General features: G+C 40.4%; 6 protein-coding genes and 2 long non-coding RNA genes across 9 annotated transcripts in view; 5 read left to right on the forward strand and 3 right to left on the reverse strand.

Annotated features, from left to right (window-relative positions):
* The first annotated feature begins 915 nt into the window (after positions 1-915).
* Positions 916-30,578, forward strand: ano5b (anoctamin 5b). Of its 2 annotated transcripts, XM_058628497.1 has the most exons (21): positions 916-1,286; positions 10,153-10,194; positions 13,684-13,748; positions 16,078-16,185; positions 17,078-17,146; positions 17,347-17,631; positions 17,734-17,853; positions 18,899-19,014; positions 19,089-19,223; positions 21,236-21,341; positions 21,591-21,651; positions 22,021-22,172; positions 22,251-22,325; positions 23,030-23,255; positions 23,353-23,531; positions 24,163-24,260; positions 25,299-25,429; positions 25,537-25,742; positions 26,425-26,609; positions 27,830-27,935; positions 28,025-30,578. In XM_058628497.1, the coding sequence occupies exons 1-21, from the start codon at positions 1,211-1,213 to the stop codon at positions 28,250-28,252; spliced, it is 2,769 nt and encodes a 922-aa protein (XP_058484480.1). In that variant the 5' UTR covers positions 916-1,210; the 3' UTR covers positions 28,253-30,578. The 2 variants fall into 2 exon arrangements, with proteins under 2 accessions (XP_058484480.1, XP_058484481.1); XM_058628498.1 differs by lacking the exon at positions 10,153-10,194.
* Positions 30,579-32,784: 2,206 nt separating this feature from the next.
* Positions 32,785-48,467, forward strand: slc17a6b (solute carrier family 17 member 6b). The gene is made up of 12 exons (XM_058628499.1): positions 32,785-33,293; positions 34,694-34,949; positions 35,941-36,059; positions 38,192-38,306; positions 39,250-39,337; positions 39,429-39,515; positions 41,496-41,638; positions 41,742-41,891; positions 42,500-42,632; positions 42,950-43,060; positions 45,577-45,704; positions 47,966-48,467. Exons 1-12 carry the CDS (start codon positions 33,220-33,222, stop codon positions 48,326-48,328), a joined length of 1,767 nt encoding a protein of 588 aa, XP_058484482.1. The 5' UTR covers positions 32,785-33,219; the 3' UTR covers positions 48,329-48,467.
* LOC131459082 (uncharacterized) lies at positions 38,090-74,687 on the reverse strand. Its single transcript, XR_009240198.1, has 5 exons — positions 73,861-74,687; positions 72,298-72,429; positions 65,323-65,433; positions 57,072-57,134; positions 38,090-41,673 (listed from the first exon to the last, which is right to left on the reverse strand). It is a non-coding gene; the product is annotated as an uncharacterized LOC131459082 (long non-coding RNA).
* gas2b (growth arrest-specific 2b) lies at positions 66,453-86,237 on the forward strand. The gene is made up of 8 exons (XM_058628500.1): positions 66,453-66,563; positions 71,353-71,600; positions 72,285-72,394; positions 73,196-73,337; positions 74,381-74,444; positions 75,111-75,666; positions 75,750-75,857; positions 84,443-86,237. The coding sequence occupies exons 2-8, from the start codon at positions 71,378-71,380 to the stop codon at positions 84,650-84,652; spliced, it is 1,413 nt and encodes a 470-aa protein (XP_058484483.1). The 5' UTR covers positions 66,453-66,563; positions 71,353-71,377; the 3' UTR covers positions 84,653-86,237.
* A 2,974-nt stretch (positions 86,238-89,211) lies between these two features.
* On the reverse strand, positions 89,212-102,476 carry tmem276b (transmembrane protein 276b). Its single transcript, XM_058629583.1, has 4 exons — positions 101,707-102,476; positions 98,175-98,288; positions 95,522-95,659; positions 89,212-90,980 (listed from the first exon to the last, which is right to left on the reverse strand). Exons 1-4 carry the CDS (start codon positions 102,104-102,106, stop codon positions 90,733-90,735), a joined length of 900 nt encoding a protein of 299 aa, XP_058485566.1. The 5' UTR covers positions 102,107-102,476; the 3' UTR covers positions 89,212-90,732.
* Positions 102,477-104,479: 2,003 nt separating this feature from the next.
* Positions 104,480-118,724, reverse strand: slc39a13 (solute carrier family 39 member 13). The gene is made up of 10 exons (XM_058629582.1): positions 118,511-118,724; positions 116,415-116,783; positions 114,054-114,161; positions 112,740-112,882; positions 110,532-110,651; positions 109,501-109,590; positions 106,715-106,765; positions 106,497-106,629; positions 105,935-106,034; positions 104,480-105,253 (listed from the first exon to the last, which is right to left on the reverse strand). The coding sequence occupies exons 2-10, from the start codon at positions 116,743-116,745 to the stop codon at positions 105,172-105,174; spliced, it is 1,158 nt and encodes a 385-aa protein (XP_058485565.1). The 5' UTR covers positions 116,746-116,783; positions 118,511-118,724; the 3' UTR covers positions 104,480-105,171.
* Positions 118,725-125,365: 6,641 nt separating this feature from the next.
* LOC131459166 (uncharacterized) lies at positions 125,366-131,225 on the forward strand. The gene is made up of 2 exons (XR_009240212.1): positions 125,366-125,550; positions 129,641-131,225. It is a non-coding gene; the product is annotated as an uncharacterized LOC131459166 (long non-coding RNA).
* A 4,965-nt stretch (positions 131,226-136,190) lies between these two features.
* Positions 136,191-144,179, forward strand: part of spi1b (Spi-1 proto-oncogene b) — a 9,003-nt gene continuing 1,014 nt past the window's right edge. Inside the window, exons 1-5 of the mRNA XM_058630296.1 lie at positions 136,191-136,605; positions 137,044-137,134; positions 137,972-138,168; positions 141,659-141,800; positions 143,427-144,179. The exon at positions 143,427-144,179 is cut by the window's right edge and continues 1,014 nt beyond it. Coding sequence (XP_058486279.1) covers positions 136,564-136,605; positions 137,044-137,134; positions 137,972-138,168; positions 141,659-141,800; positions 143,427-143,740 — 786 coding nt within the window. The 5' untranslated portion in view covers positions 136,191-136,563 and the 3' untranslated portion in view covers positions 143,741-144,179. The remainder of the gene's footprint in view (positions 136,606-137,043; positions 137,135-137,971; positions 138,169-141,658; positions 141,801-143,426) is intronic.

The following is a 144,179-nucleotide window of genomic DNA, read 5'->3' on the forward strand; positions in this document are numbered from 1 at the left end:
ATTTGGAATCAGTGGTAAAATGAGCACTTGTGTGCAGTATTGGACATGACCACATGGTGTCCTAACCTTCAGTTTCTGCCCCTCTTAATGTTTATTTATTATTAATCTTAATCTGTTGTGTGATTATTATTATTATCATCATCATCTTTGCAGATGATTTCAACAATGCATACACATCAAAACATTTGGCTTGCTCCATACATTTTTTAATATCTTCCGAAATGTCTCCTGATTTTTTCATCCTTTAAAAAATAAATATATAAAATAAAAATATTATTGGATATGAATGGAGTGGACACAACAAAAGCGGAGAAGCGCAAATGCCATACAGCAGGGTCCAAACATTTTATATTTGAAAATGTGAACATTTCTGGTGGTCAATGGTTCTTTTTTTAATTTTTAACAGTAATATTTACATTCAAATGCAGTTTTCTAAAAAAAAAAATAATAATAATTTTCATTGTCACAATTATCACTTTTAAATAGAAATGCAACCAAATCTAAGCAGGAGTGGACACAAATGAAAAGAAAATTTGCCTTTTTTTCTGGCTTTTTTTTATCCGGCATCAAATTACATAATATGACATGAGCGCATATGTGGGTTTCAAACCAAAGCTGTGGCCATGATTGGCCCGTGGGCCGTAGTTTGGACCCCTGCCATACAGCACAAGTTCATACACAGACATTTAGTTATTATCATATCATTATATCTATGGTATCTCGATGTTTTCACTCATGTTTGACAATTCATCCTCTGTAAAACTGCATTTTATGCCTGTTTGTGCCTTTGTTTTTACCCATTGGAAATGAATGGAGGGCAGATGAAAGGCAGGCACATAGATCACGTGAGTACTCATTAAGGACTATGCAAAGAATTTCGCCGACATAAAAGAAAAAAAGAAAAAAAAAAGTGTCCCTCCCCTTTAACAGCCGCCTGCTCTCCTGTGGCAGCAGCGCGGAGTCCGGCACGCGCACAGTTACAGTCCCAATGAAAATATGATCCGTCTATTTTCTACAGATCCGCATCGGACTTAATGATTGTGGGCTGCTGTGTTCGAATGGTCGGAGTTGGTCGCAGCGGTGCGGGATCACAGTCACATAGTCTCTCCTCCTGGTCCTCCTGGTCCTCCTCCTCCTCTTCCTGCACCAACATTACTCCGTCTCTCCCTGAGAAGGTGAGGCGGCCTGTTATCATAACACCTCCGCCGCTATGAGGCGAATAACGGGAAAGGCGAAGGATGAAACTTTGATCGAGCTGCAGAACGCGGCGGATTTACACACTGAAGGTAACTCAATTATGGTATTTTATTTATTTATTTATCAGGTTAAACAAAAAACACATTTGTCCAACGTGTCTCGCTGTTGTTTGTCATCCAGCCTCTTCATAGTTTAATCCTAATCCCAGGATGAAAATTCAACTATTAAAAACACCATCATGTCAAAATCTATCACGAATAACCGGATAAACAAAGTAAAAGTCAATGACTATTTTATATAATTTGAGTGTTTGTTGCTTTGCTGTTATTTACTTTAAGTTTTGTCTGTCACTTTTCTCCACTGTGACGTCATACGTCAGCATACAGTGGAGGGAGTTTGGAAGGATTTGGGGTAAGTGTGTGTGTGTGTGGGGGGGGGGGGCAAAGGTCAGATTATTGTATTCTTCAGCAGCCAAATTAACCAATCCACTCTACTGCATGTGTGCTATTATACAGCAAGTTAACAGTGATCACATGACTCTTCCTTTTTTGTGAGGATGTTCAGGCTGACGCGTCATGAGGAACGTCCCTGAACAGACACACATCTGTGGGATCAGAGTTCATTTTAAGTCCCAACTATCCCACAACAAATGTATCCAAAGGTTCATGACACCACAACACTGCAGTAACAAGTCCATGGTACAATATTGATATTGTGATGGTAACATGGCTCCGAGTAGCTCCACCCATTCATGGTGAGGGAGATATACTCCGACGGTCTAAATGTTTATCTAGCTTTAGGTAGCTTTACGAGTGGAGTACACAACACAAGTACAGAGAAGTATGGATATTGAATAAGGGCCTTAGTTTCTTTGTAGAGAGCTGCTAACAGTGTGTCCATGACAGAACTAGATATTCACAAATACAGCTTCTGATCTGTTGGTTACTATTTTATGGTTTGGTCCGTAAAATGTCACAAAATGTGTTTCCCAAACCCTAGAAATGATGATGTTTCGTCCACATATATTCACATTCAAGTAGTAAAAAAAAACACCTGATATGGCTGATTCATTTAGTCCTTAATTGTGTTGTCATGGTGAAGTCCTTGCTTTTCTTTTGTGCCGACTGGATTGCTTTGCTTTGCCCTTATATCTCAAATCTTTTCTGAGGATTTCGACACGTGGCCATATTGGACCACCGTGTTTTTAATGCACTTTTCCATTCTACGCGGGCAGGGTCGTCATAGCACGGCTGCACGAAACTGAAGTGTTTTTTTCCGGTGTACTGAATTAAACATATTTGTTCAGTACTTCCTGCATGGCCGGAGCACAGACTCCGTCTGACGCAGTCACGGAACTGAAATACGGCCGACGGGGTTGTGATTCGGCTCACTGAGCGACAGTCGTGCATTATTCGCTTTGGTTCTTGTGTCGGACGTCGTGCTTACAACTCTTGACGTCATATTTTAGTATCGCTTGGAACGTCGCCAGAGCAGGTTTCAAAAACAGCACCAGGTACCAGGTACCATCCCTAATGGAAAAGCAAAAAAGTCGAGCCGAGTCGTGCTAGAACGGTATCATGGAAAAACACCATAACTTAACAACTTTTGAGTTTTTATGACGCCTGTAGGTCAAGTCTTGTATTGATGCTCCATCACCTTTTTATTATAATGAATATTGTACTGAATTTTGACAAAAAAACAACGCCAATTAAATCACAATTGTAATGTGTCAGGAAAATGGCTAAAATGGATATTTTAGCCATATTAGACATTGTTTACCGGGAACTTCCTTCATTAAATAACAACAGGTGGTGAGATGATGGTGCAGAAAGAGTGTCTGACAGTGTTTAAGCCAAATCCTAGAAAACTCTGCCCCTGTTTTCCTGTAACCACACGTTTTAACATCATCGCCTGACATCATCAATTTTGTTATTTGTCACTCCTGGTCTTCACATCCTAGGCTGATGTTCTCATGCTCTTTTTAATCTTTGAACACACATCCAGAAAACAGGAAACACCTGGGTTATTGCCCATCTGATCTAAGCATCCCTTTGTTAATTTGGATTCTAATTAATTGCATATATATATGTACGTGACTCCTGTCAGAATTCGTACTGCACGTCTTCCCAGCCTCATAACAGGATGTACAAAAACAAGAATTAGCTGTGTTAACGTGTTCATCGAACGTCCGATATGACATCACGACATTGACAATATGCAAAGTAAAGATATGTTCTCCATTCGCCGGAGGGACTTTCATCCTCTATATTAGTGTCCGTATCCATATCTTGTCTGAGAGAGTGAGGCTTCACTGACTCACTTACTTAACAGCCAACCACTTTCACTCTGTGGTTTCAAACAGCATTTTCACTCACAGATATGCTTTTAAACACGGTGGGAGTAAATAGGTTCAACGTCGTTTGTTGCTCTCCTCCACGTTCATCACCCGTGACAACAGAACATAAGTTAAAAGTAATAGTTCCTGTCATTCCAGTAATGGAGGGCTGTGGTCTTTTAAGACTTGCATTAGGTCTCCCGTCGGTGAAGATGACATATTGCTGTGTAGTGGCGTTCTTGCACAACAACTTACAGTAGCTGCTTAAGAGCACAGTTTGCACATAATGTCTTCTTGGCATTATTTGGACGGCTCAATCAACTCCTGATGCTCAGCAAAATACGGACATACTGTGTTCTCCTTCAGTTTAAAACTAAACGATGTCATTAATCCCACGGGGGGACATTTGGAACAGCTTGTCCAAAAAGACAAATACAAGATACTAGGAGGAACTAACTAATAAAAGAGAATATACCGCATGTAATTCTATCTAATGAAGGCAAGAGTCATTTATAGACGAATCCGGCGAAGTATTGGAAGTAAACATCAATCTCGTCTCCCTCCAGTATACGCGTGATTGAATGGGAGCTGTCATAAGAAGTGTATATTTCTACTTTTACTTGTACTTTTTATGCAGCATTCATTTTGACAACGATGTCTTGGAAGTCGGGAAGAAGAAAATTACTTTCATAATCGATTAATCTGTGGATTATTTTCTCGATTAATCGTTTGGTCCCGAAAATATCAGAAAAACTTAAAAAATGTTGATCGGTGTTCTTCAAACCTGGAAATGATGACGTTCTCAAATGTCTTGTTTTGTCCACAAACCAAAATGATTAATTTTTCATGATTTCTTTGTTATCCAGAGCAAAAAAATTAAGAAAATACTCACATTTTAGAAGCTTAAACAATCGGAAATCTTGTTTTGATCATGAAAAAAGCTTCAAACTGATTAATCGGTTATCAAAATGGTTTCATTTAGTAATTGATTCATAATTGATTCATTGTTTCAGCTCTAGCTCCAACTAGGGCAAACTCAGGACCACAATGTAAACATCAAGTAGCTGAGTTAATCAGTGGTGGGTCTGTAATTTTACATCACATTGTCATCTGCTTAGTTAATTTTAAAAATCAGAATTTGCCACAGAGGAAGCCTACAATTTGAATTAATATCCAGACCTCTCGGCTTTAAAACCCTAACCCACGCGGATTTGTCTATTGGATAACATAACATAATGAGTCCTAATCGAAAACCCAATGATGTGGTCAGAAGACAATATGCTGTACTCTTCTGTTACTGTACCTTCTGGAGGATTTATTAGATTCAAAAAGAATATAGATCCCTTTTTATTCACTTCACTGATCTTACAGCACATTTTTGACAATATTGCTCTGGCTGTTTCTTGTCTTTTGGGGCAGCGGAACTAGTAGATGAAAGAAACTCCCAATAAGTCACCCAATAAAAGACTAACACAATAGTGTGGAAGGTCTGTCAAGGTTTTTGAAGTTCTTTTTTAACAGATTAGTGTAAAATATGCAGTTAAAATACAATTTGGATGTCATTCATTGACACTTCACACTGTAATACACTGTAAAAAAAAAAAAAGCTTATGTCATTTATCAAATCACCAGTAGATAAAAGCACTGAAGTCTTGAGATATCTTGAAATGTGTCAAGGCATACAGTAACAGTCAGACTAGCCTCTCAGTTGTAACTGTCCTTATCTCTGGAACCCTCCGTGTCGGCATGCATGGGAACAGTGTGTTGTTGCTGTGATAAGAGCTGTGTAGCAGTCAGGGACGTGCACATGATTATCAAACTACAGGGGCTCAATTTTTCAGGCCTTAATAACACAATATGTAGATGAATTAATAAACTACTTAGTTGTGTATCCCGTGTAGCTGTGAGTGTCATGTAATTGCCATTTCTTTTTATTCACATTACAATACTGAGGTTTGGAAGACATGCAATCCAGCTGCAATTTTAACACTGGTTTATTATTAGCCTATTTAGTGTTGAATATAATTTCTTTAACATTGAACACTGAAAAAAGTACAAAAATAAATAATGGAAAAAACTTAAATGTGAATATTATTCTTGACTAAAATGAGTTAACTAGAAGTTAGCTTAACCTCTTCGTCCCTGACTCTCTTTTTGCTAAACAGAGTATATCTCTGCAATTATTATATATTATGTGAATTGTCTTGGTATCAAAATAAAGATGACACTTGTGAGACTCCGTCAGAAGTGTAAGCATCGCTGTCGATGCTACTGTGTCGGAGTAAATGCAGAAGAAACCCAGCATAAATGAAGGATTATTTTCCCTCGCCTAAAAAAAATATTTGTATTTTTAAGTAAATATCATCTTTAAAACCTCATGTAACCGGTGCCGCTTTTCAATGTTTACACTGTTGTGGTGTTTTCGGCTTTAAACTTTAAACTGTGTTTGGTGAACATAAGAATGGAACTATCCGATTTCCACCGGTTTCTATCGGTTTGAACTGACATTCATTAGTGTAAATCAGACATGGGTGAGCATGCTAATTTCTTCATTTTAAAATTAAATGAAATTGTATTTCTTCTGACATAACGCTGACATGCATTCGTCTTGCGGCCGTAGCCTTTAGTCATCTCTTCACTTCATATTGCTGTTGCCTCAAAATCGGTCACTTGCCATTGAGTTTGAACGAGGGAGTGAAGAAAACAAGCTAATTTTAATGTGAAAGAGGCTTAAGTGAGACCTAGGATGAATTTGTTTCACCAGAGGACATGAATGAAATGTCTTTATGTTTCATTTATTTACTTATTTATTGCCTTAATTGATGATTAAATAGTCCACATGTCTGGTTTAAAGAGCTTTACAGTCAAAGCTTATCTTCTTTCGCTAATTTATTGGCGGATACCACAGATGAAAATGTTGCATCTATAGCTATAGACCATTTACCATAGATAGACAGACAGATGGATTAAACGTATTGTGCTGAGTCTCTTAATTATTTGTGAAAAGATATGGGCTATAACATGCAATAAAGCAATCCATATCCAATAAAGAGGATGCCTCTCTGCAGAGGAAATGCATCTGCATTGTGTGCTAAGTGATGCACGCGCAAGCTAAGGGGCTGTCACACGTATAGCATCTAAAATCCTATGTGGAATAAGCCAGTATTCCTAACTAAGGCCCTTGGTGGTAGCACTCCTGTTATATGTTATACGTTGTCACTAAGCAACCAAAACCTGTGAGCTGCAGCGCGACTGTGAAGTTGCTGCAGCCTCATTAAATGATTTGATGCATTCAAACAATAAGTCTTCATTAAGTATTACTGCCTTCTGTGATGCCTTATATCAAAATCCGTAATTCAGTATATTAGGGGGAAGCTTTTATAATCCTAAACGCTGGCCCATCAGTGCTGCCTACAATGCAAAGGACTCAATGTCTCGATTTGTAGACCCATTATTGTGTTAATCAATTAGTTGTTATTAAGACACACGGCTGTGGGATAATGGACTGTGCTCGTTTTGCAAAGGCTTTGTTCAGGCTCTTATCAGGAGAGACCTTCAGCCACATGTGAAAGAGAAAACAGAGAGAGCGAGAGAGAAGAGGAAGGTGTCCGTCTTCACCTCTCTGTCTGTGTATGCAGGTGGCCAAACATGATTTATAAAAGAAGTCATGATGGATGATGGACTATTGGATGAACACCAGATGTACAGTTCCACTGGTTGTCTAAATCCAATACAACATCTTCATTCATCCTGTTAAAGCTACTGTCAGTACAATTCTTGCATTAAAATGACATCATTCTCTCAGTTAGGACAGTAAATCCAGAAGAAACCTTCCGAGTATGCCCTCATACTTTATCCCATCAGGAGCCAGAGCTCCACAAAGAGACAGTGGAGCCTGGCACCAGGATAAAGAGGTGTTTAAAAATGGTCATTTCCTAAACAGAAAATGAATCCAGCTTCAGAAAGGCAAGAAACTATAGTTTCAAAGCTGTAGCTTTATGTAGGAAAACATAAAGAAACAGCTGCTTGTGACTCCCATGTCGTGCTTAATAGATCAATCTAAGGGCACCTGTCGTTGGCGTTGTTTGCCAAAGTGACAATTCACTTCTGAAACTTTCAGTTACGGTTTCAGAAGTGTGGTTTTCAGTCACACTCCAATCTTAGTGGGTTAGAGTTACTGCCATGAATCACTTCCTGTGTGCAGAGCTGTAATGTTGCCAGGCAACACAAGATCCAAACCCTGCTACACCGATGAACACTGAGAGTTCAAGTGGAGTTGATGGGCTTAATCAACATTGTGTGAACTCATTAAACAATGGTTTGAAAGTAATAGATATGTGATATTTAAAAGCTATAATACACTAAATACACATTAACTTGGAGAACAAGAACATACATGTAGCAAAGCACTTAAAATTGCTGTGTATGTGAATTACTTTCAGTCAAAATTAGCCAGAGAAACAGCAGTTTCATGTAGAAAAACAAAGAAACAGCTGCTTGTGACTCCCATTCTTCCTCTCGAAAGATATCTTCATTCTTTTCTTTGTTACGTGCCCACCAGTTACACTTGGTCCAAGCCTTGGATGCTAATTCGACATTTTTTAGACTCAGTCGTGGGGGCGGGACCTCATTCCCAGAATGTAAACAGTGTCCGCCATCTTTGCTAACAGTTACACTAACAGGACCAAGTGTCACTGGTGGGCACGTAACAAAGAATGATGCAGATAATTCAACTACACACATTCAAATCCACTCAGAAACCAAGATTCAAACTAGTGACCTTCTTGCTGTGAGGCAACGATGCTAGCCACCTCTCCGCCATGTAACACACCTGGAAACACAGTCAAACAGCCTTTTTTCCCTCTCTAAAGCCGCCACAGTGGATCACCTGGTGTCCACTTATAGAGCATTAAGAGAAATCACTCATATTTTAAGGCCTTTGCTTCCATTTAAGATGATTTCTCTCTGCTCTCTCTGCGGCCTTATTGGTGAAGTCATGGTCCGTGTCAGACATAAAACAGAGCCAAAGAGTTGCTATGGAAACAGTTCTTATAATTTCATTACCCCCCCCCCCCCTTCCGATCGAAGCATGATACTGAATGAGATGTGGAAACCCAAGATTTCCTCTCAGCAAACAAGGAGATGCTGGCAGTACAACTGTTTGTGCTATTTGATTGTGTTTGTTCCAGATCATGTGTTTTCTTTTGAGATCTTTTGTTTACAACATGACCTCCGGGTGCCTTTTTTTTGTTTTATGTCTACTTAGTTGGACTAAAAGAAATGTCCTTGCAGGCCAATGTTTTATGTATGAGCTGCTGATCGAATGACTGTGCCCGAAGGAGCTATATTTGTCCCAGCACAGCATCTATTGGTCACTGTTGCCTCATATAATTAATTATATGGCAGCAGATAATTGCAATTGTGCATGACTGACAATGATTGCATACAGTGAATGTTAACCTCCTGAATCCGAATTTTAAATGTATTCTGTTGTTTTTTTTATGAAGATAATGCAGTATTGTTTGTGCTCTGCATGTGACCTCTTGTGTATGAGTCTGTGGTATTTTTATCCCACTCAAGGTTTCCGGGGATTGTCAGACAAGAACGCCCCGCAGGGAAAAACCATATCCTCCTGATAAGAGTTGAAATTAAACGACAAAACATCAACACATCGCACAAAAAAGCCCAATTTTATACGCACAAGTCTGAGAAAGACAGGCGTACAGATTAGATTGTCATCTGCTGTTAGTTCATTCTCATGAAGGTTACTGCTTAGAAAGGCGTATCTTCAAACGTAAGGTCAAAAACCAAGGTCACAGTTACCTCATATGCTTATGAAAGTAAAACCTTTCAATAAATTCACATCTTTTCAAGTTGTCTGCCCATATTTGTAGGTCAGCACCCAAGGTCAGCACCCAAGTGGGAATTCCTCCAAATTTGAGATACTAAGACGAACAGGTCAGGATTCTGTGTCAGAACTGATGCACGTTTTTGGAACGGTTCCCTTTGCTCAAGGCACGCCGAGCTGGCCCGGCAGGAAACATGCTAAAAAGATAGAGAGGGTGTCTTGTCATAGAGCGCCCCGGGTTCTAGCTCAGGATGTTGTGGTTTCATTTTAGTGTGACGCACAGCACATCTGCAAGATGTCTCACTGTATCGTGCATGTGTTTTATATGCAATGTTATATTTCAGTTTAATTTCTTTTATTAAAGTTATATTTCTTTAATAAATGTGAGTATCTGCCATGTTTGACTAAATCAATTTTTTGCCAAGAGGGAAGAGAGAGATGTCACTTCCCTCTTGGTTGTCAAAATCCCAGCTTGTGGTGTGCACTTGTTGATGGCCCAGAAAAGTTAAATAAGTTAAATAGTTAAATAAAAAAGGTCTGTCTTAACTGAGAGGCAGCCTTGGGCAACATCTACACAAGAGCTCAAAGAAACCCACATGTTTTTGTAGTACTGCTGCTTTTTTAGATATAAATGGAAGCTCTTGTTTCTTGTCTGTTAGTCTTTGGGCTCTGTTTTACAAATACGACACAGGTGGATTTTCAATACACTTAATAACCCTGCATGTTTACCTCCACCTCCTAACCTGTCATGTCTGTCTGTCCTTAAACGTAGGCCTTGCAGTGTTGACTGCGTTCAGGATAAACCTGCACTCAGGTACGGGCAGATCCGAGGCTCTTTGTGTGCTGCTGTCTGTCCGCGTTCACGTCATCCTATCGTACTCGTCTGCCGTCTGGGCTGAAGTCACGTTAGTAGTGTGGCCCGTATTTTTGCCTGTTCATTTGCTGATGTCTGTGTGTCTGTCTCCTCTCTCAGCCTCTGGCTACAGCAGAGCCTGCAGGCTCCTTGGTAGTTGTGTTGTGTCGTGTCCTGCACTGATGCATGCACTCATGCAGTGTAGCATGTGCACATGGGTAAAGTTTCATTTAGATGCAACTTATCCATAAGCAGTTGGCACTGCAGTTGACATTCATATTTTAATATTAGAGAAGTGTATCCACATCCTCATGCACATGCACAGCTGGTGTAAATTGGTGGGTGAAGTATTCCTATCTTTATCTGCAATTTTGACGAGTCACTTTATCAGTCAAAAGTTAAACATTTTGATCTGAAACCTGGGAAATAAAATGTAAAATACAAATCCCTCAACTTTGAATCTAACTCGGGTAAATGACGTCCCACCACCGCTGGTGTACATGTGCTTTTTAAGTGTGTGGCATGTTTACACTGTGTCCATTCTGAAGAACATGCATTATGTATTATGCTTGTGCGTGGGTAAATGGATGTGTGTGTAGCTGACAGACATGCCCGACCCCGGATGTCACTTCAGATCAAGAAATCCTTGTTTCTACTACTTGTTTGGGTGGCAGAGTACTGTCGGTGTATTCTAAGGACCAGTCATCCATCGTCGGGGTACGACATGGGCGGGCCGTCAGTCCATCGCAGAGCCATGTCCGGTTTTTCGGACATGTGAGAGGAAACCCAGAAAACCCGCACAACGGGACAGGAACCATTTTTAACAGTATTTTGGACGGTACACATCCCCTGGGTGTCCTCTGTCCGCTCCGGTCCCACCAGCTTGGCCTTTATGGCTCTGTCTTTGCCTCAACCAAAGTGGTACCATCCCACTTGTATCCTCCGTGGTACAGACGGTTATGGAGAAGGCCCCCTTAGACTGTGCCCCCTCAGACTAGAAGATCCACTGAGCCCCAGGTCATTTTGAGTGTGATGCTCCTGGGCTAAGATTTTATTACATTATTGCCCAACCCTATTGCAGAGGCCGTCACAGACACTCAGCAGTAAAGAGAATGGGAACCTCTTCAGGGTGCAGTGATTTAGGTTTTGGATCGATGCAGCTCAGCTCGAGTGGGTTTTTTGTATCAAGAGAAATTGCACAGCTTCTCCTGTGTCTTTTCTCCATGTGATCCACACACACACCTCTGGGAATCCATATATTGACGTTGAGGGGCTGCCTGTCCTGATATACAGTAGGGCCTGTGCTGTAATGTTCCTTCTCTGGGGGAAGGGCTTTTAATTATTCCTCACTGGCCTTCAGCGATCAGGCGTGTAGAAGTGAAGTGGATGTGTTCTCTTGTGACGTGAGGATTATGGGAATATCTTCTGTTATCTTCTGACAGGTTCCTTAGTCTTTTTCAACTGCATAGTGAATGGAATTTAGGCTATTTTTTGTAGATTTTGACCAATTGACAACCATCAGTCAAGCTTCAAGATTCATGATTTGACCATATTGACAATTTGCAACCAGACGTGCACAGACATCCGCTGCAACCTTTTGGACTATTGGACAATACCAGCTGTCAGTCACACTGGTGGGAGTGTTATTTACAAAACGGACATCGTGTGCTATTGAAGAGGCCCTGAATCTTGCGATTGAGACAATTACACTATGATGTTGCTCCAGTTTATATTAATCCACAACTAGCAGTAAAGTAAACCAAACCAATGTTGTTTTTTGACACTATGTGGGTTATTTTACCATGATATGTCAGGCTGGCTAGCTGTTTCCAGTCTTTATGCTAACCTAGGCCAAATGCTAGCCGTAGCTTCATGTGGACAGTAGTACTCTGCAGGACGAGGCCCATTTTTTTTTATTATAGTCTATGGTTTTTAAAGCACCTGAGTTGCTTTATGAGAACTTTAGGATGCAGTCTTTTTGGATGGAGCTTTGTCCATAGTGAAAATCCTCATACAGCCTCTGTCATTTCTGCTAATTCTTTTTTTCCTTGCAATTCCCCCAACTTTACAGAAAAACAAGAAAGAAATGTAAACAGTGAACTGACCTGAGGTGAACTGGGTGTTTTACTGTCTAGTGAGTCTGATCTTCATTCAGGACACTAGTAAGGATTTTTTTGAGTATATTAAAACATGTAACATGGCCCTGTATCTCACTGTAAGATCAGCAAAGAAAAAAGCCCTCATTGGACTTTGACATTACTTTGGATTTCTGTCAGACAGCAGTGCTAAGCAGCAGCTGACCATTTAGTCCATTAGTTGGTTTAAAACTGTCACTTTGAGCCCAGTAGAGGATAATGGCATGTGAAACTAGGCTGCTTTGACATGAAAAATGGTGTGTGAGCTTTACTTTCAAGTGAGTTGTGACTGAATTAATTTGTGTTTTCCCAGATTTAACTGTAATTAATGGACGTACAGTAGATATACAGTGAAGGATTTGTGCCAGTGGCTGCTTATTTTTGTACATCTGTGACCTCTGTCTTTGTTCATTTGTTTCACTGTGGAAGTATCACTCACTACTGGGCCCTTTGCTTCTGTTTGCTCAAGCCAGGCTCTGGTTCGTGGCTGTGCACAGTTGGAGAGAGGCCAAAACAAGAGAGACAGAGAAGGAAAGAGGGAAAAAAAAAAAAAAAAGCTGCCACTGCTCAGCTGCACAGTCACAGATGCTTCCCACGAGCCCGATGGAAAACTCACACTGCCGTTTGTCCCTCGTCCTTCAGGGATTCGTATGATCTCACAGACATGCTATATTAACATACCTCTCTAGTGAGCCCACTTAGAAACACCACAGACCTTCTCTCATTGGCTCACGCTGCTGTCTGTCAGATAACCGTCTAATCAGGGCAGTGCGCCTGGTCTGCAGCAGAAGAAGGCTGGAGATCTTTGTCTCCTTTGTTCGCTAAGGCTGTGCTCCATCCTGGGGGAGGTTGGACTTCTGATACAGCAGCTACTCCATCCACTGGTCCCAGTCCCTCCCCCCTCTCGCTTGTGTCTCCATGCACGTTCCAGCCTCCCCCCACACAGGAAGTGGGGCTTTCCCACTGTTCAGTAATAACAGGGGGGGAGCACGCGGCCAGCATAGCTGTGCTACATGAGCACATTCTCTCTGCCAGAGTCTGCCATGCAGGGAGAGAGAGAGACTGCAGGAATGTTGTGTGTCAGTGTGTTACGGAGGACAAGTGTGTGTACGATTGCCATTGCCCATGTGTTTCCTTCTCAGCTCTTATCTATTATGTCACTTATGTCTCTGCACCTGATATTCAAACAAACATCGTGCTATTGTTCGTTGACTCAGTTGCATGCTCAATACAACATTTTGAAATGTGGTCAAAATCGGCACTGCACACACTTGTGTACATTTGCACATGCATGACAGGTGTATTTCTTTTTCAGATGAAAACAATGGAAATGGTGTCAGTTCTTCGTCTGAGAGAGGGACACTGCCGGGAAATACAGAAGTAAGTAATGCCCCATTCCCACTGGTCCTGAAACCTGTCTGATCCAGGGTTTAATTGGGTTTTTCCCAACAGTTTCCCAACACTACTTTCTTTGTGTGCTTTGTTTTGCCATCAGCATAGTCGTTAGCATTAATGTTTGTAGCTTTTAATTTAGAGTGTCCACTTTACCTAATCCCCATTATTGCATGGTTTTGGACCGTGGGAGGAAGCCAGAGAACCCAGAGAAAGACCTTTGTTCCAACCGGGGCTCGAACCCGGGTCTTCTTGCTGCAAATGCAAGAGTGCTAACCACTACATCAACCGCGTTGCCCGCCTGTTGCTATCCTTACTTTTTAAATCGTGGGACAGCACTCAATAATTAATTTCATGAATCAGATCATTTGAATCAGTGGGTCCCAAAAACAGGGTAGCGACCCACTGATGGGTCATGGTAGATGTTTTTTGGGTCCCCAAACGAGTTTGCTGAATTGTCCAAAACCTTTTGGTTCAGACTGACTAACACATTTAGCATTTAGCCTAGGTTAGCATAAAGACTGGAAACAGCTAGTTTGACCTTATATCGTGGTAAAAAAAACACATAATGTCAAAAAAACAAACAAATTGGTTTAGTAACTTGACTGCTAGTTGTGGATGAATATAAACTGGAACAACATCATACTTACCTCAAATAAGATGATAAGCCTTGAATTAGACCTGGAACACGGCTGCTAGCTGTATTTTAGCCACTTTACAAAAGGCTCACCTCACAAAGGCAGTTTTTTCTGACTAAAACCTGATGTATGTGGGACACAGTGGCTGCTGATCTACTGCTGCCTTGTTTGGTATCTTTGTGTAACTTTGGTAAATCAAAATGTTGGATTTCAAACACTGAATTTACAAAATAACACATTTGCGCTTACTGATAGAGGCAGCAGTGGATCGTCTGTCTTTCTTCCATGATGTGAAATAGCTGGTTTTGAGGTTTAAAAGCAACACAAACTGTCAGGAGAAGCTGTCACACAACATGATAAAGTGGACAAAGCATTATTAAAATATTGTTGACTGAATCAGGCGTATATTTTATCACATGAGCTGTTAGGTTGCCAAAATCTCGGTGCCATGTTCTCATTACCATACTTCAAAAAACCTGAACTGTCACTTCAATGCCCATAGATGCTGAACTATTCCTTTACTGCATTGTCAAGTTGACCATTGACAATCTGTTACTTTCGAAAATGGACCGTCTGAGTTTCAGTAATAGTTTATGTGCCTTTTCAACTTTATCAGAGCTTGATATCTTTGCTTTTTAGCCAAAAGAGTGCCTCTAATTTGTGTGAATTTTGTGGACTTACTCACTCATCTGTCGTTGACTCACCGCTCTTGATGCTGAGTCACAAGACCTCTGAGTATCAAAGAGCTCCTCTCATTCCTCAAACAGCAACACTCACACAGGAGCCTGTTAGTCTGCTGATTTTCCAGCGATACAGCGAGACCATCAGGCAGATGCTTTATTCATCACAACTCATTACACTGAATAAATTAAGTTTCTATTGTTTGACTTATGTGTTTGGTGCAGGAATCGAACACTTTCTTTCCAGAACTAATCAGCCTGATGAAAACATAATGCGATTAAGTAACCTAATGAGCACTTTGGGGGTTTGGTAGATAAGCCGGGTATAAACAAAGACATCATCTCTCAATCTAGCAGAAAAAGTAGACTTTAAAAGTCACATTTAAGGGGAGTTTAGGATGGTTTATCGACAGAAATCCAATATACTACCCATACAAGTTCATAATGGCTTTAAAATTAAATACGGTTGTGTTTTTGAAGCCTTAGAATAAACTCTTAATATGTACTTTAGTCAAGGGCCTTGCTTCTTGGGCCTCCATCTTGTGGTACCATATTTCTACAGCACATATACCAGTTTTAAATCATGTGTATCTATGGGACCCTCACAAGCTGATGGGAGGAGGTGGAGCTGGAGGAGTGACCAGGATGGACAGAATCAGAAATGAGCATATACGGGGGGACAGCTCGGGTAGAATGGTTTGTAACGGGACTAGATAATTTCCTTCAACAAGGGCGACTGGTAACGGAATCATGCAGAAACACCACCGAAATCCGATTTTCTCCTTAGACCATAACCTATATCCCCATAAAGTCCTTTAGTTTTTGAGTTGTGCTCCTTACAGTCAGACCAAAAACATAACCAAATATCTTGGACACTGTCTAATACTGGACATCTTGCCTGTCAAAGTCTGAGTCCATTAAGTGAAGTTTCAAGTTTCATGTCTCTGTAAAAAAAAAACAACTAAAAATGTAATTGTATGCCTGCTGTTGGTCCTTTAGACAGACAAGCTGCAATCGCACAAAGACACCGTCTTCTTCAGGGACGGCAGTCGAAGGATAGACTTTGTGTTGTCGTACGTGGACGACAAAGATGGAGAAAAGAAACAAGTAAGTGTACCGGAATAGAGAATGGCACATTTCTTGACGACGCAGCAATTTTTTTACAGTGTGACCCGGGGCGACATTACGAGAACAGGAATGTGAGGGCAATACAAAGAGGAAGTGAGAGTTTTTCATGAAAGTCTGAGAAAATGAAGCAGAGATATTTTTTAAAATGGTTGGTATTAGGGAGATCAGGTGTTAACGGTTACTGTAGTTACATCAAAGCAGCATCAACATACTTTATAATAATAATAAACTGTTTTCATACAGGTTGTTGCTGAAGGTAACTGAAAATGTGGACTAAGCTCACGTTTCTGTCCTGTTTCAGTTGAAATCATCATTATATGCTTTTGTTATCGACTTTTCTGTTTCCATAATATTTTATGTGGTCAAAAATGGATTTGACACATAGACTGTGTATAAGAAATGGACGTAATCCTCTGTGTACAAAGCAAACTCCCATTTTGAAGCCTCAAGATTTGACTGGTGCCGTGTTGAGGTTGGTTTTACTGGCAGAAGTTCACAGATGCCACTTAATCATCTATTTTCCTTTAAATGGGAACAAAATTGACAACTTTACTATCGAAGAAGACCTGAAACTTAGCGATTGAGATCATTAACTCGTCAGGAAAAATATTAACTGATTGATTATAAATCAAGTGAGAGGTAGAGGCTCATTTTATTTTCCCATAGACTTCTGTTCTGTATAGTCGCCCCCTGGTGGGTAACTGCCACTTTCATCCTCCTTTTTAGTCCTCACTTTTCAAAGAGGACAGCAACCATCCTTTTCTCGTACATGGTCCAACAAAATCCGACAGAATAAAGTAACACAGGCCTCGTGTGATGGGTTTTAGCCGCTGTGTCGCTCATGTCTGTGACGTTTGTGCTCCCCCCGCAGGAAAGAAGGAGGGAGTTCGAGGCCAACTTGGAGAAAGCGGGTCTGGAGCTGGAGACGGAGGACAAATCAGTAAGAGATGCAGCCAAAGAGCGCCGCTGCCACCTAGTGGCTAATCAGCTGAGGCACATGTTTGTTCTGCAGAAAGGTCTTAAAGGGATGGTTCAGGATTAAACATGTTGAACCAAAGCTTCTTATTGTAAGAGAAAAAAATCCCTTAAGTCGTTCCATTTAAGCATACAAAGTGTTTTGTTCTCTTCTGTTTGCGTCAGAACTCCAAAGATCAGAAGACGTATTTCCTGAAGATCCACGCTCCGTGGGACGTACTGGTGACCTACGCCGACGTCTTAAAGATTAAAGTTCCCTTCAAGAAGAGCGACATCCCCCACAGTCAGGACGCCCCGCTGCAGTGGCTCTCGCGTCCTTTCCGTCTGCCAGATGACATAATGCGACCCCAAACAGACTATTTCACGTATCCCTTCGACAAGCGCAAGACTGACTTCTTCTTCATGAGGGACAAAGATTCCTTCTTTCCACCGTCCACAAGGAACAGGATCGTTAGTACTCTGTGATGTTAAAAACACTTGCATGTACAGACATGAAGCACACAAACCCAAATCCCTTAATCTCGCTTGTTGAATCCCTTTCCTTGTTGGTAGGTGTTGTACATCCTGGCCCGCTGTACGTACCAAGCAGAAGGACGGAAAGACAGCGACAAGACGGGAATCAAGCGACTACTCAGCAACGGGACGTACACGGCAGCCTTCCCTCTTCATGATGTAAGACATGCAGAGGAAATGGAGGTCGAATAATCGAAGGGTTTTAGATACTAACATTTAAACGCTCCCACTTCCTGAAACTTTATATTTAAACTTCATTGAAGACGGGGATTATCGCGTCCTGCTGCTGTTTTTATCTGTATTTCCTTGCGCATTAATATTCAACATGCAAGAACTCTTGAAACTTTACACGGAGGTAAAGTGTGGCTCTATAGCGCTCCCTAAGGTGAAAACAGTGGCAGAATTGAGTTCCACCGAATTTCCCGAAACTTGGTGGGAAGGAACAAAAAAGTCGACTGTAACCATGGCCTCAACTCAATAGGAAGTCGGCCATTTTGAATTTTATTATTTAACATTTTTTATTGAATTTCAACATTATGACACATTACAAATACAAACCCACCCATAAATCCCTCCCTCATATCCACACTTGGCCAGCCTATCCCTTTACACAGGGGTGTCAAACTCAAATGACCTGGGGGCCAATGAGCATCTAGTCTGGTCAAGCGGGGGCCGACTATTTATAGCCGGTGAGCAATATAAGATATTCATTATGATATTAGACAGAATTGCAAAGTAAAAGCACTTGTTTTGATATAAAATGATTCACAATAAAAACATATTTATGATGCACAAAAATGGAGAATTAAATTAAAAATTGAGCAAATAATGACGAGGATAATGGGACGGGTTATCCCACTGAGACACGGGGTCTGTATAGTAATATCATGTTATTTCCTATTTTAGACTCAGACGTGTCCATGTCTGATGTAAACTGAAATACCTGTTTGATAATGAAGTTTGATCATTTTTTTCTCAGTTTGTATTCGAGGCATTTCAACAGCACAGGTCTTATCTTTGCGTTTTACTTGGTAACCACTAGAATTAAATTGGTATTATGGTAATATTACATCCCTACTTCAAAAATAATTACAATACTACTAGATATGTAATTTTCTCATTTATGTAAACCTTCACTTTCCTGTGGGGAACAGTCATTTCATTGAATGTGTTTTCTAACTCCTTTGATTTTTCTTCTTCTCAGTGTCAGTACTGGGAAAAGGCACACAACGCTAAATGTGAGAGCGAGCGCTTCAGCTTGTACAACCACTGGGCCAGATTCCTCTGCTTCTACAAAGAGCAGCCTCTGAACCTCATCAGGTAACAAACGGAACAAAGTCTTTCAACGAAACGTTGGCTACGTCAGCTTTACTCAAGTTGTGTTTTGGCTGCAGGAAATACTACGGAGAGAAGATCGGGATCTACTTCGCCTGGCTGGGCTTCTACACGGAGATGCTGTTCTTCGCCGCCGTCATGGGCGTCATCTGTTTCACATACGGCGTGCTCAGTTATGACGACAACATATCGAGGTTAGTGCCACCAGAGGGCATCAGAGAGCACATAAAAAAACAGCCAGAGTTGAACCAAAGTGCTTTGCAAAATAAGACAAAATAAATCATTTCTAGACATAAAACAAGATGTTAAATGTCTCAGCTTAGAATGACATGTTTCCAATACTAAGCGATGAAATATTGGTGCTTGTCTGTTTCTTTAGTTTACTAAGACTTAAATCTAGGTTTGTATTAATGTTAGTTGGGTTTATGGATTATTCTTTTACTTATGTTACTTATTAGTAATAACTTGGTCAACTAGTTTATTTATTTAAGTATACATTAATCTCTGATCGAGCGATAACTACAGTGGCTAATTTTATTAGTTGGAAGAAAGTAAGACATTAAAACTCAAGATCTTAAATTGAAAATTGGTAAAATAACTAATCTGGAACTAATCTTTTTTTCATTATTGTTTTACTGCCAGTTTTCACCACACAGAACATGGAAAAGACAAAAAAAAGACAAATAAACTGAACAGTTTGTACATAGTTTGGGGATGGAAGAAGTAACAGAAACATCCAGTGTCACCTTTGACACTTTAAGAAGTCTATGAAATTATACAGACAACCAAATATCACAGTTCTGTGATTTAGAGCATCTGTGGCTACAATTGCCAAGTATTTGCAGAAAAATCCCCCTGAATATGAAGCAGTAAGACCTCGTGAAACTGGAACCAGGAGACAAAAACCACAATAAGTCCACTGTGCTGCCCACATTTGTGTCCAAATAATGTTTTTTGGAAGAACATAGTGTCCCTATTTGTTGCCACAAATCAAATTCAGGTTTGGTTAGGAGCCGCGATGGAGGAAACTGTCTTTGGTGCCACATAAAAACACAAGTAAATGAATATAATTAAACACAGACAGAGGGAATTTAGACTAAAACTGGAAAGCTTGGAGTGCAGTTACAGGAAGTTCAACTCCCATGTGACCTTTGTGGTTTTTTTTAGTCGTACAACCTCCAACCAACCTCTTTGTCGTTTCCTCTTCTTGACAGAAGAAGGAATCACTTCCTGTGTGCAGCACAATGACGTCACCGTGGTAGAGATGACTATACTGTGAAAACGGGGAGTTGGAAATTCAATTGTAATGAAAGCTTTGAACAAGATGAAAACTTGCTTCTCAGTGACTTTAAGTGGTTTAAATATATATTGTTATTTATTTGCCAAATAAACGGAATTCTCTGAGAAGTCAGAAATGAATCACATGTAAGCACTACAACACATTTTTCTGTTCAGGATTGCAAATAAATAATTAGAATTGGACGTATTTTTTTTTGTAAATCAGTAAATATGGAAATTCATAATATGTAATCGCATTAAAAATATAATTTAAGTTAAATGAGCTTTACTCTAGAGACATAGAGACAAATTACACGGGAGCACAGGTTCCAGTGAAAGGCAAAACAACAAGCAGCAAGGAGACTCTAGCGCTGTGCCTTTACCTCAGAGTTGTCTGTTGCAATCTGGCGATGAGTGACTGCAGGACCAGGACATATGATGAGTGAATTGGGAGCAGGTGTGCTCCTCCCGCAGGTGAGCTGATTACATGCTGGAGGTAGAAGCAGAAGAGAAAGGAGGAGACGAGACGGGGCATGACATAGGGTTCAATTCAATTCCAAAAACGTGATTGATCCCCAAGGGGAAATTCAAGGTCCAGTAGCTTAGACATCATACACAACATAAACAGTATGATGAAAAAAGAAATGAATGAATAAAATGAATAAACATATAGAAAAAAATACAAAAAAAAATCAAACAATTAAAGGAGTAATCGGTAAAATCAACTGACCAGGACAAAAAAAGAAGAAAAGACTTTAGTATTTTTCAAACCTAAAGAAACAGACCAGGCCCAATATCTTTATTTGTCTCCTAACATTATCTATAGATGTGACGTCTGACATCTTGTTCTTCACATATAAACATATTTTGATAAATACTCGTACATTTACATTTGAATTATATTCATTTCCTTTCTTTCTCTTTTCAGCAAAGAAATATGCGACGCTGCTATCGGAGGCAGCATCGTGATGTGTCCGCTCTGTGATAAAAAATGTCCTTTCTGGAAGCTCAACTCCACGTGTCTCTCGTCCTGGGTAAATCGGTGCACTCCCTGTGTCATTTGGCAGCCATTTTGAAAGCCTGGGATCACGTCAATGTTGACGATACTTGAGCTGAACTGAGCGCGTGCGGTACTCTGACTTAAAAACACATGTAGTGACCGTGAACTAGCACTTAATCGAACACAGTCAATAATTTGTGTCCCGCCGAGTCAGCAGTATGTAGACATTTTCGTGCCCAGCGTGCATTTCTCCTCTTAACCTTTCCCATATTCTCTCTCGCAGCAATCCCATCTGTTTGATAACGAGGGAACGGTGTTCTTTGCCATATTTATGGGGATTTGGGGTAAGTGTCAATCTGTGCTGCTCTTAACATCCAATGTGCCCCAACCTTCCCCCCCCCCCCCCCCCCCCCGTCTTGTAAGACAGATTTTTCACAGTTCAAGCCTTTTCACACTGCAGCAGCAGCAGAATTTGCCCATAGCAACTTGCCAGCGCTATTATGTTGTTATGCACAAGCAGTTGGCCGTAGCTTGCCTCGCACAGTGTCGGCCAAGAGTGCCTGAAAAGCAGATAGCCAAGTATTAATGAGAGTCATAGCACACATGAAAAACATTTAGACACTCGGATGCAAAGACTCACAACAAAGTCTGTGTTATGTCAAAATAAGAGTTGACAACTGTTTGTTTCTTTTCTCCTCAAATCAACCCGGCAGTGACTCTGTTTCTGGAGTTCTGGAAGCGGCGTCAGGCCCGGCTGGAGTACGAGTGGGACTTGGTGGATTTCGAAGAGGCGCAGCAGCAGCTTCAGATCCGGCCCGAGTTCGAGATCAGATGCACGACCAAGAGACTAAACAAGATCACTCAGGTGCTTTAGACGTGTTTTTCTTTTATTTCAAACAACAAATATGTGTTTCAAAAGTGATCATAATACTGAATCTTTCAGGAAATGGAGCCCTATCTTCCCATCACCAGCAAGTGTGCTCGCTTCTGCCTTTCTGGAGCCACTGTTGTATTCTGGGTAAGTGGCTCATGTGTTTCACAGTACAGTTCACCCTGATCTGACTTGTGTTTCCACTGTGTGTAAGTTGTGTAGCGATTAACGTATTAACGTGTCAGCTACCTAAATACCGCGATGTGATACCAATAAGTTCCACGAAGACTAAAGTGAACTGGACCACTTGGTGGAAATTGGGCTTTCGTTCTTAGTCACTAAGTCCATTTAACGTGTTGACCAATCTTGACGTCCCCAATAAAAACTCCCACAATGAAGCCTTGAGGATCAGGATTTGGCCAGCACCGTGTTGTTCACTGGGAATTCCCAATTGTCACAAGCTGTCAATCACACTGGTGTCCACTCATGAGAAGTAATATACAAAACTGACACAATATTTTATTGAAGAAGACCTGGAACTAGTGTTTGAGACCATTAACTCCTCAGGAAAATGTAAATCAAGTGGGATGGCATTCAAACAGAGCTCTTTTTGCGACCAGTGGAGTCGCCACCCTGGTGGCTATTCAGTATACTATTACTTCTGGGTTGTCTTCACCAAACTGGATGACCTTATCCACTTTGCATGTATACAAAGAATCTTGTTTCCGTGTCTTCAAACATCACCACTGAAAGCTCAGGAACTCCCTCGCTGAAGGTCTGAGTTTGTGGAACCTGGGACACTTTGTATTTTCAGTTTGCCAGTTTGATTTTATTGTGTTTGCTCCACGCAGATCTCTCTGATAGTGGCCTGTATAATCGGGGTCATCGCGTATAGACTGGCTGTATACGCTGCCTTTGCTAGTATCATCAAAGACCCCTTGAAGGACATCCAGGTGGTGGGCAGGTTCATCACTCCACAGCTGGCCACGTCTGTCACAGCTTCCTGTATCAACTTCGTCATCATCATGATCCTCAACTTCTTTTATGAGAGGGTGGCCATTTGGATCACTGATATGGGTAAGGGAGGTTCTAATTTACGAGGTGGGGGGGAATCAGTTCAATTCCTTTGTCCTACAGTCCGGTGATGATCGTGCTTACCGTTTGTTTCCTGCAGAAATCCCAAAGACACACCTGGAGTATGAGAACAGGTTGACCATGAAGATGTTTCTCTTCCAGTTTGTCAACTACTATTCCTCGTGCTTCTACGTGGCCTTCTTTAAAGGCAAATTCGTGGGTTACCCTGGCGACTACAAGTACATGTTTGGCAAGTGGAGCAAACTGAGAAATGAGGAGGTGAGTTTTAATCTCCAGTAGTTAGTTTAACTCAAGGAAGTCTAATGACCTTCAGCTCACTCCTGAAGATGACTATGACCTTGATGATTGAGAACCTTGACAGACAGAAAGAACACATTGACCAAATTAAGAATAATGTTTGCCTTTAACTCCTGGAAACTGAAGATTGTCACCCGCTCATGGTTCACACCAAAGTCGATAGAGAAAATCTGGGATTTTATATCGTGAAACACGGAAGCACCAACACCATTGTGGTCTCCACCAATGGTCTCCAAATGTGACTTTGGTTGTGAAGTTGTTTTGGAGTCCTTTGTCTAGATTTTCCTTAAGTGGCACAAACTTACCAAACAAGGTAGTGGTAGACCTGCAGCTCTTGTGTCCTTATGAGCTAAAATCACTCACTCTTCTCAATGGACTTTGGTGTGGGAGAGTGAGCAGCTATCAAACTTCCGTTACCAGTCAGAAAAGTCTCAGTTCTCAGTGAGCTGTTCTTGGATGTATTTCATCAACTTAACAGCCCCATCAAGTGAAGGCAGCTTCATAATCTGCGGCCAGTGAAGAGGAAGTACTTTAGATACAAGAGTGCTTCGTACTGCGTCTCATCTAAACACATCTTGCTGGTCTTCTATAGTGCGACCCTGGTGGCTGCCTGATCGAGCTGACCACACAGCTGGTGATCGTCATGGCAGGAAAACAGCTATGGGGAAACATCCAGGAAGCTCTGCTGCCGTGAGTCCGTCCGATCCGTGTCGTCCGTCTCCATCAGCTCCATGTTAATAATCATTTTAAACCACATTCGTTTGTTATGGTAAATGTGTGATTGAGTGGTGTGGGTGGGGATGTTTTTTATGTAAAGCACTTAGTGTTGCATTTTAAATTTATGAAAAGTTTTGTATAAATAAAGGTTGATTGATTAAGCATTAAAAAGAATCACTTTAGCTGTCTAAACCATGTCATGTTCATCCATAATTGCTCTCAAAAAGAGAGAAAATACCCCATTATGGATCATCCAATATTTCTGGATGGAGAAGAACCCCAATAACTGATTTCAGCCAAGATGAATCCTGCTGTTTTCTTATTATCTCTCCCAAAAGTCATTATAAGTTGAGATCCTTTACGTTTTATTGATTGTAGACACTCACACCCACCATGTTAATCCAAATATCAAATCAACCAATCACATGGCAGCAATTGGGGCATGTAGACAAGGTCAAGCAAGCTTCGGAATGGGGTAGACATGCACAAACATCTATCCAAAAATATCCAGTGAGCAGCAGTCCTCTGGGAGAAAATGCCTGGTTGACATCAGAGGTCAGAGGAGAATAACCAGACAAACGACAGAAAGGCAACCGTAACTCAAATAACCACTTGTTACCACTAAGGCGTGCAGCTATGTCGTCTACAGCATGTCAAACCTTGAAGCTACAGCAGCAGAAGACCACACCAGACACTTTACTCAGTAAACGTCATGCCTAAAGAAGGGGGCTGGTGAGTGTAGATGACATCTGGAGGTAGATCATTTAGACCAATGTCTGTGATTTAGGAGTGCTGAGCCGCTTGCTCAAACTTCCCAAGCATGCTTTCAAATAAATTGTTTCCATGAGATAAAGACATTGTGTGCAAAACAGATGTTGATCTGCAGATGATTTAAGCACCGTCGCTCTGGAAATGTCTCGCTGGCTTTGTTTAGAGTTCAAAGTCTGGGCTTATCTTTATTTAATTATTCCCAGACTGACATGTGGTTCCCCTCCACGGGCTCACTGACAGGTTGATTCGCAACTGGTGGAGAAGCAGAAAGGGGCGACACCATCCGGAAAACCAATACAGCCGCTGGGAGCAGGACTACGTCCTGCAGAACTTCAGCCAACTGGGCTTGTTCTACGAGTATCTGGAGATGGGTGAGATACATGAAATTATGATCTCCAGGTTGCATTTTTACCTACTATTACAGATCTATTTTTTTCATCACTGTCTCTCTTCGTTTTCACCCTCTGTGTCGTTGCAGTAATCCAGTTTGGCTTCATCACTCTGTTCGTCGCCTCTTTCCCCTTGGCTCCCCTCCTGGCTCTGGCCAACAACATCCTGGAGATCAGGGTTGACTCCTGGAAGTTCACCACCCAGTTCAGACGACCGGTGGCCTCCAAGGCTCGGAACATCGGCGCGTGGCAGGAGATCCTTAACGCAGTGGCTATTTTGTCCGTTGTGACCAATGTGAGTTTTTCATTTAGTATGAAATTTTCTTTGACTTTTTTTTTTCTTTTACCACCAACATAAGAGGTAGCTTACTAGCTTACTACCTTGGGGACATGCTCTGTGCTGGTGGTGGGTGTGAGCTCGCTGCCACTACCAGATGTTGCTTTGCCTGGGGAAACTTTAAGAAGCTCCTGCCCATCCTAACATCCAGGCACCTACCCTTCAAAACCCGTGGCATGGTGTTCAACTCCTGCGTACGATCAGCCATGCTACATGGGAGTGAAAATTAGACGTCGAAACCCAGGATGAGACGCCTTCTATATGCCCTATATGCAAGACTTGGGGTTAAGGACACCGCTTCAGTGCTACGGTCGCACCAACTCCGGTGGTACGAGCACGTTGAACGAGCCATTGGCTGCATCAACACCATCACCAAATTGCAATTGCTAGGCAACAGAGGTCGTGGTAGACCGAGGAAAACCTGGATGGAGTGTGTCAAGAGGGACATCAAAGTGTGCGGCCTCACCAGCATTGACCCACTGGACAGAGCCGCCTGGAAACGTGGTGTGAAGACTACCCAGCTGCTGCCTACCCCTGTAGCAGGGGCCCCCGCAGCAGTATAATCTAATACTGGATACTACTATACTACTACTACCAACATACTAATACCACATCCATTTGTGTTTCCTTGTTTCTACAGGCATTCATCATGGCCTTCACCTCAGACATGATTCCCCGCATGGTTTACCTGTACGCCTACAACCAGGGCTCCATGACGGGCTACGTCAACCACAGCCTGTCCATATACAACATCTCCCAAATACCGATGCGCAACATGCCGGAGGACAATTTGAACTTGTCTCACAACTCAGCCACCACCTGCAGGTATCAGGGATGGAGCTTGTTGGATGATGTTTTAACAATGTTTTACATTTATTTACAGGTCTAGTGTGTAAGAATTAGTGAGGTCTAACTGCAGACCCTTCCAATTCTGTCCAAAGTGCTTCGGGGGAACTACGGTGACCTAGTAGAGAGGATGAAAACCCTCTTGTGCAGCTCTCGCTACTTCCACGTTCCCACATTCTCTGCTGGTTCCTCCTTTCCAAGAGCCGTTCCAAAACACGCTGCAGTAGTAACATAGTGCAAGATGACAGCCTCTGTAAAACAAGGCCTTTGTCTAATGCTGTGGGACCTCATTCCCAGAATGTAAACATTGTCCGCCATCTTTGCTAGCAGTTATGCTAACAGGACCAAGTGTCACTTGTGGGCAAGTAACAAAGAAAAGAATGAAGATATTTCTCGACTCTAGAGTTGGAAACTGAGGTTGGAAAGCACAATTTTTCAAAAATACTACCCCTATTCTAGTAATACAAAGCTAAATGCTAATCTGTGAATGATTCCTTTAAGCTTTGTATGAGAATAGACTGCAGCATTTACCTCGACTTTCCCGGGATATTTACACCAATCGCAAGAGAGTGTCATGGGTGGAGCCAATTTAGCTGCACCCGGAGTGTACCATTGTACTCTGGTACTCCAAGGGAAGGGTGTCAAAAATGTAACGATTGGGTACTATTTCTAATGGAAACGCAAAACTGTACCGAACCGAACCGCTCCACTCGGTGGAAACACAGCTGTTAGTATAAATGGCTTCTTCTAAAGCTATGAAAACCAAACATTTTTGATTTTGAAGCAGTTGATTTGCACTGATGCAAACATACTAATGGCTATAGTGTTCACTTTCTGCCAATTAAAACAAAAACTCAACCTTTAATGTTCCTATTAATTATAGCAGTAAAGACTTCACAAAAACAAACCAGTATCATTTGCTAATATGCAGGGATTTTAAAGCAACACTATGCAGGATTTCAACTTTCAAATCATGTCTCCAAGATTATTTTGATTGTAAATAAATCCTGAGCAGGTCTGTATCACCTTTAGCACTGTGTAACTTCTGGTTTCAGGTCCAGATTACAGAATTCTGCTTTACAGCATACCGTATTTTCCCTGGTGTCACTGGCTTGTCAACAAGTGTCATATGGAGTATGGAGGTATGTCTGTGCTCCTGTGTAACTGGAGAACTGTCTGTTTGTTTTTGCTGTGTTTAGATACCGTGACTACCGTTACCCTCCAGGACATGAGCGGGAGTACACTCACACCATGCAGTTCTGGCACATCCTGGCAGCCAAAATGGCCTTCATTATTATCATGGAAGTAAGGCAGTGCATTCATGCATTAAAGCATTTATTCAGATTAAACTGATTAAACTCTAAACCGTGTCATGGTTCTCCCTCCCTCCGCAGCACGTGGTCTTTGTGGTGAAGTTCTTTGTCGCGTGGCTGATCCCCGACATCCCGTCAGATGTGACGGCGCGGATCAAACGAGAGCGCTACCTGATCCAAGAGGACCTACACAAATACGAGGTGGAGCGGCTCAAAATCCAGCTGAGCGCCAGCTTCGTTACGGAGCCGCCGTCGTCGGAGGCGTCCTTGTTGTTGGACAATCACGAGGTGTTGTCTGAGTGTCTGTAGCAACGCTCCTTCAACTAACACACCCGAGAACGGACAAGTCTGGGAGTTTAATACACTGTTTAAAAAAAACAACAACCACAAAAGGCTAAAAAAAGGCTATCAACTTTGAAACGGATGGAAACATCCACTCCTTTACATAGACTGTGTATAAATGGGCAGTCTTCTAATTTGGAAAGTGAAGCCCGGGAGATTTTTGATTCTCAGGTGAGGAGTCAGTGATGAGTGAAGTTGAAAGATTTTATTGTAGACTGCTCAGACCCGAGGAGACAATGCCTAACATCTGATTCTGATGCACAGCGTAAGTAAAGCCTTGAGATCAGTACCTTTGTATCTAGGGAGGGAACCTTGAAAGTTATGGCCGTTAATATTGAACCAGCTCTGGTTTGGCTGAAGATGGAAGTAGCAGTTCACCACCAGGGGGCAACGTAGCTCAGTGTGAATGGACTTCTAATTCCCACCTGATTCATAACTTCTTCCCAAGGAGTCTCGATCGCTAATTTCAGGTCTTGTTCAAGAGAACATGATGTCAATTTTTTTTTTTAAATTCTGCTAAATTCCATTCAGAGTTAAATAGACGTTAAAGTTTTCCAAAAACCTTTGTGATTTTACAACAGGAAGTTTGTTTTTCAAAGGGATTTTGTCCATTTTCCTATACAGTCTATGACTTTTAGGAGGCATCAGAAAAATAAAACCCAAAGCGGCGTCTCAAAGTGCTCACATACGTTAAACAGCTTTCGAAAAGTGACTGTTTTTTTGTGCCATAAAAAGTTTTAGAAAGTGCAAAGAAGCGAATGGAAGTGCAGTTTTCTTTTGTCATTCACCGTGTAATCCAGCGACTCTCTCCATTTGTCGTGACTGAAATGTGCTGCTGGAGCTTGAGTTTAATGTGATGGCAAACGTGTGAAGTAAGGTGTTATTTACCTTTTGAAGAGCAGGCGATGATATTATAATTGTTTTGCATGTGATTCGTCTACAAGACGAAAGGACTGGACTGTTTAGACGCGTAAAACGCTCCATGTGTCTGTCGTGAAATTGTCTTAACGAATACTAGCTGTGGTTGGAAGTTTATATCCTTAAATTATGAATGTAAAAAACACTCAAGATGTACAAAATGTTGAAATATATCAGATATTAAAAAAAGTCATTTACATCTATATCAGATATAATAAGTAGTTCCTATGTTTCCTTCTAAATCACTTTTAATTTTGGTAGCTACATTACTTATACCTATAGCTGGGCTATATGATATTTTTTAAGCGTATTGTTTTTAAAAACTGTGCATTTGAAAACCAAGTACCTCCATGATACTGCAGCAGAAGCCACGGGCTCATTATCGTGTGATCTTCCATATGAATTTCCAACTCACACGGGGACCAATTATAAGACTTCAGATTACAGCAGATTACCTGAAGAACACGATGTCGGGATAGATTTTCTGATTCATTAAGAGTTCAATCGGTACCACACAATCATAAACTGTGTTGCACTTGGATAACGATGGCCAATATTGCTATTTTTATACATTTGTTTGGTGTCTACTTGAATTCAGATTAACCTAAAAAAAGAGTTCTTATGCCCTGGTTAATTTATAAGTGAAGGTTTTAGTAAATTAAAAAAAACCTTTAGTAACCTCTGAGCGTTGCGGTAGACATAACAGATATTTATTTATTGGGTTGTAGTCGAGTCATTTGTGTTTAAAATTGAAAAAAATATTTTATTAACAATTCACTCATGTCTCATTTAAAGACGTGTTGGTTCAGAGAGATCTACAAGACTGGTTTATACCATTAATTACGACTTTGCCAAGGGACCGGACTCCTGTGGGTGATGCAGGATTTGATGTCTTATTACTTACAGTATTATTATATTTATCAGACACTGTGTGGCTTTCCAATCCGCTGAAGCTAAACAAGCATTCTGTGTTTGAACCGTGATTTTCTCTGTCGTCGATCGCAGTTGCGATGTCAGCCCTGAAGCCTGATTTACTCTGTTCTCAGGATCAAATGTCCTTTAATATTTGTGGAACATCACTCCGTGCATGGTGCTCCGTGTGCCGCAATCTCCCCCGACAACAAATGCCTTAAATGTCTGTGTTTACTTGTTTTTGTATGAGATTTGTAACGACGGCATTTTCCTGTCTCGACTCCAAACTTGTTTCATATCTACTGTCGTCGCTGCCGCTAGCCTCTGCAGAGTCGTGGTTGTTGTCCTCTGTCCCATTTGATGTGCAGGAATGGTTCTGTAAATATTCTGACGGTAACTTATTGTAGCCTGTTGTGCAGAAATGCAGTAAAGATATTCACAATAAATGAAGAAACAACTATTATTTTAGTGTGTGGGGTTTTGTTTTCATGTCAAGTTAAACAGAAATGACAGTTAAGTTTACGAAAAGAGCTTAGACTTTACTAAATAGAAGTGTTAGGCCTTTGCAAACACTTAATTTAAGTCAGTTCTTAATTTCAACAACAAAGGTTTTCATACAAATATTGCAGTCACAATAATCTCACAAAAAAAGACAAATTAACCTTTAGAACACATAGCATTTCGGCTGCTTTTTTCTATAACTATGTTTACACGCAGAGTATATACAGAGGGTATAAGAATGTGCTATATAAAGTATCTTATATCCTTTTTTTAGCACAAAAAACACACCTGAGCAAAAAGTACTAAATATGTTTAAAATTGGGTTGAATTTCTGAAATTTGGCTCGTTTTTATGAACAAAAATGCACAATTATTGCTAAATTCAACCACTCCTTAAAGACTGATCTGATACAGATCGTGCCGGGCTTAGAGATCCACACTGAAAAGTGATGATGGTTGGCCAACTGGACTCAAGAATAAATAAACAAATAAATAAATAAAATTATCCCAAGTGACAGCAACACCAAGAAGAAGGGACTTGAGAAGAAATGAGAGAAGAAAGTGGGGAATAAAAGCACAACTTTGACCTTTGACCCCCATTACCTGGGCGAGTGGCTGCAGCAGATTCCAGGTACAACCGTCCAACAGACAGCTGAGATACTGTGCAGGAACATCAAACTACCAGGCTTCTACCAGAGGACCTAAGAGAGAGGAAACAAGGATCCAAGCAGAAGAAAGTTAAGTGATTGTAGTGAGTTGGTGAGTATTTCAGAAACTGCACAACCACGGTCCAAAACAAGAGAAACTATCCATCGAGTAGTGGTTCGTGATGTCAGAGGTCAAAGGACTATGACCAGACTGGTTGAAAATGACAGAAAGGCAACAGTAACTCACGGCGGAGGACACAGCATATACTTTGATGGTTACACATTAAGAAGTTACCCACAATAAATAGATAAATAAGTCATAAAAATACTAATACTAATACTCATTGTGTCTTAGAGTTTACTGTACAAGCCTGTAGGGGCAGACCTGACCAACTGTGGCTGCTTCAGTTATAGATTCAGCAACTCAATCTGTTTTCCAGCATGTTCCGCAGTGAAAACGACAGGAATCAAGGACTCACCGGTTTGTCCATCACTGAGTCGGGACCAATGCAATGCTGCAGTGAACGCATGCAGTGAAGGCGGATCAACACTGATATGTTGCAGGTGTGTGTGTGTGTGTATAAAGTTTGAGAAAGATGCAGTACACTATTTAAACACCAGGTGGCATCCAGCACCCACAAATGACAAGAGAAGCAGTGCACGCGCTTTTCCCTTTGGATCCTAACATCACAGTTATAATATGTGTCTAATCTGATAATATTAGCATTATATCATATAAGAATAATCATAATAATAATATTATGATTAGTATTATTATTATTATAATATAAACAATGTTGTTTCATGCATGTGTCACAGTGTGCAGCATTTTATGGCTAAATTGCCATAAGGGTGATTCGATGGAGATCTGATAAATACGTTGCTTTTAAAAATAAATTAAAATAAACAAAACAAAAACACTAATTTTGATTTAAATTTTTTTATCCGTGCCTGTGTGGAAGGATGTGGTTGTCAGGGGGGATGGAAATCGGGGGAGATGCTTGAATTATTGATGGGTGTGAGGAGGAGATGATGTTTTGGGGGAGGCGGGGCGGAGGGTTCCCACTCCTGCTCGTTTGGTTTCCATAGCACCGCCCTCGGGAGAGAGCGCGCGCGGCAGTAGCTCACAGAGTTCTGCCACTTAATGCATTAACAAATAAATCAAATAAAACATTACCCAGGGCCTATATTTCTTTTAGGCCCTTTTTTTTTATTATAGAAATAATAAAAAATAATAATCTGTATTAAGATTACTAACATAAACAGCCTCGCGTGTCGCACTTGTCCGAGTGTGCTCTTGCTGCAGATGCTGCACGCGCCGCTGTCACTGACCTCGGTGCTGAAAGCGACGTCACGTGAACCTGCGCTCAGCACACACACACACACACACGCCCACCCTTCTTCCCTTTACTAAAAAAGCTCATTTAGCTCAAACACACATTTCTGCTTTTTAAAACTTTAACCATCTTTTCTTTTAATATCTCTATTCACACTCTCTCTCTCTCGTTCTCTCCCTCGCGCTCTCTCTCTCTCTCGCCCTCTCCATCTCTCTCTCCCCTCTCTCTCTCTCTCTTTTTCCCGCTGTTGCGGACACTGATCCATATCGCTCGACGACGCCGGTTCTCACTTCGTCCCACTTCCACACCTTTCCGTGTCTCCCCCCCCTCCCTCCCGCGGTGATGGCTCTCGGCGCGGCTGCGGTGCGACGCCAGGCAGAGGACGATGAAGGCGTGCGGCTCGTTTGATTTTCATCCTTTCTGTTTATTTATGCATTTATTTCTTTATTTATTTTGCACCCAGTGAAGTCTCGTGCGGGTGGACCGTCGCCTCCTCCCCGCGCGCTCCGATTCATTCTTATTAGAAGTTGTTCAGCCGTCCTGCGCGTGCCATGACGATGAAACAGTAAAATAACACGGAGGAGGAAAAAGAAAAACAGGCCTTTACACACGAACTGGATATGGAGTCAGTGAAGGCGAGAGCGACGGCGGGGGTGAAGGAATTTGCGGGGAAAACCCTGGGTCATGTTTACAGGTAAGGGCGCATCATCTTTATTTTGGTACATCCTGAATGGCGCGTGCGTGAAGTACCTGATGTGTGGGGTTTTTTTTTTATTTGCATAAACACAGTGTATCCGATGTGAGACACCGCACATCTGTTTTTACAACTTACACGGATGTGTAGTCACGCCTCTGGACGTGGGGGAAATTATGTCATCGTGTGTGTGTGTGTGTGGAGGTTTTAGTGGAGCAGATGCCACTGGTCTATCCTGGTGCTGCGCGGGGCCTGAACCAGAATCTCATTAAGGCCGTGCATGCGATGTTTAAACCATAACTGATAATATTCTCTTTAAAGACCTTAGCATTTTAAATCATCGTCATTTGTTTGACTTTTCTCAGCCATTTTTTTTCTTTTTTCCATCTGAAAACAACGCGCTCTCGTGGATTCACCCCTCAAGGGGACATTAAAGGAACATTCCCTGCATCTGCTGAACATGTATCATTAAAAAAAAAGACTATAGCTGAGGATCTGGCATCGTTTTCTTTTGTTATATATACATATATTTTAATAATAGAATATAGTAATTCTGCGTCTCTCGAGACAAAACCCTTAAAAGACAAACAGGCCTTTGGATTTCACTCCAGCTCCTGCATCCATTTTTTTTATTCCATTCTCCTCTGAGTTCTTCTTTGGATTGCAGACACATGAATTTGAATATTTCAATTTTTCCTTTTCCTTTCCTTTTTTTTTTATACCATTTTTTCATCCTGAGTGTGGAAAAACAACGTGTGTGTGTGTGTGTGTGTGGAGGGGGGATCAATGTGACTCTCCTGAGGAGGAGGAGGAGGAGGAGGAGGAGAGGTGTACTTTGAGGAATGCCCATAGACGTGATGTGTCTGGAGGCTGGAGCCTCTGCTCGGCCCCCTGAATGCTAATTAGTGTGGAAATAGTGAGCGGCGCTGCTGCAATGCGGTACAAGTCAGGGACAAGATCCACAGGCGACGATTGTTTTGTGTTTATGTGTTTGTTTACTCACCTTTCCACTCACGCTTGTTTTATTATTGTTACTAATAAATGCGCAAATGTGGATTTACGCGCGGGTTTTGATCTGGTTTCATCTTCATGCACAGATTGGATTTTCTCTGATGTGACAGTGGGGGACACAGTGAAGGCCTCGCGCCACACACACACACTGATTGATGATATTGCTTGTTGCACTGTCTTGACTGGAATAAAACATTAATAAACCACAAGAAGACACAGCAGCTCCATGTCCAAATTATTCATAGTTGGAGATTTAAAAAAAAAAAAAGGCCTCAACTCCTTTGAAGAGAAAAAAATCCATTATTTATGAGGGAATCTTAGTTTTTCAGCAGCACCAGGTCACGTGCTGGTGTCTGACAGACTTGTCCTCACCTGGGTGCATGTTGCAGGGTGATGGAGAGGAAGCAGAAAAGCGGGGATGTGATCGAGATGACGGAGGACGGGCGGCCCCGCGAGGCCCCGGAGAAGAAAGCCCCGCTGTGCGACTGCACGTGCTTCGGCGCGCCGCGCCGCTACATCATCGCCATGATGAGCGGCTTGGGCTTCTGCATCTCCTTCGGTATCCGGTGTAACCTGGGCGTGGCCATAGTCAGCATGGTGAACAACAGCACCGTCCACGAGAACGGCAAGATCATCATCAAAGAGGTGTGGCATAGTGAGGGGCTGCGTGCGGGCGCGCGCCTCATGTGAAATCACACACGAGGACATGTCAAAATAAAATAAAAAAGAGGAAAGAAAAGAAAATAAGAAATGCTCTGATAAAAAGGCCTGCTGTCATATCAGACCGTAAATGATCCCACAAATGTCAAAATGAACCATTTATTGATTTATCATCATTTAGATTTGGATGTTTTCATATATATGATAATGAAAAGCTTTTTTAAAAACAAAAAACACTCTTTTAAGCCTTTTAAAACACGACCAATGCATCCATGCGCCATTTAGACTCGCTAAAGGGAAACAAACACATTGCGATTATTCTAATGACATTGAAACCGTGATATGATTAATAACTGATATGACTCATCTGAAGGGTTTTTTTAAAAATTCAAAAACAAAAATCTAAATCATGAAGATCTGAGAGTTTTTGATACGTTTTCTCATCATAAGAGCAACATTATGACAAATAGTGTATTTATCTTCATTAAAAAATACCTGCACGTCAGCTGTATTAAATCATGTGATTATAAAACACACGTTACATCACGTGCATCACAAGACTAAACACCAAGTAGAAACCCTACAACATATTTGTTGTCAAAGGCCACAGCAGTTTATCTTTAAACTCTTTAAAATTACAATGTATAGATTCATAATGTATAGAATATTTACATTCTATTAATGATACATAAATCGAATAATTCAAAAATACTTGCCTTATGTGCACGCATTTATGCAAAATATGCCAAATAATCATCTATAGCCAGCAGGTTTATCTTCTTTAGTTTTATTTTGAAATGCTCAGATACATTTTTTTTAATTAATATATGATCGAAATAAACCAGGATTACCTTCACATGTGCTCCCTGGAGAGAATATATTTATTTCTCAAAATGACAAAGAAGCATGTCTCTTAAAACAAAAATAATAAATAAACAAAGTCATATTTTTTTACTGCATTGTTTTCCATATTCAGAAAGCCAAGTTCAACTGGGATCCGGAGACGGTGGGGATGATTCATGGATCGTTTTTCTGGGGCTACATCGTGACACAAATCCCGGGGGGATATATATCCTCCAGGCTGGCAGCAAACAGGTAACAACAACAGCAACACACAGCAGCACCATGGTTTTATGAGTGTAGTTGTAACCGTTGTTATTTTAAATAAACACAAGGTGAGAAAAGGAGGTGAAATGAAACGGAAAAAGGAGACATTTAAAAAAAAAATGTTTCATGCAGGACAATCACAGGTGTTACTGATGAAGCCTGGACAGTGTGAAAATGAAGAAACGAAATGGAACGCGGCCATTATTCATTCAAATATTCCGACCTGTGTGTGCAAAAGGCCTTTAAACTCATTTTAAAACACACACACACACACACACTGCTCTAAACCAGTCCTCTGTTTTATAATTGTGATTCAGTGGCGTGCACAGACATTTCAGGGGGGGCGGGGCCTCAAGGACGAAAAAGGGGACACCCTCATGATTATTAATAGCCCAAAAAAAAATCACTACAGTGGCTGATCCTGTACGTGCTAATGCATATTTATCTAAATTACTGCACACTCATGCAGATGATTAGTAGGCACATAATTCATGTTTTTATGGGCATTATTACACATTTTACACTGAGAACTGGAGTAATGGTTCACGTGAAAACATAAAATACATAAAATACAATTGCGCTTTCAAAATGGGCTATGACTTGGTCAAAACAGGGGTAAAGGGGGGGGGGGGGTTCCATGTTAGTGTCTGAAACGAAATGTGTGGATTTTAAAAGAAAATCTTTACAAACTAGAAAAAAGGAGAAGATTTGGCTTTTTTTTTTTGTCTGAGTGAGGAGCTAAAAGGGAGGTGGCGCACTGTTCTGTTCCAGGCTGGGTATGTAAGGCAGACAGTCAGACACACAGACAGACAGACAGTCAGCCGCTGTGAAGATGCAGAGCTGCGGGGAGGGCGCGGGCCTGCAGGCTGCCTGGCTGCGGGCCTCCCCGCAGCTCTGCGGTGTCAGGGCTTCCTGCCACCTGTTAATGAGCTCCCTGGAGACAGTGAGACACGGCCATGGAGACCAGACTCTGCTGCTCCAGTGCCGCCAAATGCATTTTATCCACGCGAGCGTTGCCAATGCCGAAAGTCATCTCATCCCCGCTGCGCTGCATAACTAACAGCGCGGCTGCAACATTAACACGGCAGCTCTTGTTTAAGAGAACCAATATGTAAATAGCATGGTTCTTTCATCGTTACTATAGTAACACCAGCACTAGAATAATTGTAATAACCTAATTTCAAACTGAGTGTTTTTATGCTACTGTTCCATCTATCTATCTATCTATCTATCTATCTAATCCTCTCGTGTCGCCTGCTCCACGCCCTCTTGATTGACACGAGGATGCAATCGAATCCATTGGTCTCGTGCCCAACAGTGGCCTCAACCGGATTAGGGTCCCCCCCTACACACCAACACACACCCCCGCGCGCACAAACGAGAAGCATCACCGTGTCTGTTTCCTCCCTGCAGCACGCGCTCAGCTGCTCCCTCAGTGACAGACAAAAAAAAAACTCAATCATTTTGCAAAATAAATAAATAAATCATTAATGATTTAGCCGAATTCACAAGGTCAGAAATGAATGAATGAATAAATAAATGCATATAATTGAAAAATAAAAATGTAAGCCAGGTCCTGGTTGTTTGTATTTATCAAATGAAAAAAAAAAACATATTTCTTGAAAGATTAACCCACGTGAAAACGGTTGCTAGGCAACGCACAGCACCATTACGGGGCGTTGCTGTATTAAAAAAAAGAAAAGATATCTGTTGATGTGACGTCAGAAGGGTACACGACACTCAGGCTGCACCAGTGCACGCGCTTCTTTTTTTTTTGAATGAACATTTTATTCATTATTTGTTTACCCCTTCTTTTTTTCCTCAAAAGCAGAAAATGACAAATTTGAAGCCTTAAAATGCCTTTTATTAAAAAAAATAACACATTTTATTTAAGTTAGTAGAATTCAGTCTGTGTATCAAAATTATATATAATATATATTTTCACTTCAGGCCTATGCTGGATTCATGAAACATAATCAAATCAAAACAATTATGCTTTGATAATTCCTTCTACCACTGGATATTTTTGGTATAAAGTGACAATATTTGTCATTTTTCCTTTTAAAAATGTGAATATTTCATAAAAATGCTACATTTAACCAGCATTTGATGATTTGCAGGGTGTTTGGTGCAGCCATTATCCTCACCTCCACGCTCAACATGTTCATCCCCTCGGCCGCTCGGGTGCATTATGGATGTGTCATCTTTGTGAGGATATTACAAGGCCTGGTGGAGGTAAGAGACTGTTAAAGGTGTTGTATTTCTGGAGCTTTCCTTTGTGCCGCGGAGTGCTGGACACACTGTTCACACTCTCACCGTGGCCAGAACAAAAGCAGGTGCCATGAGTCTGAGGTTGCGTCCGTGTTATTGTGTCCGTGAATGGCTGCATGGGGATTAGCGGTGATGTACTCCACATGAAGGCATGAAAGGGAAAGACTGTAACATGAGACTCACAGCCGGAGGAAATATAAGATGCATAGTATTGATTCAGGGCCACTATGTGTTTGGTTTTTTTTTTACTGTCACTTTGTATCCTGGCAACAAAGATTCATACACATGTTCTCAAATGGATGGAAAGGAAAATGCTGATATTCAAAAGCAAATCAATCCCCTGGCTTTGTAGTGCAACATGACACACAGATATAGTACAACAAACCATCTTTGACTGGTCGTTGAAGTCACATGCACAGAAATATGATCATTTTCTATTAAGATGTCCAAAAAAACGAGGTATTATGAAGTAAAATATTAAAATTAAAATCTCATTTCAGTGCGCACAGATGACGCACAGCGCTGTCTTCAGGAAGTCCATGCTGATTTCACATCAGTGCAGTTTGTTCAAATTAGTGACTGATGAAGAACTAATGGCTGCAGATTTAAGAGCTGCTTTGCTCCATGAACGGCTCGTGTTAATCGGGGTGAAAATGTTAATTCTTACTTGCATTTCGACATCCAATATTTACTGGGCCGAGATGGGTGCAAATTATTTTACACATGGGGTCTGTAACTGTATTTGATCATCTTTGTCAGCTCTTTGTTGTCCATTCTCGTTCAACACACACATTTACAGATCACGATGACTCGGCTCTTTAGAGTGAAACACTTAGACATCCGGTCTCTTTTCGCGTGTTGTCCTCACCGCGAATAAAGACCGACTGTTGCTCTGTGGTCTCTTTAGGGAGTGACTTATCCGGCCTGCCATGGCATCTGGAGTAAGTGGGCACCTCCACTGGAGAGAAGTCGTCTGGCCACCATATCATTCTGTGGTAAACACTCAGCTGTCTCTATTTCCCTTCATTTCTTTGGTGTTTTAAATGTTAATATACTGATTAAAACTGTTTTTGTCTGTTTTGTCAGGGTCCTACGCTGGAGCTGTGATAGCGATGCCTCTGGCTGGGATCCTAGTTCAGTACACCGGCTGGTCCTCAGTCTTCTATGTATATGGTAAGATTGACTGATGAGGTCCTACATGTTATATCCACGCTCTGGCCACTTTATTAGGTACAAATGACATCTAATATAGTGGCATCAAGTGTGGTCCTGGTTGTGTGTTCAGAGATGGTCTTCTGTTCAGTTCAGAGCTTTATTGTCCCACAAAGGGACATTTATTTTCCAGTTAGATGGTACAAAAATCAATATAATAATTTATTAACAAAGAAACATAATAAACAAGGACAGAGGACACCATGGACACACACAACCAAATTTGACTTAAAGCAATCCTAATCAAAATTCAGATTTAAAAGAACTATCAAGAATTGTGCAGACTGATAGTCTTGATTGGAACATAGGGAAATCTATTAGTTCTGACTCTGGAGAGCTCGTTTCTCCTTCCAGAAGAGAGATGAATTACTTCATCCAAGAGTGGATGATCACCACTGGACAGAAAGGACCAAGTCTTCTGCAAACCTTGTCTGTATATGCCTATTACTGTATTTTACCAGCTTCCTTGACAGTTTTGGACGGATGATTGTATTCCTTAGTTGAGGCACAATGCATTGTCATTGTGGGGTGGGAAGCCACCATGGGATTGGCTGATTAGATACTAGGGATGAGCCGATATGATACTCAGTATCAGTCAGATACTGGTCAAAATCACTGGATCGGATATCGGACAGATAAAAAAAATGTAAAATCCAATACAATCCAAACACAATAGCTTGAAATGCCACAAATGTGTTGTCAACAGTTTAAAGGGTCTAAAATGGCTGAGTGATATTGGTAACAAATACAAAAAAGTGGTATCGTGCCATCCCGATTAGATACTCACACTCACTCTGCCGGCTGACTCGCATGCACCTACTGTAATTGGCTCATGTGACCCACCCTCGACTACTCCCTTCATCAAAGGATTGTCGTCAACACCCCGCACATGACAATCCAGACTCTTTCCACACTGGTGGAACGACCTGCCAAGCGCTACCAGAACAGGGGCATCCCTGTCCGTCTTCGAGAAGCTCTCGACGACCCAGCTCTTCGAAGAGCATCTTCTGTCCTAGCCCTTACCCTACCCCAACCACCTCCCCTGACGGCTGACTCGCATGAACCTACTGTAATTGGCTCATGTTACCCCCCCTTGACTACTCCCTTCATCAAAGGATTGTCGTCACACCCCGCACACGACAATCCAGACTGTTTCCACGCTGGTGGAACGACCTGCCGAGCGCTACCAGAACAGGGGTGTCCCTGGCCGTCTTCAAGAAGCTCTTGACAACCCAGCTCTTCCAAGAGCATCTTCTGTCCTAGCCCTTACCCTACCCCATACCCCCTCCCCTGCACCATCTCCTTCTGCACTCTCATTCTCTTTCTGCTAAAAAGCTTAAATGGAAAATGTAAGTTGAGAAATGTTCAACTTTCCAAGCGTTGGCCAATCCTATATCACATTATGCAAACACTTCAACGCTAGTGCTGGCCAGCTCAAACCCTACACAGGCCAAACGGAGCTCTCGAACAAGCTTGTTCTCCTCGTTGCCGATGTCAGACATATGTACAGTAGTTAGCCATGACAAACATTGCTCTGCTAACCTTCTATAGCCGCCTGTCTCACCAAGGGTCTGACCCCCAACCACCGTCAAGTGAGTGCACTGTGAGAGTCTCCTATAGGACAGTGATCTAAGGCTCTTGGATCCCCAGTGTCAGCAAATGTTTGGCTGAAGTGTTTTTAAACCGGAGAATTCAACAGTGAGAAAGCCCAGTGAAAGTCAAATAGATTTATCCCAACAGACTGTGTATTGATCTCGTCCAATGTTTTGGCATGCCTGTAAATAACCATCAATCTTTCTGCACCGGACTGAAGTGAGTCCAGTTAAGCTTTCGTGTCTGGCTCTAATTCCCCAATAGCTGCAGTGCTTCATTTGCAGCTTAATAAGTTGGACTTCCTCTGTTAAGAATCTGAAGAATCTCTCCTGTAATCTGCCTCTGCAGGGTGCTTTGGCATATTCTGGTACATGTTCTGGATCCTTGTGTCTTATGAGAGCCCTGCTGAACACCCAACAATCACCGATGAGGAGCGCTGCTACATTGAGGAGAGCATCGGGGAGACTGCCCAGCTAATGGCTGCTGCTGAGGTGACGGCAAACGCTCCACAGCTCCAACTTGTACTCTTAAAAAAAAAAGAAGTACAATGCAAGAGACAGTTAATATTGACTAATGTGTGTGGATCAATTTCAGAAATTCAAAACCCCCTGGAGGAAGTTCTTCACCTCTATGCCTGTCTATGCAATCATCGTGGCCAACTTCTGCAGGAGCTGGACCTTCTACCTGCTGCTCATCAGTCAACCTGCATATTTTGAGGAAGTGTTTGGCTTTGAGATAAGTAAGGTGAGCGTATACTGTATGATACAAGCCAGTGGACAAGTGACAAATGGATGGTGTGTTCTCTCAGTGATGGATTCAGCACTGGTGTTTTAGAGCTGAACGTGTCACACACCGAAATCAATGTCGGTGCAAACTTTTGGCCCGGGGTTCTAACACATCAGCTGATATGTTACATAACAAGAAATCACTCCACACAAGGACACGCACTTGTTTTTGAGAAGTTGTGTTTTTGACGATCAAGTGTAGAAATATCCCACGTTAATGGTATTATTTCTGTTTAATAATATGCACAGAGCCCTGAAACATGTCTTCTGTCTTCACAGAAGAGTGTTAACCCTTGAGAACACAGAGCATTTTGGCAAGTGAGTGTAAGCACTCAGGGTTAAATAATCAAGTGTCAGAAAATGGATAAGAATTATAGCTTTTGTTGCAATAAATCTTTGATTACAATTTCATCAAATTTGACGAGAAAAACTGCATCTGACACCGTCTTTTTTGGTGGATTCTTTTATGTCCAGAAGCTTGTTGAATTGTCAGGGCTTGACAATAAAGACAATAAATATCAGTTTCCTAAAAAATACTGTACAATAATTATCTTTCTGTGGTCCTAGGTTGGCATTCTGTCCGCTCTTCCCCACCTGGTGATGACCATCATTGTGCCCTTTGGCGGCCAGCTGGCTGACCACCTGCGCAGCAATAACATCCTGTCAACCACCAATGTCAGGAAAATCATGAACTGTGGAGGTGAGAAGTCCGAACTGGGAATGAAATAATACTTTCCACACCTCTGTGCTCATGCTGCAGGGTGTTGTTTTCCTGGTGTCAGATCCATACCGCTGACTTTTGTTTCCCTGCCAAGGCGGCAGTATGAGAGATTTCTGTCTCACATTAATAGATCTTTACAAAAACACAGTCGTGGCCAATTGTGACTGTGCATTGATTTCATATGTGCCACTTGTGTAATTGAGTGCAGACCATGCATGGTGGTTAATTCAATTGGCACCGTGATGACCAATAGCCTACGGGCTTTGTGTGTGTGTGTCCTGCTGTCTCTGTGGCAGGATTTGGCATGGAGGCGACGCTGCTGCTGGTGGTCGGATATTCCCACAGTAAAGGAGTGGCCATATCGTTCCTGGTGTTAGCAGTGGGCTTCAGTGGCTTTGCTATATCTGGTAAGTGCAATTACAACACACTGTGACTGTATGAAAAGGAATGTAACGTTATCAAAACCTCATAATAGGATAACAGTGAGTGGATGTTATAATTTAGCGTGAGTGTACAGAAAATGGCCTCAGGTCTTTGGCTACATATTCACTAAAACATCTTGCAATCTCTTGAGCTCTCTTGCAGTTTTGGGGTGAAGTGAAGATGTAATCACGTCCTTTAGAGCAGAGGTCTCAAACTTGCTGCCCCCCAATCAATTCCATGCTGGCCGCCACTTAATATCAAGTTATTTCAGTCCATTTTGTTCATTAACGCAAGCCCATTTTAACGCCGTCATTTTTTTTATCGCGAGATTAACGCTCTTTTTGGCCGAGCAGACTTTGTATTTTTTTTTTCACATGCTGTTGCAACAACTAGTAAGGTTCGAAAAAGTACAACACCACACCGGCTCTAACTAGACCGGAAACACGCACGCTTTTTTGTGTTTGCGTTTTTTGCGTTTTGAGTGGATGACGAGCGTTGTGCGCTTCTCCGTCTCCAAGCTGGCTCTCCGTGTCCAACGCATCCTGTCCCAAAAATAATGGGACAAAAAGAAATCAAGGGACAATTAGAATAGATAAAAAATGTGCGATTAATTGCGATTAATCACGAGTTAACGATGACATTAATGCGATTAATCGCAATTAAATATTTTAATCGTTTCACAGCACTAATTTTAAATATGTTTATATTGTGAACTATTTATCGTTCCATATCAAAACAAACACTGTTATTATTGAAATGATGTGAAATATTGTCGCAAATATTCCGATGTTTACCGGCCCCAATCTGACCAAACCAGACCCTCAGTGGCCCCCAGGTCATTTGAGTCTTTTGGCCTGACTTGATTTTCTTCTTGTTGCTTCCCAAATCAGTGTTTCGGTGTGATAGTATGCAGATTAGCTTTTTTAATTACTTGTATTACTAGTCTGAGATTTAAGAAATTAGATGGAGCATCCACAATTCCAAAATTGTTGCCTCTCTTTCGTATATGAAATATATGAGAATAATGAGAAGCAGTTAATAAGTCAACGTCTAAGGAGCTTTTTACAACAGAGGAGGCTGTGAAAAGTTACATGTACAAACTAAATATGTAAAATACTTTTCACAACAGCAGGTGTTGATTGTAGCTTTCTGATTCTGTGTAACTTGTGCCCTTATTTTTTACTAAAAAGGTCAACACTGACGTACAAAAGCGTGGTTAAAGGAGTAATTTGAACATGTTTTGGAGGAGAAATAGCTCATTTTCTTAATTGCCGAGATGAAAAGATTCAGCAGCACTATAGGTATAGACCGCTGACCATTAGCTGATCAAAGAAACCCCCGGAAAGAGGGATTAAGGGTTTAAAAATGGCACGGACCATCATGTTATATGTTTGTTAAAACTAGAGCTGCAGCAAAACATTGATTATTCATTGATTAATCATTGTGAGTGGGGGTTTGTTGAGCTTCATAAATGTGAATATTCTCTGGACATTTGCTGCCATTTTGATGTCTAGGGAGTCACCGGTTAACATTTATTCACCATTTCCTGACATTTTATGGACAAAGAGATAATCAAGAAAATGCATTTACTGAGAAATAGATCATAAGAATAACAGTTGCAGTCCTTGTTTAATCCAAACTTGTTTATCTAGGTCTTTTCTGCATGTCTTTTGTTACATTTGGACAGAATCAGGTCGGAAGTCTCTTATTTTAGGCTCTATAGCTTTTTACTGTATTTACTGTACAGCCATTAGAGTCTTGTCAATCTTCTAATCTAAACCAAAAGTCATATTTAAAATATGGTCAAATAAATGCTTTTTGTTGGAGGTTGACAGCAGCCTAACGAGCAGTGACAGTTTACATTTGTATATAATTTCACAAAAGAGTGAAATCAGTTTTCTATAACCTATAAAGTATTTGTGTGTGTGTGGGTTTCTCATTCAGTAACTTTCACTCTATTGTTATATGGTATTGGGTTTTTATGAAGTGCTAGAACACAACACCTGAGCTCAGCCAGACGAGGGTTGTTGGTTTGCTTCTTTGGTTCACATAGACTTCGTTATGAATGGGCTCATCGTTATTTGATACATGCAATATTTATGCTGTTGCACAGGACTGTAGAATCCACTGCTGTGTGTTATAAAAAGGATATGAGGGTGTGAGTATAAACCAGAACGAATCCTCTCGACTTCCCTCGTTCAAACAGACATGGTATGTGTTGCCGTTTGGCTGCAGAGGTCTGTGAGGAAATCATTTCCTTCCCCGTTGTTCTTGAGCTTTCTGCTGGAGTGTTTAATAATTCAGTGCTCGCCGTCCCGCGGGACTCACCAGTCAGCCGGCGGCTCGGCGAGGACACTTACTCATTCAGCCAGTCAAAGTGGGGGGAGGAGGCGGATGCAACAGCAACAGCATGGTCACATTTCTGGGTCCTGAATGTGTTGTTGACATTTATTTGCATGATGATTATTTATCCAATGTTTTCATTTCCCCCCTCTGTTAGGTTTTAATGTCAATCACCTGGATATTGCTCCACGTTACGCCAGCATCCTAATGGGGATTTCTAACGGTGTGGGCACGCTGTCTGGCATGGTGTGTCCCCTGATCGTTGGTGCTATGACAAAAAACAAGGTAAAAGCTTTTTCTTCTGCTCTAATACAGTCATAAAGATCATTGTATGAGTCGAAGGAGTTTATTTTAAGCGTTTAAAAGCAGTATACAGTAAATGGGTTGGCTTTTCTACTCTTGGCTGCCTTTACGCTACAGTTCTGCCATTCACCCATTCACTCACACATTTATATGCAGCACATTTCCATCACACATATTTTATTCACACTGTTTTATACATGCAGAGTAGTGGCGCTGAATCCACAGCCTTCCGGTTGAAAGACGACTCACGCGACCACTGAGCCATCCGAGTGAGAAAATAAATGAAAGTAATCACTTAGGGTTACAAATTACAGCCACATCTCTCCTTTGAGCTGTTTCCTTTGAAAAGTAGCTGCAGAATATCGTCCTTTTACAATTCAGATGGCGTCCGCTAAAAATCACACATTAAGAACCCTCCAATGTTCCAAAGAACCAACAAAAGGAGATGATTAAACATCTCAGTTTCTCAGAGCACAGAAAGTGTTGGAGGTTCGTCTGAAGAACCCTCTCAATGAAATTTAGTTTCCCCCAAAGAACCGCAGAGCATTGATTCGGATTATTTTCCTCAACAACCAAGATAACAACTATGGAGGTCAGATGAACCCACAATGGAGACTATTTCTTTAAAAGTAGAGAAAACAACGTTGTACACCATTTATATGCGTACAGATGGTTATCCAGATGGTGTTGCACTGTTATTTTGGTCAAGAAGACGGTAACCATGGAAATGTCCTTGAGCACATGAGTGAGAAGGTTTGCTGGTATCCACACATGAACAACTCGGCACTCAAAGTAAACATGAGCATGTACAAATGAGAGAGAGAAATTGCTGCTACTGAAATGGGATTTGTGAGATCGAGTATTCATAAATGCTAGACTGACACGGACGCTGCTTTAAGACGTACATGTATGGAAATGCTGGCCCTAAGAGTGCCTGCAGATGAACATGTCAGGGAACTACGGTGGCCTCTGTCAATAAATGGGTTGAGTTGTCTGTCACCTGATGAGATTTCCATAGATATAGATGTTTTAAAGTAATATTTTTCTTAGTTTGTAAAGAAAAAAAATAGGTTGTAGTTATGTAAAATAGAGAACATTAGGTGTTTTTTTACTTGTGTGTATTGCGGTGTGAACAGGAAACACTAGTGTTTTTGTCTGTTTAGCTTAAAGGAATACTTCACCGATTAGCATTTAGCTTTGTATTACAAGAATAGGGGAAGTATTTTTGAAAAATTGTGCTTCCAAACCTCAGTTTCCCCTGAGTTGTGTTGAGTTGAGAAATATCCACTCGTAGGGGATACATTCCCAGAATGTAAACAGTGTCCGCCATCTTTGCTAACAGTTAAGCTAACAGGACCAACTGTCACTGGAAGAATGACGATATTTCTCAACTCAGGGGAAACTGAGGTAGGGAAGCACAAATTTTCAAAAATACTACCCCGATTATAGTAATACAAAGCTAAATGCTAATCGGTGTAAGTATTCCTTTAAATATCCATAAAAGAAAACAGGAGTAAATGTGCATTTTTGGACGGTTCTCGGCATTTGCACTTGTTGGTAGGAACACTGTGTAAATGCTTTTTGTTATAAGTAGGGCTGTCAAACAATTAAAATATTTAATCGCATTAATGTCATAGTTAACTTGCAATTAATCGCACATTTTTATCTATTCTAAATGTCCCTCGATTTCTTCTTGTCCCCATTCTTTTTTCTCATTTTAATGCTCTTATCAACATAGAAAAGTGGGTCGGCTTGCTTTGTGCTAATGTTTTTTTTTTTAATTGAGACAATATCTATGTCACCCTGCATAGTTTGAGTTATTCCTCTTATTGTGAGAGCCGCACAATAATAAAAGAGGCCGCGTATCACGCTGTGAATAAAGTGCCGTTCTTCAACGCAGACGGAATCCAGTGGTTTAATGTGTTGTTGCCGTAACAAGCTAATCCGAGCTAAAGGAGCTAGCGGTCTTCGTTGGTCTCCTTACTACGGTTCGGTTGTCTGCCAGCTCGGTTGTTAACACTGCATACATCATTACTTGGATGTGGGGAGTGCGTCGAGAGATGATCCAGAATGCGTTGGATACGGAGAACACAGCACTCGCCATCCAATTTAATGGGATTATGCTAACGCCGTTAATGCTAAAGAGCTTAATTTATAACACTAGTTATAAGTAAAAGAAAATGAGTTGTTAAGTAAAAATAAGTGTTTAAAAAGACAACATTTTGCTTTCTTTTTCCCTTCAGACACGAGAAGAATGGCAGTATGTGTTCCTGATTGCCTCCATGGTACATTACGGGGGCGTGATCTTCTATGGCTTATTCGCGTCGGGGGAGAAACAACCGTGGGCCGACCCGGAGCTGACCAGCGAGGAGAAGTGCGGCTTCATCGGCGAGGACGAGCTGGCAGAGGAGACGGGCGACATAACTCAGAATTACGGCGCACTCGGAGGCCCGGCGAAGACGTACGGCGCGACCACGCAGGTGAACGGAGGCTGGGCTGCTGGCTGGGAGAAGACGGAAGAGTACATCCAAGAAGAAGCACAGGGAGGAGGAGGAGGAGGAGGAGGAGGGGGGTATGGATACAGGCAGGAGGAGGGATATTCTTAGACCAAAACACACATTCATTGACATATGAGTAGACCTATTTTCCTGAGTGTGTATCTGTTTAGTCATAAAAAAAAAATGCCAACAAATGAGAAACACTACAATCCATTATTGTGAGCTCATGTTTGCACAAATTATTACAAAAACATCTATAAAAAAAAAACTAATCAAAAAATTACGAAAGTATAGAAAATATAATAATATTTGATTAATAGAGTGGTAACATATCAAATTGGCAGTCTTTAAATGTATTATTATGCATATTAATAATAAATATATTTATTTGGAGTGAACATTTCCATCCTATTATAGTGGAGACTTCCCGATCACACTGAAGTCTGTAGGGTTACATCGAATCTGTCCGTCAGAGCTAACCCTGTAGTTATATCAGTGACCTACCTACTACAGTACAATGTCGTACAAACCAGCCATTACAGTGTATAAATATGTCACTGCACAGCATTGTAAACAGGAAGTAGACACTGTTGATGTAGATTGTACTGTGTCCTAAATGCACTCAGAGTAGTGTGACCTTTAAATGCACAAAATGGTGGAGTTTTTCTTCTTATTTTCCGGTTTGTTTTTCTTATCCACGGCTTCTGTGTCCTTGACAAGTGAGTGAGCTGCAGTGAAGATTTGACAAGTGGCGTAGTGACTTTTCGACGGCCCGTTTCGTTAACGCTTGCATAAAAAAAAAGGTTGAAGTCTTCGTTACGCTACGTGTGATCCATTTCGTGAAGGCGGTGTGCGAGTTTTTCCGCATTCGCGACCTGTTGCGTCTCCGCAGTGCGTAGTGCAGAAGTACAGCCATAGTCCACCACAGATGTTTTAATGAAAAGAACCTTTTTATAAAGTCGTATATTACAGAGATAACTAGTGGTGCGCCGAGTTACAATTAGAATTTAAATAGACTCATTAAACCGAGAGCTTTTGGTGCAATGCAAAGACTCTGGGAAAGTGCAGACTAACCAAAATCAGTATGAGAGTCTAAATCTAATAATATATAAAGTGTGAAATAGAGATTTACATTAAAGAAGATATAAATGAGTAATATTTAATATCAAAGTCCCTGAAAACCAAATAGTCCTCAATAATAATGTCTAAACAAAGACTCATGGTCAGGGCCTGTAAGAATAAAATGAAAGTGAACATTCCCCGAATAAGTATTTGAATGTTTACATAGATCTGTACGTTGCATTTAAAGCTCCAGTGTGTAACTTCTGTTGCCTTCAGTAGTTTTCTCAAAGAACCACATTCCACATTCGTTTGGTATCGCACTACCTCACTCATGTTTCAGAGAGCCGGGGTCAACCCCTTGACCTAAAGCTCTCTCTTTTCACCCTTGCGCACTGTGGACATGAATTAGCCTTAAATTTGCTGCCGTCTCCGTTTCCTGGCGTAGCCGCTACGCATTCCGCTCCCCCCCGCCCCTCCCCGTCGGTTTGTCTCCACAGACACGAAAACGAAACACTGTCGACGCAACGTTGCGTGGAGCTCAGAGGCTCAAACTTGCACACTGGAGCTTTAAAAGTTGAAGATATGATGCGATAGGAGAGTCAATCAGGAGGAATGTGCAATTTGGACAAACTGCCATTTGTCCATTTCCATTACCGAATGAGGTGATATGATATAGTATATACTAACGATGACCTTTTTCTTACATTTGGAGCGTGGTAAAGAAAAAGTGTTTTCGGAAGAACATGTGAACGCACATTCGCACAAAATCTGCTCCGTCCTCACTCCGCACTTACTCTGACTTCAACTCTGTTTCATTCGTCGCTCTTTGTCTGTGGAGACACTCAAGACAGCACTTCACAATATAGATGTGTGTGGATGTGTATTTATGCATGGAACAGTGTACAATTTCGTTGAGTGTCCTTTTTCTTTCCAAACGTTCTCTGTCTCGCGTCTCAGAAACTGTTACTGATGCTTCAATTTCTTTGCACAATTAACCAAAGGGTGAAGAGCAGAGCCGGGTTTTAGCTGGAAGTCTAATATTTTTTTGTGGTTGGGGGAGTATGGGACGAACCCGCCAGTGTGCAGGCGGCACCAAACATTACTCAGTGTACAAAGCAATAAATCCATAGTAACAGTTCTGGTCCAACGTCACAAACGGTCATTCTGTAACTTGTTTTTTTTGTATGCATTTTTGTTTTTACTGTTGTGTGTTTTTTTTTTGTGATAACAAATGTAGAAAATGTAAAGAAAAAAAACAAGATATAGTAAAATAACTGTACGTATGAAAATATATAGTAATAGAGCCCAACACTATCCTCATTGACAAGAAAGTGCAATGAGTTTGTGCGGCGGCTGCTCACCAGATGAGAATGATAAAACGAGCTCCATCTGAGAGACGGGTGCTCGTCTTCTTTTCGTTTCTGTTTGTTTTTCGTGTGGTCCACATGGACTTTGTGCTGTTGTCTTCTCTCCCTCTCCTTCCTCAGGTTTTAGTTTGATTGGTGTTTTTCATTCACCCCCCCCCCCCACTGTCCAACCCCGATTTCACAGAGGATTAAATGTAACCGAGCGATTTCGTCAAAAATGACAAAATGTGCAACCTGAAGTAGTAAAACAACAACAACAACAAAAAAAAAAGAAAAAGAGTTTCCTGTTTTTGTGCCTCTGAAGTTACGGTGTGATTCTATGGCTTCTGTTGATGTGTAAATTGAGAGGTTTGTTGATGTCAAAATGAAATATATATCCTTTTTTATTAAAAACTAAATCTGTGTGTCTTTGGTGCTGTACCGCTGACAACGGGGAACAAAACATTGGAGCAATGATGTTCAGACTTCCTGACTCTTTTGAAACGTGGAGTTAGAGAACACACTGTCACACCTGGACAAGGACTTGGACCCGATTGCACGACTCGGGTGACGAAGCGAAAAAGAAACGTGCAACAAAAAAACACTAGTACTAAAATACTAGCAACAAACGGCTAAAGCTAACAAACAAAAAACACTCCAAAGAGGGAAAAACTACTAGCAAAAAACGGCTAAAGCTAACAAACAAAAAACACTCCTAAGAGGGAAAAACTACTAGCAAAAAACGGCTAAAGCTAACAAACAAAAACTCCGAAGAGGGAAAAACTACTAGCAAAAACGGCTAAAGCTAGCAAACAAAAAAAATACTCTTTTAAAAGGAAAAACAAGGGCTTGGCAAACAGGTGGAAACAATCAGGGCGGGGCATCCGACAATCAGACTGGCGGGAAAACTCAAGGGGAAGGAAGAGAAATGTCAAAATAAAACAGGAAACCACAAGACAACATTGACAACTAAACAGCAGCAGCTTTCTTGGTCATGACACAAACCACTGACTGGTCAAATAACACTAAACCAACCATTATGGTGTTTGTAAAAATGACATTTACAAGCAGAAACTAGACCAATGCAACAACCACTTTATCATTTACAAAGTTGAAATCATGTTCTACCGAAGAAGACCTAAAACTAGACAAATGTCATTATAAATCAAGCCAGAAATCTTAGTTTTTCAACGATCTCCATTCAAACTAAGTGTTTTTGTGTTACAGATCAGATAAATAATGTCGTTGGTTGTTTCTTTTTTATTATATACACTAAAAGAGTACGTCTGGAGAGCACAATCTGTGTGTAATATCTTTACAGTGAGGTTTTTCAGCCGAGGGACTCTTAGCGTGTTCCATCAAGGCCACAGGAAGTGTACAGTTAATGGCTGCTCCTCCTTCCCTGTCGGTAAAATCAATAGGGTCAGTCCCCAGTGTTTGGCTGGACCTATTGACTATTCTAACCTCTTAATGGAGATGAGAGGGAGGAGAAGCACTTACCGAGCTATTTGGAGGTGTTACTTCGATTCAGGAGGCGACCCCTGCCTCCTCCACAGACAATGCTCAGGGCACAGTTCTCCAATAAGATCTTCAGAGGAGATGCAGCCAAAAAAAAAGAACAAATAAAGGCGGAGCACCTGAGCAGACGGATGATATTGGTGCTGTCAACATCCACGCGTTAATGTTCGAGCATAAAAACCGAAGAATTTCAGTATTTCATAAGTAATAACCACAGAAACCACAGAGTACAGACCTCCACCGAGGCCACTCAGTATCCCAACAAATGTGCCGTGTTTTGGTCACGCTTGTCTGTTTATAAGCAGCTTAATTCAAAAAGTAAAGGACAGATTTGGATGACATTTTCTGGGGATGTAGGTTATGGTAATGGAAAACTAAGAAATGAAGATTCCTGGTTTGTTCCTGAATGAAGAACCCTAGTTTGACTATAAATTTCTTCAAAATATGTTCAAAGTAGGACTTAAAGACAAAGATTTTCATCAATGAGGATGCCTAAATAATTGATTGACAGAGCTAATTTGATGGGACATCATAGCAACACCATGTTCCATCTTAAATTGGTGCTGAATGCTGACTAAAATAAAGAATATTCAACTGAAGTTCAACTGAATGGTGTCAAATACCAACAGTAAGCGTTGAAAGACCAGAGCGACAATAAACGATTGTATCGTCGGCATAAAGAAATTGTACATTTCTGTAATTAATGAAACTATTTATTTCAGAATGTTCACAGAAAATCTAACAATAATCCTGTTTATTTTCAACCAGAATTAAGATGAGTTTGAACGTGTGAAGTGTGGATTTTTGGGGTTACGGCAAGGTTAAAAAAAACACCAACTAACTCAGAGCAAATCCAAGAGACCTGCTGTAGATATTCCGGGGTCCATCGTGTCAGATTATCTCATGGTGCGACTGCAGATTGTGACACTCCACTGCTCACCCCTCCCTTTCCTAAGTGTGTCAGGGAACTACGGTGGCCTTCATAAACCAGAAAGGATGTTGATCTTCATTTGCAAAGCAAGCGCACACTGTGGTTGGGAGACAAAGGGCTGCACAGGATGACAACATGGCCTTACCTTAATCAGCTGCTTTAACGTTAAAGCAGGGGTGTCAAACATACGGCCCAGGGGCCAGAACCGGCCCGCCAGGGGGTGCAATCCGGCCCACAAGATGAATTTGTTAAAATTTCACACTACAATTACAATCTAAACGTAATGTCAAAGACAATATTTTTCACTTCCAGATACCTGTGACTAAATGTTTGTGCCTTTATAGATCCAGTGTGATGTGTAAATAGTAAATTTAGGCATGATATTGTTGAAATTGCACTTTCATGTTTTGTAAAAATATCCTTTATTAAATGTAAAACAAAAGAGAAAAAACAAAGGAGTTCTTGTTGTTCATAGGTTATTATGCTATTATTTTACTATTTTTACTGGTCCAGCCCACTTGACATGAAATTGTGCTGTATGTGGCCCCTGAACAAAAATGAGTTTGACACCCCTGCGTTAAAGGCTTATTCTAATGCTACGAAACCAAATCACCTTTGTTTTGAAGCCAATATACACTGAGTTTGTGTAACTCAGCCCTGACGTCAAACCGCTCTGCAGGAGCGCTGGAAAGCCCAAGGTGACACAGAGATCAGTTGTTTGATTGATGCACAACTCCTGCGTCAGGTGAAATTATGAACACGCCGTCTACTTCATCCTCTCCCTCCATCTCTCCATGAGTGTGTGTGTGTGTGCGCTGTTTGTCTTGCCTCAGCTCATTGCCTTATGTAATTTGACAGGCTCAATAAACGTGTCACCAGCCATCCCTAAATGGTGTTTTCTCTCAGTCAACCAACCAGAACCGTCATCCCATGTCAGCGCAAGTGAGGGAGGTGACCCATAACCCCCCTGCGCTCATCAATCCACCAATTACATGGAAATTGCCACAGCTCCGGAGGAAGAAAACTAAAAAAAACATCAAATGCGTCCTGATGCCAGTCTTTAAAAGCGCTTTGAAAACTTCTCTTGAGTTCCACTCGCATCACGTTTATAAATACAGCAGCGTGTAGGTGTGTGTGTGTGTGTGTGTGTGTGTGTCCGACAGCATGGATGCTAAATTGGGCGAGTGCGTGCGCATATGTTCAGCATCTTAGACGGCTGTTGGAGTGTGGGTGGGGGGCAGGTGCTGCTCCAGCCTCAGGGGAGTGGGGGGAGTGGAAGTAGATGCCAAAAATCGCTCTTTAATGACTCGGGGGGCCGTGCTCATGTTGTGCCCGGGCCCCTGAGATCCTGCGTGGCTCATAAATAAGCTCCTGATTTGCACACTGTGCCTGCAGCAGCTCGGAGCTGGACACGGGATGATGAGAGAGAATGTCTATACTTGAAATAGGATATTGATTCAAGTCTGGGACCCAACATGAAGACGATCACATTATAGGGATGAATTATTAGTAGCTCTTGGTGATTGTTGGTGTTGTTCAGCCTTTGTTTGGTCTGCATGAACAGAAATGATGTAATATTATTATATGAAAACAGGCTCTGTCATGAAAAACTATCAGACCTGACTAAGGGAGCGGTTGTGTGTATTTAGCAGCAGAGCAGGGGCGGGCGGGGACAAGAAGCATTTGTCAAACTGCTGAACGACCAGGTCTTCTTTGTGCTCGGTCTTATTCCAGCAATGTGGATGTATAATAAAAGGTCCAGTATGTAAGGATTAGTGACATCTAGTGGTGAGACAGCAGGTGACAGAGATGTCCTTTATTTTTTTTAATTTTTTTATTTATTTTAATTTAATTTTAGATACTTTATTAATCCCCTTAGGGAAATTGCATTTTGACCCATCCTAGAATTAGGAGCAGTGGGCTGCCACTCTGAGTAGCGCCCGGGGAGCAATGGGGGTTGGGTACCTTGCTCAGGGGTACCCCAGCCCCTCGACCTGGTGGAGACTTGAACCGGCGTATGGAGTAAGCTCTGAATTCTACTGTAAATTTACAAAAGTGCAATATACTTATACTTCTATCATTTCCCATGTTCAACCTTTATTTGTTCATACTGTAAATATCAAGTCCATACTGTGTATATTCTGCAAACTGTCTATAATGTACTGTACATTCTTCTCATTCACTAATTTTTTATAGTCTTAGTGTTAATATCTTTATATATTGTACATTTTTTGGTAATGCATATTTATTATTTAGTATCTTTATCTTTACTGTCTTTGCTGCTGTAACAATCTTATCTTATCTTATTCCAAAGTGCGAAACGTACTGTACGTTTTCTGGCTGGTTTGTCTGAGCTGCTGTAGAAATATGGCAGCCAGTAAACTTTCCTAAATGTTACACACTGAACCTGTAAATGAGGTTATACTCCTCTAAATAACAAATAAAACAATATAAACCCAAGTTACTTTTTAAATAAATGTAAACGTGACAATCTAATACGAATCCATTGTTTCTCAAACCAATTATCGTCTTGTTTCTCTGTCGAAGATAAAAGTGCGCAAGGCCGCCATGTCAGGAAGAAATGATGGACCAATACAATTATCCATCTATATGAAAAGTTTTTAGTTTTTAGCTCTTCGCTATACAGTATATATATATATATATATATATATACATATACACAAATATATAATATCTATACATATATATCTATACATATAGATATACACATACATATGTATATATACATATACTGTATATACATACATATATACATATATGCTTAGATATACATATATATCTACATATATATGTATATACATACATGTATATACATATCTTTAGTATTTAGTCATTTTACCCCCACCAACAAACAAAGCATTTCTGTTTTTTTTTTTCAAACCTCATGCATGATTAAACATTTCTACAAACTCCAGCTGCAGACGGACAGACAGACAGACAGGCAGACAGACAGGCAGACAGACGGACACTCGTAACTTTGTGCAGCTTCCTCTGAAGTCACACACACTCACACGTGAGCTGTCCATGGTGCTCAATGAAGGATCACTGCGTAACCAGACCACGGGCGAGTTCACCGAGCCGTGCACAGATCTGCCAAACACAGACGAGACACGGCGTGCCGTAGTGGAATTCAACACCTTCAACTACACTGTGTGATCTATACGTTGCACTTCTATACAAACACCCCCCCCAAACCCACCCCCCTCCTCCTCTCTCCTTCAACCAACTCTGCTTCAGTGCCGATTGGCTTGGGGAAGAGAAGCAGCATCCTCCTCCTGCGTGAGTCAGGAAGCACGATTGGCTGCACATGCCAGGCTTGAGCACTTTCTTCAGCACAGCTGATATATATTTAGCCCCCCCCCCCCCCCCCCCAACACACACACACACACACACACACACACAGCTCCGCCTTTTTGCCTCCTCCCTTCCTTCCCGTCTCCTCATACGCAAACCATCACCTCGTCGGGAAGTGCGTCATAGCCTCGTCAATGGGGGAGCCTCTGAGGTGAGGCTCGCTAAAATTAGGAGGGCGAGGAACTCGTCTTTCTCTGGTCTCCATCGAAAGATCACAAGTGTGACATCCAAGGACAAGGAGCTGTTAACACTGCTGTTATAAAACAATTCCCCCTTTATGCTTAACCAGTGTCAAAGTTCCCAGAGTACGAGTAAACTGCTCCAGATTCCTCTATAATTCAGAGTAAAGCATGATGTTTGTGTGCGGAAGCAAGACAGAAGGAAACCTGGAAACAAGATGTGCTAATGGTCTTTAAAATGTATATCAGGGAAGTTGTTTTTTATATTAACTGCACAAAATCTAATTTCAAAGCTATAGCGAAAGCTTGACAACGTAGAGAAGCAGCATACGATTTCAGGACATGTTTCGTTTGGTTCCTCCGTGTTTGTGCTTGGCGGCAAAACGTCGTACGGAATAATCACACTGGCTAAAATAATAGTAAAGAAAAGTATGTCCTACCTCACTCTGATGTTTCATTGAGGTTTTTGTTTTTCTGCATTCCATTTACATCGGAAGTCGGAACTGGGAACGACGTCATCCGCATTCCTGTCGGGACAAAAAACATGGACACAAATGTATCGTGTTAGGAATAGCAGTCAATAATAAACATTTCACACACGCACAAACAAAGTAGTGACATGTCTGTGGTTAAAAATTAATTTTGGGGATGGTGAAGCGAAGGAAATTCTACGAGTTCTGACGACAAATGGAATACACTGTTTGCTCCAAACGTTGCACATGACATCACACAAAAGATCCATTAGAAATGTGATTTTTTTTGTGTTGGAAACAGTTCGGCTAATGTAAAACACTTGGCAATAGAAAATAATACCATTAGTCGTTAGATATTGTAACACAGAAATGCGTTAAATTCGATTTCCAAATTATGGCTTTCTGTCTTTTTTGGTTTTTAATTAAAAAAAACCTAATAAATAAAAAAAAATGACGAGTTCCTTTCTGCTCTGATAGAAAAGAACAGTTTGTTGGATTATACTGAATAGAGCACCTCAGCTGAAGTGTGTGTATGTGTGTGTGTGTGCACTGTAGTTCTTTATTCAGGCCTCTCTCTTAATGCCTGATCACCAGATGGGAGCTAGCAGATGATGTGTGTATGAATGTGTTTGTGTGTGTGTGTGAGGAGGAGGTGTGTGTGTGTGTGTGTGTGTGTGTGTGGGGGGGGGGGGGGTTATTTCCCTAAACCGAAGCATCAGGCCTCCTTTTGTCCTCTTGCCTGTCACCAATGGTTTCACAGTGGGTGACACACACTCTCCAAATCTCATTAAAAAGTGAGAAATGGGCTCACGGGGTGTGTTTGTGTGTGTGGAGTGGTGGGGGGGGGTGGTCTTTCATGTCCAATGCAAGCCGCATTAGTGTTGTGCGTGTTATAGTGTAGTATCACCACGTTCAGATTCTGCGATTGTGGTTTTTCAACTGTTGCTTTTCCGCACCGACGACACGGCCGCACCCCGCACGCTTCCCCGCTTTATTGATTCGCCGCCATCACCGGCGCTCGTACGTCCGATCACATTCGTCGCGGTGATGCGATAACGCCGCGACGACACTATCGCCTGCATCTGCCCCCCCCCCACCGCCCTTTGTCCCCGCATTTAGAGACGTGGCTCGGCGACACGCGCGCTGACACCGCGATGAATCCATTCCCCGCGCCGTGTTAAATAACATCAACCCTGACACAAGGCGTTCCAATCTGATTACCCCCGGCCTTTTATTATCTCATAGTAAACACTTTGCTGTAATTGCTGGTATGACTGTCACAGCACCGAGACCCTTTTCTACATCCTGCAATTTACCCATTAGAGCAAAGAAATTGCAGGCAATTGCAGGCAATTACCCTCCACCCACTGCAGCAGCGCATGCACTTGTTCCTTCTATGAAAACAGGGCTGTTTCTCTACTCCCAGTTTTGTTATTAACTTTCCTGCAGCCATTTTTTTTTTTAATCTCAGCCTTACAGCATTTGCATTCATCTAATGGATTTTATATTGTCCTTGGTGGTGGCGATCAAATATTGATGCGTTACGCCTTTAAGAGCAGAGCCTGGGAGAAGTGACACTTCGGGGGGAGTGTGTGGGAGACGACAAACACACACCCTGACATTGGCTTTGGAAATGAGGATTTTGGATGAAAACGTAGCACTAAAGTACAAAAATGTTACGGTACAAAGACGTAAACTCGTAAAATAGGGCAATTATTTGGGTAAACCGTGATTATTCTGATTAATAACAATGGACGTAGAGTTTCAGTTCAGCAAAATTAACTCCCACCATGAAGATTTGGGATTTGAAAGCAGAAATTCACAGACGTCACCTGCAACCAGGCCCCTATTGGACGACACCTGCTGTCGACAGCTGTGTCGCCTACTTTCCCCTAAAAGGAAACATAAACTGACTCCATGTTCTGTTGAATTGGACCTGAAACTTCAAAATATTGTGATTTTCTGTGCCATATATTCAATATTTCTCGCTCAATATTGACGATTACATGATACATGATGAAAACAATAACATACTTGCAAGTAAAAGTGTCTTATTTTGACATATAAGTTGCTACTTTCGCTCAGCTTTCTTTAGAATTGGCTTTTTATTTTTAGTTTTTTACTTTCCCCTGCAACACCTACTCTGTGAAAGTCATTCCTTCCGCATCAGATATGAGACGGATCACTCGACAGTGATATTCTGTCCAGTTCTTAGCATCATAAAGGCTCCTCTGAGCCTCACGCGGGGACAATATCAACTCGAGCGAGGGCTGTCGAAACGAGTCGCATGAAAAGGAGAAGATAATGTCATGATCTTTCTTTCATCATCGCGGCCTCCTTTGTTATCCCCTCCCTCGCGCTCCTCCTCGCTGTCACCACTGCATGGTGAGTCAGACACTGCGGAGATGCCACATTTGAATGATATACAGCATGAGTCACACACACACACACACAGAAAATTCTGTTTTTTCCTACATAAGTGAGTAAAAACACTGCACAGATCTAAAGGCTCAGACTCCAGCAGGGTTTGATGTTTCAAACACGCTCCCTCTCCCCCTCCTCGGCTCTCTCTCTGCACACAGACTCCCGACTAAAGACAACACGCCGCCCTTAATGGCGTTCCCTTCACACCGCACTGACCACTGATACACAGGAAGCGCGCACGCCCTGTAAACCTGTCAATCCACTGCTCCACAGAGAGGCTGAGCTCTCTGCTCAACTCTCTCTCTCTCTGTCCATCTGTCAGTCTTTCTGCCTTCTGCTCCGTAACAGAGAGTCAGCGCCTCTGCACACACGCCCGACTTCCCCCCTCAAACACACACTCACTCACTCACAAATGTTAGGACACTGCACTGACTTCCATTCCTTTGGGCAGCCTTTTCCCTAACCCCTAACCATAACCACGATGCATGTCTTAATCCTAACTTCCTGGCCTCAGAAATGAGCTCCTGTCGGTCTCTAAATATTCAACCAAAGCACATACTGTATTTGGAGCAAATCAGAATTTAAAAGAAAGAAAGAAAGAAAGAAAGAAAGAAAGAAAGAAAGAAAGCATATCTTTTCAGATATCTCAGTCTCGATGAAGGAAAGGTCACGAGCATTTGTTTCACCCGGAATATGACACTCCAAAACATTTCAATCACCTTTCACACACGGATGAAGACACACATCTATTGTGTTGGGCACTCGTGGCATGCGTTAGAAGATGTTAAAAAAATTGGAATATGTTAGCGTAATTCTGTATGATTAAAAATCCTCAATTTATTTCATTTATATATCTACATTTCATTTGTTTTTGGGTCTAAATAATAACACTTAGACACCAGAGTTGCCAGAAGAGTTGGTAAAAGCCCAATGCTATCACCCCTAAGGGGCCTTGCTACCCGTCATAGCCCTTTAACACCAAGCGCGTATCTCATTTTTGCATTGCCGTAAATTACGCGAAAAATTGCACCCGTTTCTGAAAGCTGGGACGTTGCACGTCAAAGCCAACCTGTGGTCATCACAGTGATTTCACTCGCGCTGTTTCAGGAAGATTCTTAGTCACCAGAGAGGAAAGAGTTGCATATTGTTTCCATTTTTTGAGACAAAAACTCAAACAAATGTCATTTTAAATATGTTTTACACTGTTCAAATTTCACATTTAACAAAATCTGGTGTTCATATACAACTACGGCATTTCGTTTTTCTTCATTTTAAATTGTTAAAACTGTATTTTAACATGCATTAAACTGTAAATAACTGCCAGATATTGAAAGTTATTCTGGAAAAAGGGGGCAAAAGCACTTTCTGGCCCTTTTATGGTTAACGGACGTTTTGAGGCTCAGGTGTTAAAGGGTTAAAAACATTGTAACGAGGAGAAGAATCAAAAGGCTCAGCATTGGAGATTTGTCTGAGATAGTGTCTTGAATTAGGATTGTAGATTTGAATGAATTTTGTGAATGAATACTTTTACATAGTTTGACATCATTCAGCCTTTGTGTGGTTTTAAAAGAACGGCCTCGAGTGTCAAATCCACATGAGCTGAGTGTGAAAAGAGATTAGACTTTACCAGAGCTCTGTTGCTTCCTCCTCATCTTCAGCTCAAAGCTAAACGAGCAGCTAACACGACACACCTGCATCTCAGGCCAATCCAGTCGAGTTGCATTATGGGTAATGTAGACTGGAGATAAAAAGAGATGACATCTGAAAGACGACGACCACATCAGGTGCATTCACAGGGATTAATAAACAGATGTTAAATGGGATTTTCAAGCTGGAGTGACAACGATATTACGTTACACTGCGAGCGAGGACCAAACGCTGATAAACGACAACATTATTGTGTCAACAGTGAGGACAAAGTGTGTGATTTAATGTTTTCCACTGGTGAAAACTGCACTCGTGACAGTTGTGTCGTGTATGCGCGACGCCGTGTGCAGTTGTGTGTCCCTACGTGTGTTTTTTCTGTGTGTTCCATCTTTTTATTCTATGTGTCTTTTGTCCACATTTCTGAAACTGAGACGAGTTGCTATGGAGACTGGGATATTTGTGTAAAAAGGAAGAGGCAAAAGAGAGAGAAAACGTGGTTGTCAGGAGAGACTCGAGGTATGACCATGAGGCTGAAAGAGTGTGTGTGTGTGGACTTTGTTTCTGTAGAAAATGGATGTGCATTCATATTTATTTTTCAGCAAAAAGAGGATGAAACCCAAACATGTGAACGTGCTAAAGCTTGGGCCGCGAGACTGTGATCCGTCACGTGTTGACAGGGGTTAAGCGACTCGCCAGTGATAACGCAGCGGGCTGTAAGCACTCCATCACTTCATAATCACATTACACTGGTACTCCATTGCTTCCACTCGCTCCCTGTAATCTTGTTAAAAATCCAGTGATTGGGAGTCGCAGTGACAGCGAGACGGACGGCTGCCTGTGGAGCCGAGCCCTCGCCACAACAAGTGCATTAGGCTTCTGTCGCTGCACTGTCTGGCGCACGGTACACACAAAAGTGCACTTTTAAACACAAGTATTCCACTTTTGGTAGAATCGTCTTATTCTCTTTACTTCTTCAAATAAATGAACCCACGCCACAGCTGCTACGAGCAAAGATGGCCCCCCCCCCCCCTTCTTTTTCCCTGCCATCCTGGGTTTGTGATGGAGTAGCTATGCTGCCCTCTGGAGGCCGTACGCCAACACTTCACTTCCCAGAAACCATTTTGGAGACTCAAAGGTAAAGTACAGTCATGTCCCGGCACTGATTCTAGACATTTAGAGGCTCAGTGTGACAGGTAGCTTAATTAAAGTAAAGGTCTGCCCTGCAGCTACTGACCCCGTGTCCTGCGACGCCCGAGCCGAGGAACCAGCGTTCATTTGTCATGTGCGGGATCGGCTGACGTGTTATTTATGAGTCATTTACCCGAATGCCTCCGAGCCACAGCCGCCGACACACTGTGACAGTTTTAATACTGTGGAGGAATAATTATCAGTGTAATCGCCACAACGCCATTAGAGATTTGGCTAAATCACAGTGTATTCCTCAGAGATGGGGGAAAAGAGGTAGAGTGGGGGGGGGCACGAAGACATAAGTGAAGGGCCACACATAAAAAAAAAAACATCTTTATATGCAACATGCATAGCATTTACATTTTTTTATATACAATCTCGCTGATACAGTTCCTTTCCTATGACTATATCAAAATAAAACCCTGGTTGTGTTTCACTAGGATGAGTCAGTTATTTTATATGACTCTTTATTCTCTGCTTTTATTCACTTGTTCTCTGGATTTTATCTCTTGTATATTCCTATGTTTTAAAGCTGCAGTGTTTGATCTTCGTGAACAGAAACTACATTTGCTGCGTCCTACGTCTGAAAACAGGCTCTGTCAAGCAAAACTATCAGACATGACTGGGGGGAGCGTTTGTGTGTATACAGCAGCAGGGAAAACACTTCTTTTTCCATCACTGGGTTTTTTGAGTAGTAGAATTCAACTTTTTGTGTGTAATTATTTATGTTTTCAGTCATACACCATCTCGTGGGAATGTAGCCAAAACAAAACAAGATCCAAACGCCTCTATTCTGAGAAAAACAGGCAGTTGTGGGAACTCATTTCACATTGGTTTGAATCTAACGGGCATTTGTTTGTAATTTCTATCTAGTTTTATATGTTACAGTTTAAATCAGAGATGTCCCGCCACTTAATATCAAATTACAGCCCTTTAAAACCAAAATAATGACAAAATTGCACACTATAGATATTTACTAGAAATATTGTTTTTATTATAACAATGACACATCATTAAATGTGTTATTTTCAACATTAAATGACATAAATATATATGTATATATGTATATATGTATATGTATATATATATATATATATGCATGTTTGATGTTTTAATTTTGTCAGTGTTATTATTTATTCACTTTATTTTTAACTTATTTAATAAATAAGATCAATAATATGTTTTTATTGAGAAGCACACATCCTTTCGTATCAAAACAAAGTCTTTTACTTTGAAATTCTGTGAAATATCCTGGTGAATATCTATTGTGTTATTATTTTAAGCCACTTTTTTGATCTACATCGCCCCCTCTTGACCAGCCTACACACTCATTGGCCCGCAGGTCATTTGAGTTTGACATCCCTGGTTTAAATAGTTGTTTAGTGCCTGAAACAATGCTGCTGTAGCAAATAAAACTATTTATTGTTGGATTTATCCATCTGATTTTAAAATCAAGGTTTTTTTTTCAAAAAAAGTGCATTGAAAACATTTCATTTTTGTTTTGAGTGTCAATAAAGTTGGGATAACTCAAGCTATGTTGGATTTTTGTTCCTATAATGTGTCAGTCGAGCCCAAATAACCCCTTTTCGGGAGATTTCTGAGCATTTATTATCATTATTTTTTATTTATGAAGGTGAAAAGCTGTTCACATATAAGATAAAGTCATTACAACATGTAAAAAAAAAGAAAAGAAAGAAAAGGCCCTTCCACCTTAAAATGAAATCCGTTTTAATCTGACAGAATGATAAAACACTTGTAAGTCTCTAATAAGAGTGTCCCCATCTGATGAGCCTCAGGTCGTCTTGACCCAGGGGACCAATTTGATTGGGACACGGCACATGGTGCCTCGCCCGCCACCAGCACTGCGGCGGGGGGGATAAGAGGGGAGGTGGATTAGGGTTTAGTTGTCTTGGCAACGTGGGATGCCATCTGTCATGAGTGTGCTGATCCTCATCATGTCACTGAGACATTGTTTTAATTCAATCATTTTCCTCGCTGCGTGAAAGACACGCGACGACGAGTGTGCATATATTTAACCCAGGAATATTTCATTCAGTTCATTCAAACACAACAAGGAGATGCAGTCGGACATTTTGGGAAACACTCACAACGAGATTATTATCAATCTCATCAGCTGTAGATTATACCACGAAGACTGGGGGAGGGGGGGGGGGGGGGAAGAAATGGGAAAACACCGCCAACGCAGTGCTGTCATTATGTAAAAATAAATCAACCTGCTGTCGCTTCCAAAACCCACAAATTAACATGTTAACATATCATTAACATGTCCACTCATCAAACCCTGGCCCCAAATGGGAGGGGAAGTACATTTTTCAAGTACTATTTATTACTGTGAAGAATGTGGCTGCTCATATTATTTATTTTCCTGCTGTCGAGGAATATTTCTGAGGCAGAGAGAACTCAGATATTCACTAGCTGACTGTATTGTCGGATTATCTTTGATTAAATCACGTTAAAATGTCATTAAAACATCCGTATTGTGGCTCCTCCTGTTCAAACCAAGCAGGATGTGATTCACACTCAAACGTAGAGTGAGATTAGACTTGATCGCAGGTTTAAAAGTGTTCTTGATAACATCTAAACCCCTTTTAAACTTGACCCAAACACACCCACTCGTTAATATTCACTATACTGTAGGCTGTATATAGAGGGAGAGGCTCTGATAGATGTGGTGACATGAGGGACTCGTCCCCTGGGACGGGTCTGCAAATGAACCAGCAGCCGCACCTGGGACTGGGCCACCACCACCACCACCACACTCACATTTAACCCAGCACATGGGGAATGGTTGATCCTGCCCCCTGTTGGCTTTGTTTCCATAGCCCCACTTCCTTATAAACAGGAAATGCCTCGTAGCATACTCAGGCCCTTTCTCAATACCCAAGTATGCAAGTATGTACTTGCATACTTGGGAAGTACAACTGCAGTACATACTCACCAAGTACAGGAGTACACAAGTACGATCTCTTCAATTGGAACAGCAGCTACTTCCTTGTTCTACTGTTTGAATGACGGGTAGTGCCAAGTGCTTAAGCCTCATTACCGCCACCTACATAGTTGATAAATGAACATATAAAATACTTTTAATAAATGCTTTTATATTGTTATTATTTTCACATTTTATATATTTAACTTAATTTATCAATTCTTTTTGTTATTAAAATATACATTACCATGTGGAAAATAGATATATTACAGCAGTGTAGAGTATATATATTTAAATACAGATACAATGACCGTGCAACTTTAATATGAATCTAAAATACAAAGTTAAAATAAATAAAACATTAATAATATACAAACTTTCAAACATTTACATTCCATCCCACCAAGTATCTAAGGATCCAAGGATCGTGACAAGGTACACACAAGGAAATACTACAAAATAAAACAGGAAACAAAGAATAAAAGTTAAAAGACGTGAAGTTAAAGAAAATGGGAAGAACAAAAAGTCAAAACAGAATACTGCATTGAGGAGGTGCGTGGTAATTAAAGGGCCATGACACATTTATTTTTTTCTTCTTCTTTACACAAACTCATAATATCACTACATACACTAATAATAATAATGAACATATTCATGTTGAGTTAAATCCTTTAATGTGGTCTGCAGGTGATTAAAATGAATGTTTTTCTCTGTGTGTGATATGTTTGTGTTATGTCTAATAGAGAATTCTGATCATAAACAGTGAGTCTGAGCAGCAATATTTGTTTAACATTTAGTGCACGTGGGTGAGAAATTGGGGTTGGAGGTGATCTGGTGGTGCATTCCAATTCTGGTAAGTTTTGCTCTCTCATGTTCGTGTATGTAAAAACACACACACACACACAGTTCATCAGTCAGTGCAAAAAAAAACGTGTGGTTTCTCATATTGTTGCTTCCACGTCTCTTTTATTTGCTGTATGACTTGGAGCACATCTTGTCAGGAGCGGGGCTGAAGTTTTTAAACCTTAAGATTTATGATGCAGTCGCAGTAAAGTGACGCCTCAGAGTTAGAGGCGTTTTTTAGGAGCGTTTGTTTTAAAAGAGACGCTGCTGTGTGTGTGTGTGTGTGTGTGTGGGGGAGAGGGAGGTGAACATCTGGCTCTCACTCATGTCTGCACGTGCATGTGAGCGACAAGACGAGAAGACACTTGGAGGAAAGTTGTATGCGAAAGGAAATCCTCGGAAGAAACCTGGTAAGTGTTGCGTTGCATGATTCAGTATTTTGTTTATCATGACTTTCAAAGTTAGTTGTGGGTTATTGATGAAGATGATTAAAAATAACGTTTAACTGGTAACTGTGGATATAAAATGAATGAATTACAGCAAAATAGTACAATGTTTTCTTATTTAATAGACGTATTAAGTACATCAAAACCTTTATTTACATGCAGATATTGGAAAATATACTTTCCACCACTGTCTTCCATTAATATTGATTATTTTTGACTGTTTTGCAACATTTTTTATTGTTAGAAAGTAGGTCAGTGACTTTTTTTGTAGGTTTTGTTTTGTTGTAAAAATATGTATGTACATAATTACTGTTCATATCTATTAACCTAAAATAATGACATACTAATTTATAAATAGTAATAATTATGAAACTATGAAACACAGTGTCATATAGATTACACCAGTCTCTACTGTGTGTGATTTCACGTCATTAACACACAGTTTAAAGCTGTTTGCTATCAGAAAAAAACGTTTAATTTTCTATTCTTTTTAAAGAACAGTAGTTTTATTTTGTAGGCAGAACAGAGGAGTCATCACGTCAGCGTGCGGTGAACTGATACGGAAACAAATTCTGACCTTTCACGGCCTCAGTGGCACAAGTTGAGTCGGGATTTACTGAATGAACCAACTGTGCTGAAGCGCTCATTGTTTATTAGCTTTACATCTCACTAAAACACCCCCGGGACGGCTGTCTTTAAGTCTCCCTGCCAATTATTTTATTTTTATTTTATTTTGCTTCACTGCTGTACTGAGCACAGTGGGCCTCCACTGTTCAAGGTGCGTAAACAACAGCAGGCGATAGACCTTTTCCACCCTGTGTTGATATGAAGTTTATTTAGTCTAGGAGCAGCTGAAGGGAAGAAGCCATGGGGGGGGGGGGGTTTGGAGCATACCACCGTAGCTGAAACTATACCTCAGCTATAGCAGTTGTTTCCATTCAATACCTGGTATTCATTCACTGGTTTTAAATGTCTTCTAAAAGTCAATCAGTGACGCAAATGTACGACCAACATCAACATGAAGAAGCTTTTAACAGGCAGAAAATCCAATCCGTCCATTTTCTACCGCTTTATCCTCCACATGAGGGTCACGGGGGGGGAGCTGTGCCAATCTCAGCGGACATAGGGCGTCCAATTTGAACTAATCCCCATATTGCATGTTTTTGGACTGTGGGAGGAAACTGGAGAACCCGAAGAAGACCCACACACACACACAAGGGGCAAACATGCAAACTCCATGCATAAAGACCCGTCTTGCTGCAAAGGCAACAGTGCTAACCACTACACCAACCGTGTGGCCCTGGGCAAAACACATCACTTGAAAGTAATACATAATTTAAACTCTCTGGAATTTTAAAACTTTAAAAAAATTACAAAACTCAAAATTAAAAACAGATTTATATTTAGTGGCCTTTTTATGGCCCACCTGCAGTACCGACGTGGCCCACTAGGGTTCCGCAACCCACACTTTGAGAATCACTGACCGACATGTTTGTGATCAGCACGATTGGCAAAGGAAAAGATGGATTTTGATGAACTTTCTCCGCATATTCCAGACATGGACCTGGATTAAGGAGGTTTTTTAAAACAACTGTATAATTATTTTTAAAACATTATATAAAACTGAGTGGATGATACGATATATAGATAGCGCGTTCGTGTATGTTTAGGCTTCACGTGGTGTTGCTTTGAACTTTCTGAGTTCTTTCTTTCGATGAAATTTGTCTTTGATGGAAACAGAAATGTTCGTTCTTTTTGGATCCAAGTGACCAATCATCAATCTGTCATACACATACTGTACATTACACGGTCAGGTATTTAGGCCACTGCTGCGGCTCAGATCCTTTTACTTTCAGGTGGGCCGCTCTGTAATTACCACTGTTTCTCAGACTGACGGTGTTTGCTTTTACTGCGAACCTCTGTAGGTCGGACAAAGTAAATGAGGTGGACACATCCACGGGTCTGTGTCTGTTTGTGCAGCAGCGTGTGTATTTACATGCACGGAGCCTCGGCTTTGCAGGAATATAAAGGGTGCTTGTGTGCGAGAGTTAGGCCGGTGCGTGACCGCCGCATTCCCTTCCCAGCAGAGCCGTCCTGTCGCAGAGGTGTGAATATTGCACCTGGATGTTTTGTTGGAGACAGACGCTCTCATGCCCCGTTGGTCAACCTGTAAACCCGCCTCAAACTTGGCAGGAAGCCTCTTTCATATACCAGCCTGTCTCTGGCCCGCATCTGCGTGGTGTTTGTACGACAAAAAAAAAGAAGGCCTTTTCACGACAGCCGACTGAATGTCGACAACATCCTCACACTCGTCACTGTCATACATACAGCGTCTGTGTCCACGCGTCCTCTGCAGTTACTTTGATGGTGAGCTTAAAGTAGGGCAGCGTGATTTTGGGGGAAAATATCTGCGATTTTTCGGCCAGAAATGTATGGAATTACATTTGTGTCAATAATTTCAAACAACACTTTTCAAGAGGCAAATAAAATTAAGATTTGCTCTTTGCATTGTTTTTTTGTCTGCTGCCTGCTGATTGGTTACTGAGATTTGGAGTGACAGCTCAATGGGCCAGAAATCATCATAGGCTTGGAGTTGCTGTCCGTCTGGAACTCCTTCCCCAAGTTTTCCCCGTCGACATCCGATAAAATAATTGTACTCATCTAACGTTTGTTAGATTATAAACGTTAGATACTTTTAGATACAATTATTTTGTTCCAGACGGACAGCGACTCCAAGCCTGTGACTACTTCTGGTCCATTGAGCCAATCGGCAGGCAGCTTCCTAAGCCCCACCCACAGTCAGAATCGCAAACAAAAAACCACGGCACAAAGAACAAGTGTATTATCAAACAATAAAATACAATATTTTTTGAATGATTAAATCGATATTTGATTTGCTTCCTGAAAAGTGTTACTGACACAAATCTAATTCCATGTCCTTGACAACATGATTTTAAAGTCCAAGCTTTTGTTCCGTATTATTGATTTTAAACATTTGGCGCCACCATAAATGTCAATTTTTCTGTTCTGTGATGCAAGGATGATAACCTAAAAGCATACGAATGGCTTCCAACATGTCTGTACGTATAATTGAACATTAACAGTGCCATAAGAACCATGCAGGATCTTTCATTAAGCCATTGCTGCGTCCTGAGCCAAGAAACAGGAGTGGAGTTTGCATGTTCTCCCTGTATGTGTGGGTTTTCTCTGGTTTCCTTTTGCCATAAGTCCGCTGAGATTGGCACCAGCAGCCCCGAGAGCGGCAGACAATGGTTGGACGTTCTGACTTATATTTTATAGCCCAGCTATAAAACTACCAGTCTGTGGTATATTCTGATAAAGTGTATCAGAGATAGGATTTGGACGTGAGATCACAGCTGCACGTCTCTAGAGGCTTCACGACTGAAACGTCTCAATCTATAAATGTGAGGACTTTCTGTCTGTTTCTTGTTTGTCAGCAGCTCTCCAGACTTGGACATTGTTTGAATGAGAAACGCAAGAAAAGGGGCACTAGTTGATTTGTAAAGATGCCCTGAAGCTTCAGCAAACCTGGCACCCAGGCATGCAATATCTCTGCATCTGAGAAGCTGTAAACTTCACAGATCAGAACACAGTCCCGCATCCAACCACTGTGTTGTTTCCAAGTTCGTTATCTGCCACCATCTTTAAAATCCATGTACTGTACATGACTCAGCAGACACAGTGACTTAATGCACGTGAATTCCGGTTGATTACTATCTCATCGGCAGTCGGTCCATGCCTCTGCGTTATGACTCCAGGCTGCAGCTGCATGTATATTAAGTCAGGCGGTTTAATCCCTTTTGACGAACGATGAGCCTTTTTCACGGCAGCCATGTGTGAGTCCTCAAATGAGTTAAAGCCGAGTTCCACGTAGTTTCCTCAGTTTCCTCGCAGTGGATCCTTTCAAGGTCCGTGTTCTGCAGAGATGAGGCAGTAAGACCATATGCGAGCATTCTGACACAAGTCGGTGTCATTGCATCGGTTGATTCCTTGACTGATGACCACTTGCTCTTGAAAATCTGGCATAATAGCCTTCATTAATGCTAACTAGGGATGGCAGCTAACACAGCCATTACAGCTTTAATTTCAAGCTGATTGTTAATCATAAATTACACTGGCATTTGGGTGTTTCGCTTTATTTTGACGTAATTCATTAACATTTAGGACAAATTTGAGATCAACACAGAAACGACTGAAATTGGAGCACATATTCGATGCTTGAAAATGTCCAGTGAAAAAGCATGTCCAAAAGAATTGTGCATTTATCTGTGTGAAGGCGTTAGCACTTTGAATGATTTGAAAGGGCCTATCGTTGCAATGTTCCTTCTTCAGGGTTAAAAGAAAACTTAAGACGTCTCTTTTTACTCTAGCCTTCAACTCGCTCCTTTTTATTCCACCCTGTGCTGTGTTTTACTAGCATTTTTACTTAAATTTAAAGGTAAAACAGGGTTTTGAACCTCTTGACTCTATAGCCTTTTCCTATTTTATTCCACCCTGTGTTGTATTTTACTGTTTTATTTGCATCTGTCGTTTTATTTCAAAGTTAAAACAGGGTTTTGACTTTTCACCGTGTTTTATTGTTGTATTTGCTTTTTAAATTGTATTTTCCTTTTATTGTGAAGACCTTTAAGCTACAATCCCTGTAGTATTATTATCATCATTATTATTGTAATTATTTTTATAATAAAACATATTCTTCGTTCTTCAAATGCATTAATTGTTAATAAATCAGGCCAGAGACGGACTGGAGCTGCAGCATGGACAGAGAAGAAGGAGTGATGAGCACCAGCCTTGATGCTCCTTCGAGTCCGAGGCAGCTGACTGGGTTGGGGATGAACTGTCTTTTCGGTGAAAAATACAGACACCCTGGTCCAGGTCTCGCCAGTCCTCAGGAATACAACCAGTGGCTGCCTTATCGCCATGACGCCAGCCTCCTGCCCATGAAAGAAGACCTGGCTTTCTGGCTCAACTCCATGATGGGTGAGACACGTTTGCAAAGCAAAAACATAAATAAATAATACTAATTATGTCTTAAAATATGGCGTCAGGCTTTCACATGTAACAGCCAGTCATGGATAAACAATAAGACTGGACTACTTTGAGTTCAGAACTGAGGATTCTGCTTTGAATGGAAGCTGCAGACACATTAACCTACTTATTATAGCAAATCCTTGAAGTACCTTTCCATTAGAGGAACAGACAGTGACGACAACTCCAGGGAAAGGGAGGTTTTCTCCCACTTTACTGCTTTGTGAGGGGAAACATGAGAGACGTGCGTGCAAGACACGACCTGCAGGAGAGTGTCTGGAGAGTCACAAGACTCTGACAGGACCACTTCAGTTTCTGACTGATGCACAAACTGCAGCAAAAACAGTAAAGTGTTACAGTTTTGATGTGATAAATTTAAATTTTGAAGATTTTCTTCAGCAGGATCATTTTGTTAAATGCAGTAAGAATGTATGTGTGTTATACAGCAGCAATCTCTTTGCAGGACCCTTTTATTTAGCCCAGTATTATAGTGTGTATGTGTTTTTTCCTCAATATTTCACATTCAATTATCCTAAATTTACATAAAATCCTGGCAAAAATCTCCTCAGCAACACTTTAAAATACACCGTATCACTGTATGTAATTAACATCTCACACAACGTGTCTCGTGCTCAGGTGTGGACCTCACCGCAGACGATCTCGTGGAGAGGTTGGATAACGGCGTTGTCCTCTGTCAGATGGCACAGCTGCTCCAGGAGAAGATGATCGGCGGCGACGGCGGCAAGGTGAGACAACCGCACAACTATTCAATCACACAAACCTGGGAACATAAAGACGTGAGGAAACAAAACACTTGACAAAAGCTGGAAATCAGACCTTTTTGCTGTACAGTTTTAGAGAAAGAACTTTTTTGATTCAAAAGTGCTCATTTGGATCTTTTAACGAGAAATTTCTCTAGTATAAACTGTAACTCTAGTGTAAATTGTATAGTAAAAATGTCCGCTCTTCAGTATGCTAGTAGTAGTAATTGTGAAACTAAAAAGTACAAATGAGGGACAGTCTTTTAAAACTGTACTGGCTGATTTCCATTACACTAGTAGATATCAATGTGCTGAAAACAACTTTATTACTCTTGTTCAGAACTTATAAAGAACTCTCTTCATACAGTTGCTCAAAGTCCAGTTATTAGGTCTCTGTGTGGATTTCCATTATTTGTCCCATTCAAAGATGGACAGACAGATATACAGTATTGTTGTTGCGGTTTTATTTTGAAAACCCTTACAATACCCTTACAAATCTGCTTGATCCATTGGTTCACAGACATTTCACAGTAAAAGCCTTTGTAAGTAGGGCATTAAAATTCAGCATCAGATAGTTTGACCACAGTCTCAACCCACTGTCAACCCTGCATTGCTTTCACTAGCTCTCATGCACTGGAGTTTACAATATTTGATGAATAATTCAATCAACTATTCAAATGGCATCTTTGCTAGAAATGAAGGAGGATGTCTCTCGGTTTTTATATTTAAATACTACTATCACGACATGTTGAGTGTGAATAAAACCTTGTCTGTTATCATCGACAGTCTTTTATAAGACGAGTGATCCACTGGCGACCTGATGCCACTTCTGGATCGTTTTTCGCCCGAGATAACACGGCCAACTTCCTCTACTGGTGTCGCAAGATTGGCGTGGATGAGGCTTACCTGTTTGAGTCTGAGGATTTGGGTGAGTTTTAGACCACATATTAAACTGAACATAATTAACTATGTTAAGTATGTTACTGATTAAACTCAAATCTTTAGATATGAATTCAAGTTCTTCACTTATTTTTCTCACACCGTTCCATTTTTCAAATTCAAAATACAAATACTACATGATGCAATTTGTGTTGTTCAGTTTAAATACTTAATACTTAAAAATATGCATTATGTACATAACTGATAAAAACTGTGTTAACAGGAAAAACTTTGACGTAGGAAGTAGTGAGAACTCATTGTAATATTGGTCATTTAAGATTTCCTTAGATACATAAACAGGATTCTTGCACCTGTAGAATAAATGTTTCTCTCATTTAAACTTGTCTAATGTTTAAAGACAGTGACGAAATCAGAAAAGTGGAATTTTGTTTGGGATATAGTTGTAGTTTTACATTAAATACCGAGGTTCCTGCTGAAATGCGTTCAAATTCCTGAATCCTTTACCACTAACACGATACTCACATATGATTAAACACCCGTGCGCTTCCTACCTGGGCATGTCTTTGCAAGGCTCTTGCTGCGTGAGAATGATAATGTGCAGGTTAATCCCCGCGAACAATAAATCCAGCCTGCAGGCAGACGAAGCCACTTCAGCTGAATGACAGGGAGAGAAGGCTTCAGGGACGACAGCAGAGATGCAGCAGATAAACATACAAATACACTTAGTCATTTCACAATGAAACTTTCCACATAAAATACACTATAACCAAGGCTCGGTTTGAAAGAAGATCCCTTTTAATGTATACATTCTGGACAGACAAAGCTCTCCTGCCCTCATGCCCTCAGCTTCGATTTATTTGACAGCCCACAGGAATTCCCGATCAGCTTCAAAGATAGAGATACACAATAAAGACGGAGACCCTCCTGAAACGTGTCGTCTGCTCCGGGTGCAGCTCCTGTTTTTGTTTTGACAGAGGTGGAAGTTTATCTCTGAAAGCATCTTTTCCTCTCAGATGAGTAACTTTCTTGCCTCTGCCCCCTCTCTTCCCTTTGTTTATGTGCTGTGTGAAGTCCTTCACAAGCAGCCTCGGGAGGTTTGTTTGTGCCTGATGGAGCTGGGAAGGATCGCAGCCAGGTACTCTTAACACGCAAACAACTTTGGTTTTAACTTCTGTTCTTCTGCAAAACAAATTGAACTCAGGGACACGTGGAGGTGAATTTGATTTGAAAAGGCCCAATCCCTCATATTCAGTTTAATTTGAGGTTATTTTGAAGTGGGTGCATGTTTAAAACTATAAATAATATATTTATTTTACAAGATTTTGCATTTAAGCTGGTGCCACTTGCTCAAGGCTTAATTTATCCTACGTAGCATTTCTATTTTAGCTTGTTTAGACGGTAGGTGTTTGAACTAAACGCAAGAAATATAAGGAATAAGTGTCATTTTCCATTACAAGTGATAAAAAGCATAACTAACATTTTGAGCATTACTCATAAAGAATGGATTATGAGTTTTTGCTCCATTCAGGGGATGATTCAGTTTTAGTGGTGATGCAGATACAGATATTTTGCAAGATTTCAGACGTACTATTTTTATTAATATTCATATGTGTTGTTCAGCTAAGACTTTACAATATAAGCAAATCAGTCATCAAAGCTGAGCTACTCTCCGCCTGGTCAATTCCCCTGGTTCAGGTTCCTCTGGTTGGAAATTATTATTCACTACGGTTTGAGTTCCTGTTCTTTTATCCTCACATTTCTTTTTTTTTCTTTTATTATATGTAACCTCTCTCCCTCTCAGGTATGGAGTGGAGCCTCCAGCGCTGGTGAAGTTGGAGAGAGAGATAGAGAGGGAGGAGGCGGGTTGCTTATCTCCATCGTCCCCTCTGCCCCTTTCCTTTTTTCCCCCTTCACCATTGTCCTCACCAACACAGACATCCCGGCCCACAGCCCCCTCTCCTCCGCCTCCTTCTCCACCTGTGCCCCTCACTCCAAGCACAACCTGTGTGTCTGAACTCCTCGCTGCCTCTGATCTTCCATCAGCCACAACAAACCCAGTGCCTCCGTGTTTACCCCCTCCCCGCTCCTCCATCCCAGCCTCTAACCCTTCTACAGCCACGGCCTCAACACAAACACCTTTGTTCTCCTCTCCCTGCTCTGTTAATACACCTGCTTCGCTGCCACTAACGGCGCCATCACCTGGCCAAACCCAGGAAGTCTCTTCTACCTCAGTAAACAACCACACTGCACCAGTTACACCTCCGGTCAAATCCCCACCTGCAGTGCAAACTCCACGATCCTCAAGCAGATCCACAAGCAGGAGGAGCACGAGCACCAACAACATTTTAGATGATATAGTAAGTATTTTTCTTCTGTGACAAAATGATCTTTTTTTTGATTCAGTTATAGTTATGTGTCCACTTTTTTTAATCTGTTCCAGGTGAGAAACATCATTGAAAATCCCCCCTGCAGCTGCGCCACCAGGTTCCCTGTGGAGAAGCAACCTAAAGGCTGCTACAGAGTCGGGGATAAAGTTCTTTACATACGGGTAAGTGTGGTCACACTCTATAATGTTCATGATGAAAATATTGTGCAAAGCCGATTAATCAAGGATCATGTGACACTTTCAGTTTGTGTCGAGTGGACTTTATAAACTTATGTTTATAAAACATGAGTTGAGTGCAGTTTCATTTTATTTTAAAATGACTACATGTAATTTTATGCTCATAAACCAGGTATACAATTTCTAGTATGTTATATGACATAGAATTAAATGCTCAAAAAACAATTCATGGTGTGACTTAAAGATTCTGTTTCAAGCTGTTTCCAACTCAACTCTAAGCAAATTCTGAAAATTTAAAATGATCAGAACATAAATCGCCAATTTTATTTGAGTTTAAAAAACATTTAAAACAACAATTTGATGTCATATAACAATTCCTGTTTCTATGAAATAGAATTAAATGCTCAAGAAACAAAATTATTTCATTTTGTGATTAACAAAGTTAAGCTGAACTGACACAAATACTCATATAAGTGTCACATGACAAAATGATTGTTTGTCCGTAAGAGTGAGTGAATTGGGATTGTGCAAATTGTACAGTGAACAAACAAGGAGATCCAGCAAATCCACCTCAGGGACTTTGATGACTATTCAGGCAATGAGCAGATTGGAGGAGGAGCACTGGTTATGTTTAGACACCTTTACGGCATTTGTTTGCTCTTGAAATAACTTTGTTTTACATAAAAATTAATAGTTGCATAAACGTAACATGAATATAAACTCCCTCTGTACTATCAAGAAACAACACAGGTGCTATAGTCGGTCAAAGTAACAAAATGTGAGGATCAGAAGTGAAAAACCACTTATCATTTAAATGAGTTTGTTTTATTCATAAGTGAACAACTTGTTTGGCAGCAGGTTAATGCAACAAAACCCACAACCTGCTGTTCAACTCGTTTGATATTCCTCATATGTTGCTTTACAAGTCAAATTATACATAGCCTGAATATAAATATGTTAACTCAAGTTACAGATGTGCAAAACTAGAAACATTAATATACAGTTATTTTTAAATGAATAACTCAATTGAATAGACTAATAAAAACACATTATGGATGCTACACCACATAAGACGTGAAGGTGTGAAACCAGTCAGGTCATTAATTATCAGTTGAGTCATCAACAAGTGCGGCTGATCCGCCGTCATTTTGGATGGAGATGTCACAGCCTCTCGGCTCCACCTGTGCACAAAGGCTGGAGGAATGGCCTTCAGGGAGGCAGCGTTGCTTAGCAACCGATGGTCAGGATAAGACTGGGCTCACAATGAATGGACCTTCAGCGAAAGGGTTCAAAACCTGACGGAAAAACAAACACCGCTCTTTCGGGTCAACTCTGCGACGATACTATCGCAGTGTGTGTGTGGGGATGAAATGGCAGCAGCTCACTCGGGATTCCAAGTCTGTCAGGGTTATGAATATAAAATGATTTTACTGTCTGGATACAATGATCCATCCATACAAAGAAAACATGTAACAGCTACAGAGTCCTATATATAAGAGGGTGCATGTTTAAAATCTATTCATAATCTATATTAATAACCACCAGGACGTGTGTCTCACAGCTTTGGTGGCTAACTGGTCCCTGATTGAAACCACTTTAATGCTTTGTTAATCGCATTGACTTCACACTCTGCTCACTGGTAATCAATGCTGTCAGTGTTCGTTTACTGGCAACCCGGGCCACGTCTACATTTTCAAAGCGCTGACATACAAAATGTTTTGACCGTCCGTTTAGGGAAGAATGTTCCTCTTAAAGAACACCTGTTTCTCTGCAGCAGAGCTGTCAGTCACACGGATGCACACGTTTAACCAAGTGATAAAAAACACACAGTGTGTTAATAGTTAAATGGTTAAAGGTGCCAAATGTAAGTCATAGAATGAGCATATGTCAGAAGAGATAAAGGAAACATTTAATAGACATATTAGGGCGCCACCCACTGCCACACACTCAGGAACACAGCTCGCAGCACTTTGACAAAAACCCCTCTCAAAAATGTCTCCACCCAGAGGAGAAGGGAGAGAAACATGGGTCTGCAGTGGAGATGCCTTCAAATATAGACGCTGAAAGTGGAGAGGAAGTTGAAGACAGATATGAGTGGATTCTTTTCTCCTGGACAAGAAAGCAAAATAGGGTTCAGACATGTTGTTGGTGGATATTTAACCCTTAGAACACAAATCATTTTGGCCGCTTTTTTCCATCACTATGTTTAAACATATAGTATATACAGAGGCTATAAGAATGTACAATATAAAGTGTATTATATCCATTTTTTCAAGCACAACCTAGGCAATCTGATGAAAAAAAAATTCATTTTCACCAACTATATAAACACACTTGAGCAAAAAGGATACTTTTTTTTATCGGATTGAATATGTGAAAATTGGAAATACATCCCAGTGGAAAGTTCACTTGGCTTGTTTTTATGAACAAAAAGAAAAGAAAAACAGTCTAATTTTGTGACTTCTGTACAATTATTGCTACTTTACATCACAACTAAAGATGTGATATAAAATTTATCATAGTTTTGACATAACACATAAGACAAAAAAACACAGATTCATGCCACATGAGGGTTAATGTACATGTATGTAGTGTTTTTACAGCACATCACTTTCACTTTGCCGTCTCCTCTTATCCTTAGACACACTCTTAAATTAAATCCCTGCCATGCTGACACATGTACTGTATGTGCATGAACGCAGTGTAATGCTGCAAATATAAGCACAGGTCTGAGTTGCTGTGTGTCCCGTGATTTTGGCAACCAAAGCTCTACAGCAGGGGTCTCAAACTAAAATGAAACGATTACTATTTTGATAATCGTTTGAGTGTTTTCTAAAGAATTAAAACCAGTGTAACGGATGTAACACCGTCTATTGTACATGAGATATGGTCCAAAAATAACGTCAACCGTCCAGATAAGTCAGTTCCCACAGTTTGTCCGAAATCTGTGTGTGTGTGTTAGTCCGTCAATGTATGGTTGTGTAATTGTTCATCTACCCGGGTAGTGTGATTTTGTTTCTTATCTGTATGATGTGATAGATGTGCTTTCTCCAGATGCTCGATAAAGCTGCTTCCGACGTCACACCCTTCATGCATGTAAGCCGGTGTTCTGCTCCACGTTCCTCGGTTCCGGGCTGTAGCTCGCCATCAGAATCGATTCATACACCAAAAAAACAACCTGCATAGAGCAGCAGATGTTTTCCTTTAGATATTATTTATCTCTTTCTAAACATTTATATCAATCGACTGTACAGTATTTATCTTTTCTTTTTAAACTTAAATTAATGAACATAAACCATTCACATTGACAATGTATCATTTACAGCTATGAAAATGAATTTTTAAACAGCCAACAAACAGAAAATGGTGTGTATATGAAATATTTTTAAAGGTTCTTAACTTTAATCACTGCATAGTGCACAAAAATTATGAATTAAATCACATATCAATCATGTTTGAGAATGAATCATTGAATTACTGTCTCTAAATAACCCAAATGCATACAACTGCATGTGTTTTGGCTCACAAAATCAACTTGTTTTGCTTTGTAGCATTAGCTAGCATGTAGCAATAGCACAGGTCATATATATCAGTAACACGTTGTATAGCAATAGGTCAATTGCTAACACATAGCACTAGTTCGATTAGCACAGACAATTACCCACAAAGAAATACAAAATGAACCACATTCACAAATTCAACACACTCTTATATACCTCCGGTTGGGTTTAAACATTTTCTCTGAAGCATAACAGCACATAATAATGATATATTCATGAAATTAACGAGTAATTAGCTGTGGTCGGCAGCCGTTAGCATGCTATGCTAAGCGCTAATGATCACTACTCATCGGGGTTTTTCTCAAAATAAAACGGCGATGTCCGGTAACCCAATACCTTTCAGAACCAATAACTCAAAACAAAATAAATTGTTATTCACTCTTCATCGAATTATCTCCCTCGGCCGTAGCATGTCTGTTCTCGTCTGTGTCGGTGCAGGGGAAAAAAAACTGTCCAGCCGGGAAAAAAACAAAGGAACTGTGACCGTGAGTAGCGCTTGTGTGCGACTAATGCGCACCCTGCTGGTGAAAACCAGGAACTACAACACAATACAAACTCATTCAAATTGTAAAGCTCAACATTGTTAAACTCCATATAATGATTTCTATATAAAGAAATCATTTAAACTGAATAATTTTGGTTTGTGGTCAAAACAAGACATTGGAGAACAGGTTTTAATATTTTTCAACATTTTATGGACCAAAAGATTACTCGATTAATCGAGAAAATAATCGTTAGTTGCAGCCCTAGCGCCATATGAACTTAAAATCTTGTTTTTTAAGTGAACCACAGTCCAACTGCGTGGGAAAAACCAACTGTTTAGTAGGGGTGGGCGATATGAGCTCAAAATTATACCATGATATTCCATCATAATATAGCAATAATGACAAATAAAAACAGATTTATCACGCAAAATTCATCTATACATTAAAAAATACACATTTAAGTGGTTTGACACCTCTACTCTACAGTGTTTTGAATTGGGATTGCAATAACCATTTTATATGCTAAAGGTCACTGTAGTACATATACTGTATCACCTTTAAGTGGACAGAATATTTTTACAGTATGCTTAAAATACTTCATACAATTAAACCAAGTGGGGGGGGAAAAATCCACCTACTCGCTGTTTTTATATCCCCGTGTTTTCTACATCGTGTTCAACTGTCGACCTTTTGTGCTGACCTTCTCCACACAGCCGCGCAAACATGTTGTTTTAACAGAACCGTGTCCACGTGTCACTTTTCACCACCATAATTACTCGTTTGCAGACTCTGCCTTCCCCTTTCCCCCCCCCCCCCCCCCCCCCCCCCCCCCCAACACTGACAAGCAACAATGCACCTCAGCTTCTTTACGAGCACAGCGCAGTCACCCTGACTCCATCCATTACCTCGACGATCACGGCTTCCCACGTGTGTGTGTGTGTGTGTGGGGAAACAGTTACCATGATACCATGATGACCATGATAACCTGTGTGCTCCTCCTAGAAGAGACAGTGCGATTCAATGTGTACAGACCTTTTAAGAGAACAGATACTATTGATTACTGAGACAGAGTCATTAGCGAGAGGTTTTAATCAGACAGCTTGTTAATGAGCGACTGAGCATGACCGGCCCCTCCTCGCGTGTAAATGTCCTCCCCCCCCCCTTCTTTCTCTATTCCCTATGGAGACTATTCAATCACGCCAGCCGTGGAGTGCACTGCCATTCTTTGGTGTTAAAAAAGAGGAAGGCTTTCCTTTCTTCTCTGCACCCAATTAGGCTGTTCTCCTGTTAGCTTTGTGGCAATGGAAGAAGGAGAAGACATTCAGAAGCCGTCACAACATCAGGCGGCCTTGGTTTTCTCTTTATCAGGATTTCTGAATATGAAATAAACCAAAGCCAAGAACAAATCGGATTTTCAAGACCAGCGAATATCACCAAAATGACGATGAGACTTGTTTTTATCAGACTCACAGCTGCAGGGGATTTGCTCTCTTTCTCTATATATATACATATACAGCAGAATTTCTTTATATATATATTCAGACTTTCATTATTCACACTTTCTTTACATATATATTCAGACTTCCATCATATATATATTTGGACTTTCTTTATATATATATATATATATTCATACTTTCTTTATATATTCTCAGACTTTCATTATATATCCTCAAACTTTCATTATATATACTCAGACTTTCATTATATATACTCAGACTTTCATTATATATACTCAGACTTTCATTTTATATATATTAAGACTTTCTTTATATATATTCAGACTTTCTTTACATATATATTCAGACTTTCTTTACATATATATTCAGACTTTCATTATATATATACACAGACTTTCATTATACTGTTTATATACTCAGACTTTCATTATATATATTCAGACTTTATATATATATATACATATATATATTCAGACTTGCATTATTTATATTCAGAATTTAATTATATAAACTCAGACTTTCATTATACTGTATATATACTCAGACTTTCATTATATATACTCTGACTTTCATTATATATATATTCACTTTCTTTATATATATTCAGACTTTCTTTACATATATATATTTGGACTTTCTTTACATATATATATTCAGACTTTCATTATATATATACACAGACTTTCATTATACTGTATATATACTCAGACTTTCATGATATATATTCAGACTTTTTATATATGTATATATATATATATATTCAGACTTCCATTATTTATATTCAGAATTTAATTATATATACTCAGACTTTCATTATATATATTGAGACTTTCTTTATATATATTCAGACTTCCATTATAGAAATTCAGACATTCGTATATATTTTTAAATACATTTCCTGAATGGGATGCCACACATAGTGTATATACGTCTGTATATATATAATTTCACATGTTCATGCTTTCGTATGCTCCATTTCACAAACACTGCTGAAATTCAGATATTTAGCGAGTTTCTCTTTACCACATAAAATAAGAAGTAAAGTTAAATGTGCATATTCAGTGTAATCATGAGTCTCAGCGTGTCAGGTAACTATGGTGGCCTTCACCTGCCAAAAAGGGTATTATTCTTCTTTGTTTGTGCAGTCAGTCTTCTTCTTCTTCACAATGCAAAATGCACACTTGTCAATTATTTGGACTCTGTAAAGCGAGTAAAGTGCATATAAAAGGTGTATTATTTTTATTTTAAAGTAATTATACAAACTAATGAGTCTTATATTCAAATTAAGCAAATAACTGGACCTTTGGAGATCAGCTGAGGCTAATGATTACTTTATTAGTTTTAAGGGAACCTTTTATGTTAAATATCACCCTGAGAGAGAAAAAAACACACCCAAGGAATCCAAGTAAATGTCCTCCGTGCACTATTCAAGTGTTTAACCAGAGTCTGTTTAATGTGACGTCCCACTGGGATTATAAAACATACATTTTCTGCCTGTGTCTTTATTATTAAAGCCCTGACTGTACTCAAAGGCAGTGGATGTGGCTAAAGCCTGCCTCCTACTGGCAAGCATTTAAACAACACGTCTTCCGAAGTACACTCATGCATCTTTCAGTAGTAAAGGAGGAGGAGGAGGAGGAGGAGGAGGGGGGCGAATCAATGGAGCTGCCGGGGAGGAAGACACAGGGGAATCCAGACGCTAGTTTATGGGCTGCAGACGTAGTAGCAGGAGGGCGAGAGGGAGGAGTCTGTCTGACAAAGAGAGCGTGCAGGAAACACCACGTCTCATCGAGCAAATACAAAATAACCAACACGTAGCACGTTATGAGTGATGGAAAAGAAAAAACATCAGAAGGGAAACAAAAATGTAATCAGCTGATAAAACAGTGAAGCATTGAGGAAAAACAGCTATTATAAAACAGTACTGAACAAATAACAACTAATGTGGTGATATTTTGTGATAGATTTAGTGTTTTTTATGGAATAATCTTGAATAATTATGTTGAATTGTATGATTATTCCAATTTATCATAATGTACAATATATATTAAGATATTAACACTCAGACTATTAAAAAAAAGGAGCTAAAATAGAATGTACATTATGGACAGTTTGCAGAATATACGGTGTTGTGCATGTTTAGAAAGGGTCTATGGAGGAAAACTTGGAGCTTATAATTAACGTGGTGATGCAGATTACATTTTTTGCTGGAAATAATCCTAACATGGTGTAGATTTGAGGATGAGTAGCAGCCAGAGTGATAATCCCCTCACACACACACACACACACACGCAGGTCTGACAGGGAAGTGGTTTATTCAGGATGTCAGACTTGACCTCTGTCAACCCGAACATTTTAATCTGCAGGACGACAGCTGAGACAGACCCACGTCTGCACTTTCCTGCAAAGCCGCCCTTGTGTGTCTGTGCTTGTGCCATTGATTTTTTACACACACACACACACACACACACAAGAAGAGTAGACATACTTGTATTATCACGTTCTTAATGGCTCCATAATGAAGGGTTTATTGGTGATAAGGCAGGAGGGGGCGTGTGCCGGTGATGACAGGACGATGGATGCTGGTGAAAGACCTTCTCCTGGGAATGTTAATGTCCACTGGGAGTTTGTGGGAGGGTGTGTGTGCAGAACTCATCTCAATCTCGTTTTGTTTTTTTTAAACCCCTTCCAGGCTTTATAGTGTGGCAGCGGTTGCCATGGCAGCAGCTGTAAGGATGGCTGTCTGAGAAGCATGTGCCGAGTCTGACAAACGTGACATCTGAATTAAAAGACTGTACAGTAGTCATTTTTGTTTTAAACAGGGCTCATTAGGTGGTTTGTGTTATTGTGCGTCAGTGCATGTGTGTGTGTGTGCTCAGCTGGTGCCACAAGGTGGTTTTTTCTCATTCGATTTAATGAGATTTTGACAAAGCAATCATTTTCCTCGCCGAGGCACACAAGCAGGAAAGGCTTGTAAATATTAAGACTGGTGTCTGATTGTGTGTGCGTGTACCATTGCGTACCTTATTTCCCAGCATTCCCCCTGTCTCATGTCGCCTCTGCAGATGCTGAACGAGCGTCACGTGATGGTGCGCGTGGGCGGAGGCTGGGAGACGTTCATCAGTTACCTGCAGAAGCACGACCCCTGCCGAGGAGGCGTGGCCGGCAGGTCCGAGGTCAGGGGGTGCAGGTTGAAAGCGAAGACGCCCACTTTGAACATGTCGCCCGACAGCTACATGGTGGTCGGCGCCCACCACTACCGGAGCAAGAAGTAGACTCTGAAACTGCTGCAGGCCGTGGAGAACATTCAGTCAGACAAACACTCTGCAAGAACAATGATTTAATACACAATCAAACAGCTTTTGCCTTAAATTTTTTAAAGAAATCAAAGTGTTTCTCTGGTTCTACATCTAAGCTGCGAGTTGAGTTATTTTCATCAGCATCTAAGCCAATAAGTATGCAGCATGCAGTTTGACTGAAATCTAACAGGGTTTGTGATTGGTTGTCTCCAGGTGAACAGGAAGTAGACCCTTTTCGAGAGCTACGCCACAGAAATGTGCGCGTGCAGTTTTGGGGTCAGAAAAACACACAAACTTGTACAACAGTCCAACACATGAGATGCCTACATGTTATCACAAGTTATCATTTATCAGCTCTTTCTGTCAGATTACGGTGAAAAGCCGACGCTATGAAACCTACGCGGCCTAAAGTTGGACGTGGCTAGCTTGTAGTTAGCTGCCGGCCGGCTAGTAAACATGGTGCGCTAAAAGCGTTCCTTGTAAGACTTGTGTGCGCGTAGACTTTCTGACTTTCGTGAACACGCTAGGTTTATAGCTAATATTAGCATTATTATATATTATATATTAGCATAATATTAGATAATATTAGCAAGTGGCCAGCTTTTCTCTATAGGTAAGAGTGAATAGCTAGCCACTTGCTAATATTATCTATCTACTATCTCTTGCCGTCAGCTAGTGCTAATTTATTTAGATATTGTTTGCGTCCATATATCGGCAACGATATATGGACATATTCAGAATTATTCGGCGAAGGACATACATGCTATTCGCTTACCTGTTGTGACGTTTTCTGAGCCCAAACTGCGTGCGCATTCTCGCTAGGCTTTGAATGTTTGTATACAATAAAAGGGTCTATTCCAAAAGTAAAGATGGGTGTGTGTGAAGAGGTGAGGATCTAAAATCACACAACAAATGTAATTAAAGATCCAAAGTGTCAAATAATGATACTTGTTTTTTGTAATGTAAAACAACAACACTGTGTTTTTTTTTTACGGTAGCCCACAATGGACAAACTAAGCATCTTATAAGTTTGAGTTTGAGGGCAACCTCACCAATAAATGAGTTTTACGCAATGTACTTTTAAACACACAGTGCACAGAGTAAAAGCTGAAAGTTGCTCTGATTGTGAGCAGATTAACACATTTTTACCATAATATATAGTTTTTTGTTAATTGATTTTATAAAATTGGTATGAAAAAAGTTCTGTTAAGGAATTCCGTAGTCTTTTTTTGATTAACTGAGAATGTCAATGGTGTTAATTTTCATATTTTTTTTTACAGTAACTTGTTGCGTTATTGTAGTTTAGTCATATCATCGTACCGTAGTTTGATTTTGTATTGTTTTAGACATTAAAAGCTTATAACATGTTTTTATATAGATGTGTGTGTGTTATCATTTTTCATTTTAATATTCTTTTCATGCTTAATTTACTTCTTTCTTCCTACACCTGATCTGTCACCTTCATGAAATGACTGCTGTTCTGTTCATTTATTAACATAATATAAACATATGCAGGTGTGCGTCACTATTTATTTTGTTCAGTAACTATAGGAAAAACTGAACACAGGAAAATCCCCAATGTTTCTTGTTTTTTTTAAATAGTTCATAAAACTAGTTTAATATGAAATAAAAAATCCCGCTATCGTCCATCTAGTGTAATTTTTAATATTTTGACATAAAGGCTTCACTTTATCTGCTGCAGTTTGACACACAAGACAAGACCAAGACTAAGTCAAGACCTGTATCACTCATTCTAATCTATTTAGTAAGTTTCTGTTCAATAAAAGCAACAGCAATGCACTGAAAATGCAAACTTAATTGGAATTTGAAGAATTACAAATCATCATTTTGCATTTTGCTCTTTAAAACAAAAATATACTGATATATCAGGGATGGATTGGATGAATTTGTGTCTTAACTGCATTGTAGCTGGGGAAAATACGGTTTTATTTAATTGTTTATACGGCATTATTGTTGAATGTGTAATCTTTCTGTAAAGTACGGAGCACTGAACATTGAAAACACAATAACAATAAGGACACTAAAATCTGGAAAGTTAGTATATTTGATTTGTGACTTTGACTAAAAAGCAACATAAATAAAGCCAAATGACTTCTAAAATGACTTAAATGTCAAAATACTAGTGTGGTGTAGTGTATTACAGGCCTGTGTGGCTTTGCATGTTATTGCCTCATTCTTAAAAAAGACAAATACACAAAGCGTGAAGTCCTCCCTCTAGATGGCACCATGGCCTAAGTGACAAAAAGGCCAAACGTGCTCTCATCTCTAATATATACTGCACATTCACATACAAAACCACAGGGACGGCACATGAATAATTACATGTTTTAATTCATTAAAATAAATTAATTAAAAATGGACACAAGTTCTTAATATGTTGAAAGAAACCATAGCTGTAATGAGCTCATGCAAAGACCGGAAACGTCTCTTTTTCGTCGTCGTCGTCGTCCCCCCACACACACACACGTTGTCACATGTGCGGCGGGACCGAGCCGTTAGTAGAAATGACTTGTAGAAAATGATATCGATGTGCTACTGGAAACGAGTGCCGCGCTAAACGGCGGCATTTTTCACAAGAGCAACTCGCGTTGCACCGCAGTACAATTTCTAAATTCCTCATGAGACACAGGAAGTGGAGCGGGATTTTACAACAGACACACACTCTTACACATTTGTTCTCCGGAAGTACACCTTCTTTTTTTTGTCTTTTCTACCTTGTGCAGCTGAAGCCAACATTTTCATTTTAAACACAGGCATTTGTGTGTACTTGAAATGTTGGGCGGTGTAAACGTGTGCTTTAAAGTGTTTTTTTTGTTGTGAATAATATTTGAGAAAAGTCCAGTTGTAGCACAAAAGTCACACACACACACACACACACATTGGTGCCGTTGTGCTTCAGTCCTAATAATACTTGCACCGTACACGTTACACATTACAATTCACTGTTTGACAGTAACGTTTCAATTACTGCGAATCAGCGTTGGATGTGGTCGATTTTAAAACTTGATAAAAACCCAAAAAACAGCGGACAGCAGTCTCTGTGACCGTCTGTTGTCGGCGTCCTGGCTAAATATTTTTCACAATAAAAGCCCGAAGTATTTTCACGACAAGAGCCTTGGACTAAAAATGAACCCTAATCACAGGACATGGTTTAAACCCAAACACATGCTCAGACATTTTTTTTTTTGCTCCTTGCAAACATATTATATTATAAAACATGTTATATATATATACATATAACATGTGTTATATGTATATATAATAATACATAGTTTTGTCCCCGCAGATTGTTTATGGACTTAGAATAAAACCTTGTGACTCATCCCCAGATTTAAAAAAAAAAACAAAAGAAAAGTATGAACTGAAGGCGTATTTAAAAGTGTCACGAGGGAATGTGTCACAACTTCCATGTCGTGTATTGTTTGAGCTCACGACTCACCTGAAGGAGCGTGGTAATGTGTGGATAAATCCAAAGTATTGGCTTTATTTTGTACTCATTTTGTTGTCCAACACTTTAAAAAGAAGGCATTTTTTTTATTTCGTCACTATAATTTCCCTCTCACACAAAATGAGTACATGGTGAGTTTTTTGGGGGGATTTTCAACACTGGATTGCGACTTTTAACCCAACAATAACCTCCGTGTTCCAATCACATACGACAGAATATACTTTGTCTGTGCCACAGATCCAAATAAATTTAAATTTGACTTGCAGTTTTTTGTCGTATACATGTTTTTCCATTATTATACAGCGGCTCTTTTGTGCTTTTCTCATGTATTTTCTGTGTCACCGCTGGATCTTGAAAGAACTCTTCTTGCGTCACATAATTGTGCCCTGAACGTCATTATGAAACACGCCTTTAAAGGCTGCTTTACTGCAGGGGTGTCAAACATACGGCCCGCAGGGCCAAATCCGGCCCAGCGGAGGGTTCAATCCGGCCCGCAGGATGAATTTGTGAACATTTCTAATTCCAGATACCTGTAACTAAATGTTTTGTGCCAGTGTAGATCCACTGTGACCTGTAAGAAGTTGTAATTCACACGTGTTTTGTAAAAAAAGATACTTACATAATTATTTAAAACAAAAAAATTGGAACACTTTATGTTTTTATGCTATTGTTTTGCTGGTCCAGCCAAACTTGAGCTCAAATTGCTCTGTATGTGGCCCCTGAATTATAATGAGTTGGACACCCCTGCTTTACTTATTGTGCTTTCTAAACCCATGGTTCTCCAACTGTGGAGCGTGTACCAGCAGTGGTACGTGAGCTTCCTCTGATGGTACTTGGAGGAAAATCTGAAATACTCTTCTACTGTGTGTGTATATATATATGTATGTATACACATATAGGTATATATATATATATATATACATGCATATATATATATACACACACATATACATATACATATTTATATAAATATACGTATATACATATATATGTATACATACATATATATGTGTGTATATATACATATATACATATATACACACACATATATATACATATATGTGTGTGTGTATATATATATGTGTGTGTATATATATATATATATGCTGTACACATATACTACTGTCTCGCTCCATCTTAATCTAATGTCACGACACCAGTGTATGAAGTACATGTGAGGAAGAGGAGGATGAGGAGAGAGCAAACGATCTTATTGGGAATAAAGTCTGTTTTACGCCACTGTATTTTAACGTTGGTGATCATGTTGTTGCGTCAAGAGCTCAATATTTTCTCAGGCAGTTACTTTGAGGACCACTGCTGTAAAACCATGGGTAAAGAAAACAAAAGTACACTGACTTTACATGAATGACGTCCCATTCAGTCGTCCCTAAAATAGTCTTCTACCGCGGTGTGATGTTCGTGTCGAACTCAATAATGAATAAAGCATCTTTCACTGGTTTTAAATAATAATAACGATGTTTTTTGTGCATTGCTTCAGTTAAAATAAATGAAATACAATAGGAGTCGGTGTCGATGAGAAGGAGGGACACAGCTTGTGCTTTCTTTTCTGAAGCGGGTTCATTTGTCCTCCGTCGTTACGCAAAAACAGCCGAGCGGCGTCGCGGGTAAACAGCGGCGCGAGCGAACGCTTCCTCCTCGCTTTGTTTTCCCGCGTCTTTGCTCTCGTTGTCGCTTTGTGATACAGCCTTCCGCAAGTTACTCGCCGCGCTTCGTCCTCGCTGTCGCCTTCACCTCGACACAAACGGAATACAAAAAATATTCTCGCCCAAAAATCTATTTTACACGTCAGCGATCTGCAATCTACACACATTTGTTCATGTGGCAACTGTATAATTTTGTGCTCTTTCCCCCCCCGCGGGCTCTCACGCTCATGCTCATGATATCTGTATGTTTTACGACACACGATGGGCACTAAACGCCTGATTTTCTTCTTCTTCGTTTTTTTTTTTTATTATATATGTATATATATATACATATAACACTGCACACATCACGCAACTGAAAGAGGAATGCTAACAGGAAGTCTGGCGGTTCTGTTTCGGAGGAGTTCACTCATCATTCACCAGGAGTAAGTGAGCTGGTGTGTGTGTGTGTGTGTGTGTGTGTGCAGTAAAGTGAGCACCATTTTAAGACGTTTTTTTTTTTCTTTAGCGTAAACAGTCACCTATCAATCGCCAAAAAGTCAACATGTTAAAAATTCGAACCCAAAAAACAAAAACCCAAAAGTCTTATTTGTGCTGTGAGAGCCACGCCTCAGTCACATGTCACGCAGGTGTCGCTCTTATTGTTCTTGGAACTTCCTCTCTGGATTTTTTTATCTTTTTTTTAAATTGAGACTGTGGGTGCATGGAGTTCGTCATCACTCCGCTCCTTCGGTCACGACGCAGGCACACTGAAAACACTGAAGAGGGACGGGCGATGTAGAGGGCGGCGTGAGAGGGTGAACTGTCTCAGAGTTGCACGTCGACGTTGGAAGGGGCGTGTGTGTGTGTTTGTGTGTGTGTGTGTGTGTGTGTGTGTGTGTGTGTGTTTCCTGTGTTCGGTGCTTCACATCGCCTCAGTCCTGTCACACGGTGCCGTTCTCCTGCCTCGGTTTGTGGGACGTCGTGCGGGTGGGCGTGCTCAGGGACGGGGCCAGGGTGCACAGGAAGCCAGCCAGCAGTGTGAGCCCGAGGCCCCCCCAGGCACAAAACATGGACCAGCCATAGCCATGGCTAATGTCCTCGGGGAGGCCGTACATGTAGCGGGGGTAGCGGGACAGCTCGAAGTTGATTCCTGCTACACACGTGCACAGGGAGATGATGCAGCATGTTCCTGTGTGGACAGAAGCAACAAATCTGTCATTCATGTTTACACTTTCCTATAAAGTTACTAGTGAACTTGCACATTTTTATCTATTCTAAATGTCCCTTGATTTCTTTTTGTCCCATATATTTCCTTCTCGTAAGGTATTTAGGTTTATGAGAGAAAGTCAGTAGATTTGTCGCAAGTAGCTTTTTTAAAAATTCAAAAAAGTGGCCCGGGGTCCGTAAAAATGCTAAATATTCACACGGAATCGTCACGTAACCTAAACGTAAACAAACAGACATTATTTCCCTTTCTTTCCTCTGGCTCGGTTCATTCTGTCTCTGTTTCTGTTGTTAAATCTGTAATGTTTACAACGTCTTCTTCTGGGATTTTGGTGTAACGTTACAGCACAGCTTACAGTCCTGACACAGCAGTTGTCAAACCAAAACTTTACAGTGTTTCCCAACCCTGGTCCTCAGGGAACACTATCGCGATAAATATTGCGATATTTTTTGTTTCGAATGCCGATATTGTAACAATATTTTGAACAAAACGGGTTAGCTCGTAGCTAACCGGTTGGCCGCTAAGCTGACAGCTGCAACCCGGCGTCCAGAGTGTACAACAGAAACCCGGAGACAGGAGACCAGAAAGCCGGAGACCAGAGCCTCGGTGTCGCACACGGTAAACAATAAGCCGCTGGTGTGTTTTAAGTCCACTTGGAGCCGAAATCTGCGGCTAACAGCTGGTGCCGCTAAAAACTAGCGGCAGGCATTACAACTTTTATTTTGTAGTAACGAGTAACGAAGATGGTTAAGAAAAATGTATTGGAGTAAAAGTACACATTTTATTGATAATATATAATAAATAATATTATAAATTAAATAATATATAATATACCGGTATGGCAATATTGTCTCAACTACATATCTCTTTCAAAAATATACCGGTATAACTCTTCCTACCGGTATATCGCCCAGCCCTAAACACTGCCCTGCTCCAGCACACCTGATCCAGATGAACAGCTCTTTATCAGGCCTCTGCAGAGCTTGGGCAACATCTATGTCCCCTGAGGACCAGGGTTAGGAACCACTGCCAGTACTACTCTCAAAAACGTCTCAACCACAGCAGAAAACTAAAGGGTTAGCAGTGGAGATGCTTTAAAATATAAACAGATGAGAGCAGAGAGGAAGTTGTGGACAGGTACTGTGTGCGTCACAGAAATCTAAATATCTTACGATATGTGGATTTATGTATCTACATTGTGTTTATGTAACTTATTTGGTTTTATTTTGTAGTTAAAGTTGCACACGACGCAAGCAGAGTGACTCTGGTTTGGAGTAAATACCACGGTTATAATATAATTCATGCAATATATAGTGTTACATTTATATCAATAATAATCAAGCACAGGAGACTATTAGGCCCCCAAATGAAATTAATCTCAGGGCCATATAAAAGCTTGGGCCGGCCCTGATATCCGTGAATACTTTTCTCCAGGAGATGGAATTAAAAAGATCCCTCTCATACACATTATTTGTGGATTTTTACCATATATAATGCTTAAATATACATAATAGTCTTATATGAAAATAGGTTCAGTGTTTATAAAAATAAAACGGGTAGAGTTACGTATGTGTACAGTATAAACACAGTGTAACTCAGGTTATTACATGTTAATGTGTTTAAGGAAGTTTGGCATCGACGCTCTACACTCTCTTTTTTTGAATTGGGAGGACAGTAACACTTTTAGTTTCCACACAAAAACTGCCCACATGGAAACTATTTTTTGAAAACCACTTCCAGAGTGAGAAAATCTCTAAACGCTTTCATGTGGGCAGCCCATAATATGTTACTTTTAGGAAAACAATGATGTTTTCTCTGTTTGGAGATTGTTTGGTCGCTTTATAACTTTTATTTTCTTTCCTGCGTCGCTCTGGCGTTCTTCATTCTGTCTCCGTTTCTCTGATTGTACATGGAATTAGAAAGATTAGAAAATATTTTATTGTTTGAAAATACTCCATGGGCGGGGCCTTGGGAAGCTGTCTGCTGATTGGCTACTGAGTTTTTCCAACGGACTTGGAAATAATTGTATTTAATGTTTATAATCTGACAAACGTTAGCTACGCACAATTAAGACCCACAGCGACTCAAGCTCCAAAACTCAGTAGCCAATCAGCAGGCCGCTTCCTAAGGTCCCGCCCATGGTCGGAATCGCAAACAAAAAAAACAAGGAACAAGTGTATTTTAAAACAAAATCCAATATCTTTGAATGATTAAATAGATATTTTATTTGCTTCTTAAAAACACAAATCTAATTCCATAATTGTATACATTTTAATGTATATTTATTCAAAAAAAAGAAAAAGGTATACACGCGTTATACAGTGTTAGAGCGCCACGTACAGGCCTGGCATATGAACTACAGTGTTTAGAGTCATTTTGGGGGGTTCGTCGTGTGGATGAAGACTTTCCTGAATATAAATGGATAAGGCCTCAAACTCTAAAGGTCACTGTTGTCTATCTCTTTTATATACATCATCTGATAAGGACAGTTTTGTTTAGATAATTATTTATTTAAAGGGGACATATTATACCCTATTTCCCCCATTAAAATAGTTCCCTGGTGTCCTAATGAACATGTCAGTGACATGCCTTGGTCAAAATACCATAAGGATGAAGCATCATAGCAGTTCAATAACCCTGCTAAGCCCGCCCCTTTCAGAACGCTCGGTTTTCGTGCATGGTCCCTTTACATGCAAATGAGACACAGGCAAACACACACCCACTTCTTCCAGGGGGTTTCTGATTTGTCCTCTTTACAGCGCTTTACAGCTCTATTCGTCTCCCCCTCCCTCCACTAGTTCTCCGACAATATCAACATGGCAGCGTGCACAGAAAACAGCCAGAGTGCCGTCACAGGAAGAGACGTTCTACATAAGGATCGAGCCGAACAGTGCCGAACTGTTAATCAGTTAAAAACACTTAGGAACAGCACCACTAATCGCCAGCGGCGCGCGGCGAGCTGCATAAGCTGGCGCTGTATGTTACTGTATCAGACCGGTGACTATGCTCCGGAGACCTCGGCACCGCGGCACCGCTGATCGCCACCGCGGCACCGCTGATCGCGAGCGGCGAGCTGCCTAAACGGCCGCATACAGCGGCCGTTTAGGCGGCTCGCCGCTGGCGATCAGCGGTGCCGCGGTGGCGAGGTCTCCGGAGCATAGTCACCGGTCTGCACCGGAGCTGGCGATCAGTCGCATACAGCGGCCGTTTAGGCGGCTCGCCGCTGGCGATCAGCGGTGGCGATCAGCTGATTTTCACAGAGAGTGCAGCACCTCTGCACAGAGAGTGCAGCACCGCTGATCGCCAGTGGCGAGCGGCATAAACTGCCGCTCGCCGCTGTATATGTGATTGTATCAGACTGAGTCTGTGCTCCGGTCATGGAGGACGTACTGAACAAATATTTTTAATTAGGACGTGTCAGAATGGTCAGTTATGAGATCTATGTGACCTTTTCTTAACAACGTGTGTGTGTTTGTACGTCGGTGAAATACGTCCCCTGACTAAATACGGCGACCGCTGGCCGCAGTCTAGTGCGAACACACGAACACACGTTTGCTGACTTTATCCGGCACATAAGCTTCATATATAAAATCCTCTGTGGAAGTTTGTGTAAAACACTGTGCTCCACTGTGCAGCCACCAACAGCACACTTGTCCCTCCGCGTTGACATAATACCGCTCTTCCTCCCTCGCCTGCACTCTCGCAGGGACAAGGTGGAGCTAAGGTGGAGCTCTCGAAGTAAACTTACTGGTGGGGCGGTAACATTCGCGGTGAAATGCGCATTATGACGTCATAAGCGCAGGGAATTCAACATCGAGTGTTTTATCGCCTATACTTACACTAAGGGGAACCACGAAAACATGACGGAGTATTCTTTTTCCACACTTTGGTGACTGGTAGGGCCTCCAGAGTCCCAAATATAAGTATTAAAATGGTTAAAAAGTTGATTTTGCGTAATATGTCCCCTTTAAGCTGAGACAACAGCAAGAACAGAGCTGGGAAATACCCGCTGTTTGTTGGCAGGTTGATTACACAGGTCTGTGTTTTCGCGCCGTGGGACTTCGCTGCCTCGATTCCAGTCGTGCCAAGTTTGAAACACTCCCCGTGCCTCGTACACATTCCCTGGTATCAGATTCAGCCGCGTAGTGAAATCTTTGAACGGCACGTGAATTGGCATATTGTGTCATATAAGTGTCTGGGTGGAAACATGTGATTGTTTTGTTGGTTCCTGATCTGTGAGAAGTTACTGCGAGCGCCACTCGGCCTTTTAAGACTTTTTAAGGATCAATGGGAGCCCCGGATGAGCAAATTCCTGCATGTAGAGTGCATCTTACGGGCAGGAGTCATGTTACTGGACCTCATTGATCTTGTATCTCATGCTAACCAGAGGATGCTCTCTGCTGTCACCAAATAAACACAGATATTGAACATAATTGGATTTAGTGTCTACGTGTGTGTGTGTGTGTGTGTGTGTGTGGATGTGAACATATGTGCTCTCACAGTACCTCCCATGAGAAAGAGTAGCCCAGCTACATATTGCATGAGGTCATGCTGCTGGCAGCAGCCCAGCACTCCGATGATCCACCCAAAGAGGATGATGGAGACAGCCATGCCCACGAAGCCGGCCGTCATCCTTCTTAGATCTGCAAGCAGAGATGGGAAACGTCGCGGAGTGAAATACGGAACTGTTCGTTACTCGGAATAATGAATGTAGAGAGTAAGGAAACTAGATGTAAATATTGTTTTTTTTGTTGTTGGCATGCAGTGGCTAGCATTGTTGCCTCACAGCAAGAAGGTAACCAGTTGGAATCCCCGATCTACTGAGGGCCTTTACTGTATGTGTGGTGTTTGTATATTGGGTTGATTGGAGACTTTAAATTGACTGTAGGTGCGAGTGTGAGTCTGCTGGGATATGCTCCAGCTCCCCGTGACCCTCATGGTGAGGATAAAGCGTTAAAAATGGATGAACATAACGTTCAGTAGGTAAAAATACGTCAAGAAACTCTGCTTTTGATTCTTTTTCTCCTCCCCCCCCCCCCCCCCCGTGTCCTCACCTCACCTCTATTACCAGACAGCACGGAAAAAAAGCAAAAGAAAGAAAAAATGAATTGTACAAAAGCAACAGTACAGCAGAGAGAGAGAAAAAAGCCAGCTCAACAATACGTTATCCTAACCCCATCGCCATCACCCAAACAATGGCATTCAGTACAAATACATAAAATGCACATTTAAGACATAAAGAGTCTTTATAGCAGGCCAAAGCTATTGGTTTGATTTGGTCCACCTGACTCAAATATATAAATATATAAATATATATATATATATATATATATACACATATATATACATATACATACATACACACACACATACATACATACGTATATATACACATATACATATACACATATACACACACACACACATATATATATACATACATACATACATTTAAACATGTACATATATATATACATACATACATATTGCAATTTATATAATTAATAACTAAATAAATAACATCAAAATTTAAATACTCAATACTTATTATAAATGAATAATCATCATGAATAATCTCAATATTGATAAAAGATAACCGAGATAGGCCATAAATCATAAGCTGTGCTATGTTCATACATAAACATGTGCATATATTATTAAAATGTTCACTTTCTTTACATATTTAAATACATTTTCATTCAGGAAAATAGAATATATGCTTCAAAGAATTGGTAAGAGGAAGAGTTTTTATACCCCCGCCTGTGGCCAAGCTGCAATACCTCCGAGGCCCACCAGTGGGCCACAGCCTACACACTGAACGATAGTTTAGTACTTAATACTATTATGTTTAAGAATTTAGAGCAAATACTTCTGTATCATAGCATGTTTAAAGCAGAACATCAACACTGAATTCAAAGCTGAAAGTCCATGAAATAACAAACCTAAACGCCATAAGATAAAGGTACGCATATATTAAACTGAAAATCACGTCTGACGCAATCCAAGGTCAAATAATTCTCTTTGAACACGGATATCAAAGAGGTCACACAGGCAGAGTGCTTTAAGGAGAGATTTAAAAGATGTCCTTCCTCAAATATGCTTCCCGGTGATTACTCGATAACCTGTGGTCATGGGTCCAGACATAAAAGATAGAGGCTGCTGCCATGTCTTGAAAGCAACTAGTGTGTTCTTTGACACAATTCACAGCTTTGCGGATAATGGGCAGAAGGTGGTGAGAATTAAGAATTAATGAACTGTTGAAGGACTGAAGGGAATGATGACAGCGCAGGGAAACGGTGACATGAATTCAAAATACCTGAGGTGGTGACCGACAACAAACACATTCAATGACAATGAGATGGGACCCAAAATCCTGCCTTGAGGAATGCCAGATATCACAAATGAGTCATTCATTCATTCATTTCCAATCCTCCACATGCGGATGGCAGCAGACTGGAGCCGATCCAGGTGGTGACGGAAAAGAAACACATTCAATGACAATGAGATGGGACCCAAAATCCTGCCTTGAGGAACACCAAATATCACAAATAAGTCATTCATTCATTCATTCATTTTCCAATCCTCCACATGCGGGTGGCAGCAGGCTGGAGCCCATCCAGGTGGTGACCGAAAAGAAACACATTCATTGACAATGAGATGGGACCCAAAATCCTGCCTTGAGGAACGCCAAATATCACAAATGAGTCCTTCATTCATTGATTAATTTTCCAATCCTCCACATGCGAGTGGCAGCATGCTGGAGCCAATCCCATCTGACAAAGGGTGAAACGTGGGGACAAAAAAATCATTCAGTCCCACTCTAACACATGAGTGTCCAATTAACCTAATCTGCATGGTTTTAGACTGTGGGAGGAAACTGAAGAACCCACACACACACACACAGAAAGACCCGTGGATCTGAACCAGCAACCATGTTGCCATACAAATGAGTCAATAAAATTTCAAAGGGAGCTCTTGTAGGAGACACATGTTCAAACTGGAGAATTAAAATGACACATTTTGACGTAACACGAAAATATAACACGAATACACAAACCATTCAAAAGACAGATTGTCAGAAATCAACAAACCCAGTTGTCCTCCACAAAGACAGACAGACAGACAGACAGACAGACAGACAGAGGAGTCCAGACTTACGCAGTGCATGCCACTCATCCTGTCGTATGGTCTTGGTGATGTTGACGGGTAAATTTCGTGGTAGGATGGATGAAGAGTAGTGATATTTGACCGGTGTGCACCTTTGAATTATTCCTGGAGAGATAAAACAACAAAACAAACACAAATAAAGGTGATTAAAATCACAGAAAAGTAATTATAAAAATCAAGTAAAAATTTCATCCTGCACCTTTTACCCACTTGCGATTATGAAATAATATCCAGAAAGTAGCAAAGCCGCATAAAAGCCAGGTTTTAATTGACAGAGTTGACCTTATAAACTCGTGTTCCCAAACAATGGTGTTGTTATTAAGAGGGATTATATAACAATATGGATTAATCCACGACGAGGCCATAAATAGAACCTATATTGTTCTCATGTTAAGTGAATTTCTACATAATTACTTACAGAAATCAGGGCATTTTATTCCATATGGAAAGGAAAATAAACATTATTTTATATACAGTTATATATCGATATTATATCTATATCATGCAATAAGACAAACTATTGTCTTAGATTAGTCATTTCGTTATACGGTATCTGTCATGACTTTTCCTGATATCACTTAATAACACTTGAATTTTAAGCCTAGGACTGACATATTTATGACAAATGGATATTCTTAGACAAATATAATCCATTCCAAATCAGTCTGTTTCATTTGAGGAGGCGTCAGTGCAAATATTTGGCTTTTAAGCTGCGTGGAAAAACTTTACCAGTTATCAAAAGAGCTGACATTTGACTCCCTCTCAGTCCACTGATTGATTGATTGATTGATTGATTGATTGATTGATCGACGAGCCATCGCAGCCTCGCTGCGGTAAAACACATCGAAACAAAGCAAAAGCGACAGCCAGTGCTATGTCTGACCACAGCAGCAGAATTGGTTTGAACGCAGACACTGCTGTTTTCCTGCTGTCACAACACTCAGATCGCCAACTCTGCAGTCGTGACAACACAAATTACACGGATTAAGTTTCACAATTTCGAGAACTTGAGACATTCAACTAACCGATTTAGCACCTTTTGCCTTAAAAATGTCTTTTATTCTCGTTCATTTCAAGCGTGAGTAGATTATGCACTTTACCATGTGCCATGTAACAAGTCCCAGGGCTCAAACTCTTAAACTTTAGTGCAGTAAAGAGCAGCAACTAGTGATTTTTTCATCAAATAACGTTCCCCCACAACATCCCAGCATCAAAACAATGATGTCTTGTTTTGTCAACAAACTAAAATGATTCAGTTTTAATGTTTTCTTTGTCATATGGAGCAAAGGAACCAGATAATACTCACATTTAAGAGGCTGAAAAATTGATTAATCGACAAATCCTTGCAGTAGTAAACACAACAGTGGCTGACTTTAAAGTGATGAAGCTTTTATTTGAACTGTAATTGGTCTGTTTTACTATTCGCCCATAAAGCTAGTGTTTGGCAATCCAGTGTTCCTCTGAGATAATCTAATCCTAATTTAACAAATCTATGCTCAGTGTCTCGTTTTGTTGCTTTTCTTTGATTTTAACTGAAAACATTTTTCGTTTTGCATTTGGAAAAGCAGGGTAAACATTGCAGTAATCTGAAACAACGATCTCTATCCTCTCCGGGACAATCCAAAAGTCCCGGAGTATTATTTCTTTTTCACCTGGACCTGGTCCAATTTGGCCTAAGTGTGAAAAAGCAGGGACAGCTTGTGTCCTAAGTGGATTTCAGACGGTGACAAAGATCGCCCTCAAACCTTCTCACGACAGTAAAAGCTGCAAACGAGTCAAGTTTCCCCTTAACTGCCAGTTAATGCTTAGAAAGCGATCATGTTGATGATAATGTGCAGTAATATCCTGGAGGTGGTTCCTCGACTGTTTGTGTTCTCCCACAGCTCTAATCACAATAACTGTTTGTGATGCTCCCATCGATGATGGCGCTCTCCTTATTTTATCTTTATTTAACCAGGAAAGTCTCTTTCAAGAAGGAGACGTCACCAGAACATCTCAGAAGTCACAGTTCGGTTAAACAACATAAAATACAAAGACATCAGTTAAAATTAGTGCAGTTTTCCATTATAAGGCCTTTTTAGCTGAGATTTGAGATGTTCGCTGTGTAGCATGAGTGAGGCTTTTTGTTACCCCGCAGATATCAATGATTCCAAATTAGAATTTTGGTTGTATGAGCTGTTGAAACATAGCCAGCGATGGCTTTGTTGAGCGTGCTGTTATTTCTGTGAACGAGCCTGGCATGCGGACACTCACTATCACTGGAAATATGGCTGCTTGCAAGGACAGCAAGACAAAAACGGATGATTTTAGCCACTTAACAAAAGGGCTTATCTAATAAAATATATCCCGGCTGAAGTTTATGATATCATAAGAATGTGATCACCGTGTTATTTTTGCTGTTTTACGACAGTTTCCAGCCAGAAAACGACAGTTTCCAGCCAGAAAAAAGCTGCAAACGTAATTTTTACGATATCGTAGGCTTAAGCGCACACTATCTGGACGTCTTTCACTCAAAACAATGACAAAAGTCCTAGTGTGATGATGTCAGGGAGCAGCAGAGCATGATGGGACGACGAAGATCTATCAACGTGACTCTCTCTCTCTCAGACGTTAAAGCACAGATGGGTAAAGCAGACGATGGAATTAAAAGGCGTATATATGTATTTAAACAGTGATGGAGACGTTTCGGTTAATGTACACACGCCATTGGTCTTGTTTGTGTGGAGATTAGGGATGCACGATATTGGTATCAGCTGATATTGGCTTTAAAATGTAGCAACGACTTTGAATAAATATCTAATTGCGATTATTTTGACCAGGAAATGTGGTTGCGATATCAGGGGCAATGGTCATTTTTTTACATCGTTATTACACTTTCATTGCAAAAAACATATTAAATGGATTAATGTGTGATATGTGTGCAACTCTGGGAGAAACAACAAATATTGAGTCTCCAGCTGTATTGTGATTTCGATAAAATGTCGCTTAACTATTCAGCCCTAAGCGATGGCAGCACAGTGGCAGAGTGAGTCGTCTACCAACTCGAAAGGTTGTGGGTTCGATTCCCGGCTCCGCTAGTCTACATGCCGATGTGTCCTTGGGCAAGGCGCTTAACCCCACCTTGCGTGTGAATGGGAGATAAATACAGACCACTTACCACATCAGTATTGTATCAGTTATCGGCCCAAGCACCCCCGATATATTGTCAAATAGACCAGTATCGTGCATCTCTAGCAGAGCTGTTACATATTGTGTCTTTAAGTACACAGAAAACACATAGAAACAGACAGGAGAGACGTGCATTCTGTGTGAGGGGCTCAGCACCATGGACAGCGACATTCACAACACTAGAAAATGGCACGTAGATGTTCTCCGTGGCTGTTATTGACATGCAGAGGTTCACGTGAAGCCAGGGGCCTGCACATCACCCCACTGTTGGTGTCAGACTGTCGGTTTGACAGCAGCATCACGGCCTGGTGGAGCGAGCACACACACACACACACAGAGCCCTGTTGTTGTTTACCTTTGTAAATAAGGTCCTCGGTCTCCAGGTCGAATCCCTCCCGGTGACATTTCCTCCACAGGCCGGAGATGGTGGAGTTAAACTGCCGACTGCAGTGAGACTCCATGGCAGACGCCGCGGCCACAAAGTGCCGCTTCCCCCGGATGAGAGGAGCAGCCTCTGGGCCGTTACCTGTGCTCTCCAGGCGCTTGAGAGGAGGCATCTGGAGGGGGAGGTTGTGGTTGGAAATGTAGATGTAGCCCGGGTCGTTCCGCTTGTTGGCATAGTTTTTACACCTCTCCCGGTGTCGCCTGGCGTCGGTCTCGTACCAGTAGTCGGTGCAAATCGCCATGGTGAGCAAACCGAGCGCGCACAGCGCCAAGAAGAGCCCTGCGCTGGTTAATATTTTCATAGCGGCCATCTTCCCCGCACGATGGAGAGCCCGAACAGTCGCAAGAAGCTTCCTCCGTGGCCGTGATGGTGGCGATGGTGGCGGTACCGCGTGAAATAAATCACGACGGCACTCACTGCCGCACACAGTCCCGCACTGGGAGCATCGCGGTGCAGGAAGGCCAGTGCTGTCTGGACTGGAGGCTGCGCGCTATTGTTGTGGTACCCGCTGGATGCAATGTTGATCCCACCATCTGTTATGGTACCGGAGGAGAGGAAAGGAGAGGAGAGGAGAGGAGAGGAAGAGGAGAGGAGAGGAGGATGGATGGAAGGCGACCAACGCTGTGAGGAAGGGGGTAGGATGGAGAGAAGGAGGAGGAGGAGGGGGGAGAGAGGTGTAGTTGCACTCGCTCTCCTCCAGGTTGCTGCGGGGATGAAGTGCTCTATGATGGAGAACTGCTCATTAGTGATGCTTGGACGGTCACCTTTGAGAAGTGGGAAACATGGACGTGCAGTAAAAGTAGAGAGAGATGATGATTTAAACATGCTCTTTCAAATCAGAGACTCCATATGGGAATGATTTATAGAGCTGCAACTAACGATTATTTTCATAATCGACTGATCTGTCGATTATTTTCGCGAATTCATTGTTTGGTCCATAAAATATCAGAAAAATGTTGACCAGTGTTCGTCAAACCTGGAAATGATGATGTTCTCAAATGTCTTGTTTTGAAAATACTCACATTTAAGAAGCTTAAACAACCGGAAATCTTGGTTTAATCATGAAAAAAAGCTTTGAACCAATTAATCGAGTTCAAAATAGTTAATTGTTTCAACTCTAATGAATTACTTCAGTTAATCAATCCATTCCACTTTTCACATAAAGTGAACAGTGTACAGCCGTTTGTGGCTCCAGCTCGTGTGTGGTTAAGAAGCTTAAGTCGAGGTGACTAAGAATACAACTTGGGTGCCAATAGAATATAAAGTATAGTAAGTAAGTAAAGTTTGGACAAACATAAGTGACCGGAGCTAAAATATTAAAGGATAAAAAGGAATTGTTGACTAAGTGAGCTTTCAGAGTCTGCAAGTGCTTAGAACCATTTCAGGTACATGTTGACAGATGACAACATCTGAGTGAAATAAAGATATTTAAAAAGGTCTGTAGCACTTTACAGCACAATAACAATATGGTAATAGTACAGGGGTGTCCAAATTTCCTTTAACAAGGGCCAGATTATAAAAATGTGAAGATTTCCAGTGGCCAATGGTCACTTCAAACCTTTTTTCTATCACATCTGGAGTCAAATAACATGAGATGAGTGCATATAGCCCCTTACCAGCTGAGCTAATGAGGATGACATGTGACCAAGGTTGATTTTTTTTTGTCAAAGTATGTAATAGGGAAGTGATATTATATTAATAATACCATTTCATTAACAGCTTTGATCTGGGAATGTGTTTTCGCTGTGTACGTGAGGTTGAATTTATCAGCTTTGTGTGACGCTTTCACACTAATGGTAGTGTTGAGCAGTTCCCATTAACAAACCTTAACCCTAACATTACTTCCACACTACTACAATTGTTATTACTAAACAGGGAAATAGCATTAGAAATAGGATGGTATCAATATAAAGGAGCTCCTTGTTGCATTATACTGCATTTTACACTTAAATGTCTTTTGAAAGTTAACATTTGAAGTTTGAAATCTCCGAAACAAGTTAAGAGGAGATTTAAGATGTACAGACTTTATTTTTTCCTAGAAGGGCTTTGTCAATAAACATTGAAGTTTTTCTTTTTGACCATATGAAGTAGTAAAAATATATTTGTGTATTAGATATATTTAACATGCAATCTCGTTTTGTATGATGGAAGGGTGCGCATGTGCTTCTGGAGTACATTTTGTACAATCTTGACAAATTTCATTGGAAATTCAAGTACTTTTATAAGCAGTCGTCTTTGGTTAACTGTTATAATCTCACTGCTCAGTTTAAAGGTTGATATTAAGTCACCACAGAGTGACTGAGGGGCGACTCCTCCCCCCGCCGAGTCTTCAGCTATGAAGTCATGGAAGCTCAGCTGATTTTTTTTTTTCCCCCCTCTCCAGTGCGAGGGCTGCTCACGGGCTGATGACTAAGGAAGGCAACCCGCGGCGGAGTCGTTATGGCAACAGATACGTTGCCAAACAGCTCGTCCAATTTTCAACACTATCAATGATAGCCCCCCCCCCCTCCCTCTGTTCCCATATGACATTTTAGGCATAGGATCTTTGCAGTAAAAATATGCAACGAGTTCTGTTCAACGAGCCCCGTAAGACCGGTCAATATCAATCAATATCAGTGTAACCTAATTATACCACTGGGATCAATGCAATGTCTGCGTAGACATAAAAAAAAATACTCTAAGAAATTTAGAGAAATTTACAGTTTATTTAGAGCACAAACTTCCACATCCTGTATGTCCGTCCCATGACTCGTATCTTCTTAAACTGCTAATGTAAATACTCGTAAATACAGTAGCGGTGTCGATCTGTAACTTACATCCCAAACTTTTATTCAGTTGGAGGCTTCAAAGCACCGACCTGTGTTTAAAAAGGAGACACAAACGGGGGAAATGAACTGTACACTTTGGTATATAGAGCAAAAGCCACTGCTAACATCCCGACTCCCTGGCACTTATTTTTCTTAACAAGAGTGATAGTGTCTTTTTTTTAAATAAATATGCAGCAGCTACATCGGAAACTGAACACGCACGACAGTCACGATTCTGTTAAAACACTGTTTAGAGTTCGACTGATTTTAAATGGAGGAAATCCTTGTAAAAAATATATCATTTCGGGTTTCTCTCTGTAAATGTGCAAAACAACGTGATTGTCAACAACAACAACAATAACAACAACAACTATTTGGTAACAGACACCCAAAGAAGTCCCTCGAGTGTGGCACTCGTCCTTCCATAAAGTGCCATTCTCTTGTCGGACATGTTTTTAGTGGAGTGGGACGTGGTGGTGGTGGTGATGTCATAGACGTGTAATCGCTCGGTCAAAAGCTAGGAGCGGATATGAGGTGCGGGGTGAGTTTTAGTGTTTGCGCGAGGCCTCTATGAGCAGTCGACGACCGCAGAGAGCAGAGCCATGACGGCCACGCCACAGCAAATAAGCAGGATCTGAAGAAGAGTTTGCCTGCGAGAGAAAATAATAATAATATATTAAAATAATAATACACATTTTCACAGCATAGAACGGGCAAACTTCATGTGATAGCGTATATTTTGATCAGCGGCAAAAACAACAGTAATAAACACTCAAAAGACACAAATTTAAATGTCATCTAAATAACGTGTAAAAAAATGTCACAGAAAACGTGTAAATATTCAGAATACATCATTATTTTTGTGATGCAGCGCAAATAGCTCAATTGCGCTCATCTGTGACACAGAAATATTGTACATTTTGATTTAATTTTATTGCCCTAGTTCAATTCAAGACTTTTTAAAGACTAATTTTCCAATAAATCAAAAACAACGAAGCTGCCCAAAACATTAGTGAGCGACGACTTTGCCCAAGTGTTTATTTCAACATGACTTTTCCGAATTTTTAATTACAAAAAAGATCAACAATTAACATTTTCCAGACTTTTGAAAGAGGGATTTAAGACATTTTAATACTAAGTAAGGCCTTGCATTTAGATTTATGAATTCGATGCCTTTTCAGACTCTTTAAGGATCCGCGGGGGAACCCTGCTATTGTTGTAAAAGAAATGAATTTCAACCCTCCTGATTCATGCTGTGCTGTTACCACACCTAGAAAGTGCTTGGGGTTCAGAGAGTTTAGCGCACGCGTGTTTGAAAACATGCGGCTTACCTTAAACTGGACTCCTGCAGCAGGTCAGGTACCACATTGACCAGTGCTATGTAGAGAAATCCTCCCGAAGTGAAAGGCAAAATCCAGGCAGTTGCATTTTCTAGATAAGAGTAGAAAACACAGGACTGATTATGGCAACTGTGAACAACTCTAAGGGCTTTATAATGTATATTTTATAGCTGCAACTAACGATTATTTTCATATTCGATTTATTTTTCTCGTTTGCTCCATAAAATATCAAAAAACCTTAAAAGATGTTGTACGGTGTTTCTCAAACCTGGAAATGACGACGTTTTTAAATGTCTCGTTTTGTCCACAAACCAAAATGATTCACTTTTCATGATTTCTTTGTTATCCAGAGCAAAGAAATTAAGAAAATATTCACATTTAAGAAGCTTAAACAATCGGAAATATAAGATTTATTAGAATAGTTGTCGATTAATTTAGTAATAGAATATTAATCAACTGATTGTTTCATCTCTACTATATTTCGGGCAAACTAAAATGGTTTCCAGTTAATAATAATAATGCTGCATTTTGATTGTATGGAAAGCGCAGTTACCGGTGCCTTTAGGTGACTGAGTACACAGGACAAAGCAGGTTCCCAAGACCCCGACCAGCGCTGTGAGCAGCTGCATGCGAGCGGCACTCCATCGGTCAAAGCCCGCCCTCAGCAGAATGGCGAAGTCTCCCACCTGCGGAGCGAAGACATCTCAGCCTGACTCATCCCCGACCCACTACAGCGACATTTAAGTTCAGACGAGACGTGTTTAAACTCACCTCGTGAGGGATTTCATGGAGCAAGATGGCAAAGGTGGTGAGGAACCCAACCTGCAACAAAAGACTCATTAACACCGCCTGTGATCAGTGTGTAAGGCAAAGATCGAACATGTGAAACAACCTGCAAAAACACCTTTAACTGCTACAAATGACATGTGATGCATTTAAATCCTGACAGCATGATGCAATCTATCATGTCTGTAAATCAGCCTGAAGTTGGGAGTGTAATTACTGAAAAATCACATGACAAATGTGTTTTAATTACATATTTTATCAGTAAATACAACAGAAAAGACATTAAAAAAAGCAATTTCTTCACATTTAATAACTTTTTCATTTAATTAACTAAATATTGGGAATAAAATGAACAGTAATTGTACCATTTGTCGCTTTAAGACGTCTTTCTAAATGTACTTAAATACGAGTTATGTCGACATTCTGATGTTACAGATCCATTTTCACCGAGACAAAAACCACTTTGTGATAAGTGAGCGTCAGCGCACGAGAGAAACGGCTGGTGAAAATGTGTTTATGTTTGAGAGACGTAGTTAACTTCCTCTCTGGCACGCGGATCCAGAGTTCACGCTGCCAGCCTTATGTCTCTCCAGCTGGACTCCTTTACTCCCACAGCGAATACAAATACATACAGTGAAGTGTCGGGGGAAAGCAAAAGTCGGGGCGCTGCGGTTTAAAAGTGCATGTTTTCTGAACCAACAAACGACAAAAAAAAACAGGGTTTGACAAAATGAAGAAGCGTGTTATAGTGTAGTGAGTAATAAAAGCCCTTTGAATGGGTTTCTTTTAAAAACGTGCAGGAATGCTAATGATAGCACTGGTGCACGGCTCTGCCAGTGAGCCTGTAAACACTGCCAAACACTGTGCTCATACGGGAGGTGTTGTATGTCCAAATTCCCCAGATATATTTTTGTCCTTGGCTTTCATCAATTATTACAGCACTACATTACACTACTCTTTGGCCATTGTGAAGCTCTCGCAGTGTAATTTATATTCAGCCTTTACAGTCAACACTGGAGCCTGAGTGATGGGGCGTTTTCTAACATACCCGTATAGTATATATCTGCATATTTTACAGTTTATCCATTAAAAAAAATATTTTTTTTATGATGATGTCTATTGCTCTGTTATAAACATGTAAAAATAATTTACAGCCAAAGTGTCATTTTTTTTATTAAAAAGGTCCAGTGTGTAAGAATTACTGACGTCCAAGAATAAGACATCAGATTTTCCAGACATGATGGGGACGACAGTAGAGCTGATACAATTAATCAATTATTGAATCGATTCCTAAATTAATCTACAACTATTTTGATTATCGATTTGAAGCTTTTTTTCAGATTTCCGATTGTTTCAGCTTTTTAAATGTGAATATTTTGATTTGTGGACAAAACAAGACATTTGAGAACATCATCATTTCCAGGGTTGAATAAATGTTTGATGAAAATTATAGTTAGTTGCAGCTCTAGACGACAGTGGCTCATCTTTCAGCAGAAGGGTCGAGGGTTTGATTCCTGGCTCCGCTCGTCTACATGCCAATGTAAACGGGGGAATGTACTCTATACATGCTGTGTATGAATGTGTGAAAGGGTGAATGGCGACACTGTTGCATAGATTTGAGCGTTAAAGGCCCTTGTGTACTTCCACGCGTTGGGTGCGCGCAGACAGCGTATGCACAAACTGAATTTCCGCCCCACCAGTAGGTGGCGTATTAAGCCCCGCTGACCAAGCAGAAAAAACATTGACAACAAAAGAAGTAGCCACCAAGGACAGATATCTGAGCCTCGACCTGGCGACCCTCCAGTGGTTGACACCCCGACACCCTGAGCCGCTCAAACTAGACGTGTCCGCGGAAGCTGCAGCATCGTTCTCTTCTTCTTTGGCAGGAATGTGTCCGATTCCCTGCGCCCAGACTTGTACTGCCACCCGATGGTGAAGTCAGATACTACAGGACCCCGACATGCAAGCATACCGGGGTCCATGATAAGCGAAGTATACCAGGGCCTTAACCAATACTCAAAAAGTGCTATGTAAATACAGGCTGTTTAGCTTTTGTAAAAAAAGACTTATTCTAAAAACGACAAAAAAACAATACATTTTTACTTTTAAGTGAATATTAGGGATGATCGATATTGGCTCTCTTTTTTTTACTGATATTCGATATTGTCCATGTATTTACTCTCATATTTACGGGAAATCCAGGTTTTCATTCATCGGCAGATAACATGTTTATCACCATAATAGGCTAATATCGGGCCGATATTATCGGACATTGCCAGTGAATATACACTTAACCAAACAAACGTATGGGTAGTATATACAATTTCTGCCAACATAGCCTTCTAAATGTTCTTCTAAACAGGACCTTGAAACAAAAGTCTTATATTGATATGTCTGTGAAAGTCTCATATCAGCAAACCAATATATCAGTTTGGCTCTCGTGTAAATAAGCACATTTGGGCCATTTTCTTTGGGACAGGGTTTAAATTAAACGTGTGATTTTGTGCACTTTATACTTCTCATTTGCTTTGTGACCCCAGGGTTCCTTTTCCAATTATAGAAGAAAGGGGGAAAAAAACAGCCGTTTCTGTAATACCCACGGTGAGGACTAAGTATAAACATGATCACATGACTAATTTGCTAAATGACTGATTAGAAAAATAGGAAGAAGTCTACCTGCTACTTGCTTATAATACCAAAAAAGCCACCTCTAAACTACATTTATACAAATATCAAGTCATATAAGCGTCAAGTTTATTGCGGATTCTTACCTTTTTGCTAACCAGGAAACTTCCAGCAACTGCCAGTCCGTGAGTGAAGTTATCAATGCAGTTGGCCAGTAGGTTCAGGTATCCACTCGTCTGAGACACACCCAACACAACAGAAGAATTCACATTAGCCCTTCAACAAAGATGTCTGTGCTTTAGTGGACACTAGAGATGTTGAAGTCTGCTTCAGTTACATTCTTTTTTTTTAAAAAATGACCCAATTAAAAATAAGGCTGTAACTGATCTGTTCATCTGGGAAAGTCCACAGATGGACGACAATGAGACACAAGCTGCTGAGGATGTCCCATGATTTTCCGCTCGTTTTCTGATATGTATTCTTGCCGATTAGTGCACGTGCAGTCTTTTAGCTAGCAGGGCGTATTAAAATAATAAGAAAGACGCCCTACTTTTAGGCAGGACGCCTTAAAGACGCCACATTTTGTCCTCAACTTCACTGAATGTGATCACAATTCGCCGATTCAAGCCGTCTCTTTGCCGCCGCCATGTTTGTTTTCCGATTAACTCCTATTATTAACTTATGAAACAAGCCACATTATGAAATTTAGCTCGTCTTCCCCACCCCGTGCACATACATTTGTCCCCCCCCCCCCCCCCCCAGCCTCAAGACAAAAATAATGTAACAACGACAAAAACTTGGCTGTATTCCACAAAATTTCCAACATAAAATGCAGGAAATAGTGTTTCAGATGCCCCCGTACCCCCCTCGCATCATTTGAAGGTGTTAACTAACAAAAATGGACACCCTCTAAAAAAATCCTTGCTAAAAACATGTGCAAGTGTCATTTAAAACTGAAAGTTTGGTCTTTGCTATCAAAAGAGAAAGCACTGTTGTGTCAGGAGCTTGGTAAACTATTTAAGGCCAGAAAGGTGTGTAAATGTTATTGTCTAAGTTTCATTAAGCTGCTCAACACAAAGTTGACCAAAGTCAACACCAGTGGCATATCTCCATATCTAATTGTTTTCATGTTCTGCCCTTTTACTAAAGTGGGAAGTGTTGCAGTTGTCAATGTTACCTTAATTTTCGCAGATCTTTCCTGCAGACTCTGTTGCTTGGAGGATTTCCATGACTCGGCACAGTGGCCGTTCCTGCGCGACACCGCTGCTTTTTCACTGAAAACTGAATTAGACTGAGTCTGTGGGGAAGAAAACAAGAAAATCATGTTCTCGTGTGCCTCTTATAATACATAGAACATGTCATTTAGACGGACGGACTTAAACCTCAACACCAGCCTCAATAAAACACAACAGCTGTTGAAAAAAAGTCCAAATTACTTTAATATCTTATGACATATATGCTATTATTTGTTCTTCTGCTTTATTTTTCAGAGTGTTTATATTTAAACATGAAAGAGGGGACAAATTTGTCTCAGACTGTTGCCTCAGCTTTCCGAGAACGGCCAACTTCTCTTTTCCCTCATTCAGAAACCACTTATGTCGCCATTTAAAAATGATCAAATTAAGCAAGAGGAAAATAGCCCGCTGTCTTGCAGCCATGGTAAGGAAATGTTTGCTTCGTGTCGAGAGCGGAGGCGCGCGGCAGTTAATAAAGTGTGATGAATTTCCAGGGCTATCAATCTCCTCCTGCAGTTAAACAGATTGGGGCTAAATTGTTATAGCGGAGCGCAGTGCTATTTTTATCTAATGGGAAATTGAAAATGCATATTTCACATTAAGCATAGCGACTCTCCACAGCAGTAGCAGAAACTGAATTCATATAAAATGTTAAAAAAAGTTTTATTTACAGTCCTTATTTGTGTTTGTATAAAGTGTATTTTACAGAGAAAATACATAAATAACAGGTCCATTGTTGCCTCAGTCTATACGCCGAGTGCTCTCCTGTGGACACTAAAATGGCTAAAGCAGCTGCTTCACCTGGCACTAAAAATAGACACTAAAAAGGAGCTGAGCTGTGGAATCCAGCCAGGGGGCAATGACCAAAACATCCACAGTCTACAGAGAAATGTGTCATGTTAAGCGTCTCATTCAGATGCCTGCTGATTAATGAATACAAACATGAGCAGCTGTTTCAACTCGACACACGGTAGAAACACAGGCGCACGTCTCCTAATTGATAAACATTAACTTTACATTTATTTATGGTCAGGGTATGAATTCCTTAGTAGACAATAATAGGCACTTGTTTTGGAGGAAATGTACAGTAACACTGTTTTTTTCCCTCCTGTGTGCCGAGTCAGACACCACTCACACATCCGTACTTCATATGTATATGCCCTTATTTGCATTTCAAATATCAAAAGTGTGAAGGGCACCAAAATAACTCATCTGTGCTGTCCCACTTTTTGGCAACCTTCCGTTGGAATACCTTACACCGATATTCTCCGTTATCCGTCTTTTTAAAAAAATGCCACATCATCATATTGCCACACCTGTAACACCTCAATGTATTAGAAATTGATAAACCATCCATTTCAATTAGATATAAGTTTGAAATACAATGCAAAACGTCATTTTTGCATGTGTACTTCATTATTCTTCAGTAAAAAATGCAAGAAAAAAAAAAATCTGCAAATGTTTTTTAAATCTCCTGTGACACAGCTGTGGGTCCTGATCCAGTCTCTGGGAATGACTAATCTAAAAAAGATCCTAGTTTATTGACGGATCAACACGGAATTCAGATGACAACAGGGATGAAATTGGAAAAACAACAGTAAAATATACTGTGCAATAGAACAGAGTGAGGATTCAAAAGAACCCGAAATGCTGGAAGTCCTTCATGTTCCATTGCCGCCTTTTGTTTAATTTATTAGTGGGCTATCACACTGGTGTGTTGTCATGCTACGTAGCTGACACACCCATCGCTATCGAAAATCAGAGTTAACCATTCTAAAGCATACCGTCGTGAGATGAACTGCACCGGTATAACAGGGAAAAACAAACAGCCAGCCTTATTCTGAAAGTATTGAAATCAACCCACTACGTCTAAAAAAATCTGTAAAAATCCTGCCTATAAAAAAAAGAAAATCAACATATTGTGGTTTATTGTGCAAAACTATTTCTCAACTGCAAGACATTAGAACAGTCAAGTACAGTTCAGTCAATCATCTGATGCTACATCCACATGTGCAGACAGAAGGAGTACGTGCAGATATGAAGAAAAAAAAAATATGTGTGACTGCTTGTACCGTCATGTCCGTGAACAGGGATAATGTGTTGGCCGGCAGTGAGCATACTTTCCACTCCGCTCCAGCTGGATTACTTACGGGAGTGTTACAGTTCAGGTCCGAGTTTGCAGCTGGATCCTCCTGGATGTCTTGGTCTGGAAACATCTTCTCCAGGAGCAGGAAGGCCAGCAGGCCAACAATTACCCACAAGCCCTGGGTCACGTAGTGCTTTTGTTTATTAGCTGAGGGGGGTGGGAGGGAGATTAAACAGAAGATTAAATGAACAATACAAATTAAGCACTGAGTAGAAAGAACAGTGTTCACTAAAGCCGTGGTAGGTGGAATAAAAGGGAAAAAAACCAAACTTACTCATGTTGTTTTAATACTAACGTCCCTCTCACTAGAGCACAGACAGATAACTCTGTTCATATGCCAAAGGCAATCTATTATGAATGTCACGAAAAAAACTATACAAATCAATAACGTGCTACAAGCCAGTCGATGACCTGATTTATGTTACAAATCACTTTAGTGAAGCCGCTATGCTGTTACTTTATCCCTTATTCTTCATATTCTTATTGGAGCCTCTGCGCGGTTGCTTTGATCGAAAGTCTTGCAATGATAGTGTTTCACATGGCCAAAATAAATGGAGTACATTTGTTAATAAATATGTGTGTATATATATATATATATATATATATATATATATTAATTATGGCATGCCGTTCAGGGAATTAATCTTTGAATACATTGAATGAAACTTTGATTATATTGAACGAAACCTTGAATATATAGAATGAACCTTTGAATATATGGAATGAAACTTTGAATATAATGAGTGAAACTTGAATATATGGAGTGAAACTTTGAATATATGGAATGAAACCTTGAATATATGGAATGAAACCTTGAATATATTGAATGAAACTTGAATATATGGAGTGAAACTTTGAATATATGGAATGAAACTTTGAATATATGGAATGAAACTTTGAATATATGGAATGAAACTTGAATATATGGAGTGAAACTTTGAATATATGGTATGAAACTCTGAATATATTGAACGAAACCTTGAATATATGGAATGAAACTCTGAATACATTGAACGAAACCTTGAATATATGGAATGAAACTCTGAATATATTGAACGAAACCTTGAATATATGGAATGAAACCTTGAATATATGGAACGAAACTTTGAATATATGGAACGAAACTTTGAATATATGGAATGAAACTTTGAATATATGGAATGAAACTTTGAATATATTCAAACATACACAAACTGCTGGTGATAAGAATTCACTTAGTTGTAAATGGCTGTCCCACAGTCAAAACTTACTCGCCAACCGCTGTAACAAGTACTTCAGATACAAAGGTGGCAATGGCACCGACAGAAAGGAGACTCACCTGAGGAGCCAGAGTGTGCCCACGCCTCAGGAAGAAGGTGAAGAAACACGTCACCAAGAAGACCACCAATAGCAAAGCTTAAGAGCTGCTTCAGCTTCTGGCATCCAGCTGAGAAAACACAACGTCGAAGAGAAGAAACAAGGCAACAGTAAGTGTTACTCTAATTAATAAAGACTTGTTTATTAACAAAAATGTGATCTTTCAGTTTGGCTGCATATCAAAGCCACACACCCGACCTTACAACTCTACACTTTCTTCTTTTTAAGAAGGGCCCCAGTTTAAAAACCACTTAATAATAATAATAATAATAATAATAATTCCTTCATATAAAACAGGAAAAACAAAAATGTACAACAGTGTCTCTGACTTGGCAAACTAATATACACTTGGATTACTCATGTATCCCACAGGATGTTTTTTTTAATTCTTGGTTCCCTTTGGTAATGACAAACCTCCACTTTGGATTGTATTTAAAAAAAAAAAAAAAAAAACTAAAAAAAAACGGTGACCTAAAATAATCCTGAAATGCCACGTTGATATGGGTGGGGCCCAATGAGACGCCACAGCCTCAGGCTGACCTACACTAACTCACTGCTGGCTGATGAGGCTCAGTAGGTGAGCGAGAAAATCAATACAGGTTACAGTGTGTTACAGGAGACACTACTGTACTGTATGTTTCCCTCAACATTTTCCTCCTCTGTGTATGAAGCAAACATGTAGAGGAAAAACATCCTCCAAATTACATCATGAATGGGCCAGTTAAAAAAAAAAAAACAGCAGTGGAGTAAACAGCACAAATGTAAACAATAATACAAATTATTACAGGAGTTGCCATGAAAAAGAGAGAGTGCAACTGAATAAGATTTATGGTGGTGTCCAGTGGCGTCCTTGGGCAAGACACGAGAAACCAAAATGACATCGGCAGTTGTGGTGTGGGGTAGAAAATAGCACTGCATACCAATGTGCTGCGTGAATGGGTGTGAATGGATGGCAAGATTGCAGTGCAAAGTGGTCACCAAGACCAAGTGTTTTTCCAGGAAAGTTCAAGCTGTTCAAATTCTAAGTCGTGCACCATCATTGTATACTGTTTATTGTGAAGATGATGCAGCTCGCTCCAAGTCTAAACAACTGAAAAACTGATCGCAGTACTACTTGTTGAGCCTTCGGGGGTTGTTTTCTCTTATTAGAGCAGTGCGGGGAGTTGAGATTTACTACGGACATTAAAAAGCTGTCCTTTAATATACAGTTAGAGGGATTCAAAGTTCAAATTGCTGCAGTAAAAAGGAGGAACTATTTCCGCCTCATTATCCAAACAGAATGAATCACGGTCCTGGCCCCTTAACTATGAGGGTCAGGCTTTCCCTCTGTAGGCATTCCTCAATTCAAATGAGTGCACTGCAGAAAACAGGGGTGGATGGGCTTTTAACTTTCTGTCCGAGTGTCTCTAGAACTTAATATTAGATGTTGTGATTATAAAACTCTGGTTTTTGACAGTGCAGTACATTTCTGCAACATGAAAAAGGCTTCAAAGTGTCTGCTGGTTTTCATGAGCCAAAGACCACTTCACACTTGAGCCATTGTCTGAAAGCAGGGTCAGAAAAAAAACAACTAAAATACCTTACTGACCAATCTGGTGAAAGGCTGAGAGTAAGCTCGGCAACACTGCTGCTGTGGAGTCCAACTCCTGCTCGTTCTTATGTTGTCAAGTTAATCAATGCCAACTATTCTTTACAAACATTTTATATTATCATAGGCTACTGTAAGGTATTAATAACTTGAGGAAACATTGTGATCATAGTCCAGCCGCAGCCTTTGACAAAGGAGGCTGCAGGTGTCAATAATTTACATTAAGAAAACAACATGTCTGTCTAAGACTAGCATTTAATATGCAGTAGAAAAGGCTAAAAACACAGTATAAACCTGTGTAGACTGTTTAAGTTTAGATGTGAAGGATGTTTCCGTGTCACTGGCTGCATCACTGTGTCTGAGAGAAAGAGGAGGGGGGAGGCAAGAGTGCGCAATCAGCAGGTCTGATCAGTTCTGCTGTCTAATTAACTTGTGTCAGTAGCTCAGATGGCGTGGGTTGAGTCACAGAACAGGTCAGGTGGGTGTTCCCTCCTCTTCTTAATTTTCGTGACAAGTGCTAATCAGGTCCGTTTCCTCCTTCATGTCTGTGTAGAGTGCCGCATTCAGACTCCACTCCACAGAAATAGCAATAGCAGCCACAGCTTGTGTGGATGCTATTGCCCTACTTGTTGGAAAAACAGCTTTGAAGCGATTTTACGACCACGCTACTGAGAAACACATTACTGACGTCACAACTGAACACACTGAGCTCAAGTACACAATGCATTCTCTTACCTTCTGTTTTGAGCGCTACGCCAGCCTCGATGGGAATGACAAGAAGGGGGAAAATCCCGCTGAGGCCGACAGCGATTGAACCCGCCACAGACAGGAGCCAAACGTGAGCCTGTTCACTGGCAATGAAGTCCACTACTGCCTGGAGGCCTGGGAGGTTATCTGTCAGGCCGGGGCCTTGTCCTGCAGCCGTGGCTGTTGCATGACCCATAACCGTTTGTGCCATCTTCTGTCTACTTGATGCCCCTCTGGAGGTCAGCATCAGCAGAGTAACAGGGATAAATAGAGCACAGAGAGCCCATCTGGGGCCCGGTCTACAGTTTCCACCTTTCATCCGTCCCACGGTCCAAAGAGCACTTGTAACCAGTAATGCTGTAAGGGAAGTGTGTTTTCAGTCAGACGGGCCTCTTGGAAACAGTTTTAAAAGGTCCAGTTGAATATACTGCCTATAAGTATGTTTCTATAAAGTGTACACATCCTTTTGGCAGCTTTATAATAAGACTTTTATATATACACTTTAGACAAGGGCCTAAACTCAATCCTTTTTGAGTTCTATGTGACAGCCACAGTACGTAGTTTCCGGACACACTCGGGAAGGTTAGGAGTGAAGGGTGGAGGGTGGAGTCCCTCATTAGTTATAATGTGCAGTCTCAACACGAGATGACACAGCGTTTTACACACTTGACCTCAAATAGTACATGCACATGTGATTAGGTCTGAAACAACTGATTGAATGATTCATCCGGTCTATTACTGGTCACAATTCACCCAAGGTTCATGGTGGCTTCAAACTGTTGTTCCGTCTGAGAGAAAAACGTATTCGACTTTCTATAATAAAGCTATGTTTGTATATATTATAGCTGCAACTAACGATTATGTTCACAATCGATTAATTTCTCGGTTAATCAATTAGTCCATAAAATATCAGAACACCAAAACACTGCAAAATAGTTCATATCTCACTAACGACTTAATAACTTATAGAATGCTGTGGTACCTTCTGATATATATCATATAGTATATAAATAGATAGATTTATGTTAAAATAGTATACAGTGATCATGTAACTGCCGGCTCCCAACGTTCCCGAATAAACAGTACCATAAACTGGAGAGTGTTCCTTTAATTTGTGGAACCAAGTTACCACAGTTTCCAAAAAAAGAATGTTAGCACATTAAACAAGATGCAATATAAATGTGACAAGTTGTGAGATGGTTAACAGGAGAAAAGAAGACAAAGCAAAGCTGAGAGTCTTCCTGAATTTAATACATTTTGATAAATTAATCTGGTTTTTTTCAACCACAAAACCAAGTTATTTGATTTTTCAGCCTTTTAAATGTGAACATTTTTAAATATTTTTTAACATATTATGAAGCAAATTCATTAACAAAAGTAACTTAATCTATTTGGTTGGTCTCAGCCAATATGAAATAGGATATTGGACTATTGGATTATATTTAGCTATATTTAAAAAAATACCAACCTACTATCAAAAACATGAAATTAAATGTACATTTTGACTCTGTAACAGAGAGCAGTGATTTTAAGATGTAGTAGAAATACTCAACTACTTCAAAGTTTGTACAATGGGTACTTGTTTCAGTGTATATTTGTGTTTCGGGTTTAAAAGATAAAAGTGAACGTGCCATTAATTCTACCGAGCCTGTTAATTATGCCATAACTTGAGCAGAAACAAGTCTTTACAGGAGCTTGAAAGCATCTAATACGGTTAATTCTCCTGTGTGGGAGGTTTATTCGCTATGGTTATCAGCACTACACTCACAGTTTTGTACAAAATAAAGACGTTTTTTAATTACGAAAACAAACGAACAAAAGTTCGTGTTATCTTATCGTTTCACTGAAAACTGTGCGTCTTAACTAACACACGCTGAAGTGGACAAAAGTGTGACGCCTGTGATTTAAAGTTAGCAGGCTAACGTTAGCCTGGCACATAGCTCCCGACACATACGCAATCACTGCACATTAAAAGAGGTTTGCGCTGCTAAAACTAGCATCACTTTCACTAAGTTTGTGTCCACGCCGCGAGTCGAGAAACCCGTCAAAGTGCGACACAACCGCGACTTTTCGTGTTTAAATACCTTGAGTTTTCGGTAGTCTTTGCACCAGTGTGTCCCTGCCATCCAGGCCAGCTGAATGGTGAAGGCAGGCTGAGCTTTTCTCTCCAGCAGCAGCAGCACGAGCCTCCGCTAGCCGCCGCTTCTCCCAAACAGCCACGTATCACGGTCCTGGAGGAAAAGATGTAAACAGCATAGGAGTGTCAGGATCCCGAGGATCCCGCCCCTGCTAACACTTGAGGAAGTTCCTGCCCCGCGGACTCACAAACTGTAAGCGCTCTCCCTAAATTATATGGGCATAACCAGGGCCGGCTCCAGACATTTTGGTGCCCTTGGAAAGATTGCAATTTTGGTGCTCTCACCCAGTGTCATCAAAATGGTTTAATAAGCGATATATTTTCTGTTTTAGGTGAATGTTAATTACTTATCGAAAGTTTAAAACATACACACTTGGGGTTGTCACTTTTCCAAGGATCAACTTTGACCAGATATGAATTAACACACTATTACTTTTAACCCTCTCATGACCATTCAGGTTACCTGGATTTATTTTGATTTTATGGCTACAGAATTGTCAAAAAATGTTCAATGAGTGAGTGCTTCTACCGTAATAACAAGTATATTTCTCCGCTTTCATCCATCCATCCATCCATCACACGTTTGCATAAATATTGCTAGGGTCTAGGAGTTACGGTAATGAGAAGTACGCTTGCCAAGTCCTGTCCAATTTTGTGATCATTGGCATTTGGAGTAGTGATAGCACCTTCCCTTCCAATCTGATACCATGTGAAAATCAGACTCGTATAGACAATACCAATCCGATACTTTGTACAAATATTGAATGTGTTAGGAAAATCCAAATAAAAAGTAGGGTATTTTCAATTACAGCTTCATTATGAATACAAGACATCAGCCTGCTCTTTTGTGTTCTTTAATTATAAGTATAAATCTCGTACAATAAAAACAAAAAACTGAAAAGTTGCACATTGACAGCATTTGAATATGTACATCTTTAAATTCTTCTTCTTTTATTTTTTGTTTAGAAACATGTAAATCTGGCTTAATTCTTTTAATGTTTTGTTATTTAATTATAAGTATAAATCTCGTACAATAAAAACAAAAAACTGAAAAGTTGCACATTGACAGCATTTTAATATGTACATCTTTAAATTCTTCTTCTTTTATTTTTTGTTTAGAAACATGTTAATCGGGCTTAATTTTTCCAACATTCCTCAAATTTTCTCATTTAGTGTTTTTTGTTTAGGAACAACAGCATATTCAAAGTCTTCCCCTTCATTTTCTCACAACCTCTCCTGACTGTCCCTCTCCTCCTCCTCCTCCACTTTAAATGGCTTCATCATAACCTCATCATATTCAATGTTATGATTGATTATGAGTTGTATAATGAGGTTTGTGCTGTTGCCACAGTGCTTCACTGTCTTCCCACACACATCACACACCGCATGGTGGGTTTAATTTAGACTAGATCCTAATAGTATAGTTACTTTTCACTGCGCTCCTGTTAATGATAAACTACACATTTAATAACAAAGGACTAAAATAGCAATATTTTAATATGAGAATCAATCCTAGAAAATGAATGTCTGAGATATGAAATATGGATTATTTTTTTTTAGTATCGATCCGCACAGCAGTGGAATGATGTGGTTGAAATATCGCACTAATGACTTAATAACTTATAGAAGCATATTTCTTTGTGAAAAAAAAATACTTCATCGCAGCTGAATGGGCCTTGGGTATCAGAAGATCTCCAAAAAATTGGAAAATACAGAAGACTGTAGGCCAGTCCTGGACAGTTTTTGTCAAAGAATCACAGATGCTTCCTGTTTTGACTAAATGGCAACCAATATTGATCATGATACTGTATAGAATAAGTGGACACAACTTGTTTTTCAGTAAACGTGGCCCCCCCTCGAAAAACAGGAGAAAGCGGGGTACCGTCAAACGTGATGCATGGGATGTTTTCTCTTTTTAAGAGAATAAGACATGAAACGAACAAACACGTGTATACTGCAGTACTGTATGGCCCACTCACTCAAATCACTCCCTAACCACTGCCACTTCACTACCAAGTGTCACTCCTCATCAAGAGACACTTGCAACCTTGAGGAGCATTTCTGATTTTTGGGGGGGGGGGTATACACTAAGACATGTCAAGGTGGTGGAAATCAAGAACAAAGTACTTAACTTGACAATACCTAACGTTTTATCAACACAGAGGGTAACTTTGTTTTATCTCGTGATAACGTGTTTTGCTACATGAAAACATACAGACAATTTTAACAAGCGGTTTTTAGGTCACGTTTACTGTTGCTTTTAAATAGATTCCTTTTTAGATGTTTTGTAACAAGGTACAACACACATTTGGTCTGACTGAAGACACCTCTACGCACACGCCTTACAAGCACATGACCTGTGGCGACGTACATCCTGCACGTCTATGCATCCGTCATGAGTCCTCCCTTCGTTTGATAGCTGCTCTTTACCTAGCCCAGCTGCCACCAAACTGGAGACACTTCCAGCACCGTGATGTCATCATAGACCCAGTTGAAGGGATGAAATAAGCCACAGAGGACAGCCAGCTGGCTGCGGCACAAACTTCACTCACAGATACCCCTTCCAGCAAAGCCCACGATGTTGTCATGTCCCTGGTAAAATGTGCCCTCACACCATGAGGCAGCTGAAGACCTCCGCCGCTGGAAACCAAGGAGATCCAGCCTCCATAATCCAGTCAGAAAGCCATTGTTTGAACAAGCCTTTCCCCCTTGCCAGATTAACAAAAACAGACAAACAACTGGTCACAAAAATGCAGAGTGTGGTCTATGGAGGACCACAGGGAATGCAACTTCTTTTGCTCATCCAATGCAAACGGGGACAAAAGATTACAAGGTGAAAAGCTAGGAGCTGCAGTGATAACCTTAGCCAAATACACCGCATTTGGGCAAGTAACCTTGGATGTTTGTATATATGTATATATGTATATATATATATATATATATATATATATATACATATATACATATATACATATATATTATATATATATATATATATACACACACATATATAGATTATAGGAGGAAAAAATTAACAGCAGCCAGTGAACTGTTGAGATTTACATCATTAAACATAGAACAAAAACAAATACAAATTGGACAACTGTTGGTGATAAAAGTCATGCCGTAGCCTCTTCATTTGAAATGCTCCCATCTGTTCATCTGTTATTCAAATTATTAATCGCTGTAGGGTTCAGTACCCAAAGACGGCAGTCGCACAGAATAAAATGATCTAAAACACAGCGGTAGAGGCCAAAGATTTGCAGGTCACAGACAATGGTGTGCAGAGCCCCCGATAGTGAGCGGTACCGATGAGGAACAGGTGGAACTGATCAGGGAGCGGTCTGCGATCACTGTGGAGGGTAGTGGAGTTGGAAGCGAAACAAATGGAACACAGGTGATGCTACTTAGACAATTAGGAAACACCAGGAAAACCAAACACAAGCGTGAATACAAAGTAAATCAAGTCAATTTAACAAAATACACGGGGACGAGAATAAAACACAAAGTAATACAATACAATAAATGCAGAAAAGACAAACACCAAAACAGTAGTCGAGGTTACATTGTGGCCATATATTTGTGATATTTCATGGTTACATTTGTTTAACAGAAGTTTTTTTGTGTGTTTGCACGCTTCCTTCTTTATCTTATCTTCAGTTTCTCACAAGCGCCCTGTTCAGTTGTCAGCCATTCAACTTGAGACACTTGATTGAGACACACACAGATGGGAAGTAATCATATATTTTACTTACCAAAATAAAGATCCGAGAAAAGCAAAAGCTTAATATAGATTTGTGTTGCAGAGCATGTTTTCTGTCCCTTCCTGCCCCGCGAATAAGTCCCATCAAAGTGAAGGGGGTCCACTTATTCATCATCATTATTTCTCTCATCTACTCTACACTATATTTTTAGCTAAGACCAGCTACAATAGTAAAATGCCACTTACATGTTAAGGTAAATCAAGAGTAATTGTTACAGAAGCGCATTGCATTCATTTGATGAAAAGAGTAATTCATTTTTTGGTTTGTTTTTCTGAGTAATTTTTTTCCCCCTCCTGTTTTTCTGAGTATTTTTGGTTGGTTTTTCTGAGTAATTTTTTTTCCAATTTCTGTGCAAATTTTTTTCCCCTCCTGTTTCTCAGAGTCATTTTTTCCCGAATTATCGAGAACTCTCGCGAGAACCTCCGACCTTGCAAGTGACTCCCATATTTTCAGCGGTCTCCTGATCGTCTCTTCTCGTCCACATAGCCAGCCTGAATGCATTTCAAATGCATTGTAGGAGCCACATTTGTTTATTTGTCTGTCTTTTAGGTTTTGTCAGGTCTCCACTGGTGGCAGTATAGGGCTTTCTTTATAGTTGCAGGTGTAGGCAATCACGGGGGTATGGGGTAGAGGATCATACAGTTTTTTCAAGTGAATGCAATGCGCTTCCGTAAATTGTAATACCTTGCTGATTATTTGCAAGAGAAGCACATTCTGCAGGAAATAACATGATTTCACTTAAGCTGGATTCTTAAGAGCGCTGTCTTGCCTTCTATTTTATGATTAATGCATTTGCAGTTTTAAAACCTTTAAAACAGCTTTCATATGTAATTATGAGGAGGTATTGGGCTTCCAGTTGGATCACTCAACGTCTGAATCTCCACCAAACTGTCCCGAATAAACTGACCACAAGGTGGTGTATGTGACAGCCTACCTCAGCTATATCCCGTGACATTTCTGAAAGCAGGCAAGAAAAAAAAAACCACACTGTTTTCAAACTGACAGCATTTTATTCACTGTCTCAGTGTCATCTGCTTTTCACTGTTAATGTTGATCATAAGTCAGCAGGTGAGGTAGACCTCCTCCTTCACCTGTACAACTCATCCACTTTGACTCTGAAAGTGAAGTTTGAAAGGGTTTTAAAAGAATGACAGGAGGCAAAATATTGTTCTACATTTTAGAAAACGGCTCTACCACCATAATGATGCATAATGATAATAAAACAATCATGTCAAATGCACGTCTTTGGAGTCAAACTGACTAACTATATGTGGAATAGAGATTGTTTTTTAACAGTTAACATTTAACATTTAAGTCCGACCAGTCGTTAAGTTCTCACATTCATAAAAATAGACGGCCTTAACTCGGACAGGCTTTCTTTGCAGAGTGAGATGTGAAGATAACAAAAAAAACATGATTAATATCCGCACTGAGTCATCCTTGTCTGGCTTGAGCAACATATTAAAAAAGAGGAACTATGGTTGTTTGGTGGGATCGAGGCTCACAGCCTTATAAGGACGTCTATGTGTTATTGTGTAGACACCCAAAAACAAGTTACATTTATATGGCACCGAAACAGTGTCGACTTGCTGCTGCACAGCTTTACCTTTTACTAAAAGGCCCCCCCTGGCCACTGTGATTTTGCCTTGTGATTCACCTTTGTCTAATAATACCCACAGCCCCGTCAGTATTGTTGAATCTTGTCCAGGAAAATGAGGAATCGGGAATAAGAAGTGAGAGGGCTGGATGTCCCCTCACACGCTTGTCAAGCGACCGTTCCATGTCATTGTGAAACACATGACGGCCACTGAAACCCCTGGTGACTGTCAGCCAGGAAACATGGACTGTCCACCAACAGAACTGAAATATTCTATGAAGTATTTTCTTTTACTTTCGCAGATTTCATATGAGTCACGAAATACAAAAAAATGAAAAAGTTATAGGATTAACCATAGTTTTGTCAGTCGATTACAAAGATTTACCTGTTGATGTCTTAGATTAGACGCTCAATCGGATGCAAAAGTAACAATAAATCATTTCAATTTGCATTTAATGTATTGTTTGAATTTCTATTCCATACAGTGACTACGACCGGCTTTATCTGTCACATGCACTGGGAGAAATATCATTGAGATGCAGAGAATGTAAAAAGCCAAAGTCCAGTTCAAAAGTCAAACACTTAAATCCAGAGGGCAGGCAGAGTCATCCACAATAAGACATCCCAAAAAAAACAAAAAAGCAAACACTAGGATAGGGAAAAACATTTTTTTTACTTGTTATATGGCCTTACCCGGTCATCTTGGACCTAACCCTAACCTCACTTCTTCTCCATGCCTAACCCTAAACCCCTGGGTGCTCTTTTCCCAGAAATTGAGTTGTTTCTTGTACGTGATATACTTAGACGCCGTCTCTTCTTCCACTTTTCGGAGATTTCTCCCTATTGTAGTGAACACTTCGGGACTTCTAGCTTGGGGAATAGTTGCCCGCGCCGGCTTTTCATTGGCAGCCGGCCCTCAGTACGTCACTTCATTATGAAAGCCAGTTTCGAATGGTCTAAAAAAGACAAAATATCCAGTGAGCAGCAGTTGATATAGACAAAATGTCTTATTGATGCCAGAGGTCACAGGAGAATGTCCAGACTGGTTCACAATGGTAGTAACAGTCATTTCAGAATCAGAACACACCTTGTGTACCTAATAAAGTGGCTGGTGAGTGTATGGAGGTGAAATAAACTTGCGATGAAGAGGCAATATCTTGTTTTAATTTGCAAATAATGACGGGCATAAGTACATGGTGCTATTTAATAGTAAAAAAAACAACAAGATATTTTGTATAAACATTGAACCTTTCTTGTATTGTATGCTGAAACCTTGCAAATGACAGAAAAGGGAAAAAGACATTGAGGCAGATGTGCTGAACTCATCAGCAGAAACACTTCATGTTGAATTTACAACATTAATACTGCCAGTTAGAAGGAAGTTTGCCACCTTCTTGTTTTAATAAGGAAGAACAAGAAGGAGAAGAAGAAGAAGAAGAAGAAGAAGCCTTATGGTACCAACCTAAATTGGTAGAATTAAGGAAGTTTTTAGTTCCTCTGCTAATTCAGAGATATATAGAAAGCCTGCATTTTTCAACCACCTTTGGCAATTTGCTTCCAGCAGTTCAGCAACTCCCTCGTGGACACCTTTACAAGTCAACGCTGCGCGCTGTACTGTGGGCGACGGTAAGACTGGAGTAGATTTGTTCTCGGAGTGAAACTGTGGGCGTTTCCTGACTCTCCTTTCCTTACATGAGCAGCTCGCTGATATGAGATGGAGTTAAGATAGACATTGTGTTGTGTTTGGCTGTGTTTACTTTAATATTTCCAGAGCTGTGTTTTCAGATAGATAGATAGATAGATAGATAGATAGATAGATAGACAGACAGACAGACAGATAGATAGATAGATAGATAGATAGATTCAGTTTTGTAACTTACATTTTTGACTTAAAAATGTTATATTTTTGTGTATAAGACTAACAACTAGTTTGTTTTAACATAAAATGCACAATAAGAAGAGAAGTTTAAGTTAATACAGGTGTTTATTCATTCACTAAACTTTTCTATAAAGTGCCTTTTTTATAAAAAATGTGTTTAGTTCATTGCCATACACATTTAAAGCAAGTTATTATTTGAATTACTCCATAGACTAATAGTCCACCTTGTTTAAAAAAAATATAATTTTTTTTTAGCTTTTTACTGAATTACTCAACTCGCTCAGAAGAAAATGGTGACAATTACGACATTTGAATACTGCCACAGCAGGAGTTACAGAGTGTGGACATCAACCTGCAGTCATTCTGGCCAAACTGATGTTCTGCAGAGGAGGAGTGCAACACTTCCTGTTGCGACGTACCCTGTATCCTGTTTTCCACAGTCAGTGGTCATGCGTGTCATTCCCCTCTGCATGCTAGGCTGATGTGTGGGCACAATCTTGTGACCCTGCGCCGCGAGGACAAACGCAAAAAAACACCTCAGACTTCATCAAGTTCTGTTGAGAAAGGACGACATATTTAGTCCACTTTGCTTAAGTTGATGTGGACAAACAACATAATTACACCGTACACAGTTTTAGCACTTTAGCATAGCCTCTTAAAATAAGTGCATGCTAAAATGGTGACGAGAACATTAACACCTCCAAACAGCAGGGCCAAAGTTCTCAGGGCCAAGCTCTGTGACTGTGGTGAGACCGTACATGAGCTTAAACCAGCAGAGATCCTGTGACTGTGTTCAGACGTGTTCAGTTACACCCTGTGGTGGGAGCAAACCATGCAGAGGAACTTCACAGCGTGTCGCTTACACTTGAAAACAAATATATCACGGCAGTCGACTTCATTTTGTACAGTGCGATTCACCGGAGATGGTGTTTTATAGAGTAAAAGTAGCTTGATCTGTAAATACTGGATTCAGGTTCATGTAATGATGGGGGGAAAAAAAATCCAGATCCTTTAAAGTAAGGGTCTTCAACATTTTCCAGGCTAATGCTAAGCTATTCAAACACTACACAGGTTCATATATTCATGTTTTTATGAGCAATATAATTTAAATTAAAACATTTTGTGACCCGCCCCCGCAGTACCTCTATGGACCCCCTAGGGGACCTGTTGAAGACCCTCTGCTTTAAAGGAACAAGGAAGAGTGGCTGTCAGATCTGCAGCAGCTGGTTAGCCTAGCTTAGCTCGAATACTGTGGGCTCTGTCTTCCACGTCGCACAGAGCAGCGCACAGTGCAGCGCAATTGTCGCTAACGTCCAACCGGACAGAGGATCAGTAGAAGACCACGTACGGACCATGTGTGAGGCAGTAGGACCCGTATCTGGTGCTGCAGTTCGGTTTGTTTCGGCCTTGTTCGGACCGCAGCCCAAATCAGATTTTTAAGCGTATCCAGATTGTAGCTACAGTAGCTTGATTTTTTTTGGCAGTCATAAACACATAAGACCCAATCTTTCCAAAGCTGATTCAAACCACATTCGGAGGTGGTTTCTGTGTCACATCGTATCTGATGATAAATAATAACTGTTTTACTGCTGATTTCAGCAGAAAATCGAAATAATCAGCAAAGTCAGTGCCAACTATATATATATTTGAATGTAGCATAGCATAGCAATGATTTGTAGTAGATTTGAGTTCTGATTGGTTTGATTGATGTTACCCCCGAAACACACCTATAAATAATTACACCAAATACAACCCCTTTGGAGATGGACACACCCTTTAGACCTTATAGGGTGCTGGATCTTAAAGGTCAGTAAAACATTGCAACTCATTTGAATGTCTAATTCAAATGTGTGAGCTGTGGAAGTGGGTGAATATCTGACATTCAAGTCATATGATTCAGATTTTAAAAGTCCCTCAAAAACCCGGAGTTGAAAAAATGGCCAACGAGGCATCACATTTTAAAAGTGTTTGCCTTACTTGTCAGACAATCAGTGTTGTAGGGTTACAGATTAAATAAATGGAACTTATTTCTAAAATTGATTGTTTAATGTGTACTTTAAAGAGTCATTAAATATTGGACTGTCATGAATAATAACCCTAATCCAAATTCTGTGGCGCTTACAAAACATACTGACCTCCATTGTTATCCTTTAAACCGTTACAGTAGTGCAGTTGGCAGTAATTCTTATTCTAAATTATAATGAAAAGTTCAAAGCCTGGTATTTCCCTGATGGAAGAAACAAGGTATTTCCCAAAAAGTAATACAATTGCCCTGGAAATTATGCAAAAGGCCCCCAAATATATTACGCAGAGATAAAAAAAAAAAAAAAAAACAGTGTCGTTGATGCCGAAAATGTCAAATTAATCCCATAATTAGCTGGGCTACACTGTAAAATAAATAAACAACACACTGGATTATAAGTACGGATGGCACAATACCACACACTAGAGTACATATCGATTCAATATCAGTCCGATACAGTCATTTTAAACCGTTTAAACTATGAAGAGTCATTTCAAGCTATTTCAAAAACATGACTCTCCAACTGTGTGACACATTCTTGAACAAATAAATAAACAGCCCACAACATGACTTGGCTAAAGCGCTGTTCCTGAATTTTATTTATATGTTTGCAGTCTTTGCATAGTGAAATATGCGATATACAGGACCTTTGGTTTTGATTCTAAACAGTATCGGACTGATACTAATTGTTATGTCGTTATAGCTATGACTGTTTAGCAAAAGTAGCATAGGACTGCTTAAAGTAATTCTGTAAGTATTATTGGCTGAATGCACCTAAAACAATTTATAGATGCTAAATAATATCTAAGTAACCTTCAATTGTAATTTGCCAATTGGGTAAATTTAACTGTGTGACAACTAGATAGATATTCCATTAAATACATAATGGAATTTTTGTTCCTTCAGCCACTTTATTAGTCAAAGAGTTGCCTGCTGTTGCTTGCCACTGGACGCATGCACAAATGAGTCAGTACATCTCTGACTCGTACTTCACTAAAACTTGAGCGTGGTCAGAGTCACGTGCTCTGCGCGGCAGTCGTGTTGGGTTTCTCGTGCTGTTGTTTCCACCGCTGTCTTCATAAAAGCCAAATCCTTGATTATATGGTTAAAAGACAGAGTGGAAACCATTAAAACATTAAATGCAATCCTTAATCTGTTTCAGTGAAGATAGTGGTGTTTAGTGTTTATCTTAATTGTCAGATAGGGACTAAGGAAAATGGAGTTTTTTTATTTACTTTAGTATTTTTTATTTACTTTAGAATGTGATCTGAGCAACACAACACGTGGAAAAACACTGGAAAAAAACAAGACAGGGCACGTGATCTATCATGGGTAATGTTTTGGGTTTTTTGTAATGTTGCAATCAGTTACAGTCTGTTACACTTTTAGCCATCTCTTCTTAAAGCAACACAATGTGTAACATATGAAGTAAAGTCACATTTTCTCATTCTTTGAGTGGCGTTATGGTGCTGACCCCAAACCCGGGGTTCCATAGTGCCGGTGCAGGTGATGTAGACCTGCACAGGCTTTGCCACTCACCCTGATATTGGAGTTATTTGTTTATCTATTTATTTATTTATGAACACTGTTCTTTGCTTAAAATTATACATTTATGCCTTGGTAATGTCTCATTTCTGTTGTTTTGTGCCTTTTGATGCCAGATAAGATGTGATGTGACCAAAAAAACCTTCTGTGGACATTATTTTTGGTGCACAAGTCTTATCTGCCTCTGCATCTCCATGTGCTAACTGTAGTTTCTAATGTCTTACACAACAGTAACCATTATTATATTTTGGTTGCACTTTCCCACACAGGATGATGCGTGTGCAGCTTGAACTGCATGTGCGTGTCGGCACCTGGAACCGGTGGATCCAGGAAATTTCAACAGGCCAGACTGCATCATGTAGGAAAGCAACAGTGGTTGCACAAAGATTTAAGGTTAAACAGTTACGGTGGAAATCAACCATTAGGCCATAACGTCTCACAAAAACAGTGCAAAAACAAGCAGCTCTCGTCAAGGCCTGGATTATCCTGACCATATGACACAAAATGGATTCATTTAAAGGCAACCTTCAAGGAACTGAATCTGAAAGACAAGTAACCAGTTCCTCATTTGACGATATGTCACTCTTTGGTGTGCATGATGCACGTACTTCATGCTTTGGGTCACAAGGAAGACGGAAATACGGAGACAACAGTTCTGTGAATTATAAGCAGACTTTAGGTCACAAACAAAAGCAGAGAGACGTGGATCTGATAAGCAGTAGAAACCTGTCTTTCTGGTCATTTAAGTGACAGCAGATGTGAAAAGGGTTTGGTTTAAATGCAGTTTTCAAATCCAGACGACCTCACTATTTAAAATGTGGTTGACTAAATCATTCTTTCAAAATTGCTGAATTATTTCTCGTAAGGTTGGAATGCATCTTGTGGTGGTTTTACTGGATTTCCAAAAATAGTTGGCAGAAATAGGGACAGTACACACTAATGCACATATGCAGCAATATATGTAAATATGTCAGATTATAGCTCAAGGCTAGTTTCCACCTGGAGTCTCTTGGCAGGTTGGTGGAACATTAAAAAAAAGACACTTAACACAGAGATAACAAACAAAGACAGAGCAACTGTAGAAAGATAAAAATCACATGGCCCTGCGATGGACTGGTAATCTGTCCAGGATGTACCGACTATCGTCCTATGTCAGCACCCCCAGCGACCCCGCCGTGGAGGATTAAGCGGTAGAAAATGGATGGGTGGATGGAGGTGGAGCCAGTCCATGCAGGATTTTATACATTCAGGCAGGCAGTTTTAAACGTTTTATTTTAGGAGGTTATATCTATAGGTAGAATATTACAGAATATCGTGTATCGTGTAAATTTTCAGTGCTTTTTTAGAAAGTGATTTGATTGGTTTGAGGGTCGCCACTCCCGCCAGTGACCAGCTTGTAAAACAAAAGCTCAACAATAGCTTTCATTTAAGATGAAATGAATGGCTAACAACAGGCATTTCCTGTCCTTTGCAATGTATGTACTTGTCTGCAACTTCATGTAAGAGAACACCTCAAGTTTCACTTTCATCATGTTAGTAAAATAATATTCAAAATAATAATAAGTCACAATTACTAGTTAAATGATGTTAATTTGTGTATTTGATTAGGGTTATCATCGCAGAACGCTCCGGTAATTGAAAGTTGTGCAAAAGTCGCAGTTAAATTATCGCGATTCCAAATTCTATAGGGTGTAATATGGGAAGAAAATAGCACAGAAAAGTTTGGGCGGTCTACTGCTTTTAGGCATTCTTTGCACTCATCTCTTCATGATTATTATTATTATCATTACCTCTGTACGAATGTTCTGTCTGTTTGTCGATGATCACCTGTATAAATAAAAATGTACATAATCACCAGTGTTGATGCTGTTGACCTGCATCATTTCGACTAATTTGAAAGGTTTGGTTTTCATTTAGTTCTCTCAGATAACACTTTTAGACCACCTTTATTGTCAGTGTGAAAACACAGAACTGTGCTGTAGCGTTGCTGCTGTGAAAAGGGCCAACAAACCAGTTTGCAACCAAAGTAATGTGCAGAAACTTATATTATAATAATTATTCTCATTCAGTTCAACTCTATTTAAAGTCAACTGTATGGAATTGGATAAAATAACTAGTAGTTGTGCATATTTTATTAATTAATTTAAGTTACAACGTAAACTTTGACCTGCATGCACTGTATTTCTATGTATCTCTATGTATTTCTATTAATATTCAACATAGCCACTGCAAAGGAGCTACAAGTAGTTCAAAATGTTTTCAAAATCATGCTAGTTGAAGTTTCGAAGAAGCCACTACATGCTTCAAATCACAGTATTGTGGGTCTTAAAACCCTAAACTTTGTATTTTCAATTCAGTGAATGGCGATATCACATTCCAGTGCTTTTGTTGTTTTTTCGGCCCATCAGCTGCTCTTCACAGGGGAAACACATGGCTACTTAATATGCAGCTGCTGCTGCCGGAGGCTCATCACTGCTACTGCTGCTAATTACTGCTACTGCTGCTTCCAGAAGCTTCCAGAAGCTTCTGTGTGTGTTTTCACCTTTGAATGAAGACGGACAAGGAAAACACACAGAAGAACTAGATCGTGGCTGTACTTCTTAACGAAGACGGAGGCCTCTGGTCGTGCCGACGCCGATCTCACTTCTGCTATGCTAGTGGACTTTATGCTAGCGCCTTAGCATTTAAGCTAGCGGGCGTCATGCTAACGCGTTAGCATAAAAGCTAGCAGACTTAGTCGTAGCAAACTTTCTTCAAAATATAACAAACGGATGGATTATTTACCCGCCGAAAGAGATGATGACATGAGGACAACACCCCGAAACCTCTTATTAACCTCCTATCTTCTTATGGGGTGAGTTTTCATTAAAGTCCTTTATCTACGTTACCTTCATGTTCATTTGAAGTCACATACAGTGATTAAAAAATGTTTTATTTTTCATACTAGAAGTATTTTAATAAGCCACTGTGAGTTTCAGGACGTTAAGTGGCTACATTGTTATTAACTAGCTCCAGGGGCCGGCCCAAGCATTTATGGGGCCCTAAGCTGAATTTGGAAAAAGGGGGCCCTTCCACCATCTGAAATGTACCTCAATAAATTGCTATATTACAGCTGTGTTATTTACTCCAAATCAGTGTCACTTTTGTTTTTTTGTTTTTTTTTTGCATTAAGGGGGAGTTAAATCACATGGCCTACTTTTAATTTGCACTTTCATATTCAAAGGAAACACTGTGTGTGGTGCTACTGGACTTGAGTTAAAAAAAACAAAAACACAATTAACATTATTCAGATATATAAATGTATCTGAAGATATTTACATTTCTTTCAAATGATAAAATATTTGTCCTCCCACACCCGATCACTAGGGGGGCCCCAAGCAGCCGCTTAACCTGCTCATGCCTCGGACCGGCTCTGGCATTATAAGCTGTACCGGGAGCATGTGAGCATCTGCTATCAATGTGAATAACAAACCAACCGGATGTGCTTGAATAATGTGTGAATGACACAGCTTTGTGTATGAAGTATTGACTGTGATGCTAAGGATTTAGCAACTAGCTGAGAGTTAACACATCATCGACTCATTCAGCAACAGACTGATCCATCCACACTACACCACAGAGCAACTTAAATGTATTTGATTTGATAATAGAAATATGTATCTATCTTTGATCCTTCCAACTCTTAAGTATATTACCTTTCTTGTTCTTCATTTTTATGAAATTTATATTCATATTTCATTTTATTTTTCTCTGGGAACTCTTTATAGAACCCTTGGGGTCCCTAGACCTGTTATTGATAAATGTTGTTCAAACTACTACCATAGTTTATCAAGGCTCTCAAGTTTGGAAGTCAGTTCAGAGTGAGATTTTGTTGGGAAGGGCAGGGGAAGGTAAGGGCTTAGTTATTTCAACTAAAAGTAGCCGTTTGAGGAGTGCCTACATTCAAATATTTTCAGATTTCCATGTGTTAGAGATTGATGGAAAGCTTAGAAATCGTTTCAGAACAGTCCAAATGTTTACTACTTGGCTGCTCCCAAATGTGCAGAAATGTAAACAAAACGACTGGAGAGGAATAAATATTCTCATTCAGTTCAACTGCATGGAATTGGATAAAGTAACTAGTAGTTGTGCATACTTTATTAATTAATCTAAGTTACAACATAAACTTTGAGGTGCATGCACTGAATGTGAGGCTTTCTATTTTATTGCAGCACTGTATTTCTATCTATCTCTATCAATGTTGAACATAGCCACTGCTTATATACTTTTAATTATGATACTCGGGGTATATAAGTATAAATGTTATTAGTATTATTTCTTTGACGATCTGAGTACTTTTGTTAAAGCTGCAGTGGTGATTGTTGATTGCCTCAGTTTGGTCTTTGCAACAGAAATGATGTAACATCATTTTATGCTCATCTGAAAACAGGCTTGGTCAAGAAATACTATCAGACCTGACGGAGGGAGTGTTTGTGTATTGTGTATTTTCGTTGGTGCTTCTTTGAGTTTTCACACCAACCTGTTTGACCAGCACACTGTTTCTTTTGCCTCCGTCTGTCTTGACATTCACTTCCTGTGTGCAGCGTTGGAACGTCGCCAAGGTGACACAACGCTTTAAACACTGCGATACCGAGAAACACAGAGGGAGTCAGGGGGAGCTGATCGGCTGAATCAGCAATCTGTGAATTCATCGGAAAACACTACAAAATTACAGTTTTAAAAGCTGAATTGATCATTTCATGAACAGTTTAAGTGATATTACAATTACAAGTTGAGTTCTGCTCAGTAACACATGAACAGACTTTGAGATTTAATATAACATGCTTTACAGTAACTTTGTCAGTCATAAAAATCACCAGAAGTGGGGAAAAAAGTATCTTTTAGCTTCACTTTAAATAGTTGTGATGGAAATAGTGCATGGCTTGCTGCAGCTGCATATTAATACTCTTGGAAAATGTTGCTGTGTATGCCGTCAGTTTTGTTCAACCAGCTGTGATTCAGACGTGGGACTGGCCACAGCCTGTGTGGTTTCAACAGCTCCCCGAACACAAGCCCTGATGATTGTTGACGGATGACTGACTGACTGATGTCAGTTGAAATCAAACTGACACGACGTTGGAGTGAATGAGACCGTCTAGTTTGGGGTTTAGTTATTAAATTATCACGTGGGTGAGGAGATACATACTGTAAATAACACAAGTCAGCATCATGTGAGCTCTTCTGTGAAGTCACTAAGCTCTCACCCGTAATAAAAAAAACACTGAAGTTATTTTCAATCGTACGCACACACACAGAGTGATATTCTCACCACCTTTTCCTTATCACAACGCTGCAGTCTTGCCCCTAAAACAGCAGAGCTAACTATACACGCAGATTTGTGCAACACTGTAACTGTACCATTCAGCGCTTATCTCTCTCAGCATCTGGACAATTAGCCCCAACTTCGGTCTCTTGCAGATGCAGTGGCGTGTTTAGGAACCAGCAACACTATATTTGTTTTATTTTTGCTATTTTATTTTTGTTAAAAACAGAAGTGGACCAAATACTGCACAAAATATCTCTCTCTCTATATATACATATATATATATATATATATATGTATATGTGTATGTGTATATATATGTATATGTATGTAAGATTAGATTAGAATAGTGGCAAGTACAAAAGATGAAGAGAATAAGTAAGAAAATAAGAGAGTGTAAGAAATACAGCATATGAACTCAATCAGTAATATAATAATGTAAAATAAAAAGTGAGATATTTGAATAAAATGCACCTTGCATTAAATGCAGCTTGAAAAGCGTTGCATTGGCACAGAATTATTGCAGAGATCGAAACAAATGTATGATACAGCTGTAGGATAATGATGAGCGGGATGTAAGGCATAGTGCAAACAGTGTTACTGTCAATTCAGTAACACTTAAAAAAAAAAAAAACCCTCTCTGTTGGAGTTGGTCATTGTTGTTTTTCAGCAGAGAGGAATCACTTCCCCCAGGAACTGCTTTAACAGCGTCTCCTCTCTTTGTGATAATCATAATCTCCGTTTGCTGCAGTGAAGTTAAACCACAGATACTGTCCATCTTATCTTCCAGATGTGTGTGTGTGTGTGTGTGTGTGTGTGTGTGTGTTGCCTCTTTTCTGGCATGGTCACTGCTCTTCTCAGAGGCAGTAGTCCTGTCCTCGTGGAGACCAAAACCTGGTCCTGACGAGACAGAACCTGATTTCTGAGGAATTGGTAAAGCTGTAACCCAGTCCCTCAGATTCAGGACTGCAGTGAGAAACCAGGACACAGACTTACATCTATGACTGTCTTCATTGTGCATGTGAGCTTGAATGTCCAGCTGATTAACGCTGTATGTTTAATGTAAATATTCATTTCATACTTCCCAGTGTGTTTTTGGTACTGTATGTGTGTGTGTGTGTGTGTGGGCCCATTGACACTGCCAAGAGTAATGTCATTTATTTAAAAGCTTTAATAACCGTAATAAAAGCAACATTTATTGCTTGTTGTTGTGTACTTTATATACGTCGGGGATCACAAACAATCAAATAAACATTCTTTAATATAAAAGGTCACTTCACATTGTGTTTTTAATGTAAATGATGTCAGTAATTAAACCACAAAGATGTAAGATGTAAAAAAAACCCAAATACATCTGTTATATAAACTGTCATGGTTCTTTTGTATGATTTAAAATATTATAAAAGCACAAGACTTGAATGAAATCAACCCGACTTAAAGCACAGCAGCCAAAGTTGGGGGGGGGGGGTTGAGAAAAACTCTTCTTTGTCCTGATTGGCTGCTGAAGGAGGGGACAGTAGATAGAATGTGATAAAAATTTCATGGTCTCCTCTGTCAAATCATCAATGCCCAGGAAGCCTGAGCAGACACACTCTATTGCTCCCACCCACATGAATTTTACTGAAGTCAAAAGTTCCTTTTTCATTTCACAGTTAAACAGCAATTTCACCTGACGCGGCTGAAGGCCTCGCAGAAGGTCATAACTGCGTGTTATACAATAAGAGACCGAGAGAAAGAGACACCTTTTTTTTTTTTTTTTTCCTTTTTTCGGTTTTCGTTGAGTGAGAGGAAATTTGGAAACGTTGTGCAATGGCGCCACAAAAGTTTTGAAAGGTTGTGAGTGTTTTGCCAACAAAGCATCTTGAGTCGGTCCGAGGAGAAGAGGTCTCCATGTTGCATCCATACAGAATGGAGAGCTACCTCATTCCACCTGTAAGTATCTCTTTCTTTTTTGTTTGTTTGTTTGTTTATTTGTTTGTTTACAAACCCATTGAAGCTCTTGTTTAAGCTCTCGGATTTAAGTGGTTTCTTGGTTTTAACAGAGAGAACATCTAATGTCCATTATTTCTCATAATGAGTGAGTGTAATGTGAGTCTACTTCAATTTGAATAGAGTCTTTTATACTATGGCCAGCATGAAAATGAAACTCAGACATTCTTGAGAGTTTCATAACAGTAGTATCAAGACCAGAAAAAAAAATTCATCATTAGAACAATTACTGCCTTTATTTATTTTATTTTTTTTTGGAAACAAATGTGAAAATGTTCTAAAAGTGACTGTTAACATTCTAGTAATATGAGTTGTACAGTAAAATATCATTTTTCGTGACTTTTTTTGTGGCTAAATAACTGCTTTTATTTGCCCTCGCAGCACTCAGAAGAAATGTATGACCCAGAGATCTACAGACATCAAATTGCGGAATATTATAATCCTTATGTCCTTGATACTGATATCCAGGCAGGTGAGTTTTACCTCACTCTTTATCTTCCGCCTCATGTAAACGCAGTTTTCTTCTAAATGTGACATTTAATCAGAAACTATTGAGGGGGCGACTGTATGGATCAAATCTATATTTTAGTTTTGTGTCACATTCCATAGTCATCTCTCTTTTTTATTCTACAAATGAACCACCAGAGCCTGATGTGGTGACACCGGGTTTTCTGTTATGTCGTACGTATAAAGCACACAGTGTGTGTGTGTGTGTGTGCGTGTGCAGCTGGACTCCACCACATCAGCGTGTATGGAACACAGGAAACAGATGCCTTTTCTTTTTCGGCTGCTACAACTATAGACACAGAACAACTTTCGCCCCATGGGGTTTTATTGATACATGAGCGGTGCTTTACTTTCTCTTGTAATCAACTGTTTTAAATATTGCACCAAAACAACCTCGACGGGGAGGGACGGGGGGGGGGAACTCTGGAGGGAGCTATATATAAAATGTCCGACTGAGACAGAAAGTTATTGTGACAAAAATGTAAATCATGGACCATTTCCTCCATCATGTCTAAAATAAGTCCAATAATTTGTGGCTTTTGAAACTGGCTTGTTTAAATCTTTCCGGAGGAAAATTAGTTTTTCTCCTTAAACCTTGAGCACAATGAGTAAGCAGCCACTTCTGACAACGCACATTTCCATGGACAGAATATTCATCATGTGTTTTTCAACTCGTGTTCAGGACACTGTCTCAGGTCTTGTGTGCACCTTGTATTTGAATAACAATTTGCAAACCCATGAGTCAAGAAACTGGTGATCAAAGCCTGTGGCAATTATGCCGTTTCTCACTTTCTCCGTTCAGACCACTGGGACTACCACCCTCACCCTCACGTGCATCCTGTCGAATTTGAAAACCTCCAAGAAACAAACTTCACAGAGCTGCAGAGTGTGCAGGCACTGCACCCGCCGGGCCTCATACGGCACGACGCCATAAGATACGACGCGGAAAACCTGCTCGACCCGACTCTTGGGGCGCATGCACATGTGCTACAGCAACCGGTAAGTCTGATGGGTAAAAATAAAGAGTTTAACACACCGAGGTTTCCCGACAGCAGAGGGCATGTACAGATCCTGATTGGATGGACCTCCACTGCATGTCTCTTCCCCACTCTGCAGTTTCCTGTTTGAATACAAAAATAAAGGCTAAAAAAAAAAAGAGGCACAATACTGAAAATAAAATGCTGTTGCATCAAAATATCTCCCTGATTAAGCCTCATTGATATTTAAAAATCTCTGAAATGGCCACGAAGGAAGCAACTATCATACACAGCAAATGAACTAAATACAGTATCTAACCAATAAATTGCAGAATAAAGGACAAAACCAATTATGATAGAGGTACATCTTCTTCTGTAGTAACTACAGACAAAGACTGAGAAGCAGTCACATCCTCCCAAGGAGTTTTCCTCTCAATCCCTCACAAAGTACTTAAACTCTCCCACAGAGATCAGTTCAGTTGTATGTTATTTCATGTTTCCTCGTTGTAGGTAGACAGATCGGGAGGAACTAAACTAGGCCAGGAATGGTTTTATATACACAGATCTGCGCACATTCAGGACATTTAGCAGCGCCACACAGAATACAATGATGCGTGCAATTTCCACATCCAATAATAGAACACAAAGCACAGTGGTGCACAGTGTCTAATTCCTTTAGATCCTATTCAAGGATTCATTCATGAACAACACGTCACCATAATCCAGCAGAGGTAAAAAACAACAACGAAACATCTGATAATTATGTGTAAAACTCAGCGAAACAGTTGAGCGTTCCAACTTAAGGTCAGAAACTTGGACTTTTTAAGCTAATGTTAGCAAATACAATTTCCCCTCCCATCTACATTGAAAACACTAACATTGTCTTTTAGTTTTAGTTGCGTTTGAATGGAATCGTCGTCGAGCTGGCTTATTGAAAACCAGGGTGCATAAAAAAAAGTTTACTGTAAAAAAAATCTATATTCGTTGAGCAACAATTAGCATTATTTCATTCATTATTCACTTCTCAACACGGAGTGAGAGTGAAGTATTGTTTTTAATGGCTCTGTGTGTTTGTTTGTTTGTTTGTACTTCCACACTTGCACTTGCCAATATGACCAACAGAGGCCGCCAGAGGCTTGTTGCATGAACGGGGTGAAGTCTGCCATCGCTACCTAGTTTTTTTGTTCAACTTCTACACACTAGATACAGTAGAACACATATTTATTATTTTCCTCCAAGTACCACCAGAGGAAGCTCCCGTACCACATATGGTACACGTACCACAGTTTGAGAACCGTGGGTGTAGACTATAGCCCCAGAAATGTAATATTTAGTTATAGAGCTCTCGACACTGAAATAACATTTTTTTTGTCGTATAATTTGACAGAATTGGCATCAAATGATTGTAATTCATCATCACATATTACTAATTAAACCAAGTTTAATGTGTTTCAGTCAATGTTCTCATCTCTCAGTGCTGTAGTAACAAAAGATGTAATTAAGCTTCAGTTCTTGGTTAATGGAAAATGTCACACAGAGGTTTAATGAGTGAACACACCCACACTGCACATCTGCGGTGCCCGGTAACCAGCGCCCTCACCCAGGGCCGGCTCTTGGCATAGGCGATATAGGCGGTCGCCTAGAGCGCCATCTGCTGGAGGGGCGCCCCTCCAGCAAAAAAAAAAAAAAAAAAAAAAAATTTTTTTTTTTTCAATGAAAACAAATTTTCATTGTTTTAAATTTTTTAAACAATGAAAATAAAAATGATTTTCTATTCCCAGTCGCCCTCATTTGTGTGTTCTCTCTTGAAAATAATAAATATTAACAAATGAATAAACAATAATGTTCCTAAAATGTGGTGCTGCTGAATCACATGACGGGTGACCTCAGGGTCAGAGCAGGGATCAGAGGTCAGGTCACAGACAGGTGAAGCTTTTGTTATTAACGACATGAAAAGGCCGTCCAAGCCCTCGGGAGCGCCCCAACACACACGGGGGGGGGCACCGGAGAGCAATCTCGCCTAGGGCACCAAATTAGGTAGAGCCGGCCCTGCCCTCACCAGCCATCACACGTCTCTACTGTACATTTCTGCAAACCACAAACTCGTAATTACGTTTACAGGCGCACATATTAACAAGACGCTTTCACCACGTGTGGTGTGCTTTGGTGAAAATGAGGAAGTTGGGACGCTGATAACCATTTCCTGGTTGTGAGTGTGGTTCAGTTTAGGCACATTGACTAACACGTGGTCAGGTTTTGGCACAAAAAGCACCTAAAAAAAAAAAAAAAAAAACAGCTCTCCAAATGTTTGGTTTGGTGGACATCTTAGGAACACCACAACGAAACATGTGATGTTTGGTGTCTCAAAGGAAAAAGAACACCATTGTTCTGGAAGACGAGGCTGCAATAACAGCAATAACCTTCATACTCCACATTTATCACAGTCCAGTTTCAAGTGAGAACGTGCATTTTTTTTATTAGGGTCCCGTGACCTAAAATTGGGAAGTGAATCTGTGAGTTACAAAAAAAAACTTGTTTAAGTTTTCAGTTAAAAAAATACATTCTTCGGATTCGGTCTGGGTTTCGTCGCCCGTGTGACGACTGCATTTCATTTCTCCAGTTTTTAACCCGTTCGTCAAAACAGTGATGTCTGCATTTGGAATCCGTTATAATAGAATTATGTGAAACAACAATAAACCAGTTTGTTTTCCATGTACCATTACAGGGTCATCTTATGACAACTTTTATTTATAAATGCATATGCTCAGATGCTTTACATGCGTTTAAAATGAGAATTTGTCTATAACACTGCAAAAAAATCATCTAAAAAACAAGAAATATAACCACTATTAGGGCAAAATGTTGTTGCAAGCTAAATTTTCTGCCAGTGCAGCAAGAAAATGGCACTAAGGTCGGACCTGAGAAACAAGAAATCTCAAAATCTCGTTTTAAGCAGGGAATACTTATATTTAGTGTCTAAATTTTTTGTCTAATTTTAAGACATGTCTTTTAGTTTTGGAGTATAATTGCTCAGAAACCAACTGGTTCAAAACTAGTCAGCAAGAGGATGAAAACGAGATGAATTTGCTTTGTAATAAATGCATTAAAAAACCTCATAATAAGTATTTCTTACATTAGGAAGTCTTGTTTTAAGAAATTGTCTACTATACGAACACATTTATAGATTTAATGCAACACTTTTATTTTCTTGGCAAAGCACAAACCACAATCTTTGTTTTATGAACTCTGTTGTAAAACAGAGTGTTTATTTTTGGTGTTTAACCGGGAATTATTAATTTATTCAACATTTGGGGTCACAAGATGGTTCCTTTAATGGCTACTTTTTTACATTTTGAGAGTTCAAAAGATCCATAACATGGTGTTTGAATATTTAAATAGAGCATGTAACATGTTTTATTAAATGTCTTAAGCTATTACTAACACTTTATGTAGAATTCTTTTCACATTTTCAAATATTGAATATTGATCCCACTTCACCCTGTGTGTTGCAGGTTGCCTTCTTCCCTCGGACTGTGTACAACACGGCGCACGTGTCCCAGCGCAGCTCGGACGACGAAGACCACGGGGGACAACTGGAGGTGTCCGACGAAGAGTGTGTGAGAGATCGGACTTACGTCACACCCGGAGAGCTGGGTAAGAAACCGCGCGCCGCTCCGTTTCGCACTGTGCGTGAACTGGCTGAGTGCTCAGCTGTTAACACTGACACTTATAGACACACTTATAGACACACACACACACACAAACTGTGTTGGTCATGTGATGTCATGCAAGTCATAGAACATCTGAGTGTGGATGAACTCAGTCACTGCACACACTTTACATTTTTGAGTGTCTGAAATGTAAATAAGTCTGTTTCCTTTGGAGTGTCTGTGCTGTATATAGTGAAGTGCACAGGTCTTTAATTATCCGTTCATTGGTACGCTGTGTGAATTAATTTATTAGTGATTAACACCCACCATTGTAGTAACTGAGAGTAGCCCTAGAGGCTCGTTGTGGGTTATAGGCCAGTGTTGTTTGGCACGGAGTTATTTCAGCGTTGTGTTCTGCTGACGGCGATAGATGAGCTATCTGTTGTGCAACTGCTTTTAGACTTGAGTGACTCTCTTTCAACAGCGCGAGGCTCTTGGTTGTGGTGTCGGTTTTTGCTAATAGTGCAGCTCAAAAAGTCAGAGACGGATTTAAATGGAATTTTATGGGAATATAATTTATGACTCAAGAAAAAAATGATTATATTTTTGGTAGCGTAAAGTTTTGACTGTGTGGAAACTATGATAAACATAATATACCAAACGATGCTAGGCTAATACAATCAGTTATGTTTATATTAAAAACTACACCGTTCAAACGGAGCTCTTGGAAAAGGTATTTCTTCCGATTACTGTGTTTTTGTCGCCTGTGTTCACACCGGAAGCAACGCAAATTTATTACGCGACAAGTTTACACACAAACTCAATGCGCAGACGTGATTGGTACGAAAGAAATCCAGCACAAATCGCATCAATCGCACAAATCGTTCCTGTCGCTTGAGTTGAAATATTTCAACTTTTGCGAAAAATCGTGCTGACGCAATGACGCAATGGCCGGTCAGCGTTGAGATTCTGCGAATGACGTCACGTACTTGCCAACGTCCAGACTCCGCTCTGGGCCTCATTACGTATTACTCTTGCGTGTGGACACTCGGCCGTTGTCTTGTGTGGTTTCACAACATCATACAGAGCCACTGCCCGGACACAACCTGGGCGAGTTAACCGCTAAATTTGCGAGTTAACCTGCTAAATTTGTGAGTTAACTGCTAAATTTGCGCGTTAACCAGCTAAATTTGCGAGTTAACCGCTAAATTTGCGAGTTAGACGCTAAATTTGCGAGTTAATCTCTAAATTTGTGAGTTAACTGCTAATTTTGTGAGTTAACCTGCTAAATTTGCGAGTTAACCGCTAAATTCGGGAGCTTGTCACGTTGTGTTCGGCTCTGTATTGTTGTTTTGAAACCACACAAGACAACAGTTTCTTCTCTGCAGACGTTTCCTCAACAGAGAGTGCAACAATGCCGGTACTTCTGTTTAAAATATCAGGTATTCCTCTGCCTTCTGGGTATTTTTGATGAGTCATTTGTAGAGAGTGTCTCCAAGTTTTGCTGAATGAATATCACAGTCAGAACAGATACTATCATTTATTTTATGTACTGTCCTTCAAGATTACCATTACAAAATGATAAATCAAACTGAGCCTCTTTTTTTACGTACAATTTTGTGTCCTAAAGGAAATAAAAAGAAGATCCGTTTGTACCAGTTCCTTTTGGACCTTTTAAGGAATGGTGAGATGAAGGACAGTATCTGGTGGGTGGACAGAGACAAAGGGACATTCCAGTTTTCCTCCAAGCACAAAGAGGTGCTTGCACACCGCTGGGGAATCCAGAAGGGCAACCGCAAAAAAATGACCTACCAGAAGATGGCACGCGCGCTGCGCAACTACGGCAAGACCGGAGAGGTGAAGAAGATAAAGAAGAAGCTCACGTACCAGTTCAGTGACGAGGTTCTGGGTAAGACTCATCCGGAGAGGAAATCATACCTGTAAACGAAGCGGATTGGGAAGATTTGAACTGAGAGCTGTAGTTTCTGGCGTTCGATGCTTAATCGATGTGTTCTGGTGAATGTTGTAGCATTTGGTGACTAGCATCTATCTACCATATACTGCTGTACATTGAAAACACAAGGTAATGCTGCATAGAACTGGACACAGATAACCAAATATCTGACATAGTAATTGTCACCAATAAGAAAAGAATCATACAAAATGTCAGTTTGGTTTGGTGTCAGAGAGAAACAGTGTGGAAATACAGTCAGTATTGATTATAAAGATACATAGACTGCTAAAAAAAATAGCCCTGCTCCTTCTTTTCCTTTTTGTCTTCCTCAGTTTTTGAATTAGGTATTTTAAAACCCACCCACTACCAGGTGGTAAAAAAGAACTGCTGAGCATCATATACAGTGCAGTACACACAGAAACTCTGTTT

Source organism: Solea solea, chromosome 5 (genome assembly GCF_958295425.1).
Source record: "Solea solea chromosome 5, fSolSol10.1, whole genome shotgun sequence".
NCBI lineage: Eukaryota > Metazoa > Chordata > Actinopteri > Pleuronectiformes > Soleidae > Solea > Solea solea.

What these genes read in the sequence shown, in the direction of transcription:
- ano5b (XM_058628497.1), top strand. Translation starts at nt 1,211, where the DNA reads ATGAGGCGAATAACGGGAAAGGCGAAGGATGAAACTTTGATCGAGCTG. An exon ending in GGCGGATTTACACACTGAAG is followed by an intron (nt 1,287 to 10,152) that starts GTAACTCAATTA and finishes CCTTAAACGTAG; the next exon opens with GCCTTGCAGTGTTGACTGCG. An exon ending in CTACGAGTATCTGGAGATGG is followed by an intron (nt 25,430 to 25,536) that starts GTGAGATACATG and finishes GTGTCGTTGCAG; the next exon opens with TAATCCAGTTTGGCTTCATC.
- slc17a6b (XM_058628499.1), top strand. Translation starts at nt 33,220, where the DNA reads ATGGAGTCAGTGAAGGCGAGAGCGACGGCGGGGGTGAAGGAATTTGCG. An exon ending in GGCCACCATATCATTCTGTG is followed by an intron (nt 39,338 to 39,428) that starts GTAAACACTCAG and finishes CTGTTTTGTCAG; the next exon opens with GGTCCTACGCTGGAGCTGTG. An exon ending in TTGGCTTTGAGATAAGTAAG is followed by an intron (nt 41,892 to 42,499) that starts GTGAGCGTATAC and finishes CTGTGGTCCTAG; the next exon opens with GTTGGCATTCTGTCCGCTCT.
- gas2b (XM_058628500.1), top strand. Translation starts at nt 71,378, where the DNA reads ATGGACAGAGAAGAAGGAGTGATGAGCACCAGCCTTGATGCTCCTTCG. An exon ending in CTGGCTCAACTCCATGATGG is followed by an intron (nt 71,601 to 72,284) that starts GTGAGACACGTT and finishes TCTCGTGCTCAG; the next exon opens with GTGTGGACCTCACCGCAGAC. An exon ending in GTTTGAGTCTGAGGATTTGG is followed by an intron (nt 73,338 to 74,380) that starts GTGAGTTTTAGA and finishes TGCTGTGTGAAG; the next exon opens with TCCTTCACAAGCAGCCTCGG.
- tmem276b (XM_058629583.1), bottom strand. Translation starts at nt 102,106, where the DNA reads ATGGCCGCTATGAAAATATTAACCAGCGCAGGGCTCTTCTTGGCGCTG. An exon ending in CGAGGACCTTATTTACAAAG is followed by an intron (nt 98,289 to 101,706) that starts GTAAACAACAAC and finishes TTATCTCTCCAG; the next exon opens with GAATAATTCAAAGGTGCACA. An exon ending in GCTACTCTTTCTCATGGGAG is followed by an intron (nt 90,981 to 95,521) that starts GTACTGTGAGAG and finishes CTGTCCACACAG; the next exon opens with GAACATGCTGCATCATCTCC.
- slc39a13 (XM_058629582.1), bottom strand. Translation starts at nt 116,745, where the DNA reads ATGAAAGGTGGAAACTGTAGACCGGGCCCCAGATGGGCTCTCTGTGCT. An exon ending in ACCTGAACTGTAACACTCCC is followed by an intron (nt 110,652 to 112,739) that starts GTAAGTAATCCA and finishes TCTTCCCCACAG; the next exon opens with ACTCAGTCTAATTCAGTTTT. An exon ending in TCCATGAAATCCCTCACGAG is followed by an intron (nt 106,630 to 106,714) that starts GTGAGTTTAAAC and finishes TTCGCTCCGCAG; the next exon opens with GTGGGAGACTTCGCCATTCT.